The sequence below is a fragment of the Stenella coeruleoalba genome, assembly GCF_951394435.1.
Source record: "Stenella coeruleoalba genome assembly, chromosome: 10".
Lineage (NCBI taxonomy): Eukaryota > Metazoa > Chordata > Mammalia > Artiodactyla > Delphinidae > Stenella > Stenella coeruleoalba.
This window is the reverse complement of record NC_137156.1, coordinates 30,042,538-30,186,716: the sequence shown is the minus strand read 5'-3', so window position 1 is coordinate 30,186,716 and position 144,179 is coordinate 30,042,538. Positions and strand designations below refer to the sequence as shown.

Below are 144,179 nucleotides of genomic sequence, written 5' to 3'. Positions count from 1 at the left end.
CTCTCTCCTTGCCTGGGGAGGGGCGGCATCCCCACCCCTTGTGAGTCAGGTAGTGAACAAGGAAACAGGGACGTGTATAATTGTAAACTTTCCCCAGGGGCTCTCGTGCACCCTCAGGATTTGGAAGGTCAGTCTGGCCTAGCACTCCCCCTTCAAGTGACTTTTCCAAAGGTATCAGTAAGGGCAGTGAAAGAAAAGGAGTGATTGTTCTTTAAATACCTACCATTTGCCAAGCACTGTGCTTATGGGCTTTACAGAGATGACCTCATCAGTGGGTGTGTTTACAGCAAGGAGGGAATTAATTCCCAGCAAGGTTAAGTAACTTGCTCAAGGCCATGCCTGTAATGAGGAATAGCAACAGGCTTTGTGCTCATAGCTCTCTGGTTCCAAACTCCAAAACCTTTCCATAATACTGTGTAACCAACAGCAGGTTGGGGGAATGAGGCTCCAGGCCAGTGGTTCCCCAAGTGTGGTCCTCAAACCAGCCACATCAGCGGGTTTAACAGAAACTTGTTGTGACAACCTAAATGGGAAAAGAATTTGAAAAAAGATATAGGTATATGTGTAACTGAATCCCTTTGCTGTACACGTGAAACAAACACAACATTGGGAATCAACTATACTCCAATATAAAATAAAAATTAAAAAAACCCCAGGAACTTGTTAGAAATGCAGATTCTATTACATGTAGGATGGATAATCAACAAGGTCCTGCTGTATAGTACAAGGAACTGTATTCAATATCCTGTGATAAACCATAATGGTAAAGAATATGAAAAAGAATGTATCTGGGCTTCCCTGGTGGCGCAGTGGTTGAGAGTCCACCTGCCGATGCAGGGGACACGGGTTCGTGCCCCGGTCCGGGAGGATCCCGCATGCCGCGGAGCGGCTGGGCCCGTGAGCCATGGCCGCTGGGCCTGCGCGTCTGGAGCCTGTGCTCCGCAACGGGAGAGGCCACAGCAGTGAGAGGCCCGAGTACCGAAAAAAAAAAAAAAAAAAAAAGAATGTATCTATGTATAACTGAATCACTTTGCTGTACAGCAGGAATTAACACAACATGGTGAATCAACTATACTTCAATAAAATTTGAAAAAAAGAAAGAAAGAAATTCAGATTCTCAGACCTCACCCCAGACCTACTGAATCAGACCCTCTGCAGGTGGCCCCAGAGAATGACCTGAGTCTTAGCCAACCGTGCCGGTGAGTCTGAAACACACCGAATTTTGAGAACCAGTGCACAAGGCTAGTCGTTCTCAAGGGTATTTGATGAAGGGCCCCTAAACTTGCATCTACGACTTTCCTTGCCTCTATTCGCCTTCAAACCAGAACAGCCGTCTTAGCAGGGCTTTCTAGGAAGGATCTCGCACTGCTGTCATGATTCTGCTGTCAGCAGCAGCCCAGCGAGTTCACACTAGTCCATATAGAACTGGTGTGTTCACAGATGCTATTGCCCTCCTCTAAAAATAGTCCAACAGAGCCTGCTCCAAGGGCCTGTGAGTAACACCATGTGCTTTCTCCCCTCCCCTGGAGAATAGAGAGCATAGGAGGAAGAGAAAGAGAGACTTCCTGTCCCTTTGTACTTGTAAGAATATAGAAGAATGGGGGGAGTAGCCTTAGTGCTCCAGAAAGAACTCTCACTATCTTTCATAAAGGAAATCCAGCAAGAGGGGCCCTAACTGGGCAGAGTTACCCCAGGGAAGCAGGAATCCATCACTTGCTCGTGCATTTTTTAACGATCTTAGCAGCTGAAATCTTGTTTAAAAGACCATGGTAGGGCTTCCCTGGTGGCGCAGTGGTTGAGAGTCCGCCTGCCGATGCAGGGGACACGGGTTTGTGGCCCGGTCCGGGAAGATCCCACATGCCGCCGGAGCGGCTAGGCCCGTGAGCCATGGCCGCTGGGCCTGTGCGTCCGGAGCCTGTGCTCTGCGACGGGAGAGGCCACAACAGTGAGAGGCCCGCGTACCGCAAAACAAAAAAAAGCATGTTGGCAGTGGAGTGGGCAGGGAAATCAAGGAAGTGAGATGCCGTCTGCAGGGCACCTGGAGGGGGCAGGAGAGAGGATTGCCCGTCAGCCCATCTGGGTCTGTCTGACAGAGGGATTTAGGGGTTTGCAGTTTACCCGTGAGATGCTGCCTTTTTCACACCGCTGGAAGAGCTCCCTCCCCTCTGTCCCCCTCCCCAACTTCAGCCATCACCCTCACCTGCCAGGGCCCCAAACAAGTTCAAGGTTTCCCCAGAGCATCCATCTCAGGAAGAGTGACCCAGTTTCCTGTCCCCTGAGAGGGCCTGGCATCTGGGAATTGCTGTGTCAGGTCACACTGCCTCTTTGTCATTTGCTCAAGACTTGTGTCAAATGTCAGCTTGGTGCCAAGACAGAGCCCAGATCCGAGGGTACGGTGGCGACACCAGCCATACAATCTTTACTTTGGGTTCAAGTCCTCAAGCAGAATTATGCTGACCCACGAATTTTCAATCAGGGCCCTGGGCAGTTCAGAGGGTTGGTAGAGGGAAAGAAGGATGTTAAAGAGGAACCGAAAACCATCGATTGCTTCAGTCAACAATGACGAAAAAAAAAGGAAAACTCACGCAGTTATGCCCACAGGAATCGTGCTTGTCCCTCTGCCCACGACAGAGCCCGGCCAGCTTGTGAAATCTCAGTAGCCTCTTTATATGGTAACAAAAGAAACAGTGAGAAGAAAAATCTTTTGTTTTCACTCAGCAGACTCCTCCGGTGGGTGTCAGGTGTGTCTCTTTCTTTTCCTGGAGAATAGGTTTTCTGTTTGTTTATTTGTTTGGTTTGCTTGTTTTTACCAGGTTCTCATTACAGGGGAAGGGCCTGGATTCTCAATGAGTATTTTGCCTTAGCAAGGCTTGTACAGCGATGCACCATTTATGAACTCTACTTCGATGTTCACGTGAAGAATGGAAGTGGGGACTAAGCTGATGCTAAAGAGTGAGCCGCATTATTTAGTGGACTTCATAAGAGGGCTGCTTCTGCTTACCCTTAAAAACGAGTTCACCAGCCTCTCACAGGAGGAGGAAACTAACACTGAGGTTAAAGAATTTCATCAGCATGAGTCCAACTCAACATCCCTCAGTCAGTGGGGTCCAGAGATGCTGCTGGGAGAACCATTTTTAGAGGTTCTCCCAGCCCACAGCTCTGACTGGAGCCCCTTCAGCCTCCTCCTGTGCCCTCCTCACTGCCAAATTGAATGCCTTGCTCTCAGATGAATGTGAACTGAAGACATATGTATGCAGTAAACGTTTGTCATTTTCCCTTCAGTCTCCCAGCATCTTCAACACCCTTCTCGTGACTGGGCGATTCCTCCATATAGACACCAGACATTCTCCTCTGGACTGCTTTGCAGCTGGGGCCTGACATATGACTTAGATTTTGACATCAGAGCCACCTGCTTCAGACTTTGCTTTGAAGCCTGTAGCATAAAGGAGTGGGTACCGTGCAGATTCCATTTTGGTGAGCATGTTGGCAGGCAGATCCAGTTTCCTAGGGCAACAGTGATGGGGGATTCTAGCAATAGCTCCCAGTGTCCCAGCACTAAGAGGGGGGCCAGTCCTCTGCCACCCCCCCGACTAGATCCTCTACCAAATCTTAGCCATCTCTGACTACATAGCCCTTAAGCCCAGTTCGCTCGTCCTGACGGAGATTCTGTAGGTTACCCATTCTCCAATAAATTATTTTTCAGCCTAAACTTGTCCAAATTGGATTCTGTTGCCTGCAACTGAGAATCCTAAGTTATAAACATGTTCCATCTCATTCAATCCCCCATAACAGCCCTGTAGAATAGGGTTAACCTCAGTTTACAGAGGGGAAAACAGAATCTTAGCAGTCACTAAGCCTAATGAATGGGAAAGCTGAGATGTTTTCTTTTTCCGATTTCATGGACTCCCTATCTTCCAGTGAACTTGGAGTAATACTTTATTTGATTTTTCTGCCTCTGGCATTCTACCCCAAACGTAACAGTTATTCTTTCTCATTGCTCTAGGCACTTAGGTCTTATCTCTCTGTGTGAACTTTCAGCTGCTGGGACCCTATCTAATACTTATGTTATATCACAGCTAGCTCTTTTCTCTTTCCCCTCTTCTTACTTACCATTTTTATACAACTAAAATCTAATTCAAATGAAAATATTATAGATAACATTTCAGTGTGTACCTCTTAAAATCGGCACGCAGCCTATGGAAATCCATGGAAGGAAGGAAGGAGGGGGATATTTTGCCAGGTACCCCGTCTCCATCTTGCCTGCTGGTGGGGTGCAGAAGAGCATCATTTCTCCTTTTGCAGCTGTGGTCTGCTGCCAGCTACGCCCACCCCTTCATGCATACCTGCCGCAGCCTCTCTGAGTCACTCAAATCTTGCCTCCAAAGAAACTCAAAACTTTCCCTCCGAACTCTTCATGAGTTCATCTCCTTTAACCTCCCCTTGCTGTCAGCTCTGGGGCAATCGGACCAAGGCTGTCCTAAGCCTCACAGCGGTGTAGCAACAAGATCTGCCCAGCCTGGCGTTCCAAGTGGAGTTGCAAGCAGTTGTTAATTCCCTAACATGAAGCCTGTGTTCCAGCTTCAGTGTCACCAGTCACAAGCCACTGGGACCCCCCCCCCCCACTGCCCACCTTGCAGCAAATGAGGTCTTTGATCGTGTGGCAGCCACATTAGGCTCCATCTCTCCCACCTCCTCCATTTTCCTTCTTCTCTCTTACCTCTAGGGAGATCTGGGGGATTCACGCTCCTCGAACTTCAACAACCTCACAGCGTCCTTTGGGCTTAGGATTCTCTCTCTGGAATCTTCCCTACTAGTGAGCACGAGGTGGGCACTACAAATGAGACCAGAGAAAGGAAGTATGGAATGGAGACAGAGAAAGTTGCAGTCTTTGAAATCACTGCCTGTCATGCAGATGTTGTTATGGACTGAAGGTTTGTGCCCCTCAAAACTTACGTCTTAAAGCCCTGACTCCCACTGTGATGGTATGTAGAGGTGGGGCTTTGAGGAGGTAATTAGGTTCAGATGAGGTCAAGACAGTGGGGTCCCCATGATGGAATTAATGACCTTGGAAGAAGAGGAAGAAAGACCAGATTCCCTCTCCCCCCCTGCATATGAGGACACAGTGAGAAGCCAGGAAGAGGGTCCTCACCAAGACCCCAATCTCCCAACGCCTTGATCTGGCACCCTCCCAACCTCCAGAACTGTGAGAAATGAGTGTTTAAGCGGCTCAGTCTATGGTATTTTGTTACAGCAGCTCAGACAGGCAGATGTTATCCCACTGCGGCCATTGTTGATTCATTCTTCAGAGAAACAATAAAAAGAGGAGTGGAAAATAAGCAACTAATGTTTCCCAAGTTTCCTGTCTGTGCTATGCTCTATTCCAGATGATTTAAGTTTTTTCCTTAATTTTCACACCACCACCACAGTATCATCTCTTTTGTTTCAGTTTTAGAAATAAGAAAATTGAGCCAATAAGAGAACAAGTAATCAAAGTTATAAAGGCAATATCTACCAGAACTACGATTTGAACTCAGAACTTGTTTAAATTTAGTTTTTTATTGAAGTATAGTTGATTGACAATTTGTGTTAATTTCTGCTGTACAGCAAAGTGACTCATTTATAAACATACATACATTCTTTCTTATATTCTTTTCTATTATGGTTTACCCCAGGATATTGAAAATAATTCCCTGTGCTCTGCAGTAGGACTCTGTTGTTTATCTGTCCTATATGTAATAGTTTGCATCTACTACCCCCAACCTCCCACTCCATCCCTCCCCCACCCTCCTCCCCCTTCGTAAGCACAAGTCTGTTCTTTATGTCTGTAAGTATGTTTCTGCTTCATAGATATGTTCATTTGTGCCATATTTTAGATTCCACATATAAGTGATATCATATGGTATTTGTCTTTCTCTTTCTGACTTACTTCACTTAGTATGATAATCTCTAGTTGCATCCGTGTTGCTGCAAATGGCATTATTTCATTCTTTTTTATGGCTGAGTAGTATTCCATTGTATATATGTACGACATCTTTTTTATTGAACTCAGAACTTTTGATCCCGAAATTTCTACCACAGTAAAATGAAACTTTTGAACAAGACCTCCCTTCTTAGAGCACACACAGCATAATAAAATGCAGATAAACAAAAATTTTGTCTTTTAAAGTCCAGACTGTTTTTGCTTTGGGGTATTTTGAGAAATACAGATGCTGGTTACTTCTTCCTTAAACCGGGTTATTTCATGCAATAATAACTCATAAAAATTATTTCCTTAGCTGACAAGTCTAGAGATTCAGGCACAGACATATCTCATTCATCTTAATATATCTCACAGTGACACCAGTAGCAAAATGCAACAGGAAAATAACATTAAGCCCCAGCTGGCCTTAAAGTGTGGAGGAAAATGAAGCTAGCGCAGTCTTCACACTGTCAGGCCTGTCTTCGAGGCAAATTTTTAATGGACTATAAATGAAAAGCCTACAGCCAGAAAACACTGGCAATTCTAGAGTTCTGCCTCCAAAATTCCAAGTGTTATCCCTATTTGCATAAACCAGGGATTTTTAAAACTACCACAACAACCCAATATTATGCACTGAATCAATTTCAAAGGTCTGCGAAGCAAAGAGAGAAGGAAGACTTCCTTTTTACTTTTTTTTTTAACTTATTTTTTTATACAGCAGGTTCTTATTAGTTATCCATTTTATACATATTAGTGTATATATGTCAATCCCAATCTCCCAATTCATCACATCCCTTTTTACTTTTTTCTTCTTTTTTTCTTTTCAATTGAGCGTGTGCTGCCCAGATCTCAGGGTTCGAGGAATATGGAAGATGGTTCTGCTAAACAAACAACCAGAAACATTAATGCTGATTCACTCCAGATCTAGAAAAGCAACAAAGGAGTCTTTTACTCCTGGTGATGAAATTCAAAGAGAGAGATTGAAAGAGACAGAGAAGTAGTCCCCCTTTGGAATCACAGTGTTGTTTTTTCCCCCCTTCATCTGTTACATCTTTCTTCACCTCTATCCTTCCTTTCGTATGACAGATACTCAGCAAATTATAGTGAAAACTGCTTTGCCACCATACCTGGAAATTTGGGGGTATAAACTGTACCCACTAGGTGGGTTTGAGGTCAGCTGATGGGCAAATATTCTTCTTCTAAGTCCTCAGTACTACGCCAAGTGCTAGAGAAAATGGAGGTGTTTACAAACTGGTCCTTATGCTGAAAGGGTGTATATACTTTTATGGAAAAAGATAATCACAAATGAAACAAGAGTGAGCCAATTAAAATATTAAATTATTACACTTTCTGGAATATACTACAAGTGCTGTAAGGTTTCACAAGGAAGGGGAATTGATTTGAAGGCTGTGGGTAGACAGAATCAGGTTTGCAGAACTCCTTAGCATCAACCTACCCCTTCCACAAGGCTGGCTCCGAGCCTGGAGGCTTCCCTGCCAGGCCAGTTGGCACCTTGCTTTGGGATTAACCATAAAGACTTCAGACATTCATCCCTTACTAGCTTGCAGTTCAAATAAACAGACATGTATTAATAAACGACCACGTGCAAAGTGCTTCCTGTCTTTTGAGGACACAGCGATCCCTAAGAAACCAGCATTCTTCGACACTCACCTTCAGTCTTTGGATGTGGGCTGCTGCAGAAAAGAGGCGTGTGCCCTCGGGCAAAGCAACTCTCTTTAGCCAAGGTAAATATTGCAAAGCGCTGACAGCTAAGGGCATCCGCATATAGCACTCCCAGCAGGTAGAGGAATAAGCCCTTCAGGTGCTGATGGGGAAGCTAGACAGGGCGTCACTGCATACACTAGTCTTTCCTTTATACCATTTAAATCCACTACTTTAAGTTCTGGAAACATCTCCTCTAGAATCCCAGGGTGGGTTGTGAGGGGTGAGGAGATTCTTTTGAGGGAAACTTAAAAGAGGAAGGTTAGCCCTGGGCGCTACCGCTGGTTTCAGGGTCAAAACCAACGGTCATTATTTCCTTCCTCTTCAACCATTGTAGATTCTTCTACCTCCTGGCCAGCACTTCCGGGGTCTTGGTGGCTTACTTCGTGGCATCACCCATGTCCTCATCCCTGAGGAATCTCAGTCCTGGTCATCCTGCCTTTATCAGACTGTGGCTGCTGCACTCTTTTATCATCAAACAAGGGAATTTTGAGAGGCGCCCAGGTGACTTCCTGGTGTCTCCATTGTATAACAGAAACCGTACTTGGTCCTGATAATCAGGGTTAATTACCCCTGTTGGACTGTGACGTGAGCTCACAAATACAGCCATCTCCCCTTGAATCAAGCTGAGGTTTTTGCCTCATCCATCAGCTGGTGGTTAGGATCCTCCATATGGTCATAGGTGTGAGCTGAGGGAAAGGTTCTGTTGCAACGGTGATCCTATCCGGGCTACTTGCTCGGAAATCTTGCTTGTCCAGAAATCTTGACTATTTTTATTGCTCAAAAAAAAATCTCTATTTTCTATAGCACTGGCCCTGCTCATGCTTCCATCCTATGCGTGCTGCTTCCCTCTTGCAATGGATGGTTGTTGGACCTGTCCAACTTTGTGACTAGGTGGATCCAAAAGAACTCTGCCCATGATGGACACTTTTGACTCCATGATCATTGGTGTCTCCCGATCAGTCATTCCATCACTTCCATGGCTCAGTAGCACGCCAGAGGCTGTTTTCCAAAAGGTATAAAGTCATTTGTTAGAATTGGTATGGTCTTGCTCTAGAATCCTATGGTCTGTGTTGTGATTCTTCTTTGGTACTAAGTATAACTTCTATGAGGAGTCTTTTCCCACCACTGGGGATACTTCTAATCTTATAGGTCTACTAGGTCGTAAGGTCAAATAATGCATAGTAGCGTTGACCTGCTTCAGGGCTCTTTCCTGCCCCAGCCCCCAATCAGAATTAGTGAATTTCCACGTCACTAGGTATATCAGCTGCAGCAATATTCCCAGGTGTGGAATGTGCAGCTTCTGGAACAGCAAGAGGCCCACCAGGTGTTGAGCATCCTTCTTTGTGCCAGGAGGCACAAGATGAAATAATTTGCCCTGTTCTGATATACCCCCAAATAACTGGACACCTAAAATTGTTGCTAATATGGGGCCCCCAAAATTTTCAGGGTTTTTTCTATCCTCTGAAGTGTATGGGGTTCCAGTGAACTAGCCATTATTTTTTTCATCTGATCCAATTAGCATGATTCCATCCATATAGTGGACCAGTGGATGTTCTATGGAATGTCCAGCCAGTCCAGATCTCTGAAAGTTAACACAGCCTTAGAGCCAGACTATAAATTTATATAGTTGTCCAAGTAAATTTATAGTATTCCAGATACGTTTTTCTGATAGAGATACAAAAGAATGGATTGTGCAGATCAAGGACCACATTTCATGAATCTGAGGCTATGCTTACCCGATCTAAAAAAATACTCTCAGGAATCAGCTGCAATTAGCACCAGTCCTTGCCTGAGCCTGTGGTACCTACAAGCATCCCACAGGAGCCATCTGGTTTTTTCAGGCTCATCCTGGTGAATGTAATGGAGATAGGATGGGAAAGAATTTCAAGGATGACACTCATTTCTTTTGTTCCCCAAGGATGTAGTATTCTTTTTCACTTACTACCCTGCTAGAGGAGCAGGGTGCAATTTCAGAGGCTTCCTTCCACCCAGTCTTCCCCATTACAATAGCTCTTACTGCCCAGGCCAAGGAACCAATGTCAAGATTGTGCCTATTGCCAAATATGTCTTCTTCAATTATATACCAGGGACGGGAAGAATGACTCCTGGCTGAGTCCATGCAGCTAGTGGACATTGTGCTCAGCAAGAGCTACCCAACTTCACTATCCTTAGAGTTCCATTTCCCATATTTCCCAAACATGGCACTTTGGAGAACATTCTCTCCCACAAGAATACTTTTCCAGTTCACCTCCAGTCTACGTGTTCACAAGTGCACAGCTGTCTCATGCCAGGCACTGTCTGGTGGGTGGAGGTCCCCATTGCCAACTGAGGGGCAAGTGACCCAGCTCCAAAATCTCATCGTAGCATCTGGTTTCTCAAACCACTCCTGGCACCAACTGTCATGGGCTGAGTTCCCAGGAAGCAGACGCTGAGACAGAGGGTAGCATGTAGGAAATCTATTCCAGATTGCTCCTGAGCGTGATACCTGTGGAAGAAAAAGGGTTCAGAAGCAAGACTGTGCAGAGGGAGAAGCTGGGTTAGAAGGCAGTTTTGACAAAGCATCAGCTGACTCATCAGGCAGCTCAGAATCGTGGATGACCTGGAGGGCTGTGCAGAGTTGGGGCAAAGGGCCAGACATTGTATCCACATCAACTAGGCATTAGATACAGGTTGACTCAGGAAGGGGGTCTTCAATTTGAGTAAGGTGACCCTTTTTAAATAATTCTGAAGAGGATGGACAGCTGAGGGCTCTGTGGACAATGCTCCCTGCAGCTGGAGGAAGAGGGTCCTTCAGTGTTACCAAGGGACCTAGGCAACACATTGCAGCACCTACTCCAGCCACTCTCTTCATTGTGTAAGGAGATGGGATAACAAATGAGGGCTAAGAAGCTTCAGAGGACCAACTTTGAACATCTGGCCCTGGAAGGCCATGTGCCTTCCCAACAGAAAAGGACTGTTTTGTCCAGAAAAACCGTGTGGATTAAATTGAAGAAAGGTTGCTGAGTCAGCAAGGTAAAGGCACTGCATGAAGATTCAGGAGACAAAGATTTTGACCTTTCCTTCCTCAGCTACTAAGTGACCAGGAAAGTCACTCCACTTCTCTGTCCCTCACTTTCCTCATCAGAAAATGAAAAAGGTACCTAGAGGGTAATCCAGGAGAAAACCTAAATGACCTTGGGTGACTTTTCAGAGACAACACCAAAAACATGATCCAACAATGAGATACGACCGCACGCTTATTAGGAGGGTGTGAATTCAAACCACTGATGACACCAAATTTTGGTTTGGAGGATGTGGAGCAACAGGAACTCTCATTCATTGCTGGGGGGAATGCAAAATGGTACAATCACTTTGAAAGACAATTTGGTGGCTTTTTACAGAACTAAACATATTCCTACTATACAGTCCAATAATCACGCTCCTTGGTAATTAAACAAGGTGAAACCAAATAAGAACAGGAATTACTTAGGAGGAAATAGCCTGGAGCTTTGAGAGTGACAGGATGGAGCAGGGGTAATGTGCAAGGGCCCAAATTTAGGTTGGAGGGGCACACGGTAGCTGCATCATATAAGCTTCCAAGGCGTATTAAGGACTTTTTTTTTTTTTTTTTTTTTTTTGCGGTACGCGGGCCTCTCACTGCTGTGGCCTCTCCCGTTGCGGAGCACAGGCTCCGGATGCGCAGGCTCAGCGGCCATGGCTCACGGGCCCAGCCGCTCCGCGGCATGTGGAATCCTCCCGGACCGGGGCACGAACCTGTGTCCCCTGCATCGGCAGGCGGACTCTCAACCACTGCGCCACTAGGGAAGCCCCCATATTAAGGACTTTAACTCAAGAGCAACGGAAAGATGTGGAAGGGTTTCAAGCAGAGTAAGAGGTGATTGAAGCTGCAGGAGAAATCTAAGCTATTTTAGGATATTTGCAATTGCAGTAGTAATTCAGCAATGCAATAGATTCTCAACAGAGCTTGGAGGAACATTCTCCCAGAATAAACTGAGTTGACAGTTAAGGAAAATAAATAACTTCACGTGAGAAAGTTGCAGAAGAGAGTGCCGGGGGCTGCGAATTAGGTCAGAATTGGGGTGGGAAGGGTGGACAAAGCAAAGATTTCAGGCTCTTGTCCCTGAGATTGGAGTCTTCAAAGTGGGAAAGGAAGGGTAGACACTTTGCTCCTTTTGTCACAAGCTGAAAATCTATTCTGAAGGGATATAGGAGCATTTTCCTGTTGTATCTTGGGCTCGCTAAGATGCAGGATAATAGGACAATATTTCAAAAAGTGTAGGAACGCTTATGACAGCCAGAAGAACTGCTCCCCCAAACATCTGCAATGACTTTTTCAGAGACTCCTTCATCCACATCAACGGATGATTATTTTCCTGGAGCACAGCCTGTCCCCAAGGTGGGCAACTTGTAAGAAAGAGAAATAGGAAAGGAGACGGTCTTAATTTTCAACAGATTCTCAGAGAACTTTTTCCTTTTTCTGTCCAGTCTCCCTAATCTCAAACTAAACTCTGTGACTCCTTTTATGTTATTTCACAATTTCTGCTACTTAAGGACGAATAGCTTCAGTGCTGGAGTAGGGAAGCTTGTAAAATCCATGGTAACTAACAGGTCCATGGTTATCATTTCGAAGTACTTTCTAATTCCATTTGTGCTTAGTAACGACATGAACATCTATTGACGACATATTAAGTGCCGTGCTACTATAAATTTTATGTTTTATACATGTACTTTTTAGAAAAGTTTTAGTGCAAATGTTTATTGAATGAGTGATTGAACAATAATTGGTGGTCACCATTAGGTAACCAGAAACTGACAAACTATATGAATGGATCAGCTAGGGGATGAGTGAAAGAGGGTCCTACTAAGTTAAAAAACAAAACAAAACCCTGATTATGCACGTTTATCAGAGAATAAATCTGGCTGGGGAAAAAAAGGGCAATAACCCTCTAATTAACTGTATTGAGAGATCTCTAAATTGGCTTGAACCCCTGAAAACTCAAGTATATTCTGGCTTGAGCCAGTTACTAATTTATTTGATGGGATTGTCAATGAAAAGTTAAACAGACTAGCAGAGACTCCTGCATAAGCTCAGATCTCATGTAAAAGAGATTGGTTTGAATGCATTTAATGGGAACCACCAGTTAAGAATCCTTTAACTGAATATGACCAGAGCTAGAAATGCTGAATAAACTATGGAAATCATGACCACAATGCATAGGAAAGGACATGTATATGTATATGAATATTGTTGGAAATGGAAAATTCCATATCTAGTAGTATTTCAACCTAAGTCTTCCACCCTAATGTGTTATTTGGTATTTAAGATTCTTCATCACTGCCCCTTCTTAACTCCTTTTTTTTCCATTCATTGAACCCAAGGCTAGAAATTAAAGGAGAAAAAGCTGAGAAGCTGTAGAATGGTAATGAGATCAAAACATATAGTAATCACCAGCATTTGGGATGTTTATTGTTCTATCAGCCTGGGTCCCTGAGCAAAGACCCTCTGTTGAGGGTCATTTTCTTGCTTTAAAAAAATTAATCCATTTTATCATACATATATAGACCTAGGCAGTATATTGTTTTGGCTTTTGAACTTTGTAAAAAGTATACCAAAAAAAAAAAAAAGGGCTTCCCTGGTGGTGCAGTGGTTAAGAATCCACCTGCCAATGCAGGGGACACGGGTTCGAGCCCTGGTCCGGGAAGATCCCACATGCCGCAGAGCAACTAGGCCCATGCACCACAACTACTGAGCCTGTGCTCTAGAGCCCACGAGCCATAACTACTGAGCCCGTGTGCCACAGCTACTGGATCCCGTGAGCCTAGTGCCCGTGCTCCACAACAAGAGAAGCCACCGCAACAACAAAGAGTAACCCCCGCTCGCAGCAACTAGAGAAAGCCCGTGCACAGCAACGAAGACCCAACGCAGCCAAAAATAAATAAATTATAAAGAAAAAAAAAGTATATCATACTGTATATATTCTCCTGGAACTTGCTTTTTTTCAATCTAGTTCATCTATGTTCTTATTTATAGCAGTGATTGTTTAATTACTGTATAATATTGTACTGTATAAACATCTCAATATTTTATCCATTCAACTGTCATTGACATTTGAGTTGAGTTCAGGTTTTTTGCTACTGTGAATTATGCTACTATAGTCATTCTTGCACAGGTCTACTAGCATACATTTGCAAGAATGATGAGAGAAATAAAAATGAAAACAATAAGATATCATTAGGTATAAAATTATTTGAAATGTCAAAAATGAAAAGTTCTATCAAGATCAAAGTTTGGAGTGATGAGCAGCAATTAGGGTCTTGTTTACATTGCTGATAGGAGTATAAGTACCAACACCGTTTAAGATAACTCTGCATTACTGTTAAAGCTGAACATTGGCATACCCTGCAGCACATCTCAATAAATGTTGAATGAACACCTGAATGGGTAAGTAATCACTCAGAGAGTTAGTTAAGATACTTTCAACCTCTTTTTCAAGTTTGTCCCTTTTCAGTCTCCTAGTGACTTTTCCATAATCATGGATTTCGATGCCTGGCCCATTTTCCTCTCTGCCTCATGTCCTGCACCATTTAGGTTACTTCAATTCCCAAACGGATGACCCATTCAACACGCTAGCCTTCCCTTTACATGACATCAGTTATGAGGACTAAACAAGCTAATAAGTCCAAAGTACTTAGAACAGTGCCGAGCACAGAGTGTTACATAAATGTTCATTATTGTTGTATTTCCTTCAGCGCTCTTCTAGAAAAATATGACAATGGTATAAAATTTAGGTGTTCTTGGTTCCTTGGCCAAATATATTTGTATACCCATTTCCATTGCATTTTTATTTGGGGCCAAGATATTTGTTTTCCTAGCATACTTTTCCAGATTTTCCAGTGGAAGTCCCCCAGAGTGAAAGATCAAATGTCCATGAGTTCTGGATCTGCCCAAATCAACCATTATTCAAATAAGTCACACCTCCTTTTCCATTCCTTTGGAGGGGTAGTTCCACTCTGATGTTACCTGCTCATGGTCATTACAACACCTAATGAAATCTGGACTTCACCCCTTGGAGCCATGCCTGTACCTCCTTTAGTGAACTTCGTCTCCCCTTAGAGTTCTGACTTTATAAATTGTCCAGGTGTATCAGTCATTTCTACATTCTCCCCTTCAATCACACTGCCACCTTGAAACTTACTGAGCAATGCTCAGAACAGCTTACTCTGATCTTATTCTTTTCTTTCTCCAACCATCCAAAATTTCTCTACCAGCTTGTATAGCTGTCCCAGTCATCAAAAGCAAGTTCCTCTATTGAATTTACTATTGATTCCTTTTGTATAGCTTTAAGAGAACTGCTGGAAACTTTCCTCCTTTGTCAGGATCAAACATGTGTTAGGCATTGCTATTTTGGGATTGAAAGCATGTGTAATTGGCCCTGGAGTTTACCAACCAGATTCTCTCCAAGCCAGGAAGGACTTGGAGAGCATAGCGAAGATTTAGATGAAGTGGCTTCCATACTGATTATGTGAGCCATCAAGCACAGTCTTTCATTTTTATCTCCACCAGGCAGAGGTCATCAAAACAAGTCAACTTCCAGGGTCTGTGAGAGGACTGTGTCCCAAGCAGCCTGGATATACTGTTTACAGGCTTCTGGGAAAAGGTTTGGAATGGAATATGGGGGGGATGTGTCTCATAACATTGCCAGGAGACAGCTTGCTCAATCAGGAACTATAGCATAAACTGGTAAAAAGAGAACAGAAAGAAAGGTGGATGAGTAAGAAGAGTGGAAAACAAGAATCAGATAACAAGGGTTGGAAAGGGGTCACACACTAGACCACGCATGCCTTAGAATTATTAAATTTCAGAACTGAAAGTGACCTTAGGACTTGTCTACTTTAACCAGCTCACTTTACAGTTAGGAAAATTTAGCTCATGGCGTGAATGGATTTGTCCAAGGTCTTAGAGCTGTCAGCTGGATGGAAAATCCAGTTGTGGGAAATCAGATTCTTTGTTTATGTCAAGAAGTTTACCATAAGATGCAAAAATGCTTCCTCTATTGAAAGTTAAAATAATATGATAATGTACTACGATAAGATCATAATAAAATAAAATTAAATTAACCAAGAGTTAATGTCGTTCCCCTGATCGAGATCCCATGATTATTATACGTAGGCTTTAATCATTAGTGGCAGTTTTCTCTGGTACAAGGAATTAAAGGTATTTTTTTCCTTCTACTCTTCTGCATTTTCATTATAATCACATATTCCTTTCACAGTCATTAAAAAAATGTTTTACCCATTTGATTTAGAGTTATTGGTCCCCATTGGGTTGTTCAGAAGGGAACGGTAAATTAGATAGTCTAACATCTCATTTTACGATATGGGAAAATTGGCAAATTTCTTTTGGTTGCTATTTTTAGGAAGGTACCATTTTAACATTTTGTTTCACAAGGATTCTCAGATACCTGTTCTGCTCTCCAGTTTCCAAAGCACTAATACACAGTAATCTAGGAGATAGAACAAATTCCCATGGGAAAAAACTCCTCAATATGTCAGTCATGTCAAAAACACAGACCTGGAGGGGAGGGATAAATTGGGAATTTGGGATTAACAGATACACACTGCTGTATGTAAAATAGATAAACAAGGATAGTACGGGGAACTATATTCAATATCTTGTAATAACCTATAATGGGAGATAATCTGAAAAAGAGTTTTTATATGCATATGTATAACTGAATCACTTTGCTATACACCTGAAACTAACACAACATTGTAAATCAACTATACTTCAATTTAAAAAATTTTTTTAAAGACACAAGCCTAGGAGGATTCTAGAAAGATGGTGTGTTCAGTTCCAGACCACCCCAACAGACCGAGTTACACGAATGTTTTGGTCTCCCAGAGCATATAAAAAAGTTATGTTTATACTATACTGTAGTCTATTAAGTGTACAATAGTATTATGTCTAAACAAAGTACATAGCTTAATTCAAAAATACTTTATTGATAAAAAACATTAGCCATCATGTGAGCCTTCAGCAAGTCATAATCTTTTTGCAGTAGTAATATCAGAGATGACTGATCTCAGATCACCATCACAAGTATAATAATAATGAAAGAGTCTGAAATATTGAGAGAATTACCAAAATGTGACACAGAGACATGAAGTGAGCAAATACTTTTGGAAAAACAACACCAGTAGACTTGCTTGAGGCAGGGTTGCCACAAATGTCCAATTTGTATAAAACACAGTATCTGTGAAACACGATAAGAAAATGAGGTGCACCAGTAACAAAATATATATAGTCTGTATAATATAGTATATAATACATAGAATTATCTATAATACATTTTTCTAGTTTAATTGTGATATTGACATGTAACAACTTTCAAGTATGCAGTACAGTATTGTCAACTGTACACACTGTGCTGTACCTAACATCTCCAGGACTTACTTATCTTGTAATGAAGTTTGTAACTTCTGGTCACCTTCACCAATTTCTCCCACCGTTCACCCCCCAACTCTGGCAACCACCAACCTGTCCTCTGTTTCCATGAGTTCGCTTTTTTTTAGATTCCACATACAAGTGACATCATACGGTATTGGTCTTCCTCTGTCCGACTTACTTCACTTAGCACGATGCTCTCAAGGGCAACAAGCATCATAATGCCCTTCCTCTCCCTTCCCTCTACCTGTTGCTAGAATTCCCATTGTCCTTTTGATCCATCCAGTTGAAGGTGAGCTCTAACCCCAGCTTTCAAGACAGCCATGAAGCCTGTGAATGGAGTCTGTCTCCACACACTGACCCCAGGTTGCCCTCCTTACTGAGGTGTTGTCATGGTGATCCACCCTCTATTCCCTGCTAGAACCTTCCTTCTGTTCTGTGTTACCCGTCAACTCCTCCAGCATCAGGGTTGGACCCTCTTAACTTTCCACAAACCCAAGTGCTTCATACATCTTTCCCAGCGGGAAATCTCAGTACACCATTCTGCACCTCTACCCTCCAACACGTGAGCATTTCCGTGACAACTTCCTGATAACAGTACTTTTGTTACACTGAGGCTCGTGTTAACATGTCAGACAAAAAAAGCCGTGATAAGTCACTAGAGACATTTAGGGGCAAATTACTCTGTTCAGCAGAGTAACACTGGACGTCAGACCAGGGCATGGCGGAGGGGGCATGAGGGCAGCAGGACTTAATTTTCTGTTTTCCTCCATGTTCTTGCCGGAGGAGTGGGATTGCTCACTCCATGTGGCTCTTGGTTACACCTGCTTGGTAGGGAAGAAAGGGTTGAATCTGGAGGGAGACCTGAATTCATTGCTAACTCACTCTGTGGCCCTGGACCCAGTTCTTAATGCATCTACCTGGGCCTCGGTTTCCTCATCTGCAAAATGGGGAAGTGAATATCTACTCCATGAGATTGTTGTCTAAAGCACCTGGCATATAATAGAGGCTCAGAAAATGGTTACTCACGACCAGCCTCCTTGTTCTAAGACTCCATCCTTGTTGTCCCCTTCTGAAGCACGGGGGAGAAGTGAGCACACATGATTGGGAGGGCCTTGGACAGACTGGGTGTGGTGTCCACATTCAGAGAAACACCCTGGGGTGTGGCAAGCCTCTTGCTTTCCTTTCCCCAAATCACTACCCCCACTGGCTTCCTGCAGCTTACACCACTCTGGGGCCACCTCAAAGCTTCCTGCCAGCATCCTCGCCCCTCCCTGAGTCCTCCCAGGGCAAACATGTCGGCACTTGGTGTTCAGAAACAAAACTTTGAGGCCCATCCAGGTGCAGCCAATGGCCATAAAACTCACTTGGCCTGGACCCACATTTGGCAATCAGGGAGCATCAGAAGGTATGCTGCAGAGACGTGCGATTCAGGGAAAGAAATCCCCTTTCTCCCTTTCCTTTTTAATTTGTTCTATTTGCAGAATGCCAACCATAATTGCTTAATAATGATATTCATGGACCAATCTCTTCCTGCCCCAGACCTCCCCACGCTCATGCTTTCAACTTTTGATATTCCTGAGCAACAAAGATTTATGTCCCCACCCCATACATCAAAGTTAAGAGGGCAAGCCCTCTGGTTCCATCATGCCTCTGGGGTTATTCAAGCTGTTCTTCCGGTTATATTCATGGACACAGGACACCAGCCCCACTTCTGTTGTGAGGACCAACACTGTGTCCAACTGAGTCTTGCTTGGCCTCCCTCATTCAATCCCCTCGTGTCCCTCATCTGCTGTGGTCAGCCCAGCCTGTGTGGTACTCAGCTGACCCCTCAGGCTGACCGTGGGCCTCTACCACGTGGGTCGGCAAAGCTTTTCTGTAAAGGGCCAGATAGTGAATATTTTAGGCTTCAGGAACCAAGAGACAAAATCAAAGGTAGTACAATCATGTAGGTACTTATGCAACCCTTTCAAACGTAATAATTTTTACTTTTATTAATTTCAATGTTTGGTCCTGAAGGTTCTGTTTGATTGTCCAGTTGGCCCAGTCATTTTCAATAATCTCTTATTCTTTACTCATCCATTTGATAGCATCTTTTCTTTGATAAGCATATTAAATATACTTCAATTTATTCCATAATCAATAACCGAATAGCTGAAGCGTCTGCCAGGCCATACCTGTTGTCTGTTGTTTTTGCTGGTTCTCTCTCATGAGGCCTTGTTTCCTCAAGTGCCCTGTGATCCTTTTTTCAGTTGTGAACTCCAGTTCCGTGGAATTTTACGTCTGGGCATCGGTAAGGTCTATGATAAAGGTGATTCCTTCAGTGTGGATTTGATTTGTTTCTAGACTGAGAAACTTGGCCCCATTAAAACAAACTATCAACTAGGGTTTTTCAAAGTACAGGGAAAGTGTGAAGTTGGCTGCAAGCCTGCAGAAGGTTAACCTGTGGTCATAAATTCTCAGCTTCTTCCTCCTGTTATCCAGAGCCTGTTAACACAGGCAAGTTTCCTTTCTATCCTCTTCAGTGGGGAAATGGAGTTGCAGAAGTTCCTGTTTTCAACTGTCACCGAGGAGATATCCTTTGGGGTTAAAGTACTTTATAAGAGGGTCTCTGATCTGACTTCTCATGTTCCCTGGACTTTGTCTCACGTAGACTGTGCAGATATTAAAACCAAGTCTCTGGGTCACTTGAGCGTAGAAAGATACCCACAGGGGAGCCGTCAGCGTCATCATTCTCTTATGTCTCTGCTTCCTCATCTGTTCATTTATTTTGCCTCTTACTTTGCAATCAGCATAGTGATACATTTTGAAAGATTTAAAAAAAAATTTTAACAAATTTTTTATTGAAGTATAAGATTAAAAAAAATTTTTAATTCATAACTTGTAGATATTTTAAAGAAGAAAACTTTTAGGATATCCAGGTCCCCCTATGACCTCTTGTATATTTTTGGAAAGCTCTAATCTCCCCAAAATATGAATTCAATGGTACCAGCATTCCAGATGCTCCCTAGCGGTCCCACCTATTTTCTCTCTTCCCTATGTGACTGACCGTATCTGGCTATGACCTTGACTTGGGTACTTTTTTCCTGGCTAGGATTCCTGTAAGTTGTCACATTTCTCTCTCGACTCCTGTTCATTCTCTCTTTTTTCTGTTTTTAAATGCTCATTTGTTTCCCGGTTAAACCAGTTTTCAGTGTTGATATTTAATACCTCTGCTCTTAATAAACCCTGCAGGGTGTTTCTATCTGTGCAAACAGAAGAAAGTCAAATAAATGGGTCTCACAACTGCCGCTTGAATGAGCTGCCTATGATCCCAGGGCCCTTTGGTTCCACGGCATGCGTGCTCCTTTCCACCTTCTTTTTAAAGTCTTCCTGCACCCCATCAGCAGCCTCCTACGGCCAAGAGAAGATACTCATATTCCCTTAAATTATCAGAGGAAGTTCTTGGTTATTTACATGTAAATGAATTGAATCAACTTTTTTGTTTTCTTCTTCTTGAATAGAAACTCATTACAGGATGAAAATATATAGGGACAGGCAAGTGGACAAACTTCTACTTCATTTATTTGCCTCACTGGAGCTGAATAGCTATTATTTTTTGAAGTTAGTAGCTCTTAAATTTTGGAATATATTTCTGTTCCCCAATAATATTATCATGAAAATCAATATTTCTAAGTAACATCATCATCTTCATTAGCACTTACAAGGATATTCTATGTACCAGGCACTGAACTCGTTTCTCTATATGCACAGATCATTTCATCTTTACAACCACCATATGAGGTTTATTACTACTACTACTATTTTTATTATTTTACAAAGGTAGAAATGAAGGTTCAGAGAAGTTAACTTGCCCAAGGTCACAAACACACAGCTTGTAAGTGGTGCAGCAGAAACTCAGAACCCAGCATGTCAGACTCCCAAGTCCACTCAATAGTCAACATTCCAGCAATATTTACAGAGCACCTGCTAAACCCAACCATGATTCTAGGCACCAGGTACACAGCGGTAATCAAAACAGACTCAGTGCCTAGAAGAGCTTACAGTTGAGTGGAGGAGACATAGTAAACAAATAAACAGGCCAATTTTTTTTTTAATAAATGTATTTATTTATTTTTGGCTGCGTTGGGTCTTCGTTGCTGCGCACGGGCTTTCTCTAGTTGCGGCGAGCAGGGGCTACTCTTTGTTGTGGTGCGCAGGCTTCTCATCGTGGCGGTTTCTCTTGTTGCAGAGCACGGGCTCTAGGTGCACGGGCTTCAGTAGTTGTGGCACACAGGCTCAGTAGTTGTGGCCCGCGGGCTCTAGAGCACAGGCTCAGTAATTGTGGCGCATGGGCTTTGTTGCTCCGTGGCACATGGGATCTTCCCGGACCAGGGCTCGAACCCTTGTCCCCTGCATTGGCAGGCGGATTCTTAACCACTGCGCCACCGCTCCGTCAATTTTGTTTAGTGAATGAATTTTCCACGGAAATCATGAGTGCTAGATTTTGTTATGCCTCATTTAGCAACAACAACAAAAAAAAACCCCTGAAATTCCCCAAAATGAAATTGGTCAAAGATCACAGTCCAAAGAAGTAGGCCAATGGTATTGAAAGAAAGATCAACTTCAAATGTAGATCATTAATGGCACATGACAATTTTCTTGGCGGGGAAGACTTTCTAAGGTATCCTGAACATGAGAGACTAGGAAAAAGGGAATACAATAAGCAAAATCCTTAAAAAGAAATGGAAACAAAGAAGAAGATGAAGTCAGTTGAGCACATAAAATGAATTGCACAGCCTCAGCCAGCTACCAGCCTGTCCTGGAGAAAGATGACGTAGACTGAAGATCAACAGAGAAGAAACAAGTCTCTGAAAACTGGGTAACTTGCTGCAAAAGATTTCCAAAGAAAGCAATGTAAAATAAACTCGGGGAGGAAAAGTCACCGAAATACCTTCTTAAGAACTCTTTTCACACAGCAGAAGAGCAGAACATGCTGTTGCTTCCACCTCAGCACTTCTGAGCAGTTGTGTCCATATGTCCACAGCTACACAGAACACGTTTATATCTAGGATTAATCCCAGCAACTGAGACAAATAATCCTTGACTGCAAATCATAGGAAAGTTTTAGGGCCCAAGTTCCACAAGTGGGGACTATGGGGGATCAAAGTAGACTGTGTTTGATCTTTTTGTCTTATATCCTAGTAAACTGGACAAGAGGACAGCAGTATAATTGCCATGATTGTCAAAAATAACTAAATCAGAATCTCTGACGACGGGGTCCGGACATCAATACGTTGTATGTACTGGGTTGATTCTAAATTCTAAATGCAGCCAGGGTGAAGAACTCTTGGCTTCAGAGAAAGAGCCAGAGGGTTGGCGTCAAGAAACTGGGTTTGAATCGCAGCTAGAAGGTACCAGCCTTGAGACCTTAGAGCGAGTTCCTCACCTCGCTCATTCTGTTTCCTCATCCACAAAATTGAGCACATCTACCTTATGAGCTCTTGTGAGGATCTGATGGGACTTTGTAAGCCAAGTATCTCAGGGTGCCTGGTAGAGGGGCCATTAAAGTCAGGGAGAGTGGGTTTTGCACATAGACCAGTAACAATAAATACATGTCAGATTTGAGTGATTTTGCTAATGACCACCCATTCAACTGTGCCTGGATCATTAGGAGATGCCAGAATGACTTATTTCTTCTCCCATCACACACACACACACACACACACACACACACACACACACTCAACACATTACACACACACACACACACACAAGGCAAAACTATCCAAAGGAAGCTGCCAATAATTTCTAGTTGGGGAACAAAGCACCCAGGACCAGGGGAAAGGAAGAAGAGGGAAGTAAAATATGGTCGTGAAGGGCTGGATGAGGCGCTACAACATCTCAAGGTGCTGACAAGGCAGGCTTAGAACAAGAGATGAAGAACTGACATCGTAGAAAGCCAGACAATACCTTAGCCTGAGAGTAGGACATACCTTTGGCTTGGGACACTGGAAAGAAAAACCAAATGAGTTAAGACATTTCTCCAAAGGAAGTCTGGGATCCATCCTGCACTTTTATGTTTCCAAATGATATATAACTGATTCCTTTATAGAGTCCTTACTGTCTGTAGCAAAGTGGTTGCTGCTACACTCAAGCTATGTAGTCTGAACGTATTTCAGTGTTTCCAGTAGTAACAGCTAACAATTACTGAACGTTTTCTATGGAGCAGACACTCTGCTAAGCCCTTAATGTGTGTTCAGAGGACAGAAGGTAGATAGTGACTACAGAACAGATACCCTTGTCTTCTTACCATTTCACAGATAAGCATGATTTGAGAGTGGGTGGTTTGCTAAGGCACACGTGGTTAGGCTAGTGATGGGAACACAACACAGTCTGGTCCTCTGATTCCAAAGCTAAGGCTCTTAGGATCTGTGCTCATACCTGCTGGTGTGACAGTCCCTTTACTAATCCACAAGCATTTACCAAGCAACTTCTTTGAGGAAGAAACACTGGGGGATGCAAGTGTGGCAAGCTTGCTATCGTCACATCTTGTACCTTTCAGTGAAGGATCCAGAAACGTGCACAGCTATCTGTTAAAAAGTTAAAACACACACACACACATGCACACACACAATACAGGGTGCTCAGTTAAATTTTAATTTCAGATAACCGACAGAAAAATTTTAGCGTAAGTATTCCCCCTATTATATCTAGGCCATAATTATACTAAACCAATGTACTCATTGTTCATCTGAAATTCAAACTTCACTGAGTGTCTTGTATATTATCTGGCAACCCTGCTGTGTGATAGGTTGCATGGCAGAGATTCAAAGTAGAAATTCAGAAGAGAGAGAGCTCTGGGAACAATTAAAGCCAAGATATAAAAAATGGTGACGAGATAGAACACTGAGATAACTCCAAAGAAGGATCACACCTAGTTGTGCAGTTAAGGAAGAATTGAGAGTTCCCTGGCGGTCCAGTGGTTAGGACTCCATATTCTTGCTGCCGTGGGCCCGGGTTCAATCCCTGGTCAGGGAACTAAGATCCCACAAGCTGAGTGGAACGGCCAAAAAAAAAAAAAAAGGAAGGGCTCACAGGAGGTATTTGCACTTGACCTTAGAGGTGAATAGAGTTTGCCTTTATGTGAAGGAGCAGAGATGGCATTTCAGGCCAAGGTAATGGTGTGAGCAAGGGCACTGAAGTGGGGAAAGTTATAGCTCCATCTAGTTAAGAACAGTGAATCGAGCTGGATTAGGAACCAAGTTTTTCTGTTTCCAGAGCCCATGCCTATAACATTCTACCACTGAGAGGAGACCCAGGTCACACAAGGTAGAAGCCAGGGACAACGGTTGGCTGGGAACAGACTGCCCAGGGACTAGAACACCAGGCTGAATCCTGTGGGCTTAATTAAGAATAACTCAGTGTGAGGAAAGATGCCACCATCCAAGACCACTAACGTGCCCAAGCCATAGCTAACAGAGGGATTCCAGGACCTTTGGGACTGAGGGTCAGGCGAGAGGCAGGGTCACAAAGCTGTCTGTCCCCACCACCCCAAGCTCATACACTGCATGGACATCCTCAGGACCTGTAACTTGGTGTGACTGGAGACCAAGCAGTCCCATGGCATTTTATCGGCCAAAGATGCACTTGGCTTCAACTAAATATCGGTATTCCAGGCACCGCCTCCATTTTACCAGAAAAGCTACCACAGTGGGCTCTCCGTTGCAAGTCAGAGAAAAAGAAAAAAGCAGTTTAACAAGCTCGTCCGTGATTGTGCTGACTCTGAAAATGCTTTTCTGATGAGTAGCTGGGTCGTGACAACAGTCATTCTAACCTCATCTTGGCTACAAAAGATGCATCTTTTCACCCAATTGTTCTAGGGATTCAGATGCAGACATTATCCTGCTTCCCATACCCCTTCTAGAGATGAGGAAGTCAACTCTGAAAGATAATAGTTCTGTTCAAGTTCATGAAGCTGTCTTTGGGATGAAAAACGTGAGCCAGGGCCAGGGCTCTGTCCGCTGTGCTGCCTCTCGTTATAAATGTTTGTCCAACAGCTGGCCCAGGAGAGGGCACACTCTGGGACTTAGGTACAGCACGTCTAAGGACAGAGCTCTGGGGACTGAATTTAGGGTTATTTAGAGCCCTCCCAGGCCCAATCTTCTGCGAACCAGACATTCTTAATTCTCCTTCCCAGCATCCCTGGGAGACTCGGGAGGTTGAGGTACAGTGACCTAAAGTCCCTGAGAGCTGGATTTTCTAAGTGTGGGTTGAGATATTACAGAGGACTTGTCAAGACACATGGAGACATTTCTTCCACCCACTCTTTAGCCATTCATCAGTCTGATTAACCCTTTTCCTTCCTGGGAGTTAGCCTCCAGCCTCATGACTCATCCGTCAACCCCAACTCTCTCCTATATGGAAACCACCACCTCCCTTAGTTATGAAATAGTGAGTAAATAAGGAAAACAACTAAGATATCAGAACACCATAGGGACATCTGTAGCACTCAAACTGATTCGAAGGTGATGGCCTGGGAAATCTAAACTGAAAGAAAGCGTGGAGCCCTTGTCCGTTCCCAGCGCTCTATGGCAAAAGAAGGCAGATGCAGAATTAGGAAGCCTGTGTCCTCATTCACACTCCTCTTCCAATTCATTGTGTGACCTTGGGTGAGTCACTTCCGGTGAGCATTCGTCTCCTCCTCTGGACCAATGTACGAGGCAGCTCACTCTGTGAAGTTCTATGACATCATGTGAGAGTGCCGGATCTGACATTACACAGCCTGAATGCATAACGCTGGTTCCACCAATTGTTAGAGAGATGAATCTGGGCAAAATACTTAGCTTCTCTGGGTCTCATTTTTCTTATAAGTAAAATAAGGATGCTACTAATGTCACCATCCTTAGACTTACTGTAAGGATTAAATGACATAATATGAATTATGCCCTTAGCACAGTACCTGTCACATAATTAGCACTTAATAAATGTTAGTTATTGTTGTTACAGGTTAGTGATCCTCAAAGTGTGGTCCCGGGACCAGCAACATCAGCCTCAGCTGGGAACTTGTTAGAAATGCCAATGCTCAAACCCATCTTAGACATTGTGTACCAGAAACTCTAGGGGTCTGGAACACAGCAGTCTGTGTTTTAACAAACCTTCCAGAGGATTCTGATGCCACATGTTAACATGGTTTGAAGAACCATGGGCATAGATGGTTCTAAGATCCCTTCCAGTTCTAGAATTCTATTATTTCCTTCAAGTGTATACATCTATCCAAGGCCCAAGGAAATCATTATTATTCACCCATGTTGTGCCACAAACATTTATTAAATCTCTCTTTATACTGGGACCTGGGGATAAAAAGAAAAACAAGACATAGCCTAAGGCCCGAAGTAGTTTCCTGTTCATCTCATGACAATTTATACGTTGAAAATCGTTATTTGTACAGTTTTCTGTATTTGTTCATGGACCCTTGAGGTTCACTATAAGAAAACAATATCTTTTAAAAAGTATTTTCTTGTAGTTACAATTTGAGGAAGATGTTAGCTAAGTGACCTTGAATCTCAGTTTCTTCAATTCTAGAACAGGATTAATAATATCTCACTAATTTGTTGTGAAGATTAATATGATAAAATGTGATGACATGTATGAAATGACATAGTTGGTTACAGATGCCCAGTAACAATCAGTAGATCTCAATTTGAATGTAGTTTATAACTAAGTATAGTTGATGAGCATTGATTTGCCTTTATGGTGTATATTACTGATATACAAAGTAGAGGAAAAATAGATCAATTCATGATACGTTGAAATCTAGCTCCTGAAAGTTCTAAAAAGTGTCATCATTTTCACTTTCTTTTTTATAGAATTCAGGCAATTAAGACCCTCAGAAGAAACTCTGTACTTCAGAGATGTCAGAGAACTAGCTGGTGTTTATCCAAAAGGACTTCTGATTAACCAGACAGATGAGTTTCACCCCTTTTGTTTAAAATCCAGAACCTACCCAGAGCTTGAACTGGAAATGAGGTTCCTTGCAGTTTCCAAAATTCAATTCGACAGATATCAGAGACCGTGATGGACTGCCTTTGAAGTCCGCAGCTTCTTCAATGGAGAGGGCTCACTCAGAGCCTGAAAGCTTTCTACACGTGGGGAGAAAGAGAGCAGCAATCAATCTGTTGATATGAGGCATTGTGTCTGCTTTTTGTTTATCCACCAGAGCTACTAAAGAGTGTTTCTCTGGAAACTCTTCAGGTAGAGATTTGAAATGTGAACCAAGATTTCACTGTGTCAATAAGTACCAGGCAGGGAGGAAAGTCTGCTAAAGGTTATTCTGTCACCTTATCTACAGATGGGGACATTCCTGCTATTTACTGAATCATCACTTCTCTGGGCACTAGAACTTCTGCCCTGTTCCTCACCCTTCCCCAGCCCAAATCTAAGTGGCTTCTCACTCGTCTCTGAATCAGGTAAGCCTTGGAGTTCTAACAAGGCAGTATAGTCCCAGGTCCTATGAAGTGAGATAGCAAATCAAAATAAGAATGTCATGAGCACTTCGATGTTGAAAACTTCAGCTAAAGAAGAACGCACAACCTGAAAGTTGTGAGTTAAGTTTTATTCGGTGACCTTACTGAGCACTCAGTCCAGACTTCAACCTCTCAGTGACTGGCACATAGTAAGTGCTCAGTAATTTTCCTGGAATGAAAAAGAGTGAGAGTAGTATGTGACAGGTGACAAGTAGGTTGTACAGAAAACAAGATAAGAAGAGTGACTGAAGACTTTGAGAGAAGGAAGAGATCATAGTGGGCCGGAGCATCCAACAACATCCTCATTTTACGTAAGAGAAAACTGAGGCACAGGGAGGTTAAGTATGTTGCCCAAGGTCACACAGCTAGTAAGTAGTAGAGGTAAGATTTGAATCAAGTTGTCAGACCCCAGGCTCTACCTGTATAAACCTTTTGTATTTTAACTGTTATGTATTTAATTTACAGAATACAAAAATACAAATATGAACCAGTGATTTCATGGATATTCTTGTTTAAAATGAGGATAAGAAAGCAATGAGTCCATTTAAAGAAAATAACAGAAGGAGAGTGGTTGTCTGAAAGGACAAAAATCAGGAAGGTGGAATGCTAATGACTAATTAATGATTATTTTTATAAAACACATAATTAACTATGATAAAATATAACAGACCTGTAGTTTACATACCTGCACAGATAGCCGATGAGGTGTGTGCTCTATCTTCAGGTTGACTTGACTCAGTGAAAATGTATGGACTGGTTAAACTTTGTTACTGTAACCTTAGGACCTCTCATTCCACTGTCAGTAAATTTCTTTACACTTTGGACCTTGGCCTTAAACACTTCCACCTTTTCCTCCCCTTTCATTTCTCTGCACTACTGAACACCTACCTTTCTCTTTAACCTAGCTTTTCACCCTCTCAAGTAAAGTTTGCTTTCTAATTTCTCCTATATCTCAGTCAAGAAAGGGCACATTCTCATTACCCTCCACTCCACTGTTGCTTCTGGATCATCTTTGCATAACTTTCTACCTTTTAAACTCAACAGTCTCTCCTCTCTTAAAACTCAAGTCAGATTATAACTTTCTCTCCATCTTTGCCCTGCTGTCCACCAACTTTCAAGTTACGTTTCCACACTCTGAAGACTCTGACCCCAACAATATTTGAGTGTGACTACCCTTCTTGAAAAACGTCTTCATCTTTTCTTTGCTGACTTTGTGTTTCTCCACTGAAAAGGAGAGATTTCTTCAAGGTCCCCCTCTTTCTCCTTTCTCCTCTCTCCCTGGTGACCTTCATGTCTTCAAACATTACTTCTTGTCAAATGTCTCTCAAATCCACATCTCTTGCTCAAACCTCCTCTGAGCTACAAGCTGGAATTTCCAAATGTCTCTTTGCAATATCTCCAAAATATCCTGTCAGCTCAAACCGTATACGAAAAAAAAAAAAAAAAAAAGAATGAGCTCACTCTCTTCCTTCTGATCCTGGCTTTCCCTCTGTGCCCCTTGTCCCAGTGAATGGTAGTGGTATAGAAGAGAATAAATCCTCTCTTTCATCATCCCCCAACATACCTTTGGTCACTATGCCTCTTCAGTGGGTCATCGTCTTTCTGTTCTTACAGTCGCTCAACCAGACTATCGTATGTGCCTTACTTCTCAGGTCATACTGCACCAGTTAACAGAACAGGCTACTAGACTAACGCTAGAACACGGCATACTGTCTCTCAGGTCTCTTCCAAGTGTCAATTTTGTCTATAGCACGCAGTTAAAATGTTTTGATTTGAAAGCCAACAATCTCTCCCAACCTATTTGTCCCCTCCTCTCTTTCTGTATACACCCTATTGTAACCAACCCAGAGTTCCTGATGTCACCTGGAGAAACCATTCATTCTTCAAGAAGTACAAGAAGTATTTATTAAGTGCTTGGTATTAGCCCACCTCTGTCCTAAGTGTTGGCAATATAATGGTGAACATGACCTCTGCGTTTAGATTTAGATGATACAAGCAATGAAAATACAGTGCTGTAAACACCAATCTAGGAAGATAGTTGGGTACTACGGGCATTCATCTAGAGGCTCCTGACTACACCGGGGCAAGATCTGGGGAGTAGGAAGATACGGAAGACTTCCTGAGCTGAGACCTGAAAGGTAAATAAGAATTATTCAGATATAAAAAGGGAAGGGAGTGTCTACTACGGGAGAAGAAAATGTATGCATAAAGAATTGGGGCAATCAGGGATGGCCAGAGAAAGGGAACTGAGAATAGAGATTAGAGAAGAAGAAGGAAACACAAGGTGTTGTAGAAACCAAAGGAGAAGTGAGAAGACAAGACCAGACCACAGCGTCCATGTTGCCAAGAGGTCAAATAAGATGAGGATTAAAGAGTGTCCATTGGATCTGGAATGTAGAAATCATTGATGACCTGGCCAGAAGCCCTCTGAGCAAGTGATGTAGACAAAGGCTAGAACACAGTGGAGAGAGAAATGAATTAAAAGTGAGGCACTGGAATTACAGACAAATCTGAGGAAATTCAAAAACCACTACATCTTTATGCTGCATCCTCATTTACACCACTTTCCTCCTCTCCTGCTTCTTTCCCTATTTTACCTAGACTGCCATCTCCAATTCTCTTCCTATTGAAAGCCTAGCCATTTTTTTAAAGATCAAATCAAATAAAATCTTCTTTGAAAATTTTTTCCATCTATTGTATTATTTTATTTTATTTATTTATTTTTTAAATAACAGAACATACTTTTTTTAAAAAAATTATTTATTTATTTATTTTTGGCTGCTTTGGGTTTTCGTTGCTGCACGCGCGCTTTCTCTAGTTGCAACGAGCGGGGGCTACTCTCTGCTGTGGTGCACGGGCTTCTCATTGCGGTGGCTTTTCTTGTTGCGGAGCACAGGCTCTAGGTGCGTGGGCTTCAGTAGTTGCAGCACGTGGGCTCAGTAGTTGTGGTGCACGGGCTTAGTTGCTCCGCAGCATGTGGGATCTTCCCAGACCAGGGCTCAAACCTGTGTCCCCTGCATTGGCAGGCGGATTCTTAACTATGCCACCAGGGAAGTCCCCAGATACAATTTTTTTAAACATCTTTATTGGAGTATAATTGCTTTACAATGGTGTGTTAGTTTCTGCTTTATAACAAAGTGAATCGGTTATACATATACATATGTTCCCATATCTATTCCCTCTTGCCTCTCCCTCCCTCCCACCCTCCCTATCCCACCCCTCTAGGTGGTCACAGACCTACTAGAGAATGGACTTGAGGATATGGGAAGGGGGAAGGGTAAGCTGTGACAAAGTGAGAGTGGCATGGACATATATACACTACCGAACGTAAAATAGCTAGCTAGTGGGAAGCAGCGGCGTAGCACAGGGAGATCAGCTCGGTGCTTTGTGACCAAATACAATCTTATTTTGAGCTTCCCTGCACTCCTGCCAGTTAAAATGGATTACTCGGTACAGGCTACATAAATCTTTGCTGAATTAGCAAACTGTTCCCATCGCACTGATCATATGGAATTTCCTTTGTATGTCTGTTATACCACTGACTTCTTATTACCTCGTAATCTATTTAGTCATACACACCTGTCTCCCTGACTATACAACTTGATGATGAACTAGCTGTGTATTAGTCACCTTTAAACCTCTCAGTTTCTAAGTGCGTTGGGCAGTGGCGTCATCCAAATTGAACTCTACTGACTGTTCTCTAGCTTGCATTGATGTAAGCACATGTTACGGATGCCATGATCTTTATCCTTGCAGACAGTGGTTTTTCATGGTATCTATAACCCTAGGATTCGCTAGAGTCATCTTTAGCCTCTCAAAATCTTTCCACTATTATTCATATGCTTTACATATTCTAAATTCTATGCGATGTTATCAGATTGGATCTCTGGATGAATGAATACTCTACGAGCCAGCTTTGTGATTCAAGGGAAACAACCCACTCAACTTTCAAGCTCAGAAGACTCAAATAGCAACTCATTAATGAAATTAAGTTAATATTCACACATATCTCTCTTTCCAAAGAACAACCTAGGGAATGTTAAACCAAGTCAAAATAGAAACATGACATTGAGCTTTTGGGTTTCTAAGGACGAAAACCAAAAGAATAAGTCATATTCTTAAATTCTAAGTACCTGATGATTATGTGGATTTGATTGATTTGAAAAGGGCAAGGACCATACAGTGTTCGATGGATTTATTATGTTGTAGACTGAAAGACTTCCAAAACCTTTCAAAAATTTAGTAGTTGGGGAAATTAAGAGCAACTTAAAGACTGTTAAATTCATACAATTGATAAACTCCAGTTGTAAAATATTTTAGAATTTCTATTAACATGTTACATAATTCTTCTGCAATGGAATCTGGAACTCTTGTCACCTCCTCCCATTCAAAGCCCCACCTTTCACCGCATTTTAAAGAAAAAGCACAGAAATAGCCAACTCATCTCATCATTCAATAGAACTGGGATAAAAGTCCAAAGCTCCATTTCTTTAGAAAACAAAATTAGGAAGCAACTATGGTTAAATGTTAATATCTGACAAAACTGGGTAGTGGGGACCCAGACAATTGTGATATTACTCTCTGTTCTTTTCTCTTGGTGTGAAATGTTTCATACCTTTAAAATGAGAGGGAATATATCCATGTCATCCAAAATTTCTGGAGAACTCAATAACAAAGAATTTCTTGTACTGATTCTTAGTTACCCAATTTCTGTACTTGCCCCATGAGCACTTAGGGCAGAGCTATTTCTTCAGTTTCCAGAGGAAGAGACAAAAGTAGTTAAGAGAAACCAAATGATTTTGGAGTAAGGGTAGGTGCAAGTTCAAGTCAGAGTTAAAATTACTGGAGTATCAAAGGACAAGAGGCTACCTCCAAATACTGAAAGCATAATAGACATTCAATTAGCACTTATTTGATTAATTGGTTGCTTGTTTAACAGGAATCAGAGCTCAGCTCCTTGAGAAAGATGGCAGATGTCACCTTTCATTCATCACTGACCACGGCAGTGCTGGACCAGACTCAGACAACCTTTGTGTAACTTCAGGAGTGGTGAGAGTTTAATGTGGAAGCAATCACACTCTCAAGGGGCCATGCATTTATAAGGTGACTTACCTGGGGTTATGGGTACTGTTAATAGCCTCCTTGTGGAGCAAAGTTAATAAATCCAATGGTAGGGGCTTCCCTGGTGGCGCAGTGGTTGAGAGTCCGCCTGCCGATGCAGGGGACACGGGTTCGTGCCCTGGTCTGGGAAGATTCCACATGCCGCGGAGCGGCTGGGCCCGTGAGCCATGGCCACTGAGCCTGTGCATCCGGAGCCTGTGCTCCACAACGGGAGAGGCCACAACAGTGAGAGGCCCGCGTACCACAAAAGAAATAAATAAATAAAAAATAAAAATAAATCCAACGATAGGAAGAACTACAGAACCTAAGGACAAGAAAGAGCAAAAATATCCCCAAGGAAATTAACATCCAATCTCCCTCATTTTGCAGCATTTCTGTTGCCGAAGAGGTGACTAGATGGTGCTGATTTGGTTGGTGGAAGAGTCCACCAAACAAGAGAGAGAATGCATGGTGGTCCCAGTCCAGCTCTGCAAATCTTCTCTGTCCTTCAGTTTAATACAGCAGCATTTATTCAGCACGAGGTTTTACTGAGCGCCAACTGTAAGATAGTACACTGTCTTTTCTCCCTTACCTTCTCAATGTGTTATCTCTCTATCAGTCCTCAATCAATCCCAAGCTCTCTCTCTCTCTCTCTCTCTCTCTGTCACACACACACACACACACACACACACACACACACACACACACACACATTCCCACTATTGCTAGCAATTTGTTCTGCTTACAGGTAACCCATGTTCAAAGTCTATGAGGCATCACTTTAAGCAGCTGTAGGGAGCTGAATGAGCCAAGGAAGGCCAACCTCAACTCTAAGGAAAGATATTGGCTGAAAAAACAAACTGAGCTCTAGTCAGCGCTCACTTCCTCGAGGCTGTCTTCTTAGGATTCCTTCGCCGTGCTAACTCATAACTAAGTCGTTACAATCAGCTGACCTTCCTCAGCGGCGACGCGCACAACCTGGGCCCACCTTTCTAGGCGCCAGCCGTTCAGCTCATCCCCAGCGTCCTTGACTGATGCCTCCTTCTTCTCTCCAACATCATCTCCCACTGCCCATGAAACCCTGCCTCAAACAGGCAAGGCCAGGCTCATCTTGGACGTCTTCTTTCTCACATGCCTCTCGGTTCATGTTCTCCTGGGAAATCTCCCTGTATCCACCCCACACAACAAATCCTCCCAGTCCTTACATCTCCACTGCAGGCACAACCTCTAGAAAACTTCCCTGGACCTATCAGCTCCTCGGCTGAAAGGGGGACCCTTGTGGCATTGACAGCCTCTCCCCTCTCTGGGGAGTTACTTCATAAGCGTCTCTGCAGGACTGGTCACCTGTCTCCCTTAACCAGATTGAAATCTTCCTTCAAGCTGAAACCCTGGCTTGCCCCAGTCTGGAACAGCACAGTGGGCCATGCCAGAGTCGCCAGTACTCGACTTACCCATCCCCTGTTGGCTATTGCTGCTGTGGGATGAGAATAGCAGAGAAGAGGGTCTGACAATTCAAGGATATGGGGCAGATCTGAGGATCCAGAGATGCTCTGACTTAGGGACCACATGAGTCCATGATACATATAGAATTTCCCTTAGCTTTGTCTTAACCAAGGGCCATTACACGTTGCAGGAGGGTTCTAGTGACAAGGGCACAGGTTCACTGAAGCTTCTTGGGAGAAGTGTAGTTCAAATGCATCCTCTTAGAGAGAGAGCGGTCAGAGTCACGAGAAGCAAAGATGTGCGTGTGTCTATGTGCGTGAGCACATGTGTGACTGCTGTTTGCGGGAGTGGTTCTTACATGGAGGTGGCATTCATGTGCCCTCTCTGGGCAGCCACAGCCCTGGTTGGAGCCAGGATTCCACTCCGGCCAGGGCTGAGGATGGGAAGGTCCTCAGGGAATCCTGAAGGCTGCAGCTGGAAAGGACTTAGCCCTGCCATTGCACAATGGAGAGGTAGGACCTGGAGATGATGGTGAGCTTGGACCAGACTCTGGGTGAGCGAGAATGTCAGCTCGGACTCTGTTCCTGACCTGAGTGGGATGGCGCACAAATGCTCGCCGGGAGCCTTCTCTGTCACCTATAAAACACCGCCAATGCCCGAGAGGAGGAATCATGAGGCTCGTGCTCTCATTAAGTCACCCTCGCAGGCTAGGCCGTATACTGTGTCTTTCCAAACCTTGCCCCTGGGACTGGCAGTGGAATTTCTCCTCCACAGCTCCATGAGAAGGAGCCAGAGAAAGTTAGAGAAGGTTTCAAGAAGGGCAATGAATGAACAGGTGGGAGAAAGGGCTGCACAGAGGATAGGGGGTATAAGATGAGCCAAAGGGAAGCCAAGGTCAGCCCTGGACACATGACGGCAAAGACCAAGTTGAGCAATGCTTTTGTCCTCTCTGCAGGGGAAGAGAGCCACACCAGGCAAGTTCTGGGAGTTGCCTCTGAACGCCCCGGCCTGCTGAGTCCTTTGGTTTCCGTGACCTGGAAATGGTGGGTGAGGGGATGGCATGGAGGCAAAGCTGGTGGTGGGATGGGTCCCAGACACACACAGTCAGGGCCCCCGAGTGAGTCCATCCTTCCTAAGCAGGCTGCCGTCACTGTGTCTGGGGGACCAACGCTGGGCCAGACCTCAGAATAGGATACCTCCTTCAGGACTTCTCGTCAACCTTTGGTCTGAACTTGCCTAAGACCAAGACGTCCTATGCCTCCGCCAGCCTAATCCTCCTAAAAAATGCTTTCATCTCACTGCTCCCGGGATCAGATCACTCTCCTGGCTCCAGAGTGCCTCCTGCTTCAAGTCTCAACTTCTCTGCCCCCTTCCAGGCGCCCCTAGTTCAGCCCTGCCTCCTTCCCCATCCTCAGATCCCTCCCCTCGCTGCACACTCACTCTATCCGCTCATTCCTAACTCCCTTGCCTTTCTCTCACCTCTCTTATGCAGGAAATCCTGTCTTCTCCCTCTGCCTAAAAATAATCTGCTTATCCATTCAAGCGTGGCTTGGGCTGACTTCTCCCATGAATCCTGCTTCTTTACGAATTCACATGGATCTCTCCCTTCTCAAAATGTCATTGTAACGATCCGGAGCACACCCGGGAATGTAGACTCTGAGCTCTGGGGAAAGAGAGCTCCCAGGCAGCAAGATGAAGAGTCAATGGTCTGACTCCCAAGTCTGCTGGGCAGGTTCACACAGGGCATCTGATAGTCCGTATGACATCTTTGTGCCCTTTAGAAAGAGGTGACCCCACCTGCACGGCAGCCCTGGTGCCAATCCCTCGCCTGCTGCCCACTAGCTGTGTGCCCTAGGTAAGTCCTTAATTTCTGTTAGCCTCAGTTCCTCATCTGTAAACTGGAGGTAATAGTGCCTACCCCACTGGGTTATTCTAAGAGTTAAGTAGGAAAGCTGATATAAAGTGCTCAGCCTTTGAACCCATGGAGCCGTCACTAAATGTTAGCTACTACTGTCGTGAGCCTTCACTACCTCTTTGATGAGCTGTCTCTAGAAAAAGGAAAGGCCTTCAGTAATTTTTTAAGACAGCAACTGATGCCTCTGCCTCTTTCTCTTCTTTTTTCTTTGCCATCATATCACCACATCCCATAATTGGCAATTTCAAAGACCCTGGAACCAAAAATAATATAGCTGTGGGGAAAAATTACATCTGAGGAGTAAGAGGAATCAGATTTAACCTAAGACAATCCAGGCATCAGGAATACAAGAGAGAGAAAAAATTAACCTCTAACATGGGAGAAAGGGAGTGAGCACATTGTCCCTAAAGCCGGTATTCGAGAGTGGGGAGGTATGAGCACAAATGAAATGGATGTGATTATAGGGCTGACTTGGGCAGTTCTTAACGAGTAAATGAATTGACTTTGGAGTTTGACACCATAGGGTTCACATCTTCAATCTGCTCCTTACTAGCAGTGTGATATTGGACAAGTTGCTTAACCCCTCTGTGCCTTAAATTTCCTTTCTAGGGATAGTAGATGAGTAGAACCAATTAAGGGAGATAGCGTGGTAAGTGTCCCCGTATTTGATAGCTATTGAATATGTAAGAGGCCCTCTGTGACATCCACTGAGAGGAGAAATCTCTGCCCATTTTTCAGCCATGAGACCATTAATAACCCTTACCATCTCCTCCAGAATAAATCATCCCTGAACTGAGTCAGGGTTCAGGGCAACCAGGATTCACGTTGAGGAGGAAGCAGGAAACACAGGGACAGTTGCATTTACCACAGTAAATATGCGACGTCTTGTCAAGTATCCGGCACATTAACTTTTGTTGAAGGCATGCATAAACAAGCAGTTAGTATATAATTCAACCTGGAATATTACTTAACCAGAGCAGAATTCATAATCCTGATGAGGATTTCTTTTGTATTTTTTATTATGAATAATTTATACAAAAGTAGAAAAGTTTCATAAACCTCAGCGTATTCATCACCCAGACGCAACAACAGTCAACTCATGGCCAGGCTGTTTCACAGACATCCCACTCTCTCCCTGCCCAAAGCCAAATTATTTTGAGGCACATCCAAAATACCATAGCATTTCATGATGAGGATATATGTTTTGTAAAGGAAAGGGAGAAGGGACACACACCTTTTACATAAGTTTTGGGCTCAGAACCTGTGTCCCCTGCATTGGCAGGCAGATTCTTAGCCACTGCGCCACCAGGGAAGTCCCAGACCTTATTATTTTTATCTATTTCTTTTACTTGGTGCAGCAAAACAAATGCTAATTAGGATGGAAAGGAGGTGATGTGGACAAATCCTTTTTATGGTGGCTGTTTTTATTAGGTTGACTGTATCTGTAATGCACCTGTGGAAATATATTTGGAAATGTTCACTTCGTAGCCCTTGAGCTGTTTAATCGTGTAGCTGAGGCTTTGAGTTAGGTTTGTAAAACTCAAAATGAAATCAATTGACCACTGAATTGGAGTGTGTAGATAATCATTGCCATGGAATTATCTATTCTTTCGTCACTTCCCCAATTTTCTTGGCAGTTGAAAATTCCACACTTTACACTTGAGTTGTTGCACTTGACTACTTTTAGAGCTCAGGGGCTGGAGGGTTGTTTTTAAGTTTCATGGGTCATGAATTTAAATTGCAGTGAAGTATGCAATAGAGCACTTTGGAGTGAGAAGTGTGATTAAATGACCTCTAAGGTTCCTTCTATTTACATGATATCTAGTTCCTGGACCATAGAGATCTGGAGCTACTAAATTTAACTATCTATAACTAGATCTACATCTATATCTATATATTAGTATTATCACTTTTAATGTTCTATAAAAAGGGAAAGGCTATTTGCTACCTAAGCCCTAGTGTGATCAAGAAGAGACCGTGTACCATGGGACAAGCTGCTTTCAGATGGAGCCCTCCCCTCCAGGGGTCGGGGGCAGAGCCAGAAGTGGGCTGGAGTTAGAATTAAACTAAATTTCAGGAAGATGACTCAACAACAAGTTTGGATGGTAGAGGTAAGAGTTTGACCACGTTGAGATCTAGTTTCATATTTTATGATATTTACATTCAGGGACCACAAAGAATCTTGTTCCAGGACAATCCCAGGTCCCCTGCATCCAGAAGTGACTTCATTTCCACTCACTTGCTCCCCCTTGGAATCAGGGGCTCACTCACCTGTCTTCCTCAATTCCCATGGTTTTTTATGCCCTGCTTGTCTTGTCTTGCTTGAGTGCCGTCCATTCACCCCTCATCCTCATCTATAAAGGCAATTGTGTCCCCAACTCCAGAGATAGATCTGATCTTAGGGGAGGAAGGGCTCTTTGGGGGAGAACTTGGAGCCTAAAATCCCTGTCTTTAAATCCTCCACTCTCAAACCATCATGAGTGGGTTTCCACCCCTATTTTCATCTTTGAGGGGCTGCTTGCCGAACCCATGCTGCTGGCCTTCTAAGTATTAACATCCTACTCTCTGGGCTTTGGCTCATCTCCCACCCTACTCCTGCTTCGGGCCACCACTGATTTTAAATTGGGAGGCCTTGAAAGTTGTCCTTGTGACCTACGAGTTCTAGATCCCTGGGACACACACCCTCTGGAACCCTCCTCCATCTGTCTCCCAGCTGGGCTCCCATGTGGACCTTCAGGTTCTGTCTTGACTCAAGCTAAGCTCATAATCCATAATTCCCTAGTCTGTCCCCACCCCTGCCAGGCCTATGACCCTGGACTTGGTTTCAGGCCAAGGAGAAAGTGAAGGTGAAATCTCTGGCTCTGCCAAAGCCTTGCCTCGGTTACCAGCTCCACGTTCTCACTTTCTAATTGCTTTTCCCTGTATCAATTTTCTCTCTTATATGTCCTGGTCTCTGGTCTCTGGTCTCTGACCCAGAGCCTGACCTGACGATCATGGTAACAGTGTCTGTCTTATGCTTCTTGCTTCCTTAGAACTCTCAGGGCCTCTTTAGCCACTGGGATATTCCCTTACTCTGATAGATGGCTCAGATATGCTCAAACCTCCAGCAGCTGTGGGCTAAGGACTTCTGACCCCAAATCCGGTGTTCTTTCTAGGACGCCACAATGTTATGATTTATACCAGTGCCCTAACTTCCCACCTGAAAAACCACAGTCTCCCTGGATGATGTCCAATGTTCCCTACAAAGGTAAGGGCTACAATTCTGCTAAACAAAAGATCACATTGACTTTTCTCAAGTCAAAGGTCAAGATAGGACCTTGCTGCATCTACAGGACTGTACAATGAGATGGAAGCCCCAGTGGCCCAGGTGTTGTAAAAGTCTGAGAGTCTATGATATAGTCAGTGCAGGTTTATGACTCATGATACCTTATTTCATTTCTTTGAAATTGGCGAACCTTCAATCAAATATACAGATAGAAACATAAATCAGGATAACATCACTTCCCAAGTGTTCTTGTTTAATCATATGTTCCTAACATCACTTCCCAAATATTCTTGATTAATCATACCTTATATATTATGCTCAAAGCCATGAAGAACTGATTAGTTGCAGGTGGGTTCTTCAGTGTAATTAAGGCATAAGATGTTGCCCCAGCTGTGCTTGGTAGTGTATCAATTCCTAGCAGTTACATAGCATTTTTAAAATTTAATTAATTAATTAGTCTGCACTGGGCCTTTGTTATTGCACTGGGCTTTTCTCTAGTTGAGGCGAGCGGGGGCTACTTTTTGCTGCAGTGAACGGGCTTCTCATCGCGGTGGCTTCTCTTGTTGCGGAGCACGGGCTCTAGACGCGTGGGCTCCAGAGCGCAGGCTCGGTAGGTGTGGCGCACGGACTTAGTTGTTCCGCGGCATGTGGTATCTTCCCGGACCAGGGCTCGAACCCGTGTCCCCTGCATTGGCAGGCGGATTCTGAACCACTGCACCACCAAGGAAGCCCGCTAACAGTTACATAACATTTTACAGGGTTATGTGTCCTAAAGCAAGTCTGCAGGGTTGAGTGGGACTGGCTATAGCAAAACCACAGTTGCAGATCCCCAGGTCACCTCCCTGTAGGATTTATCCATCAGCTCTGGGGTGAGGCTCCAGAAGCAGTCTCTTCACGAGCTCTTAAATCAGCAGTTGTGCGAGCTGTCTACACACCGGCATCTCCTGGGGAGCTTTAAAAAATGCTCATGTCGGGGTCCCATCCCTGAGAGGCTGGCATAATTGGTCTGGAGTTGAGCTTGGGCACTGGATTTCTCAAAGCTCCTCTGGCTGATTCCGGTAGATTCTGACCAGGATTGGATTGCCTGATGGTGGAAATCTCTTTAGATCATCCGAGATTTTTTTCTTCTCTCCTGTGGAATTGGTGCAAGCTTCTCCCATATCAGTGATACTCTTTGTAAGTCCCTTTGAAACCGAAGCTTCATCTCAGGCTCCTCAGTGTGATCTGGGGGCCAGCAGCATCCATGCCACCCAGGCACCCCCTCTCCCCGGCCAACAACTGAAAAAGAATCTGTGCTGTAACAAGATCCCCAAGTGCTTCATGGCTTATTAAAGTTTAAGAAGCACAGCAAAGTGGCCTCAAACTATGCATTTCTAAGAGCTCCCAGATGTCGTTCGGCTGGTCCCCAGTCCCCAGTGGCAAGGATCTAAAGCACTTTTCTCAATGTGACCCAATGAGGGTTTCCAGAAGAATGGTGTGGGAAGCTCGATCTCCACGTCACCACAAATCTCCTGAATTGAACTTTCCGGGAATCTGTCTACTTAGCAGCCTGCTGATTCCCAGACGACGCTTACTTACGTGAAAGGTTCAGAAGCACGGAAGCACGTCCAAGTTCTCCTCAGAGGAGGAACCATTCTCTCTGAAAACCAGCCTCACCTAGTTGTGTCAAAGCTCCTCTGCATTTAGCCTAAGTTGGCCTAGAGAAGACAGTATGACTCTCTAAAGAAAAAGTCTCTTGCTTAGCCTTTCAAATCACTGAAGGTAGCCTTTCCCCTGCCTCCATGGGTCTTCCTCATCAAGTGTAGATTTCCCAGCCATTGCTTCCAATTCTGTTTCTTACTCTTCCCCCGCAACCCCACAGTGGAGACCTTCCAGTTCAGCAGATCCCTCAAGGCAGGGCAGCTCCAATCGGAGAAAACCTCCAAAGTGATCAAGATAGTATACAAATGAGATTATCATCAGCTCCAATCAGAACATTCTATTTTTATTTTATTTTATTTTATTTTTTTTTGAGGTACGCGGGCCTCTCACCGCTGTGGCCTCTCGCGCTGTGGAGCACAGGCTCCGGACGCGCAGGCTCAGCGGCCATGGCTCACGGGCCCAGCCGCTCCGTGGCATGTGGGATCTTCCTGGACTGGGGCACGAACCCGTGTCCCCTGCACTGGCAGGCGGACTCCCAACCACTGTGCCACCAGGGAAGCCCAGAACATTCTATTTTTTAATACTGCAGTTAAAGGTTGCCTTTTTTTTTTTTTTTTTAAGAAAAGCTATATGTCATGTTAATTCAATATTCAGCTTCTGTTTAACCACAACTCCTATGTCCCTTTCCCCTGGATCATCAAGAGATGCCACCCCTTCCCTATATTTCCACAATTATTTATTGAACTTAGGTATAGGGCTTTCCTTATAACCCAGATAAATTTTATCACCATGATCTCTGTGTCCACTGTTTCAGCCTGACAAAAGAGTTCTGGATAAACAGTCCTGAATAAACAGTCTTGGGTTCAGATTCAAGTCTGATCTCTACAACTCTGCTGTTGGCCCTTAAGCAAGTTCCTTAGCCTTTAAAATAAGCCTATTTTTCATCTATAAAATGGGCACAAATTATAGTCCCTGTCTTATAGGATAGTTGTGAGGATTCAATAACATAATATGAAAAGTACTTTGTAAAGTATAAAGCTGTGTAAAAGATTAATAAAAGCATCTCCAAGCTATGAATAATTTACAAATTACCGTTAACGCTGCTTCATTCATTTATGATGTTCTCAACCCCACATAAAATAAGTGGCAGTCCTGAAATCCTCTGAAAAACAAAAAAATCTGTCTCCTCCACTACCATCCAGGACCCATTCCGGGTTGTTTTCCTTTTGTGAAGAGTTTCTATCTTCTGGTGACAAAGAGGAAAGGAAACTTGGCCCAAGAACCATGAAACCAAATCCCAGGATGGCGCTCTAGAAACCAGTCACATGGAAGTGGACAAAACCAGAAAACCCCTTTCATGTCACTGACATGGGTGTCAAAGTGTTCAGACAGGGTATCTACTTCCCATTTCTCACTGAAAGAGGAACTCAAAGTTGCTGAACCCTCAAAGGGTTCTGGCTGTGGGAATTCTGTGGAGCCAGGGTTCCCAAACTAAGGGAGATAAGCCATGAAATATAAAATATAACATAATAGATAAAATATAATGTAATATAGGCCACCAACATAAGATGCTACCCTGCCATACTGCCAAGAAAGCCCCCTGCGGTTAATCAGGGGCAATAAGGTTTCATATAGAAGCCTATGAACTTGTGTAGACAGGCCCATGAACTTATATAGTATTAATTTCCAAGATGGAACTGAGTTAAGAAGAATATACTCCAAAGCCTAGTCAGCATTTATCCCTCTCCACCTCCAAATCCTCATTTCTTAAAGCAGAGACAATCTCAAAAGCAGGAGCCTCGGATTTACCCCCAACAAACTAGGAAATGCTTGTTCATCCTCAATGCTTGGAAGTCCTTCTCTATGAATCTCTAGGTACTTTTCCAAACACAAACCTTCGCTACTGTGCGTGGTTCACAGATTAGAAACGCTCAGGTTTTAGAATACACTTTTCCAAGAGACTAATCAAAGAATTATAACATGAGCACACGAACAAGGCAGGGATTAAATACACTCAACTACTCAAGTAACAAACACCTAATATTTATTAATAAATTAGTACACTTGAAGGCAGTTTTCTGATATCAGTCCCTCACCACTACCCACAAACCCCACCCACACAAAGGGAGTCCACACCACCTTTGCATTAGAATTCAGCAACTAAGCATCAAAGAGCACGTGTATAAATGGGAGCAGAGTTGCAAATAGATCAGACAAGAGTTCTTAAAGCTGCAGCCATTTTTAACTAAAGTGATTGAATGATGGAAACCCACCAAGACCGAGGCCTTGAGGGCAGACCAGACCTATCGACTATGTGGGTATAAAAAACAAGACATCTTGTAAAGCAAAGCTGGACAAATTCCCTTTGGAAAAGGTGTCATTTGTCACCAGCACTTCAATTGTGACTTTCCAAAGTGCAGCAATATGTTCCAGAACAGCTCGATCTCTAAAAGTTGAAGTTCAAGTTCCTTGGTGGCCCAGTTGTCAAGCCACTCAAATAGCAAGTCATGATGGCTTGTGAGGATCTCATGTCTCCAGCCCAGAGCAGAATAGCGTAAGGGGAGCACACGTAATCAAGCATTCAACACGGTGTCCAGGTGAAGACCATACAATCAGCAACAGTGTGGTCAAGTTTCAGCCATAAATATGAACTACCCAACGAGGCATGTTAAAAAGATACTTCAAGATCTAATTGCGTTACAGTAACTCAATGGGGTCTTATGTTTCTTGAACCCTTAAGAAAATTCATAAATGGCAAATAATAAAATAGTAATAATAATAATAATAATAAAGCAGATGTGAATGTTGAGACATGAAGACGGCTTATAGCATTCACAAGATGCTATGACACTTTTAAGAAGTTAAGAGCCTCATAATCCAGTGTGTGGGAAAAGCCACACTGTATTTGTGATACATTAAGTGAATTTAAAGTGCACAGAACAATTCTGAGAATACATACGAAGGCAAGACAGAGAAAATATGGAACCTAAAAAAACTTCAGTGGTGGATATTCTGAAACAGTTGAAAAGGCTTATATGCTAACTTCCCAGGAGGGTTTTTAAAAAGAAAGAATGAACTCAAAACACTGGCCATATACTCTGTTAAACACACACACGCGCACGCGCACACACACACACACACACACACCAAAAAACAAAAATTAAAAAAAAAATAAGAATAAAAACGCCACCCTGCCACTAAATTGAGTAATTTCCAGAGTGCAGTATTCCTCGTGTTCTACAACAGGTCGGGAAGATGGCTATAAACAGAGTCCAGGAGGGTTTGGCTGGCTTCCTGGCTCTTGACTCCAATGATCTCAAACAGCCGGTCCAGCTTGTCCTCGGCCTGAGGAATCTCTTCAATCACCCGCAGCTCCTCGGGATTCAGGATGTGGAGCATGTCATCAAAAATAGGCTGCAAGTCGCAGGGGTCCAGGCGCACCTGTCGCAGCACTGTGTCCTTCTTTTCTGCAGGGAGGAGAGGAGAGGGGACAGCTGTAACGGGACTGTATTGGGGGACGGAGGAGAGCTACGGTGACAGCGACCCTCTCCCCAGGCTGTCCCCATCCCACCCTGCAAGGTGAGGCAGTGAAGCTCAGGCACATTTTTAAACACCACCGTGGTTTTTACCGACGTGGCACGTAAGATAACAAACAAGTTGTGCGTAACAGAGATCAGACAAGGATCTGCTCATCTGCTTGAATGCGTTGTTGATGGAACATGACGTTTGCCTAGACTCGAATGACGTCTCCGAAGCTCTCCTAAAACTCAGGAGAATGCTGAAATACTTAAAGAAACTTTAAAAAAACAAAAACAAAAACAAAACGTCACTACTTTCCCCATCTGTAACATGTTAGTAAGCAAAGATATGAGCCCAGCCTTTCCCCTCAAACATTCCAAGTCAATAATCGGCTTATCTGACTTCCTAATTACATTGTCATATTTTAAAATTAAACTGCTTGGAGCAAAAGCACATAAATAAGAAAATATTGCTTCTTGGGTCATATCTTACAATGGAGTGAGGAACTATAACTTCTACTACCATTTATAAGATGTATTCTCTAAAATATAATATGTAACATAAATTATAAACTAAAATAGAAATCTTTATATAAGTATAGAGATATATGAATATATAAAGTATAAAATATAAATATGTGAAATAGAATTATTTTATAAATATATAAAAAACAACATAAAATATACCCCTTTTGGTAAAATATAACCGGTGTTACCCAAACTAGGAAATTCCTAACAAAAACCTGTCATCAGTATAGTGTACATGCTAATTCCCTACCCTGCTATTCAAAACTGCAAGTGGCAAATTATTTACCCAAAGTACCAACCCATGATGTTTAAAACATTGTTATTTGCAACCAAGCTTAACAGAGCGAAATTTAATTTCAGTCACTAAAACCTCTACCCCAGACTCTCAAGATAAGTTATACTTTAAATCCCTGGATTCTGCAAGCCTAGTAAATAATTTGCACACACACAAAAAAAACCTGCCAGACCACACGTTATCGGACCTTCCCCGAAACACACTCGATAGCATCATGAGGATCAAGGGTGACCGATACTCCTGGACACAGGCTCCCGGCCAGACAGTCGGGGCTGTAAAGATTTTCTAGGCAGGTCCCGACTGGCTAATGACGTCGTTTTGCGCAGGCCAGCCTCACCTTGGAGTCCAGGGCAGGTCATTTAGATGACCCAGCCCCTACTGGAATGGGGAACTGATGGAGGGAGAGATGCCACGGGCTCTTTGAGGGGAGGCTGAAGAATGAATGTGGGTCTGAACCATCCGTACCTTTGGTTATAAAGGATCCGGTCCTGCTCAGCGCCGAGGAGCCGCTGGACGTGGAGTCGCAGCGAAGGAGGGGCTCGGACTCGTCCACGAAGAAGCCCTTGTTCTTATCCAGCGGGGAGGGCTCCACCGTCAGAAGCGTGGAATTCTCAAGTTTCGGGTTGGGGCTGGCGACCGGGCTCGTGCTAAGCGGGCTGGGGCTCCTCGGGAGAGCCAGCTTGTCAGTTTCCAGCTGTGGAAAGAAACCATTTTAAATTATATACTTCAAAGATTATATAAACTGGGACTTCCCTGGTGGCGCAGTGGTTAAGAATCCGCCTGCCATTGCAGGGGACACGGGCTCGAGCCCTGGTCCGGGAAGATCCCACATGCCGCGGAGCAACTAAGCCCGTGTGCCACAACTACTGAGCCTGCGCTCTAGATTCCACGAGCCACAACTACTGAGCCCACGTGTCTAGAGCCCATGCTCCGCAACAAGAGAAGCCACCGCAATGAGAAGCCCGTGCACCGCAACAAAGAGTAGCCCCGGCTCATCGCAACTAGAGAAAGCCCGCGCGCAGCGACAAAGACCCAATGCAGCCAAAAAAAAAAAAAAAAAATTATAGAAACCAAATGGAAAGCATCTGAAAAAGAATATACACATATGTGAATAAATGCATCACTTTGGTGTACATCAGAAACTAACACAAGATTCTAAATCAACTATACTTCAATTTTTAAAATAAAAAATAAAGATAGAAATAATTTTTAAATTAAAAAATTATAGAAAAAAATGAAATTAAAAGCCCTTCTTGGATGCTTTTTTTGGGTTCCATTTAGTATTTTGTGGATAACTTCTCCTATTTTGACAGTCCATCACTTACATTATTGCTAGATACACACACACACACACACACACCCTTCAAAATGCACGAGAGGATACGTATGAACATTAAAAATTAGGAGGCATACGCACCAAGCTGTTACCTCATAGGAGTGAAACTGGGCAAGAAAGTGAGGAGGAAGATGTCCAACAAAAATATAATTTCGTACCTGCTGGAAATGGTCTTAGATATCATCCAGCATACTCCCCTCTGTTTCGGGATGAATTATGTGCATGTCGTATGTGGAACTCATAACTCCTTGGACCTCAGAACATGACTATATTTGGAGATAGGGCCTTTAAAGATGTAACTAAGGTACACCTGGGCCCTCATCCAATATGACTAATGTCCTTATAAGAATAGATTAGGACACAGACACACAGAGGGGAAGCCATGTTGAAGACACAGGGAGAAGATGGCCATCTTCGACACGCCCAGGAGAATCAACCCTGCTGACACCTTTACCTCAAACTTCTAGTCTCCAGAATTGTGAGAAAATACACTTCTGATGTTTAAGCTTCCCAGTCTGGTAGTTTATTATAGCAGCCCTTGCAAACAAATACACCCTCTCTTTACAAGTAAGGAGACGGGCCCAGAGAAGGTAAGTGACTGTCTTTAGGGCACCCAGCCAGGAAGTGGCAGAACTAAAACTAAACCCTCCGTTTCCTGATTCCCATTTCAAACTAGCTCAGGAAGTAAATAAAACTGCTTGAAAAAAATGAGAACAGGAGAACACCAGAGCAAAAGCGGCTGGAAGGAGAGAGGGAGAACCACCCCGCTGGAGCCAATGGATAGGCTCTTCAGGATGTAGGGGAGACTGTGAAGCTTGCATTCCAGGGCAGGGATCAGAGAGAAGATAACAAGAAAGCAAGCAAACAAGATGGTTTCAGATGGAGACAGTGAGCATCATGACCGCTCTGGCTGGTGCATGGAGGCTGGATTTTAGGGAGGTAAGAATCAACACAGGAAGACTAGTTAGGATGCTGCTACAGTGAGCGGGCAGGTGACGTGTAATCATGGCTTGTACCAGGGTGCACAGTGGAGATGAGCGTAAGTGATGAGTGGTATCACCCCGTTTTGCAGGTGAAATGACTACGGCCCAGAGACGGCACACAAACCCGGGGAGGAAGTCAGTGCTCAACTCAGGCCAGCTGGACATCTCTAGTTGCCCCTGTCATTTGACACCATACCCTAGAAATCTGGCAGACACTGGTGGCATCTCCTAGTCGGTTGACTTATATTTTTATTGGTTCTTCTGGCACAGAGGGAAATCTGGGAGTCAGGTGGCCAGATGACACGGGGCAGGGTGCAGACAGTGATGTGCACTCTTCCTGCAGCTGTTAATCACCGCTCATTCGAAACCTCATGACTAGACTCCCACTTGTCAAGAGAAACATTTTCAAGCTCCTCAATCAGGAAGACATTGCCCCTTGTTTCAAAGGATGACGTTCACCAGTTGTAAAACGCACAAAGCAAAGCACAACTGCCTCTTTTACAAGCTTTACAGCCTGAGAAATTCTTGCAACTGTGCAGATTCTGAAGGCCTCTGACACGGCACATCTAATGTTCCAACAGCATTTTTCCCTTGTACAACCACCCACATCCTGCTTCTGCTTCCAGTGCAGTCTTAAGGCTTGGATATCACGCATTCCTACCAGCCCCCTTCTGATCCACAGACAAGTTTTATGGATACGTTTTTAAGATTTGAATTCATTAGGCCCTGGCATGCATGTGCCCCTCCTCCCTGAAAATGCACATGGCCATTCATGCCAAAACATGTTTTTTATTCACTCGATTAGACAAAGAACACTTGTCTACGCTCTGGTTCTCAGGGACAGTACATTGGATGACCCGACCAGTCAATATAGTGCACTGTTCTTGCTTAAAAAAAGAAATTCCTGTCCACAAATCACATGCCAACAGCCTAAGAAATCCACCCACCTATTTCCTGAACTCAGTTCAAAACTTTCAATATTTAATATTCCCCCCAATTTTGCCAAAGGATATTATCAGTGAAAATTAAGTACATGACTTCTAACATAATTTGGAAGGCAGAATGCTGAACTGATGCTGTCCGATCATTAACAGTGAGTCAAGTGAATGGGAAAATGCCGCTAGGAATGGTTTTAGAAGCTCCACAATGGAGCTCACAACCACAGCTAAAGCCAGAGACCATTTGACAAGCATCTTTCTAGAAAATCTCTTCCTCTACCAAGTATAGATATCTGTCACTATGTACAGGATACACAGTAGCTGGTTGCATTGCAGATTTCTCTAAAGTTACCTGCATTTTTTTCCTAGCAGGAAAAAAAAATTTGCCCCTAGAAACTTACTTCTTTCCTCCCTTTACCTTACTATTGACAATATCCATCAAAATTGTTTTGCAGGGCTTCCCTGGTGGCGCAGTGGTTGAGAGTCCGCCTGCCGATGCAGGGGACACGGGTTCGTGCCCTGGTCCGGAAAGATCCCACATGCCACGGAGCGGCTGGGCCCGTGAGCCATGGCCGCTGAGCCTGCGCGTCCGGGGCCTGTGCTCCGCAACGGGAGAGGCCACAACAGTGAGAGGCCCGCGTACCACAAAAAAAAAAAAAAAAAATTGTTTTGCAGCACTGCAACTCAAGCATTGTGTTACCTGTGACTTCTCTAATAAGAAATTGAAGCCTCAGGATGTGTGGAATAAATTAATTCTTTATTTCCTTAGTTCAGAAAGTTCATGGTTCAGTATTGAGTTTAGAGCAAATAAAGAGCACTTATAATAAGATTCAGATACTAAAAGAGAAGACAAACGCTCTAAACAAGAAAGCTGGATGTCCACAGAAGCAGGTTGTATCCTCTTGGAAAAGATTTGAACATAAACTTATCAAAATAGTCACAAAAGAGATCCTGAGTGGATGAATTTATTCCTTTTTCTCCTTTAAGCTTCCCCAATTCTCTACAGGGCCATATTAACTTTTATAATTAGAAAAACAATAAATGTTATTTTTAAAAGCAGTCACCACTGATAAGTATATTTTCCCTCTGTTAATTGGAAAATGTGGCCGCAACAGCTCTTATTTATATTGGTAGCCAAGGAACAGGACAGTTGGAAAATCATCTACTTGGCTGAGCTCCTCTCTTTACTTTTTTTAAGCATTCACAGGCACAAAAGGACAACACTCCTCCCAACTTACTGTGGTGAAGCAAATAGTAAGACTTAAACGAAAGGCCTCTGGGAAAACTTGGCCAGTGAAGGCAATGGATCCACCAGATATCTGAAGTCCCTTTGGAGAAACTTGAAAAGTAGAGTTCTTTTTGCTCTATAGCCATGTTGTAACCGTGCTAACTTAGAAGACTCATTTGAGAAATCAGGGTGAGACAGTAAGACAGACCAAAAAGGGGGAGAAGGCAGGGATCCTGAGGGGAGAGCTCCCTAAGTAACCCAAATCAGTACGAGTCTATTGTATGAACTTCAAGACCATGAAATTTATTTTGGCCAAATGAGCCCCAAATGTCCTCCTGATTAGTTTCCATACAAACACACCCTGTCCTTCCAGGTACTGTATTTATTGGTCTAAACTGATAAGAAAAGAGAGATAAGTGGTTCACCTTACAGGACGGCTGAGTCATACCTAAAACTCCATTGCTGACCTGACTATTTTCCTTTCCAGATTCCCAGAACCACTGAGTATGAGGAACCATGCAAAGGGATTAGGTAAACAAGCTATTGATTAAAATTCGTGGGCTTGAATGCCTCTGGGCTACAGAGGTTTGAGCAGTATCGGTGAGAACAATGATATAACTTGTCCTGGGTTGCAGTGGAAAGAGCCATTTCCAGCTGTGTCCTTGCAACTGTCCACTCCTCCCTCAACCAGCTCCCCACACTGACATGCCCGCTTTGGGTGCACAATCAAATCACAACCTGAAACTGAACCTCAAAAATAACTCTCCTCTTAACAAATATACACTACTATAGATAAAACAGATAATCAACAAGGACCTACCATATATAGCACAGGAAACTCTACTCAATATTCTGTAATAACCTATATGGGAAAAGAATCTGAAAAACAATGGATGGATGTATATGTATAACTGAATGACTTTGCTGTATACCTGAAACTAACACAACATCATACATCAACTATACTCCAATATAAAATTAAAATAAAATAAAATAACTCTCCTCTTTTAACATCAAACAAAATGCACTTCCCTGTTGACTGGCCTTTCCGAGGATGACACACTGTGGAAGGCTGAAATGTTTCTCCAGCCCTGGGGATGGTGGAGCCGTGGACGCTGAAGCCATGCCATGTCGAGGGTGGCATATAAGTGAAACAAGAGTGTGAGACGACTTTGCTTCTCTCCTATGATGGAGCAGCATTTCTGAGGATACTCTGCAAACAGGCAGGGGTGGAAGACTCCAGCCCCAGAAGCCTTCTTTTCAGCGTGTTTCATGATCTTCATAGTCAACTCCTAAAACTCAAAGTGATGACAATCCTGGAACATCATGGCAAAAGAAGAAAGGAAATCTACCACTAACTAGCTGTGTGGTCTTAGAAAAACCACACCCCTTTTCAGATCAGTTTCCTCATTTCTAAAAGAAGAAGGTTACTCTAGGTCATCTCTCTTCAAATTGTCTTATTGTTTGTCTCACTATGGCTCTTTCATTCTCCCCACTCCCCACCTACAGACCCCAACTCCCTTTCTCCTTCCAAGTTACTTCCACTGGTTCCTCAACTAAGGTTTACCACTGAGTTATTTTCAATTACTACCTAATTACAATCTCCCTGTGGTTGCACAATTTGTTTTCATAAAACTAATTAACAACTTTGATGCATCAGTGATCCCCTGAAATGAAGCCTTAATTACCCAGCCCTGATGCCCCTTGCCAATCTGCTAAAATGGTTCAACTTAACCCCTTGGTTCCTGGCATCACTCAATCAGATTCCACAAGATCCTTTTCTCTCCCCTCTGTAGCCAGATATGTCTGATAGACTCAAGAAGAAAGCACCTTACAATTAAAAATCACCTTCCTACTGAACTTTCCCTCCAGACCTCATCCAACACTTAGAAAGAAGGAAGAATTCTTATGTTACATTTGTGAAAACTTCTGTCACTTTAATGATGGTTTTCGAAAACCCATTTGCTAAATTCAACGGAAACTAATTGCTATTCCATCTGAGTTGACCGGCTTGTTACTCAGATCCAGTAAACAAAAAGGGGCTTTAAAACATAAGCCATCATCAGTACTCTGCTAAACAACTCAGCATGAAATATATGGAATCCATTTGATGTTAAGGTAGCTCTTATTAGCTCCATTTTACAGATGAGAAAACTGTGGCTTTAAGAGGTTTAAGTAACCTGCCCAAGATCACAGAAGCCAGGACTCAAGATCAGACGTGGTCTAGTTTCCAAGTAATCCTCTTTGCTGAGTCATGTCACTTCCCTGTCTGGACCCACTGCAGTTACAGAAATTGACAAACCCTGTAAACTCAATACAAAGACATCACATGACCACAAGGGGCTGCCCTGGCCCATACAGTCTGCAAGGACCTGTAACTCAGTGGCAGATCTTGAACCTCAGCTGGATGACTGCCCTGAGATAAAGATGAGAGATTATGTAATGAAACTTAAAAGCTTTTGCACAGCAAAGGAAACCATAAACCAGACGAAAGGACAACCCTCAGAATGGGTGAAGTCATTTGAAAATGAAGCAACTGACAAAGGATTAGTCACCAAAATATACAAGCAGCTCATGCAACTCAATATCAAAAAAACAAACAACCCAATCCAAAAATGGGTGGAAGACCTAAACAGACATTTCTAAGACATACAGATTGCCAACAAACACATGAAAAGATGCTCAACACCACTAATCATTAGAGGAATGCAAATCAAAACCACAATGAGGTATCACCTCACACCGGTCACAATGGCCATCATCAATTAATCTACAAACAATAGATGCTGGAAAGGGTGTGGAGAAGAGGGAACACTCTTGCACTGTTGGTGGGAATGTAAATTGATACAGCCACTATGGAGAACAGTATGGAGGTTCCTTAAACAACTGAAAATAGAACTACCATATGACCCAGCAATCCCACTACTGGGCATATACCCTGAGAAAACCATAATTCAGAAAGACTCATGTACCACAGTGTTCACTGCAGCTCTATTTACAAGAGCCAGGACATGGAAGCAACCTAAATGTCCATCGACAGACGAATGGATAAAGAATATGGGGCACATATATACAATGGAATATTACTCAACCATAAAAAGCAACAAAATTGAGATATTTGTAATGAGGTAGATGGACCTAGAGTCTGTCATACAGAGTGAAGTAAGTCAGAAAGAGAAAAACAAATACCGTATGCTAATGCACATGCATGGAATCTAAAAAACGGTACTGATGAACCTAGTGTCAGGGCAGGAATAAAGACGCAGATGTAGAGAATGGACTTGAGGACACAGGTGGGGGGAAAAGGAAGCTGGGACGAAGTGAGAAGGTAGCATTGGCATATATACACTACCAAATATAAAATGGATGGCTAGTGGGAAGCTGCTGCATAGCACAGGGAGATCAGCTCGATGCTTTGTGACCACCTAGGTGGTGGGATAGGGGGGTGGGAGGGAGGCTCAAGAGGGAGGGGATATGGGGATATATGTACACGTAGAGATGATTCACTTTGTTGTACAGCAGAAACTAACACAACACTGTAAAGCAATTATACTCCAATAAAGATATTAAAATTAAAAAAATAGATAAAGATGAGAGACTATGTAAATAACCAGACACTTCAACTGTGGCCAATAACTGTTTTCTATTAGAAAATATTTCCGATCCCAACAGACCAGTGACTATTTAAAAAAACACAAATTCAATTTCCACTAAAGGTTTATCTCAAAGGAATTACAGTCACAAATAAAGACATGACTACAGCTATTTAAGGATGATGATATTATCTGAAGCTTGTTCCCCCATTCTCCCAGCTGCCCGTGTAATCAAGATCAAATTAGATTTCATGACCTCCCATAGGTCCATGTAGGTATGTAAGATTGGGCTCTGATAAAAACGAGCACTTTCCTCCTTGCTATACAAATATCTCTTGATATCTGGATCTATGTAGTTCCTACCTTGAGAGAACAGGATTTCGGATGATAAGAAACGCTTTGTCATCCAAAGCTATGTGGTTCCAGGACTTCAGATCTACATGAGGGTTCAGATAATGCTGGTTACCAGCCCTATCACAAAACATGTACCTGAATCTATTCAATTCCTAAGTTCAGATACTAAAGAATACCTGTATACGAGGATTTCTCCCTAAAAAAAATAAAACAAATACACTGCCTCCAACAGAAAAGGGGGAAAATAGGAGGGTTTCTTTAAAGTTCCAGCTGATAGGGGACAGACTTTAATTATTCTTCCGAGTGTGAATTCTTGTTCAATCCAACCCAGAGAAAGGGGTCTTAAGAAGAACGACCCAAATTTACTCAGCAAAATTTTTTGCAAACAAAAAGAAAAAACTTAAGAGGAAATTGAGAAGACGCTGATTCCTAAACCTTTAAAAGAAGGGTTATCATTTATAAGAAATTTGGAGGGAAGTCTTAGAAACAGGAATATGGACTGGAAATATATACACACATATATAGATAAAGCAAAGATGTCAAAATATAATTGTTGAATCTAGGTGGTAGGTTCTGGGTGTTTGTTGTACTGTGTTTTAACTTTTCTTTGTTTCCTAAGTCTTATTTTTGAAAGTTAGGACAATAAATAAATTAACAAGAAGGCTAAGGGCCAAATAACCTGAAGACAGAAATTCCCCAAACTTTTCCTAGGCTTCTGATTATTTAGTCTTTTGTTGACCTTCCTTCTTTCTTCTCCGGCCCAGCCCAGAACACAGGAAAGGGAAGCACAGAGGGGCTTCCATTGCATAAGTAGGGAACAGTGCTAACACTTAAACGTAAATCATCAACTGGCAAGCGGACACTGCAGCGTTATGCTGTCTAGATCTCCCTGGGTTCACTGGAGGTCACGGGATGGAAGCAGGAACAGGAGTACAATGCCAAGATGCCCTGTTCAGCTTCCCTGGGAACCCCTGAGCTAGACCACAGAGGCAACAGAGCTGAGTGAACACTGAGCTATGCACTGCCCAGGTAAGCTGCAAGCCAACAGCAGCACCTGCAGAACCAAGTCACCCACCCTCAGGAAGCTCACAGGATTCACGTGACCAAAAACTGCCCAAACCACTGGGGAATTATTTTAAAAGACACCCTGCACGCCCCCTACATCTGTCCAAGCACAGGATAATTCAAGAATTTTGCTTCAACTGCAACCTTACTTAAGATTCCATTTAAACATTAGCCCAGGCGAGCTGGCCATGGCTGGGTTCTCCTTTAAGTATCTCAAGCCCCAATCAAGGCAGTTGTCAGAGTCTTGTGTATATATGTCATCTGCTAATTCTGATCATGTCTAAGAGTTCATTTCAAATCCACCCACGTTTAAGCCAAGGTGTGGTTGGTGGCCAATCCTTGCCTAGCAAGAGGACTAGGTGCACGGCGGGGCGAGGGGGCAGCCACAGGAAGCCACAAGCAGTGCTGTGCAAAGCTGCCAAAACTGGTAAGAACCAGCTGGCTCCGGAGGGAGGAGAGGAGGGCGTGGCCACCAGCTGCTGGCACATGTGTCTGCCAAGCAGTCCAGGCTGCTGACATCAACCGTAATGTTGCAGCCCTGAGCTGACTCACCGGCTAGCTTTCTCAAAAAAGGAAGTGAGGAGAGATAAGTCAGGGGGCCCCACCATTATAGGAGAAGATTGTGCTGTTGGAAATGCCTCGGGTTTTCGTAAACTTCACTCAATGAGACCTATTAGGAAGCCTTTCCCACAAAAAAGCCTTTGGACAATTCTAATCATGAAAAAAGGTTGCAAGAATCATAAGCTTGCCTTAAGACAAGATAGAAGTATGCAACTATATAAAAGGAGGTCTTGTGCATTTCAAGTTTGCAAGGCACCTGTGTACTTAAGCTATGTACAGACACTTACTGTACAGTAGCTTTGACCCTTTATTTGGGGTACATTAATCTTACAGTATTTATCCACCCAACCCCAGACTGAGATACTGGTCCAAGGGGCCTTCAGTAGCTGCCAGTAAGTTATTTTAATGGCTGTCTTGAAGTTAACAACTGTTATAATGAAATAGCCTACCTGGTGCTAAATAAAGCCTTTAGAATGTTTTTTAAAAAGTATGGAGGATAGAAAATAATTTCACAGGAAATGCATGACCTTGAAATAAGAAGGCTCAAGCCGACCTTTGTGACTCAAGTTTTCTGAACGTCCCAAATTTGATTAAATTAGTGTTGTTTAGTAAAATCATTAATTGGATTCATGCCACTAGAATTAGACTATACATGGTACACAATGCCACAGGTACAAAAGGGGACCCTGAAACTACTTCCCCCTCACTAAACCCTGACTTTAGCTTCTCCGTACCTACCCCCCCAGTGTTAACTGTTACCAACTCCCCGTGTATTCTTCCAGACATTGTCTAAACTTATACCAGTTGGTAGGTACACATATTCTCCACCCCACTCCAGACCTTCTCTTTCATGTTTTACAATTTTTTTTTTACAATATGGGGTTAAGGTATACAAACACACTGTCCTGTACCTTGCCCGTTTTTGTTTAAAAACACTTCTTGAGGTTAGCACATAAAGAGCTGACTCACTGTTTTTGATGAGTGTATACTGTTACACTGTATAGATGTTCCACAGCTTACATAACCAGTTTTCTATTGAAGGGCATTTGTGTTGCTTCCACTCTTGTTATTAATGAGGGACACTACAATGAATACTTATACTTGCATCACTCTGCACACATGTGGGATGTATATAAGGATATATGTAGGATGGGGTCAGGAAGGGAAGGATTGGGAGTTCGGGATTAGCAGATGCAAGCTATTATACAGAGAATGGATAAACAACAAGGTTCTACTGTATAGCACAGAGAACTGTATTCAGTATCCTGTGATAAACCATAATGGAAAAGAATATGAAAAATAATGTGTGTATATATATATATGTATAATTGAATTACTTTGCTGTACAGTAGAAATTAACATAACATTGTAAGCCAGCTATACTTCAATAAAATAATTTTTTTTAAAAAACAATATATGTAGGGCTTCCCTGGTGGCGCAGTGGTTAAGAATCCGCCTGCCAATGCAGGGGACACGGGTTTGAGCCCTGGTCCGGGAAGATCCCACATGCCGTGGAGCAACTAAGCCCCTGCGCCACAACTACTGAGCCTGGGCTCTAGAGCCCGCAAGCCACAACTACTGAGCCCGCATGACTAGAGCCCGTGCTCCACAACAAGAGAAGCCACCGCAATGAGAAGCCCAAGCACCGCAACGAAGAATAGCCCCCGCTCGCTGCAACTAGAGAAAGCCTGCGTGCAGCAACAAAGACCCAATGCAGCCAAAAACAAAAACAAGTTAAATAAATTTAAAAAAAGAATATATGTAGGACGTACTCCTAAGAGTGGAATGTCCATGGTCAATGGACACGTCCTTAGGTAGAAGACGCCAGATGGCCCTCGGAAGGGGCAGGGCTGATGTACACACCCATTGGTGTACACACCCTTATTCCCTTCACAGTACAAGAATGGTGTCATACCTTTCCCTCTTTGCCAGTCTAAAAGGTTAAAGTTGTATCTCAGTGTAGGTTTCAATTTGAATTTTTCTTATTTGAGCAAGGTAAAAAATAAATAAATAAATAAAAATCTGTATACCTTTAAGAACCTTCAGTGTTTCTTTTCTGTGCACTGTCTTGTTCACAGACTGCCCATTTTGCTTTTGGATGGTTGGTTTCTTAATTAATTTGCAAAAGCTCTTCATTATTAAAGGAAATTAACCCTATATTGCAAACAACTTTCCCAGTTATTATTTTGTCTTTGATTTACATATGGTGTTTTCTGGCTTGTATATATATTGTTAAGTAGTTGAATCTTTCTTGTATGCCTTCTGTGTTTTATATCATTCTCAGAAGAGCCTTACTTATTGTTGTGGTTATAAAAATAAAAACTTTCCTCCATCTTTTTCCCTAAGCCAATTTAATGGTTGGTCATTCCAGCCTGCCCCCTGACTCAGCCCAACTGTGGATAAATCAAAGTTCCTTCTGTAAAAAAAAAAAAAAAAAATTAATGAGGAATTCAGTAGTGACAGCTGTCTCTCCTAAGGAACTGGTGAGGAATAAGCGATTAAAATGTTGAAATTAACTAGTGTACAATAAAACCTACTGCCGACTGAGATACAATTCCTTATCAGTAAGTGTACGTACTTTTGGAACTTGGGTTATAACAGATGAACAGACAGTCTCACAAACACAGGGTGGAGAAGCTAGGCCAAAACTGAAAGGTATTAAGCTTCGTCTGAATATAAGTTTTGGCTTTAAAATAAAAATAAAATATGATATCCAGCACTGGTAATTGATTGAGAAAATAAGCTTCTTTTCACAATATTGATTCTGATTTCCTTCCAATGCACATTTTGAGAAAGCCAATAAGGGTGTGGATTAAAGGGGTAGAAAATGTCATCAACTGATAGACGCAGACTTTTCTGAATGTTGAGACACTGTGTCTCAGGAAAAAAAGAAAAGCCCACTGCAAGTCCTCTATGAGGCAGTCTCACAGAATGTATTCTAAAGTTTGGCTCACATACGCATCCCTCCTATAAAACGGCCAGCATCCTGAGAGATGATTCCCGTTGTGTTTTCGCTTTGTGTGTGTGTGTTTTCTTTTCTTTTTTTTCTTTTTTATACTATTTTGAAAGGTTACTTTCCATTTACTGTTATTACAAAATATTGGATATATTCCCCATATTGTACAATGCAACCTTGAGCCTATCTTATACCCAGTAGTTTGTACCTCCCATTTCCCACCCTTATATTGCCCCCACATTGGTAACGACTAGTTGTTGTTGTTGTTGTTTTTGCGGCATGCGGGCCTCTCACTGTTGTGGCCTCTCCCGTTGTGGAGCACAGGCTCCGGACGCGCAGGCCCAGCGGCCATGGCTCACCGGTCCAGCCGCTCCGCGGCATGTGGGATCCTCCCGGACCGGGGCACGAACCTGTGTCCCCTGCATCGGCAGGCGGACTCTCAACCACTGCGCCACCAGGGAAGCCCTGTTGTTTTTTTTTTAACATCTTTATTGGAGTATAATTGCTTTACAATACTGTGTTAGCTTCTACTGTATAACAAAGTGAATCAGCTATCATATACGTATATCCCCATATCCCCTCCCTCTTGCGTCTCCCTCCCACCCTCCCTATCCCACCCCTCTAGGTGGTCACAAAGCACCAAGCTGACCTCCCTGTACTATGCGGCTGCTTCCCACTAGCTATCTACCTTACGTTTGGTAGTGTATATATATCCATGCCTCTCTCTTGCTTTGTCACCGTTTACCCTTCCCCCTCCCCATAGCCTCAAGTCCATTCTCTACATCTGTGTCTTTATTCCTGTCCTGCCCCTAGGTTCTTCAGAACTGTTTGTTTTTTTTTTTAGATTTCATATATGTTAGCATACGATATTTGTTTTTCTCTTTCTGACTTACTTCACTCTGTATGACAGTCTCTAGGTCCATCCACCTCACTACAAATAACTCAATTTCATTTCTTTTTATGGCTGAGTAGCATTCCATTGTATATATGTGCCACATCTTCTTTTCCATTCATCTGTTGATGGACACTTAGGTTTCTTCCATGTCTTGGCTATAGTAAATAGAGCTGCAATGAACATTGTGGTACATGACTCTTTTTGAATTATGGTTTTCTCAGGGTATGCCCAGTAGTGGGATTGCTGGGTCATATGGTAGTTCTATTTTTGGTTTTTTAAGGAACCTCCATACTGTTTTCCCTGGTGGCTGTATCAATTTACATTCCCACCAGCAGTGCAAGAGGGTTCCCTTTTCTCCACACCCTTTCCAGCATTTACTGTTTGTAGATTTTTTGATGATGGCCATTCTGACTGGGGTGAGGTGATACCTCATTGTGGTTTTGATTTGCATTTCTCTAATGATTAGTGATGTTAAGCATCCTTTCATGTGGGTAACGACTAGTTTGTTCTCTATATCTGTGAGTCTGCTTCTTTTTTGTTATATTCACTAGTTTGTTGTATGTTTTAGATTCCACATATAAGTGATATCATACAGTATTTGTCTTTCTCTGTCTAACTTATTTCACTAAGCATAATACTCTCCAAGTCTATCCATGTTGCTGCAAATGGCAAAAATTTGTTCTTTTTTATGGCTGAGTAGTATTCCAATGTATATAGTGTGTGTTTTCATTTAGTATATCCGGTGCCTGGTACAGGGCTTGAAACAAAATGGGTGTTCCATTAATGAATGATAAATAAATGCTTGTGTTAAACTGTCTCATCTTTAAAGGCTACTAAAAAACACAAAAAGCATGTGTAAGTCTGTGTGTGTTGGGGAGGGAGGGTATATCAATCCCAAGATCCCAAGAATCTGTTTCCCAGACTTTTCCCCCAATAACCTGTACTCTTCAAGCTCAACTACCATATTTCATTAATTCTACAGTGGATATTTCTTTTCACATTTTAACATCTCTGAAATAGGGATGTATCTAACAACTATAATTAGCAATGTTTTTATTGCTTTCTTAGTGGTACCTATAACAACGGTACATACATGGTTGCCATGGCATTCAACGAAATACAGAAATATATCTTAATTCTAATACTGACCTATATCTCACAGGGCCATGAAGCTTGCTAGATAAAAGCAGATGCAAAGCACCCAATGTGTTTGGGACACAATAGATACTCAGCAAACACTGGTCCCCTTTCTCCTTAATCTCCTTTCACAGAAAGTAGAGTGGTATTGCTCTTGAGTCAAAAAAGGAGAGTGTAGAGTTCAAATTCCAACATGGAAAACAGTAGCTATGATTCACTGAGCCCCCCTAGTAGATGTCAAGTGCAGGACTGAACATCTACAATCATTACCTCTACTATGTACACTCTATCTCACCAGATGCTTACAAGACGGCTACGATTTCAAGAAGTAGGGAATTCCCTGGCGGTCCAGCGGTTAGGACTTGGTGCTTTCACTGCTGTGGGCCCAGGTTCGATCCCTGGTCAGGGAACTAAGATCTTGCATGCCGCATATTGTGTCCAAAAAAAAAAAAGGAAATGTATATGTATCTGTTCTTATTTTCTAGGTATATTTGGGTGGGTCGCATACCCCTGCCTTCTGACGCTATCTTACAATTCCTCGCGCACACTTCTATTATACATTTGCTTATCCCACTGGATTGTCATTATTTGCACGTGTCTCATCTCAGTGAGTGAGCTATTGAAAGGCACACACCTTTCTTCTTTACATAGTACCAGGAACACAGCTGGTGCTCGACAAAAGATTGTTGACTAACTGAATGAAACCTTGGAATATGATAACAAATAGAATGGCCTGAAATGTCATTAAAAGTCTAAAGGCTTATTCATAGACATGGCTCCTTTGTACACAATAACCACCTAAAACACAAGCATCACTCAATGTACTCGGGCCTACTGTGTGTCAGCAACGCCTTTACAATGTCCCCTTCTCACCACCTCACAAGTTCCCCAGAGCCCACAGTCACACCCTGCAAATTAAGTAACTTGACCTGAAATGACCTTCCACACAGTGGTCACACAGAAGTCAGGGGCTCGACACACGTGAGTTTAGCTAACATCTTAAGGCCTTAGGACAATAATCCCTGTTTTCTAAGAGATGATCAACTGGCAAGTTAAAGACAGATTTGAAAAGCCAAAAAGTCAACAGCTAAAGGTACAGCTGGTATTTGCCTCCACTCACCCTCGCTATATTAAATTTCTGAAAAGAGCTGGTCTCAGTCACACTGTAGATAAAGACAGCTGCATCCTGCAGCTGGTAAGAAAAACAACAAAAAAAAAATCACGTAGTTCCCTTTGCAGCAAAAGCAGTGGTACCGTCCTCGCAAATAGAATGCCCACTGCTCGCCTCACTGGTAGATTCTCCCTGTTGATTATACAGAGCAAAACCACTCAATCTCCAACACAGAGTCCACTATAGTTGAGAGAGAGAGAGAGAGAGAGAGAGAGAAAACTCTGTCCCTGGGATGTAGGTTTCCTATGTGGTTTCTGGAAAGGATTAAGAATCTCTAACAAAGAATCATTCTACTACCATAGAAGTTAACCACAACAATACTGGCTTCAGAGCCACTGGTTGGTACATTACAGTGTAGTTTTAATCTAGCTAATCGAAGGAGGGCAGGGGGGATGAGCTACCCAAACCCCCTGCCTGATCAACACCAACTCTTTTCATTTATGAATCTCTGGTCAAAGCAGGAAGCTAAAGTAACACTTTATATTATTTTAAATGACTGTGGTTGTTTTTAATATGATCATTTCTTTTTATGGAAGTGTAGTTGATTTACAATGTTGTGTTAGTCTCTAGTGTACAGCAAAGTGATTCAGTTATACGTAGATATATTCTTTCTCATATTCTTTTCCATTATGGCTTATTACAGGATATTGAATATAGTTCCCTGTGCTATACAGTAGGACCTTGTTGTATATCATTTTTAAATGTACCTAAAATTCCTTTTGCCTCCCTTTCTCAAAATGAAACTATAAAGGAATGCTGGAAAATTCAAATCACCACGACTTCCGAACCTAGCCAGTAAGCATCACTTTCATTACCTCATTTTTTTTACATCCCACAGTTCAACAAGCCGTTATCTGATTTAATTCTGAAAAGCACTTGAATTCCCATTTTAAATAGAAAACTCTGAGTCAGAGAAATCATTTGCCCAAGGTTTCCTAGAGAGAAAAAAACAAGTCCAAAGTGAGGGGGAAAAGAAAAGAAAATGACAGTACTGGGTAAGCCTATTTGAATATACAAAGTCCCCCCCCCCAAAAAAAAGAAAAGAAAGTAAGGAAACCTAGAAATCCAGTTGCTCAATTTCATGTCCTTTTTCTGACAGCCCTTGAGAGCAGACCCGTCTACACACACACCATCACCTTTGTTTCTTCACTAGAGAAAACATCCCTGCCAGCCTAGGAACGCTCACTCAGCCAGTAAGGAATAAATATCTACAACTACTAGAATTTCCAGTTCTTGGGCACTGAACGCAGATGGCAACTCTCGTGCTCAACCATCTACCTGTCAGGCAGTCTTGGACTTGGCTGTCCCTTCCCATCCGACACTGAGCAACCCTTGGCGTTCAGGATTTAAAGGATCCACCATGTGAGTTGGAGCTGGTCAGGAACATTCTTCCACCTCTCTTGCCTCTAGAGCCTGGGAATAACTGCAATGATTCATGGTAAACATTCACCAAGAGCCTTCTGTGGGTCACACTGACCTAATTTCACAACAACTCAAAGGACAGGCACTAAGGGTGCTCCCATTTTCTCAGCAAAAAACTGAGGCAGAGAGGTCAAGTAATTGACCATTGAGTCCCCAGTGTGATATGCTGCCTGGACAGGAATTTAACCTGGCACACATCTCCACACTGACATTCCGATTTGCAGCCTTCATGTCGATAAACTGTACATCCACCAATTCCCTCCTCCCTCCCTCCTGGGTTTACTCCCTTAGATTAAACATTGATATGTATACGTTTCTTCCCTTCAATGGTAAGCTTCCCTGACAGCACTGACTCTGTCCTCCTTGTCTTTGCATTGCCCAAAGTCCTTGGTATAATATTGCACACGTAATTCGTTATGTAATATAGATTTAAAAATAAAATCACATTCCCCTCCTTTGCTATTTATTTAGCAGGGGAAACTTAAACCCACGCAAGAAAGTACTGAAAGAAAAATAACTATCAAGCTTAAGTTCTACCTTCCAGCTCACCTTCAAAAACAAAGGGCAGATAATGCAATTTATTTTAGTCAGCGGGCATTTTCCAGATGAAGAAAAACAGTTTACTGCCGGAAACCTATACTGCGTATTATTTAGGCCAAAGAAAAATGATCTCAGGCAGAGATGGGGAATGAAGAACAACAGAAAATATCAGTGAGCAGGTGGGTCATGTGGACCTTGACTGTGTAAAACCGTAATAACTGTGCCTTTGGGAGGTTTAAGAAATGTGTAATGTTAAAACGTATGACAACAAAAACACAATACCAGAGAAGGAATAGGATTAAAGTCTTTTAAGGCTGCTGTGTGGTCTGAAAAGTAGTCGAAAATACACACTTATAAAATGGCTCATAATTTAAGTAGGCGTGTTGTAACCTCTGGGGTATCCATTAAAAGTAAAGAAAAAATGTGTAACTAAGAAGTTAAGAGGAAAAGTAGAATAATAAAGAAATGCTTTATGAACAAGAAAGGAAAGGGGGAAGAGAACAGATAGGACAAATACAAAACAAATAATAAGATGGCCAAATACACGGGTAATGACGTTAACAATGTAACCACACTGAAATTCTCTAGTTAAATGACAAAAACTGTCAGAATAGATTTTTTAAAAGCTTGAATATATGCTTCTTACAAAAGACTTTCTTGAAATAAAGCCACAGAAAAGAATCAAAGTAAAAGGACGGAAAAAAAGAGAGAACATAAAATTGGGAAGGCTGTGTTAGGTTTTTGTTTTGTTTTGTTTTTTAAAGAGTTTCAGCAAAGTCCCAGTAACTTCTAAACTATTGTCCCACTGCTTTACTGCTTCTCCCAAAAGCTCATGACCAGGAAGGAAAGAATTCAGACGATTCTGGAAGGCTGGGTTCAGTTTGATGTTGAACTTGAAAGAAGAGCAAACTGAAAAACCCAGCTCATACCTCAGAGAAGGAAAGAGTCGGGGAGGTCAATGAATACATAAAACTGTGATAAATCCAGACAACTGAATATTATTTGGTGCTTAAAACAAATGAGCATTCAAGTCATAAACAGACACAGAGGAGGCTTAAATGCATATGACTGAGTGAAAAAAGCCAACCTGAAAAGGCTACACACTCTATGATTCCAACTATATGACATTCTGAAAAAGGCAAAACTGTAAGAGACAAGGAAAAGGTTAGTGGTTGACGTGGGAGAGAGGTGGGTAATGGGGAAGAGAGAAATAGGGAAAGCATAGAGGATTTTTTAAGCAGTAAAAGTATTCTGTATGATAGTATAGTGACGGACATATGTCATTATACATTTGTCCAAATCCATAGCACATGTACGACACCAAGAGTGAACCCTATGGTAAACTATGGACTTTGGGTAATTATGTGTCAATGCAGGTTCACTCTTGGTAAAACTGTACTATTCTGGTGAGTGAGATTGATAACGGGTGAGCCTGTGCATGTGTGAGGGGAGGGGTTGAGCCTGTGCATGTGTGAGGGGAGAGAGTATACAGGAAACTCTGTAACATCCCTCTCAATTTTGTTTTAAACCTAAACCTGCTCTAAAAACTTGTTTTTAAAAAAAATGCAAAGAACAGTACACCAAAAAGTAAATTTTACTGTATAATTTGTTATGCATAAATTTTTTTTTAAAGTAAGACTCTGGATGTGTTTAACTCAAAAATGGCTAATAGGCCACCATGGTTAATAATGGACCAGCTGTCCCTGAGAGAGGTAACTAAAGGGAACACCAGGGCTAATCCTTCGAGTGGAACATAACATAGGTGTTCTCAGGCTCATGAATAGGAAAAAACATTAACCATTTTAAACACACACACGGAGCCATTTTTGCATATTATGAGCCCATTAACTCCTGGGGCAAAGTCTCAAATTGTCAGCAGTACCAGTGTACACGCAGAATACAGGTCCACTAGAAAATGGAAACTAGGTCTCAATTATGCCCCCTGCGTTTTGATTCTCTTGTTTGACTCCACAAATCTCAGAGATAAACTATAAGCAAACTGTGCAATCAATAATAGCTGGCAGCCAGAAATCCATGCTCGTTGGCTGCTAAAATTAGGGCAAGAGCTGGGTCCACAACACTGCCGGACAATGATGGACATGATTAAAACATGGAACAAGAAGCTTAATACTGCCTTCTCAGCCTCCATCCTAACATGCAGGCTATACCAGAACCAAGAAGAAGGCTACAAGATATCTTGATGTCACTGTTTCTTACAAAATAAACAACAAAAAATAGATACTAGAATCTTTTGTATATGGAGGAGATAAGAGGAAGGAAGAAACTAAAAGGAACAAGAGCTTGGCACTTGGGGACTAAGGGTTTTGGTCTCTTATTCATTGACCCAGTGATTTTTGCTATAATCACTCTCCCTGATGTGTAGTCTCCTCCACGGAGTCTGCACCTTTGGCCCACTTTTCCCAGCACCTAGGACAGTGCCTGGAATAAAGCAGGTACTCCATAAACATTGATGAAACTCAATGGTACTATAAGAGAAACATATCAACGTCATTTGGTATAGGCAATATTCTACCACCATCATTACCACCATTAAGAAGTACCTGAAAGACTAGGCCCAAATTCTAAGTGATTGCTGAGGGTACACAGAGAGAGGAGACAGATCTGCAGAACCCGAAAGTAGAGTAAGTTTTAGGCAAATATGACCCAACATAGCAAACCTCAGCCAGTCCTCAAGGAAGAATGGATGGCGCGTAAACCACTGTCTGCTTCTCCTCAATTAAAATGAGGATGGTTCCGTCTTTTAATTCAGCACAGTAAAACAAAGCCCTACCTATCTTTCCTCGTGGGCCTTTTCAGCTGTCATTTAAAAAAATGTTTTAAACCACAAAAGTAATGTTTTCATTATAGAAAATAGTTTTTAAAAAATCACGTCTAATTCAACCACCTAGATTTAATAATATTAACATGTATGCATTTTCCTATGTTTATATTTGTTTTTTCTAATGAGAAACCTTTGAACCTTTAACAATACATCACGAACCCTTAACAATACATCATGATCATCCTTCCCCCTTATTAAATATTCCATTGAACCGACATCAATTACATTTTCTCTTTTTGGAGGAACATCGCATCAATTACATTTTCTCTTTTTTGGAGACATTATCAAGGCGATCCAGTGGCTTATTCGCAAGCATCTAAATCCTTCTTCAAATCTACTGCTCGCCCTAGCAGTTCTTTCCTTAAAGCCAGCACTCCAAGGAAGCACGATAATGGTTTGTTTTTGTTTGTTTTTCTTTGGTTTTTTTTTTGCGGTACGCGGGCCTCTCACTGCTGTGGCCTCTCCCGTTGCGGAGCACAGGCTCCGGACGCGCAGGCTCAGCGGCCATGGCTCACGGGCCCAGCCGCTCCGCGGCATGTGGGATCTTCCCGGACCGGGGCACGAACCCGTGTCCCCTGCATCGGCAGGCGGACTCTCAACCACTGCGCCACCAGGGAAGCCCCACAATAATGTTTTGCCTCTTGAGTCCCTTTGTTTGAACTGCAGCCATTTTACTCAATTGGGGGCCAAGCATCTCCCTCTTCTTTCCCCAAATCCAGCTACTCAAAGCCTCGTTTTAGTTGTGAACCATACTTAATTGAGATCATTTCGCAGAAAGTCACAAGACACTGGTGTGTGCCTTTGAATAATTACCCCTGACTCTATTAGTAAATCTCTTTTCTGAAATTCCACATTTCAAAAAAGTTAAAAATACACCAGGGGCTTTAAAGACTACCTTTAAAGTCAATTAGCACCGATGAACTTTTATCTAGTCACTTAGATAAAAGATCCACCTGATGAATGTTTATTTCAATAATAAAGAAACACTACACTGTTAGTATAGAAAGATAAAGGCACTTGGACTTCTTAAATGTATAAAACTGAGTCCCTTGATATACAATTGTGGTACAGAATGATAGTAGATTAGAGTGGACAGGGGGAAAATCTCTCCCTTGCACTTTTAGGTAATGAGTTTGGACCACTGGAAAAGAACACAGGCTGAATTGCCTTTTAAATTTTAAGTGGGTTTTATCAAGGCCCAAGGGCAGCGTTTTTCCTTTGGGAACACGTTACAAAACTTCAATCGAAGTCTAAGAAGTATGATTCAATAGCCAAATTTGTATTTAATTCACGGCCTTTCAGGGAAGCACCTTATGATTAAGGAAAGGCTAAGTAAAATGAGTTACATCATGACCATAACTACAATTTACAGAACACCTTCAATATGTCAGGCATTTTATATACTTTATTTCCAGTCTTAATTAACCCTATAAACCTGGCTTACAACAGAGAGAACAGAGGCAGAGAAAGTTGAAGTAATGTACCCTTGGTCACCCAGATAGTAAGTGTCAGAGCCCAGATGCCTATCCAGTGCTGTCTCACTCCAAAGCCAGGGCTCATGGACCAACGATTATAAATAAATCACACTCCGGGGTCCCCTCAGTTTCATCTGAGGCACTGATTGGACAAGCCCAAGAAGAAATATCAATCCTATTACTAAATACTGCCAGTACCACCTGCATCCTTGGGGGTACTCAGGAGTAAGACAGAGCGTTCTTAAACCACATCACAGAAAATATCGTCCGGAAGGGAAAGGGAATAGAAAAAAGTCTTCCTTCTTGCTTTTGTTCAAAATGTGTTATGCAACATGAAACTGTAAATTGGGTAACAAGGAATAGATCTAGCCATACAGTCTGACGCCAGAATCCACTCCAAAGGCAAAGATTCTCAAGTTTGCACATTACAATCACTTGGAGAGCTTTTAATAATACTGATTCCTAAAAATACTGGTTCCTAGTCCTGTCCCTAGAGATTCTACAGTGACTGGTCTACAGTGGGGTCCAAATACCAAAATTTTTAAAAAGTTCTCTAGATGATTAATGGAAAACCATTGAGAACTACTGCCCTAGAAGAGGGGTGTGTGTGTGCGTGAGTGAGACAGAGAGACAGAACCTAGACACCGACTCTCAGTTCTTTCTCCTTATTACATATACCTGGTAAAGTCTGGAGCACAGGGACCTAAAGGTTAGTGGGAAAGACAGACAATCCGGGCTGCATTACCTGGGCTGTATCTTCCATCAGGCCACGGATCTTCTCCACGACATCGTTGCGCCGGTGCTGGCGCAGGGCGCTAATTAACTGGGCCAGGCTGGCCTCGGGGCCCCGGATGGTCCAGTGCTGCAGTGCTGCGTAGGCCCGCTCGTGGTCCGCCGTGTACCCGTTGGAGAAAGCGGCCACCTCCCTCTCGCTGGCATTGCACAGAAGCTGATAGATATCCTTCCACTGGCTTCCCACTTGGGCTGCTACAAGCTTCAGGATGTCAATACCTATACCAGACACAAAATAAAATAAAACACAAATACAGATATGTGAGGTCTTCACAGAAGGCCAATCTGTTTTAATGAACTTAAAGAAGCACGCTTTCCCATGGCTCTCGTCCGTCAAAGGGATGCAGGGCCTCCTACTGCACATGCAGGCCATCCTGGAGACTAGTTAGGTACCCTCCTGCAAATGTCACTTCCAGAACGTGGAACCAGAGGAGCAACCTGGAAGAAAAATAAATCGCCCCTAAACAATATTTTGAAAGTCAAACCCAAACAAAGTACTCAGAGTGATTCCTTTATCGCTGCTAAAAACTGGAACCAAATAAACTAGAGACTCTCAGATGAAAAAAGTGGCGACTTTATAAAATCTAGAAAAGGTAAGCCACAGGTTCAAACTGCAGTGGAGTTTATCCAGCAGGGTCTGGGTAATGGGTGGTGAGGGTCTGGCTATGGTGTCTTGTGTATCAACTGATGAAATTCCCAACTGATCCAGCCCAATGGGGGCATTCCTTCAGAACTTCTAACTTCCCATGCTCTAAAATCCTATGCTCAAGAGGCAACTTTCTGATCTATTAGTCAGTCTCCTAAAGTTGACTTGCACAGTTATAATGAAGACAACAGCAAAATGACAATATACTAACACTAGCTATTATCTTCCAGGTATTATGTGAAGGCATTCGCTCATTAACATTCCAACTGCCCGGGTAAGAAAAAAAAAAAAAAACAGAAAAGTCAGGCAACTTGCCCAATATCACAAAGGTAGGTGCGTTGGGTTTTGAACCCAACTCACTGGATAACGTTATAAATGGAGTCATTCTGGCTCATCAGTTACTTATAAACTCAATCAGCATGGGTCTGCAGTCCCCAGATCTGATGAACAGAGGGTGAAAATGCCAAAATCAAATCTTGGGATTTGACAACTCAGGGCACCGACCCTCTGTGAGGTGGGGTTTTCCCTGAGTGGCACACTTTGGTGTCTTCCTCTTTAAGGTACCTTCTCTCTGCAATTACGTATTGGCTTTTCCCAAATTTATCCATGGAGTGTGTATATAACCCCACAGTAAGGGCTCTGGTAGGTATCACAACAGGTGAATGAGTCTTCTGAATCAATACCACCGTATCTTTGAATGAGGCCATACTCACAAACCCAGATACCAGAGTTATTATAGTTAACAATGTCTTGGCTAACTACAGCTAACAAAGAGGATACACAATGGAATACTATTCAGCCATAAAAAAGAATGAAATAGGGACTTCCCTGGTGGTGCAGTGGATAAGACTCCGAGCTCCCAGTGGAGGGGGTCCGGGTTTGATCCCTGGTTAAGGAACTAGATCCCCCATGCATGCCGCAACTAAGAGTTCACAAGCCACAATTAAGGAGCTGGTGAGCCGTGACTAAGGAGCCCGAGAGCTGCAACTAAGGAGCCCGTCCGCCGCAACTAAGACCCGGTGCAGCCGAATTAAAAAAAAAAAAAGAATGAAATAGTGTTATTTGAGCAACATGGGTGGGCCTAGAGATTATCATACTAAGTGAAGTGAGACAGAGAAGACAAATACCATGTGATACCACTTATATGTGGAATCTAAAATATGACACAAATGAACTTATTTACAAAACAGAAACAGACTCACAGATGTGGAAAACAAACTTATGGTTACCAAAGGGGAAAGGGAGTGAGGGAGGAATAAATTAGGAGTTTTGGATTAGCAGACACAAACTACTATATATAAAATAGATAAACAACAACGTCCTACTGTATAGCACAGGGAACTATATTCAGTATCTTATAATAAACTATAATGGAAAAGAATCTGAAAAAGAATATATATGTGTATAACTGAATCACTTTGCTATACACCAGAAACTAACACATCACTGTAAATCAACTACACTTCAATTTAAAAGGAAAGTTGAAAAAAAGTCTTTAAAACATTTACTACTCAAAAAAAAAAAAAAAAAGGGGGGGTATTCCCTGGCGGTCCAATGGTTAGGACTCTGTGCTTCCACTGCAAGGAGTACAGGTTCGATCCCTGGTCAGGGAACTAAGATCCCACAGGCCACGGGGCGAGGCCAAAAAAAAAAAAAAAATGAAGTCAAGTTCCCAAGTGAAACTTGGGGAAGAAAGCAAAAGAAGAGAAGAGGAGCTTACTGTGATGGTTAATTGAATTTTTCAATTAACTAGAGGTTAGTTGGGTGGGAAAGAAAAAAACCTTTTTTGCTCCAATCAGTTGTTGGGGAAAATATTTATAAAATGAGCTATCAACTTTTGCCTGAGAAAAGAGCAATAACAATTCCCGAAGTTTCCTTGTAAATGGAGGAATTTGTGGTTCCTCCATGGAAACCCTTCCTCTGCCACGCAATCCCATTGAAGTAGATGACTTGGAAGACTTGCGTGTACATCCTGAACCAACCCCCTGAAAATGGTTTCGGAAAGTAAGTTCCTGGTAGCAGGCTGCTTTCTCGTCAACTGTAAAAGCAGAATGCCACAGACTGAGACCCGACTGTACTTCCCACACTATTTTCCCCGGCAGTGTGAAACACACTTGAACCCGCTGCTTTTCAGTTTTCATAGCAATGTTTAGCCAGATACAGAGCTTCTGATTTCAAGCAGACAGGCACCTCAAAAAACAACATATCTTATTTAAAACCCCACAGGTAACTTTCAGAAGCAAGCCAGCTCTTGGTGGTTGGTGTGGTCGATTCTTCCAAACACCAAAAGGCTTCTTAGCCCCCGAATCTTAATTTAGGTCAAGTTAACGAAGGCCCACAGTGTCTTACATGGAAACATGACTGTTTTCTTGTATGTGGGCCCTTTGCTCAAATCTTCGTAGTGCCAGTGACAGTGCGGCTTTGGGCAAACCACTAACTGTCATGCTCATTTCCTCATTTGTACAATGCAGATACTCAGTGTGGTCCCTGGGGATGAGCTGATTAACATTTTCTATAGAGTGGATTTATTTTTGGAAGTACCCCATCATTATAAATGTTCCATACACTGGGCACTACAACTTAAGACTACATGCATTTCTGATGGAAACACACAGGCTTTACAGAGTAATTACAGCGTTTAAAAGGCTTACGCTTAACAATAGCTCCTTCTTCCAAAAGCCAGTATTTATACTTTTTTTCTGCCACAAAATTTAAAAAAAAAGGAAAACATGAAGAATGGGTGCGATGAGATTTTCCTTCAACTAAAATTGACTGGAGGCTAAATTTTAGGTCCACGAATCAGGTTTCACCTTATTCTTTTACTATGGAAACATGGAGTCAACTTTTGTGAACAGGCCTGGATCCACAAGGTTCCTCACCACGGGCCCCTCCCACTTCGGAGCTGATGAATACAGACAGCCACTACCTCCGGAGACCCCAGCCTCTCAACCTAGCACGGGATCACAAACAGCAGGAGGAGGGAAGACCAGTCTGAACTAGCCCACAGCTTTGGTGTCCCCTGCCCCTGACCCCACTGTCGCTACCAAAGGGAAAAGAAACACCTGCGGAATATTTCCAGAGTATTTGTTGGGCAGCCACTGTGTGTGTTAACTTTGTTTGCTGGACTGAAAGCCCTTGGGAGATTTTCAGACAAAGAGTTTAGCACCAAGAAAATGAAGTCACACTGATGAAGTACAAAATCTGATGGGATCTGAAAGTGCTCTTCGTTTAGAAAACAAGTTTCAGGCAACACTAAACAATACACCTATAGGGCAAAGCAGTAGAATGATTAAACTAAATTGAGATAGCTACCGTTGGGGAGGGAGGGGCGGGTACGGTAGCTGTCCCCTACTGGATAGGTGCACAGAGGGGACTTCAAAGGTATTCCTGAGGTTCAATTTCCTAAGCTGGATGGTGGGGAAATGGGTCTTCTTTTTATTTTATTATTGTATTTGATATTTATGTTATTATTCCTTTTAAAGCTACATACATATATATAACACACATATATAGATATATTTGCATATACTTCATACCTATGCATACTATGATGTGGGATACATAATTTTTTTAATGTTTAATTTTATTGGTGAGGAATCTCATGTAGAAAGGTTAGTGACTAGTTCAAGGTTGCCCAGCTAGTCAGTGGTACCTCTGTTGTGGTTAATAGGGAATATGGTATCGCAGAGGAACACTGCTATTCACTGGAATGATGCTCCTAGGGCACAGTCCACATATGAATGCACTCGGCACAGACCATGGTGTGTGTACTTCTTCCTGGCCTGTTATTACTGACCAAGCACATGCTTGGAAAGTTTTTCTTTAGGGCTAGCAAGTGTAGCTCTTTCCTTTAAAACTATGGTACCCTTTCTTTTTTTTAAAAAAAAAAGGAAGTTTCAGCAAGCTTTTTCTGTACAGGGCAAGAATAAGTGTTTTAGGCTTTAAGAACCATACAGTCTCTGTTGCAAGTTCTCAACTCTGTTGTTAGGTGACAGCGGCCATAAGCAGTACGAATGAGCCCACGTGCCAAAGTTCTCCAACCCCTGAAACTGTAGCAATTTAAAGAGACCACAGCTAGACTGTCAAACGGAAGAAAGATTTAGAAAAGCATTGTTAAAGAAACACAAACACACACAAAGCCCCCAAAATGAAAGTTCCTACCCCAATGATCAATCTCAATGTGAAATGCTAGTAAAATAGAGACCAAATCTCTGCGTGGCCCGGTGCCCTGGTCACCTGTCCATCAGCGTTCCGACAATTTTCATCTAGAATGGAGACAGTCACCATGTGTTGAATTAATCTAACTTGTTCAGCGTGATGCCAAAAATCTCTTTTTTCTTAGGTTGAAAAGAGGTTGACAACCGTCAACCCACAGAAGTGCTGATTGATAGGCAACGAGCTTAACTTCGCTTTTCTTGTGATGGCAGGTCCTGGAGCTCTGGAGAATGGCTGAAGTTTCCAAAGGAGTCATGACGCAGCCCAGCCCTATAAACCAGGGGCTGTACGTGCCAGGGGCTGTGTATGAGAAGGTGGTTCTGGCACCAGGGAAATGGCTTGTGACTTTGAAGGTGCAGGTAGTAGAAAGATCATAAACTTGCTAATCCCAAGATACAGTTTCAAACTCCATGACTTGTTAGTTGTGTGACATGGGGCAAATGACCTCTAAGATTTCAGTGTCCTCATCAGTAAAACGAAAATACCACCTCTTATCTCATAGGCTGGGTAAGGAGATGTACGGGGTCAAGTATTAAACCTGTAAAGCACTTTGGTTCTCCTTCCTCTGTCCCCTCCATTTCTGGAAAAGAGTCACTGGGGCAACGAAGCTGACAGGCGGAAGGAGTTCTGCACAGACATCGGTTTAGCACCAGGACCACAGGCGCTGAACAGTGAGGCCGGGCACCAGCATCCTCGCCTCCTGGGTTTTTCAGAACCCCACCAGTATGTGTCCGAAGGGGCACCTCTGCACAAGAGGGGCACCACCCACAGAAAGTCACATGTGAGAGGTCAACATTGCCCCCCGCCACACACAGGGCATCACAACAGGACTCGGGGGGTTCTTCCGAATAAGCGGACTCTGCCCAGCTCTGCTGTGAGGGAGCTCAAGGAAAAGGCACAAGGTGAGCAGTTGGGTTATTGTGGAAGACATGGCATTTTCCCATGCGTTATAAAACCCTGAATCAGATATAATCTGGGTGACAACCCTCATCGGAGGCTCAATGTCAACGTCAGTATGCAAAAAAAGTTCCTCCTCTTTAAATACGAACCTGAATTGACCTTTTCAAGAGAAGGTATTGACGCTCCTTCCTTTTGGAGATAAATATCTGAAATGAGTGCCATCATTAAGAACCCATGGTGGGGCTTCCCTGGTGGTTGAAAGTCCACCTGCCGATGCAGGGGACACGGGTTCGTGCCCCGGTCCGGGAGGATCCCACATGCCGCAGAGCGGCTGGGCCCGTGAGCCATGGCCGCTGAGCCTGCGCGTCCGGAGCCTGTGCTCCCCAACGGGAGAGGCCACAACAGTGAGAAGCCCGCATACCGCAAAAAAAAAAAAAAAAAAGCCTGCCTTTAGCATGCCATGATGGCCTTCCCTGTACAATGGTCATGTCCTCAGAGATGCCTTTTCTGGCCACCTTCTGCCCGAGCCCCATGTCTGCTTCGATCACCATTATCCCCAGCTACTCCCGGAGCCTAGCACATAACAAAAGTACAATGAGTATCTCTGAATGAATGAATGAGAGCCTTTTTACATCCCTCCCCTCTTGCCTGAACCTCCTCCCCACCATTTGTCACCCCATTAGCCCCTGTAACTTAAGTCCCTGAAAGGGACCAAATGCACATCCTTGCCGGGTAGCCCTGCCGGATCTACAGTCTCTTTGACAAGAAGAAAGGCCCACGTGTGGCTGCCAATGGGGGAAACGTGGGCTTCCTGGCACAGGAACCCAGCCCTTGTGCAATAACCTCTCCCTCTGCTGGCGCCCTCCTCCCATTGAGGGTGGTCCACTGAATCCATGTGAGGGCCCAGAGCGCACGAGGCAAAGAGGTCCCACCATGGCGGAAACCTCCTCCAGAGATAAGCTATCCAGGCCACGGTCTGGCTGGCCTGATAACATAGTAAATGCTCCTAAAAGCAACAACCCCACATGTGCATGGGGTTTTTTTTGCAGTAACCAGCATGTCATAGGATGGTTAAAACATGCTCTATCAGGACTTCCCTGGCGGTCCAGAGTTTAAGACTCTACGATTCCATTGTAGGGGGCATGGGTTCGATCCCTGGTCAAGGAACTAAGATCCCGCGTGGCCAAAAGCAAAAGACAAAAAACATACTATATCTAAAGCGATCACTCCCAAAGCATCACACAGGAAACTGCTTCATCCACGCCGGGAACTTGGTTGGCCCCAAGTTAAAAATACTCCTTCCCTATTGAGGTAAAAAGTTGGAGGAACTGTTTAGATTTCATCTGAAACCCCAAAAGTGATTTCCAAAGCTGAATTCATCAGTATCTTGTTGAAGGTTCAATGGGCAATCGTTACAAGCTCAGATGAATCTCGGGAGCCGCTTAAAAGCCACCGTGCAAAGGTCTCGTGGTTAATGGAAGAACTGTTTACCAAGGGCAAACTCTATCAAAGCAGTAGGAATGGAAGATATAAATTTCACTGAGGCTGTGAGGACAAAACTAATAACCTTTTCTTTCATTCCAGGAGGAAAACAAAACAACACGAAATGCCCTCTTCCTCCCTGTCTCAGCCTCTGTATGAAGCTGTTCATTTATTCATATAATGAAAATGTACTGAGCCCTTACTGAGCACCAGACATGATTCTGGGCATCGCGGACGTGGCAGCGAATGAGGCAAAACAAAATCCTTTTTCCTGGTGAAGTCCGCATTCTGCTGGGGAACGCGGGAAGTAATAAAATATTCCATACGTTGCACAGCCAGGAGTGCTAAGGAGTAAAAGACAGCAGGGGAAGGGGACCGAGGGGGCAGGGCTGCAATTTTAAATATGGGGCCTTCTCCCTGATATCTCAAAGAAGGCTCCACTGAGCTAACGTTGGAATCAAGCCCTAATGGAGGTGAGGGAGCAAGTCCTGTGGAGGGAACCGCAGGTAGAAAGGGAGGATGGGTGCTGGCATGTACAAAGAGGGCAGGAAGACCAGTGTGGCTGCAACAGTGAGTGATGGGGAGTGTGGTGGGCGTCAGAGGCTAGATACGAATGGCCAGGAGGGGAGTACAGATTGCACTGGGCTTTCAGGCTGCCGCTCCCCGTGCAGTGAAAAGTCACTGGGGATTTTGACGTTTCAAGGACAGGACTGCCGCGATGTGACTTACATGGAACAGGATCACTCTGGCCGTTGTGAAAAGAATAAACTAAAAGGGGCACAGGCAGAAGTGGAGCAACCAGTTCAGAGGCCATGGCAATGATCCAGGAGGGAGGTGACAGTGCCTTGGGGCCAGGGTGGTGGCTGTGGAAATGAGGGCAAATGGTGGCCTTCTGCATCTATTTTGAAGGTAGTGCTGATTGGATTGGCTAATGGCTTGAATGTGGGATGAGAAAGCAGGAAAGGAGTGAAGGTTTTGCTCGGAGCAGCAGGAAGACCAGAGGGGCCATTTTCTGCGCTGGACAACTGATGTGAACAGCACGGTTCGGGATTCAGGGTTTCACATCTTAAGTGGGAGGTGCCTCTTGGACATCTGGGTCCATCAGGCAGGTGGGAGGCTATCTGTATGTTGAGTTCGGGTACAAGATCCAGGCTGGGTAGATGCACTTGGGAATTAGCAGAAGATAGATGGCATTTAAAGCCATGGGTCACCCAGGGAAGGGGTGTGTGAGGGTAGAAAAGAGGGTTGAGTCCTGAGCCCCGGAGCTCTCCATTATTCAGAGGTGGGGTCCAAGAGGAGGAAATAGCCAAGGAGCTGGAGAAGGAACAGCCAGAGAGGTGGGAGGAGAGCAAGAGAGGGTGGAGTCCAGGAAGCCAAAGGAAGGAAGTGTTTCAGAAAGAAGGGAACCAAGGGACCCAGTGGGCCGTAGAGGAAAACTCAGAACCGAACAATGCAGTGAGAATCGTGCTGTCAGACTACGTGGAAAAGAGGCCAGATTGGGGCTAAAACATTGCTACCATATTTTAGAGGTGCTAAAACATCTAAATGCACTTTTTAAAAACTGAAATATAGTTGATTTACAGTGTTCCAGGTATACAGCAAAGTGATTCAGATATAGATAGGTTGATAGATAGATAGGTATTCTTTTTCAGATTCTTTTCCCTTATAGGTTATTACAAGATATTGAATATAGTTCCCTGTGCTATACAGTAGTAGGTCCTTGTTGGTTATCTGTTTTATATACAGTAGTATGTACCTGTTAATCCCAAATTCCCAGTTTATCCCTCCCCCACTCCTTCCCCCTTTGGTAACCACAAATTTGTTCTCCAAATCTGTGAGTCTAATTGTTTTGTAGATAAGTTCATTTGTATCAGCGTTTTAGATTCCACGTATAAGTGATATATATGTTTTTAACCAATGCCTTTCCGTAGCTTGGTTGCAGTGTGCTTTTTTCCTTAGTGGTGTATAAAATAATGGTGCGTCTTAGATTTGACGAAATATAGTGAGAACTATTATTTTTTTAATTTATAAACTTGAACTCGCCTAATTTTTACAATCTGACATACCATCAACAACCTAATACGTCAAATTCTGTTCATACGCTGCAAGGGTAACGACCAATTACTCGTGAAGAACAATCAACAGAATTAGAGAAATTCCTCCTTCTCTGCAAAATCTGCTTACATAATACCTGACCAGGTTGATTCAAGGACACTCATTTGTAAGGATTTTCTTTTCTACTTGTATTTTAGCCCTACGTGGGGAAAATGCTTATGTGTTTTTCAGTATCCTAAACAACTTAAATTCAAAAGCTGTTCGATAAATTAGAGAAAAAAATATACATTTAAAACATAAACACCTGTCCTCTAAAACCTAGAGGAAGAAGCCATTGGTGGGTGGGCCTGGGGAGGACAACAGCCTTCCAAGGGCAAAGGCCACACCTTTCTTTCTTTTTTTTTTTTTAGTGCTTTATTTTTATTTTTTTACATCTTTATTGGAGTATAATTGCTTTACAATGGTGTGTTAGTTTCTGCTTTATAACAAAGTGAATCAGTTATACATATACATATGTTCCCATATCTCTTCCCTCTTGCGTCTCCCTCCCTCCCACCATCCCTATCCCACCCCTCCAGGGGGTCACAAAGCACCGAGCTGATCTCCCTGTGCTATGCGGCTGCTTCCCACTAGCTATCTACCTTAAGTTTGGTAGTGTATATATGTCCATGCCACTCTCTTGCTTTGTCACAGCTTTCCCTTCCCCCTCCCCATAGCCTCAAGTCCATTCTCTAGTAGGTCTGCGTCTTTATTCCTGTCTTACCCCTAGGTTCTTCGTGACATTTTTTTTCTTAAATTCCATATATATGTGTTAGCATCCGGTATTTGTCTCTCTCTTTCTGACTTACTTCACTCTGTATGACAGACTCTAGACTCTGTGCACGAGATAATGCTTTGAGGCTGTCGCAATAAGAGGCTTTTCTACTGCAGTGGTTGTGTGTGCTTTATAATTCTCAAACATCTTAGAGGTTCAACCGAAAGGTGCCGTCGGCTGGAAGTAGCATTACCGGAAGCAAAGGTGGCAAAGACCGGGGTTGGGGAGCGCGGGATGGAGACCAGCCCGCCTGTTCCTGCCTGCTCCCAGAAAATGACTGCGGCCCTGGGGCAGAGCAAGGGCACAGCAACCTCTTAACTGGAATAATCTGCTCCCTTCAGCCCGGCTTCCCGGTGTTTACACTTCAAGTCTACTTCCCGTAGGAAATTTGGGCTGACAGACAGGATGACTGTCTAGAATTTGGAGTCCAGGAGCCTTTTGGCAAAGGGAGGAGGGTTTCTTCGGTTGCAGCTGCTGCTGCCTGGGGCTGAGAAAACTACCACCAAGTTCAACAGATGTGAGTTCCAATTAGCACGACTCCATCACCTCTGACTTATCTGAAACAGCCTTTATGTTTTCAAACAGCCCTCAGAGCCTTCAGCCATTGGGTATCTGGCTTTAGAATTTTTCCATTTCAAGCAATCCAAGAAAACAGTGAAAAGTAGGAAATCGGGGTGACTTCTATGGAGGAAAACTCATCATGGGTGACAATTTTTCATTTGTTTTATTTCAGAACAAGCTGGGTTTTGCTAAGGGAAATAAATTTTTCTTGATTGAGCACAATTTTAAAAAATCAACCATAGAAACTAGAAATTTCTAACATTGGAAAAATTAAAATCCAGATTCCAAGAACCAGAAAAATAAATCCAGATTCTAAGAATCAAGGGGCAGTGTCCAGAGTCAGATCAGTGCCTGGGTTTAAAGCCTAGCACTGCCCTTTTGTAGCTGTGCGACCTCGGGCAAGTGATTCTCTGTACCTGAGTTTTCCCACCTGTAAAATGGCAATGATAGTGGCCTACCTCATATGGTTAAGAAAATTAAGTTAATATTTATAAAAAATGCTTAGAACAGGATATGGCATTCAGTAAGCACGATACAAGTCTTTGTTAAAGAAAAGTAGACAATGAAAACTTAATGGTAGCAGAAACCTTTCTTATAAGGTTAGAAAATTAGTAAGTCACGGTTCATTCCATCTTTTGCACCCCAAAATCACCTCAAGATCTTGCCTATGTGGGTGGTAGCAAACACTCCCTAATCTCACTTTAGAAAAATGTAAAGTGGAAAAGTACTTATTATTGAATTCCTAATGCACTTCATTCGTTCTTCATTTCTCAACACTGCTTATAGTGGTTTTAATAATTCAGGCAAAATGTTATGTCATTCCTGAAACCTGACTGAAGAGTATATTGATGTTGTTCCAATGCATCCAAGGCACAGATGTCAGTTACTCAGCATCTGTCCCTAACCAACCCCTGCAACTTCGGGGAAATATTTATAAGAGACACACAATCACAATTCCGCTCTTACAATTCCATGGTATCTTCCTGCTTCCCCTCGAAAGAGGATGAAGTCTGCAGAATTGCAAAACTGAGGGATGGTTTTCCTTCATAAGCCCCAATAATAACCGCTTCTCCCACACGGGGCCAATCCTAAAGAAGGAAGCAGTTTTTCTCAGCCTATTGCTGGGATTTGTAAGGAACCAGAATTCTGGGAGGAAAGGAAGCATTTATTCTCAGCCTATTGTTGGGATTTGTAGGGACCCAGAACTGAGAACATGGTCGTTACTGAGTAAAACCTAAAGACCACAGAGATGGGAGGGGATGTGCATCTGCTTGTTTGCTGGGTAAGGCAGGATGATGTCCTGTTTCGCTTTGCTTGAGCAGTGAGTTGTGGATGGGGGAAAGGATGGAAGAAATAAAAAATATATTACCAGAAACTCAAGATCTAAAATAGAGCTCAGTGCCAGGACAATATCTGAACCTTTTAAGTAAGTGCACTAGGCCAGTTCTGTCCTGTTCCTTAAGCAGCATTGTTTTCCCTAAGAACAGTCTTTAGGTACAGATTGGGACGTCAAAGTTATGCAAAAACACGGATGGACCTAGAGATGCTCATACTAAGTGAAGCAAGTCACACAGAGAAAGACAAATACCGTATAATATCACTTACATGTGAAATCTAAAAAAATGATACAAATGAACTAATGAACTTATTTATGAAACAGAAACAGACTCACAGACATAGAAAACAAAGTTATGGTTGCCGAAGGGGAAAGGGTGAGGGAGGGATAAATTAGGAGTTTGGGTTTAACAGATACAGACTACTATAGGACCTAATGTATAGCACAGGGAACTATATTCAATACCTTATAATAACCTATAATGGAAAAGAATCTAAGAAAGAATATAGATAGATAGGTAGATAGATAGATAGATAGATAGATATAACCAAATCACTTTGCTGTACCAGAAACTAACAAAACATTGTAAATCAACTATACTCCAATTTAAAAAATTTTTTAATTTAAAAATTAAAAAAAAAAGAAATAGCATCTTAGTATCTCGTTCTACAGAATGAGCCCTTTGCCTTTTTGCTGCTGCTGCAGGTACAAAACGGTCTGCTTGAGAAAACATCCACCAGCTACCTTCACAATCCCTCCTGCAGTCCACTGAAAGGAGACGCTGTCTTTATATAACACGCGCTTTAAGAAACTACACAGGGAAGGATTACTGTCCCCGTCAAATGCTTCCGATCTCCCTAAGATCCAGGACTATGAATGTGCCCATCAGGAACTAAGTGCAGTTTAAACAAGGTAAGTCCAATTCCTTTGTCTCTCACCCTTTTTTCCCCTCATTTTTCTTCATAGCCTGAAGTCTGGAAGAAAAAGGGAATGTGACTGAAGAGAGACGTTGTCCGTTTTTTGCTCCCTTTCTCACTATCCAGAACCTCCTCCGCAAGTATTTCAGGGCAATTTCCACACCTCACCTGCTTTCCAAACTTCCCCTCAAAATCCCAAGGGCAACGGGGCTGCTGGGAACCCAACTTCATACTCATCACAAATAGTTACAGGTCACAAATAGGAAGAGAGAGAAGTGGGGAAGGCAGAAGGGAGGAGAGGAACAAAGGAAGGAAAGTCAATAGCAAGGACCCATATTAGAAACGGCACCGAGAGAACGGCACTGGCTCCCGTTCTCAAGCCATCTCTGTCCTTAACTGGGACAGGACCACACTGCTCTGTATGATCCATAATCCTAACGAAGTGAATGAGGTGACTGTTTTAAGATCACTTGAGACTTTCTCAGTGCAATGGACGGTCAGTGCGTACACAAGGAGTGTCACTCTCCTTACTTTGGTGCTTTTTGTTTCCAAAGCGATCAGACAAAAAAAATATTGTTTTCCATGTAACTTCCCAAATAACATGAACCCACATTAAGCTTTAAGTTGAACATTTTGGAACCCCACTTGCCCCATTATGCTTGGGTTATGTTATCAAAAGAACTAAAATTTTTAAAAACGACAAAAAGGGACTTCCCTGGTGGCACAATGGTTAGGAGCCTTCCTGCCAATGCAGGGGACATGGGTTCGAGCCCTGGTCCGGGAAGATCTCACATGCCTCAGAGCAACTAAGCCTGTGTGTCACAACTACTGAGCCTGCGCTCTAGAGCCTGCAAGCCACAACTACAGAGCCCGTGGGTCACAACTACTGAAGCCCACACGCCTACAGCCCGTGCTTCCAACAAGAGAAGCCACCACAATGAGAAGCCCGCGCACTGCAACAAAGAGTAGCCCCTGCTTGCCGCAACTAGAGAAAGCCCGCGCGCAGCAACAAAGACCCAATGTAGCCAAAAAGAAAAAGACAAAAACATGGCACATTAAGCATTAACAACAGACTTACATCTTGATGATACTTGGACCTAGTAATAAACTCTTAAATAAATTCTGAATGGACATTCAATTCCTGCTGCTGAAAAGGACATATTACAAGAAACCACAGTACAGTCCCAATCTACCAACAGAAAATTGCTATGACTCCAGAAAGGAAGGAAACATACAAAATGCCACAGCCCCTCAGTCTCCCATCCTCCTGGCCACATAAGGTCTCGTCATGTGTTTCCAACACTAGGATTCCATGGAAGTAGGGAGGCAGTTTTGTGGAGTTCAACTTTAAAACCGTAAACCCACGGAAGAGAGGGATGAGTGGAACCAAAAGAGGTTCTTGTTGGTGAGAAAGATGGGAACCACTGGGCTGGCTTCACAGTGCTGGGGGTCTACAAGGCATTCAGGAGCACGGCACCATCTGCTTAAGGCGGGTAAGGGTTAAGTGAGGTCCTACACGACCTCTTATACAGAATACACAGGACTAGGCGATTTTATCCCCACCCTCGTCCTCTTGAACAATTCAGTGTGAAATGGACAAGGACCAGAAAACGATCTTATTATACAGGATTATCTGCTGCCCAGAACTCACTGCAATCAGATCAACACGGTATTGTTTCCAGAGGCCTCTCTGAGCACCTGGAATGGTTTTTCTGAAACAGAACCTCTCTTTGTTATGGGATTTTACCTGGGTGTACCTTTGAGAATAGCAATTTGGAAACAGACCTTCCTTAAAAAAACACCTTAAACATAAACTTCCCAATGCAAAATCCTGGGGGAAAAGGTTCAACTACTGGAAGAGATAATAACATCTGAGCGAGACGACTGCGATTTAGTTGGAGAAGTGTATTGCTGAAATACTGCTTTCTCGGAAGGTAGGCTCAGGTTTTGTTTAATTTAGCACTTCCATTCCTTCTACAAAATAGGATTGCTTCAAGGACACAGACATAGTAGTTTACAAGGTTGCAGTGGCCATAAGAATGCCTAAGATCATGGTACTAAATTGCTTTCTGCTGCTGGACCAGATTTACTTCTACAACTCCCTGTGTTCTCAAGAATTCCGAAAACTGCACTGCAAGAGAGTTTAGAACTATAGCTGACCATAATCTAATCTATAAATCCAGCTACTAAAGCAATGGAGTCGTTTCTTTAATAAAGTGAGGGCTTCCCCCTGGTGGCGCAGTGGTTAAGAATCCGCCTGCCAATGCAGGGGACACGGGTTCGATCCCTGGTCCGGGAAGATCCCACGTGCCCTGAGGCACCTAAGCCCGTGCGCGCCACAGCTACTGAGCCTGTGGTCTAGAGCCCTCAAGCCACAACTACTGAGCCCGCGTGCTGCAAATACTAAAGCCTGTGTGCCTGGAGCCCGTGCTCTGCAACAGGAGAAGACACCACAGTGAGAAGCCCGCACACCGCAACGAAGAGTAGTCCTGGCTCGCCACAACTAGAGAAAGCCCGCGTGCAGCCACGAAGACTCATGCAGCCAAAAATAAAATAAATAAATAAATAAATTTATTAAAAAATAAAATGAATAATGAGAGGAGAGTTCCAAATATTTACATAATTAAGCACAATGTGAACATTGTTTTCTGCTAATTAGATATATTAGAACAAGTGTTCTGCCTGGCCACCTTAAAGGACAGTTTAATGAAATATAGGATCCTAGGCAGGACCCTATACCAGAGGAAAAAGTATGCTGTTTATCAAGGGCCTTACTGGGTCAACTGACAACTATGGAATATGGACAGCAAATTAAAATATTGCATCCATGTTACATTTACTGAAGCTGAAAACTGTGCTGGTTTTTTAAGAGAATATCCTTATTGTTAGGAAATACATACTGAAGAATCTAGGCATAAATGGTCATAAAATGGTTCAGAAAAATTATTTTATGTCTGTATATAGGTGCATATACATGCTATATATTGTGTACTATGGAACATTATATAACATTATATATAACGTAGATTATTCTACATGGCACATTTTATAATATAAAATTTATATTTTTATAGAAAGAGAGCAAATGATAATGCAAAAGGGCGAAATGTTAACAATAGGTCAATCTGGGCACAGGTATATAGATATTCTTTGTACTATTTTGGTAATTTTTCCATATGTTTGAGATTATATCCAAATAAAAATTTTTTATTAAAAAGGAGGAAGAATTGGAGCCTCCCTTGCCCAGATGGTTGCCTGCAAAGGGTTGTTTTATTCAAGTCTGTATAGGCTCATCCCAAGTCGGAGGTTCACCCCAGTCTGACTTTCACTTGGTTTGATCGTTCATATAAATTAGCAAAAAGAAGCAAAATGAGTTGTTCTTTTAAACTTTCTCTACATTTCTGATTACAAAAGTAGCATGTACTTATCACAGAAAATTTGGGGAAAAGACAGAAAACTAATAAAGAAGGAAAAAAATCCACATAAATCTCACCAAATCCCACCAAACTGGAAGAAACATCGTCATTTTGGCATATTTCCTTCAGTCTTTATTCCTAAATTTTAAGAGAACTAGGATAATATTCTATAAAGTGTGTAGTGGGGAGCTTTTTTTTTTTCCCATTCTTTAACCTAGTATAAACATTTTCCTATGTCATGGGTAAAAAGTAAAAAACTTCATAATAAAATCTTCAGTGTCAACATAATATTCTACTATATAGATATGCCATAATGTACATAGCCATTTCCCTAAAACCAGCCCTTTGAGTATTTCCAGTTTTTACTTATTATAAATAATGCTGAATTAAAAGTTCAAGATCTTTGTGCTTAAATTTTTTTTAAATATTTCTGGTTTATATCTTTATGATAGATTCACAAAAATAGAATTGCTGGGTCAAAGAGTATAAACATTTTTAAGACTCAATACAAAAGGCCAAACCACCTTTTAGGAAGTTAAGCTTACCCCTTTACCTTTTTTTTGTTTGTTTTTTGTTTGTTTGTTTTGCGGTACGTGGGCCTCTCACTGCTGTGGCCTCTCCCGTTGCGGAGCACAGGCTCCGGACGCGCAGGCTCAGCGGCCATGGCTCACGGGCCCAGCCGCTCTGCAGCATGTGGGATCTTCCCAGACCGGGGCACGAACCCGCGTCCCCTGCATCGGCAGGCGGACTCTCAACCACTGTGCAACCAGGGAAGCCCACCCCTTTATCTTTAAGGAAAACGATCCCAAATGGGATTATCAAAACTTTGAGCTGAAATATCATTTAATATTAAAGAAACGGAAGTTACTGCCACAGTCTGAAAACTGTAGTCTTCAGATGACACTTAGCTGCTAGGACAAGTTCTATAAGCTACTTTTTGCCCTCAAAAGAGGAAGAAATGAAATATTCCAGCCTATATCCGCACACACTGACAACTAGGAAAAAGATACAGGGCCCAGCCTCAGATGATAACCGATATACTAAGCTTTGAGTGTCTAAAACCCAAAAGACCTTTCGATCTTCCTGATAGAAATGCGATCCTAAAAATATAAGGGGGAAAAAGTACATGTGAGAAAAGTGATAGGAACCTAAAAGCAAGGCTCAAATTCAACAAGGCAAATTTAAGACAAGTTGTTTTTTTTCTCCCTCAATTTTCTGAGCAGTCCCCTGTGAAGACGCAAGGGCTCCAAAGTCAGGAGACATGGATTCAGTCCCATCTGTCCCGAACAAAAGACTCCCCTGGGTCAACGCAGCCAAACCTCTCTGAACTTGATTCCCTCCCTTGTTAAATGATGAGGTTGAACAAAGTCCCTAAAGGTCACTCTCACGTCTCTGATGCCAAAACACTGTCCTCTAACTGTGCCATGGGGACAGGTGACAGAGGAGTTCTTCTCTCTGAACGTTATTATGTCGAATGCTGACCACCTCCTTTTTCGGAACACGACTGAGATCCAACAGCACTTGGTATTCAAAGGAGATTCCAGAAACGTTGCATTTCCCATTCCTTCCGCCCACAGGGACTAGGCAGGGAGAGGCGGGGGATCTGGAAGCAAGGGGGAAAGGTGGGAGGCTTACCGTGGCCATTGCAGTAGTAGACCCACTTCTCCCGGTTCTGGGTGGGGGCCATGGATTTCTTGAGCCCCGCCTTTTCCACAATGGTGCTGGGATCCTGCCGGGGCCCCTTCTTCAGCGTCCTCGAGCTTTTCCGGATGCTGCACACCACTATCACCACAAGCACCAGCAGCAGGAAAAGCACGATCATCCAAGGCAGATGCTCATTGATGTCAAAGTGCTTGTGTGGGTTCTGCCTGGGATGGCCCCTCTTGAGGCCTTTGATGGGCGTGCTGGACTTCTCGCCCCCGGTGGCCTCCATGGACGGCAGCAGCTTCAGGATGTGTCTGTGGTGGGGGCCTTGCTGGTGGTTGACTACCTGGAGGTTTGGGAGGGTCTTGTTCGTACCTTCCTCCCCCTTCGCTGAGCTTGTGTTCTCAGGGACTGTCCCTTCCTGGATGCCACTCGGCACCTTTGGTCTAACAGAGGCAGAAGAGTTGGATTCTGTTGAGTTCATGCCTAGAAAAAAGAGTAAGGAGGGGGGAAGAGCTTTTCTATATGTGGGGCTCTATACATTCCCTCCTCTTCCTAGACATCTCCAAACCAGGCCAGATAATCCAAGAAAAGACGACCTTTGGAGCTTAAGAATAAACAGCATTGTACATTTTCATAAAGACCCTGACAGCACCTTTATGGAGAAGGTGAAAACTCAGCTTAACAGCTAAACTCACTTCCTCATGTCAAAACCAAGGGCATCCTCAGGGATCCAGTGTCTGAGCTTCATAGCAGCTTCTCCTGTGCTGCACATACTGAGTCAACCCTTAATTGTTTTGATTATTCAGAAAACTAGTTCCAACTGAATTCCTTTGTCCTTTAGTTTCGTTATTGCTACTCTCCCACCAGTTGGCTATTTCACGGTGCAGTGGTAAAGTGGAGAATATGACTAAAATAAAGAAAAGAGCTCGAACTCCAATCTAAGTCTGACTAGTGAAAGGTTCGGTGAGACAGGTCAGTGAGTAAAATCAGGCAGGACCTGCTTAGTATGTGCTGGTGATAAGAGGAACAAGATTTGGGCAGGCAGCTCGGTGGACTGCTTTCGGAGAAGCTTCCACAAGCATTCTCTATTAAGGAGTGAAAGCCTGGGAATTTGAGTCCCAAGAGACAGGACCTGGCCTGAATCAACCCGTGAGGAAACCTGGGCAGGTCATGGGATCTCTGAGGTTGTTACTTCATTTCAACTGGCGGTTGTGAGAAGGCCCTCCTTATGGAGTCATCAGGAAGGTCAAACGTAACCACACGTGAGAGTCTGCTGGAAAGCACAGCTCACACTGGCTGTCATCTCATGAAAATTAAATTTAATCAAAAAGGACATGAAAATAAAAACAATGTTATTCTTGCCTGAGGTTCAAAATGAGTTCTGAGGAAAACTGGGATACACTTGATGGAGGACATAAAGTCCTTTGAAAAAAAGAAATTCTTTTCTAGATGTGAACGCTAGTTACCTTCAATGTGACACGGATGTGCTTGTTTCCTGAAGCTTCTGCCTTACTTTCCTTTTCTGGCCCACCTCAGATCCAACATTCATCCCTCCCTTCCAGATGTCATGGTATTTTTCTCCCCTCCTCCTTCTGACCTTCAGGCTGTGTCTCCCCAGGATTGACTGGGTGTTGGAAAACCTTTCATCTAGAAGGGACCTTAAAACAGCTAAATCACTCATTTATGGTGTCATACGATTGACAAGTTTGCAGCCAAGGCCTGGAGAAGTTCAGTGACTTCCATAATGCCACACGCTGACCTCGTTTCTCTCAGTTTTTATTTTCTAGCTTGATGTCACCTAGTTCTCAGGTACTTGCTCCCCCCAATAGATAACTTCTGAGTCTCAATGTTTCTAACAGGTCCAAAGAAGCTAGACTTTAAATAGCCACAAAACGCAAGCCCTTTCTTCAAGGGGTGACTTTGGAATAGACCAGATGGAGAAAATATCCTGGGTCCAAGCCCACTCTCGGTACCTCCACGGGGCACAAAGCCTTCCTCACATACATAACTCATGAGGTTAAGTTACCTTTGGGAACATAAGTGGAGGAAGGGACTTCGTGGGGTTCCACGTGCTCAGGGCGGGAAAGGCTGATGGTGCCAGGGGAAGGAGGGGTGGTGCTGGAGAGGGGCGGGAGCGTGCCACAGACGTTGTCTGCCTCCTTGGTCCCCAGCCTGATCACCACCAGGTTCTGACTCAGACAGTCTGTGTACGCTCTGCATCTCATCACACTGGAAGGCACATCAGAGAAGGTCCCCCGAGCACACTGCTTACACCGCACGTCCTCCGTCTCCGTCCCCTTCTTCCGCACCCCCCAACCCACAGGGCACACCGTGTGGGGGGCGCAGGTAGCATTTGACTGGAACATGCCAGGTGGGCAAGTGCATTCTCGGTCAGTCAAGGCAGCACAAGGTAATTTCTCAATCATCGGCCGGGGGCACGGCTGACTACACTCGTGGCATTTCTCAATGCCGTTCTCGTGTCTGGTAAAGGTCCCCGTGGGGCAGCTGCTGCAGACACGCAGGCTTGTGTTGGTACAGTGCTCAGACACATAGGTTCCTGCCGGACACTTGTCGCAGGTAAGCACCTGGCCGGTGACACGGTCGACATGGTGGTATTTGCCAATGAGACTTGGGGCCTTCTGTTCCGGCTGAGCCCTGGTGGTACTGAGGAATCCAAGCTGAAAGAAGGAAAAAGCAGGTGGGGGGACAAAAACCAAGAAGGTGTTACACGGGAAGAGGAGGAGAAAGGTTGGAAGAATCCCAACCCCACCATCATCATCATTCCCATGAAAGGTCTGACCCGTTCTGTACCCTTTTAACACTGCGGCTGCAACATAACAGAGAGAGAAACAGACTCCAGGTCCGTATGGGGGCCTGATCTCCTGGCTGTGAAGCTGTGGTTTTGTTGCCTGAACTTTGCCTCAGCTTCCTTTTCTTCCATCTGTAAAATGAAGTTGACAGTACCTCTCGAACTGATTGTAAAATCAATGGAGAATATGAATGTGAAAGCACTTTGGGACTCGCATTAAAAACGCTACACAGAAGTCAAAATCCTAATGCAAGAGGAAAATAACTTGCTGAATAGTGTCCTCCTTCTATGACCCAGAGGTTGCGTGGCCATTTCTTGATCCCAGGACAAGTCAGCTGAGAAGCAGCGCGGCAAATATTTGAGCTGCTACTTCCCTAACAGGTGACCCGGTTGGAGTTGACCAATAGACAAAGGTAAATGTTTTTTGTTTGTATTTTGTAAAACAGAGGCAGGCCCTTGGCATTCTTAACGAGCTTTAAATAACAGAATTAATGTTTTTAGATGCACATCCTGTTTGTTGAGCCTCCGAAGGCCACAGTCAACCTGCAGCCGCCTAGGAGCCCAAGCACAAAGCTTGGGGAGGAGGACAGTCAAGTTCAAAAACAGTATTTAAGGGACTTCCCTGGTGGCACAGTGGTTAAGAATCTGCCTGCCAATGCAGGGGACACGGGTTTGAGCCCTGGTCTGGGAAGATCCCACACGGCGCGGAGCAACTAAGCCCGTGGACACAACTACTGAGCCTGCGCGCCACAACTACTGAGCTCTTGTGCTGCAACTACTGAAGCCCGCGCGCCTAGAACCCGTGCTCTGCAACAAGAAAAGCCACTGCAATGAGAAGCCCATGTACCGCAACAAAGTGCAGCCCGCTTGCCACAACTAGGGAAAGCCCACACGTAGCAACGAAGACCCCATGCAGCCAAAAATAAATAAATTATTTTAAAAAACAAAACAAAACAGTATTTAAGAATGTTCCCTATAAAATGTAAAGACAAATTTAGATGATACCGAAAATCTGATGTTAGGGAAAACACCTGAATCGAGAGACACAGTCACTGAGAAAAGTTCAGGAGAACAGGAGCCAGAAAACCTGAAGCTGGCTCTCCCTGATCAAGATCCTTATTTCTCTCCTTGATACAGAGGCAGGGAAACTAAATCAGAGCTTCAGACAAAGACTCGGGCCTCAAACGCAGCATCAAAATTACCTGAGAAGTTTTTTAAAAGTCCACATCCCCAGCCCATCACCTGGTATCATGTGGCTCTGCAGTGTGGCCAGGAATCTGTTTTGCTTTGGTTTGGTTTGCTTGTTAAGCTTTCCAAGTGATTCTCATCCCCAACTAAGTTTTAGACCCCCTGAACCACGACGGGCCTCCTGGGGCTCTAATCACCTATGATTCTGAGACAGCTCAGTCCCACGGTCAGAGCCCTTCCCTCTGCCTCTCACCCAACCTGGCACTTTTTACTGTTTTAATATTACTCTTTTTTAATGATTCTTTTTATAACAAAAATAAACATTCTTGTCACAATTTTAATAATTATGAAATAGAGTGAAATGTTTAAGTCTTTGCTCAAATCCACCCATTCCCCAGAGAAACGCACTGTTCATTCTGGTGTGCACCATTCCTGAGCATTTACACATAAAACACACATACATGCTTTCAGCTGGCCAGTTCAGCTACTTTGGGTTTGGGTTTGGTTTACGTATAGAAAGGGGACAGGCCATACCCACTATTCTGTGACTTGCTTTTGTTCACCTTCTAATACTGCATCACCCAAATCTTTCCATGTCTGAACACATAGGTACTTCCTTCTCTATAATGGTCAAGCTCTCTTCAACCGTATGGATATACCTTTGAACATGCGCGTGGTAAAGAATTTAGAGATACTTCCTACTAAGGACACGTAGACTGCTTCTCTGTCCATGTGTCAGTGTACGCATGTTTCTTTCTATAATCCGTATTCGCCTCCTTCCCTTCCCACACAACACCCCAGTTTCCCTCTTCTTTCCTTCTCATCCCAAAAGACAGCTACAACTATGCTGCCCTCAGTCTTTCGAGAACCCCTTTCTTCAAGGACCAAAAAACTAGGAACCTCTCACTCCTTCCCCTCTTTATTACTATGAATTTACTAGATACGTATTTTCAGCCTACGAGAGCACCAGACCTGAAATACAAAGAATACCTGGGCAAAGATTGAGAGAACGGAGGACTTGTGTTCTTGTCCAGACTCTGCCTTAAGATCAATCGGACCCGGTTTTACATGCTTGTAAAATTATCAGGTTGGACTAGGTTGTATTCAACTCTAACCTCTTCAAGGTGTCTGTGATTGTTTATCAAGTTCCACCTTCTCTATGAGGCCTTTACAACCATTCCTAGACACCCAGATGCCAAGCCGATGAGCAAATTCTTCAACACATTTCCTGTTTCCTCTGTTCATCATGTTGGTGCCTAACGACATATTGCCTTGTAATGTTAGTTGACGGCTTCCTCAGTGTATATACTTATCTTCCCATAATGATTATAAGCAGCCCGAGGCCAGGGTCAACCACGTAGATTGCATTTCCTTCCTTGCTCAACCACCTGTGACGAAGATCATGGAAATGATAAACAAAGGATCCTCTGAGCCGAGGGTCAGCAAGCTACATGCCCCCTGTTCCTGTAAATGAGTGTTATGGGAACCTCGGCATTCATTCAGGTACCGTCTATGGCTGCTTTCATGTTATTCACAGCAGAGTTGGAGAGTTGCGATAGAGACCATATGGCTGCAAACTTAAAGTATGTACTATCTGGCTCTTTACAGGAAAGAAAAGAAAAAAAAAAGAAGCCTGCCAATACCTGTGCTCAGCCGTCAAAAGAAATGTCAAAAAATTCAGGGACCAGAAACACTCATACCTCCTCGGAGAGTCCAGCAGAGTATGGAGTTCGTGGCTTTCTTTCTTGACACCCGTTCCAACGGACACGCCAAATCTGATCCTTCCACCCCCTGCTTAAAACTCTCAATGGCTCCCCACATGACTTACGATGGAATGCAAAACCTTTACCAGAGTTAGGGCTTACTTGGAAATGCCATCCCTGCCCTCCCCTCCCCAACTTAAAACTGGTCTCATATTCTCCCCTCATATACATTTTTTTAGGCTAATAAATGTTTTTTTTAATTTATTTTATTGAAATATAGTTGACTTACTATATTGTGTTGTGTTAATTTCTGCTGTCCAGCAAAGTGACTCAGTTATACATATATATACATCCTTTTCCATATTCTTTTCCAGTATGGTTTATCACAGGATATTGAATACAGTTTCCTGTGCTATGCAGTAAGACCTTGTTGTTTATCCATCCCCTCATCCCTGTTTTTCCTATACGACTACCTTTATTTTGTAGTTACACATTCATCTGCTTAGTGTTGTCTTCCCCTCTGGACCACAAGCTCCATGAGGATAAGAATAGACTCTGTTACATTCTGATGCTCTCCAAGTCCTTGAGGACAGTACCCAATGTGTGGTGTAACTGGCGAGGGTTTGTTGGCTAAATGAATGAATGGCTTTGCAGACCGTAAGTAATTAGAAGCAGCAAAGTAGAAGGTGGGGATGGAAGAGGTTGCTGGGCATGAGCATGGATATAAAGGCAAGTGAGAGAAAACCAAAATGCCTCCACCACGTAGCCATCATCACTCAAGAGATAAAGCAGGTTGGCACCTTTCGGTGGAAAGGCAAATAGTTTCGCCTCCAAAGCCCCTGAGGATATCACTCTGTTTTAACAGAACCAAAACTGGCTTATAAGAATTATGCTTTGTGTGGTGCTTAAGATGACAAGCAAATGTAACGAAGAATTTAAAATACCTCCCCTTCATTTCATAAAAAGATTACACTAACTTGGTGCTTGGAATTATAAGCAGTGTAATGAGATTATTCTCCGCAAGTCACCTATGTCCCATCTTAGCTTCAACTTTAGTTATCGGAAAAATTTCATGTACTTAGGACACTTATTTCACCACCAATCATGGTTAAATGAGCAAATATCAGTGTACCACCCCGAACTGTACAGGATATGGGAGCACTGTAAATACTTATGAAGTGATTAAAAGGGAAAACCCAAGACAAAGCAAATTTCAAAGGAGGGAAGAGGTAGCTCTAAAACGACCAGCTATAAAGGCCTCCACACTCACCTTGGTGATACACATCACACCTGTCCTGTTATATCGCTTCTACTCTAGGGCACAGAGATGGACCCAAGAAGCACCAGCTGTGCTGACACATGTCAGAATACTGGTGCCTATTTCTCTTCAACAATTCTTATCCCGTGACGTCGTCCTTCAAACAAATGGGGAAAAAATTCCACGCAGTTTATAAGTACAACGTGTTTATGTCATTCTTGTTCCCTATCAAATTCCAATCACTTTTCATGGAAAATGAGCAAACTCAAGACAGTGATAAACTTTGGTCTATTCGTAAGGGATCAGCAGGAAGACCACTTGTGAGTTTGCTATAGAAAATGGTTCAATGCTGCCTAAAATTAGTACATCAAAAGGAATCTCTGCTACTGTGGTTACGATAACAAAGAAAAGGGAACCAAGTTATTCCTGAGATGGTGACTATAAGACATACTAATAGATGCTCAAACAGCAAAAACCAGGCAGGGTAGAAACACCCCCAGAAGTTCTGACCATTTTATTTTCAGCATCACATTAAATTTGTAATCGCAAGACACTGACTGCTGGGAATTCTCTAGACTTGAAGAAAGAAAAAGAATGTACAAAGAGAAAGGCACCAGGGATAAAGCTTCTACAAAGCACGGACAGACCTGTTCTCAGTTGTGTTATATAAATGTGGTTGGCTCTGGCACTGTCTACTATCCTCTCTGATATAAAAAAGCCTTCTGTTGCTAGGGTAAAAGCAGGGACTGCTGTTAAAGCTGGCAGATCTAGAGAATGCTGAGGCTAGAATGTGCTGACAACAGGACCGGAAGGAGGCAAGCTCGGGGGACACAGGGGAAAAGGGAAAAAAATGGGCAAGACTGAACTAACCCGGATGCTCTCTTCCCTGGAACCTACAATGCAGAAGAGTGTGTACTCAGCCTTCAGTCCTTGGACCACAGAAACGCATCTCTCTCCATCCATCACGATGGCTAATTCTATAGGCTAAGACCCCACCTACGTGGAGAAGCCAACTTATACATAAGACAGGTAAAGGTGTAGGGGAAACATGCCTCTGGGCTCACTAAGAATTTATAGAATCCTCATATAAACCAAGGCAAAACTAACACCACCAGCCAGGCCAGCAACTCCAGCCTGAAAGTATAAACAAAACCTAATTTAGCCTGAAGCATCTGAGCAAGCCCAGCTCTACCAGATCCTGATTTGGAGCTGGGGGTGGGCGGGGGAGGGAGGAAGGGGGAGGGTATGGAAGTGGTTTGACCTGTGTCTCCATTTCCTCATTAATATAATGGAGATAATAATAATACAATTAAATAATTTTAATAATAATGCAGTAAAAATAATACATAGGATAACAATCCTAGGGTTGTTTTCACAATTAATTGTTACTACACATAAAGCAGGTAGAACACGCAAGACCCAAGGAAGTTCTCCATGAATGTTAGTTATTTTAATCATCACTCCTTCTACTGTCATTTTACTCTAGTTTAGTTTCAGTCCCTTGGGATTAGACAACTTTTTAAAACACCTCAATTAAAACACAAATATCCAATAGAGAACAAACTAGTGGTTACCAGTGGAAAGAGGCAAGGGGGAGAAGCAATACGGGGATGGGGGAAAAAGGGTTCCTATGGGATTATATGAATACGAATCACGTGTATGAAACTTTTGAAAATTGTAAAGCGCTACAGAATTTCAAGAAACTTTCATTCAATAAAAAAATAAAAAATAATACCTGTTTTTTTACAACACTAACTAAAGAATAAATATGTAGCCTCCTTTTTATTAAAAAACAAAACAAAACACGGGAGTTCCGTGGAGGTCCAGTGGTTAGGACTACGTGCTTTCATTGCAGAGGGCACGGGTTCCATCATCCCTAGGTGGGGAACTAAGATCCCACAAGCCGTGAGGTGCGGCCAAAAAAAAAAAAAAAACACGAAAATATCCGATTCTTGATAAGTGTGTCAAAGACTCTAGATTAAAAAAAAAAAACAAAAAACACTGTAATCCTAAAACACACCCTACTAGGCTAGGAGCCCATACAGACCGCATGGCAAAGAGGTAAAAGACAAGCAAGGACCAACTGGCGTTTCCAAACAGATTTAGAAGATAAACTTACTATACAGCAAATGAGAAAACACAGAGGAGGAAGGATGTGTTACTAGTAGGTACCCTGGAGACAAAGGGAGAAGAAGTTAAGTCAGAGGTTCCCGATTCTAGGGTCTACAACACCGGTGAACAAACTCCGGCTTTTACATTTTTAATAGTTGGGGAAAAAATATCAACAGAAGAATAAAATTTTGTGACACATGAAAAACATCATTTGAAATTCAAATTTCGGTGTCCACAAATCAAGTTTACTTGGAACCCAGCCACACTCATTCCTCTGGGCATTGCCTAGGTCCGGCTTTCAAAGTACAGAGGCAGAGTTGAGTAGTTTCCACAGAGATCACAGGGTCTACATGGCCGAAAATACTATCTAGCTCTTTATAGATAAAGTTCACCAACCCCTGGTCTAAAAGTTTAGGAAATGCTCCTGACTGGAGCCCTGTCTTGCAGAGGCACAATTAATGGCAGCCTGATGATGGCCCCAGGAGGACCAGAGGGAGGGCTGCAGAAAATGGTGAAACTTATTTGACCATGAAATCCTTTACTCACACTAGGAGTATGAACATTCTGCAGAACACACTGATGTAGGTCTCACCACCACCATGATGCTGAATTCCAGAAAGGTTAATAAACCCAACATTAAAAAGATCAAATATAAAATTTAAAGTAATAGCAATAGTTGATTTAGCCCATCTGTAAGGAGATCGATGTCTAGGAATAAAGACACAGACGTAGAGAATGGACTTGAAGACACGGGGAGGGGAAAGGGTAAGCTGGGACGAAGTGAGAGAGTGGCATGGACATATATACACTGCCAAATGTAAATAGATAGCTAGTGGGAAGCAGCCACATAGCACAGGGAGATCAGCTCGGTGCTTTGTGACCACCTAGAGGGGTGGGATAGGGAGGGTGGGAGGGAGACGCAAGAGGGAGGAGATATGGGGATATATGTCTATGTGATTCACTTTGTTATAAAGCAGAAACTAACACACCATTGTAAAGCAATTATATTCCAATACAGATGTTAAAAAAAAGAGATCAATGTCTGACTATGAAAACAAAAATCAACAACAAAAAAGAAGATACTCTCAGACACAAAAGAAGATACACTCATTTTCTGATACTCTCAGAAAATAGGTTTAAGAAAATAACCAAGGGAAATCCCTGGCAGTCCAGTGGTTAGGACTCCACACTTTCAATGCCGTGGCCCGGGTTCAATCCCTGGTCAGGGAACTAAGATCCTGCAAGCCGCACGGCACGGCTGAAAGAAAGAAAAATAAAGAAAAAGAAAAAAAAACATTAACAGAAATGTTTGCATTACGAAATATAGAAACATTAAAAGTAGACTGGAAAAATATATGCCACATATAGCTAATAAAAGCTTACAACTAAAAATGTAAAGAATTAATGCAAAGGAGGTTAACACAAATTCCACTCAATAGTTGAGACAGAAACATTACAAGGGAAATTATCCCATGGATAAATTGATGATATCCCTAGCAACTACTGAAATGTAAATTTGCACAACCAAGGACCTTTACATGTCTATATTAAAGCAGCATAAATAAATTAAAATGAGAAACTTCAACGTTGGCAGGCTTGTGGGGTAGAAGGTACATTTATAGGTTGCTGGTGATGTTCTTAATGAATGTAGTCTTTCTAAAGACAATCTGGCAACATGCAGCACGAGCCATAAAACGGTTCATTCATTTCCTGCGACCCCGCAATTCCACTTCGGGGAATACACTTCAAATGCACCTCACTTTTGGGAACAACCCAAAAGGGAAAAGAGCAGCTCGTCTGTACAGAGACAACTCTATTACTGCTGCTCGCTTGCGGTAGGAAAACAATGACAATAACCTAAGTGTCCAACCACAGGGGGATGACTCAACACACGGCCAACCAGAGAAGAGGTGGGCTTAAAAACTGGCGGGCATGAAGATTGCAGTGACATAAATCACAGCACCTCAAACTCACATCCAAACTTTGGGTGCCCCAATCCCACCCACTCCTTCCCCAGCCTCCCCTTCAACGGAGTCAGACCATCAAAGACTAAATTCAAGAAGCGGAGAGTCATGGGATTTCCCTGGCGGTCCAGTGGTTAGGATTCCGAGCTTCCACTGCAGGGGGCATAGTTTCGACACCTGTGCCCCCCAGGAAACTAAGATCCCACAAGCCACAGGGTGCCAGGGAGCCAGCCTTGATGACTGCTTTCTTTTCACTGCACCTGCCCGCTCGTATTTCACCAACAGGAAACTCTCTTCAAACTCTTGCAGATCTAACTGGTAGCCCCCCATGTTCACTGCCACCACCCCAGAACCATTATCTTTCCCCTGAACTATGGCAACAGGTTCCAACTGGCCTCCTGCATCTACGTTTCTCCTTTCCAACCCATTTTCCACAGAACTGCCACGGTGATCTATTAAAAAAAAAATCTAATTAAAGCCATATTATAACCCTGCTTCCCACTGTACTCTGAGTGATATCCTGACATATTCATATCTTTAAAGATCTTGTACAGTCTGGCCTCTGCCCACCTCTTCAACCTCAGTCCATGCTCCCTCTGCCTCTATTCGCTGAGCACTAACCACAATGGACTTCTTTCCAGTCTCTGAACATGTGGGCCCTTTCCTACCTCTGGGCCCTTCCACGTGCTGTTCCCTCTTACTGGAATATTCACCCTTCTGCTCTTTCAGAAGATTAGTCCTTAAATATCAACCCTTCTGTCTTCCCTGATAAACTATAAACTTCAAGAGGAAGGACCCATTAATAGCCTTTTACCATCACATACCCAGAGTCTAGCAACGCCTGATGTTTAACAGATGCACCATAAATATTTATTAAATGAGTGAAAAATATGTCCCTGTAAGATCACAGAAAAATAGCTACAGAAAGAAACACAGAGCCCAAGCACGTACATATTAGTTTTAACCGTACAGGAATGGTTGTGTAACATCCAAGAATAAGAATGAATTGGGAAGGGGCTTCCCTGGCGGTCCAGTGGTTAGGACTCCGTACTTTCACTGCCAAGGGACCAGGTTCAATCCCGGACCCAGGTTCAATCCCTGGTCACAGAACTTAGACCCCACAAGCGGTGCAATGTGGCTAAAAAATAATAATAATAAATAAATAAAATGTTCCTTGTTAGTAACTCAAATACCCTTGAGATGTAGCTCAAAGTATTGAGAGAGAGATCAAGCTCTCACTACCCTCTAACTTGTCTAGAATGAATGAACAGTTAGTTTACAGCAAAATCCTTCTGGAATTCATTCAACAATCATTTATTGCTTAACTACTATGTGTCAGGGCACTGAGCCAGAAACACAAAGATGAATAGCACATTGTCTGTCGTCACTAAGAAGCTGAAATGGAGTAACGCTGGCCCTGAGCATCCCACATGGGGAGGGAAGCGTACCCAGATCTTGTCCGATTTGGTATTTCTCCTGGACCAGGTACACAAGATTTCAACCAAAGAGAGAAGAGCCATGGACGTCCAGAAGTAAAGGAAGAGCAAGGAGTGACTAACGCCCAGTTAGATTATTCTGGGAACCTGTCACCATTTGCCTTTGAGTACTTTTCCCCCTTCCCATCCTCTTGCCTCTATTAACCCTGGTTATGCTGAACTGGCCATATCTAAGTTGATATCAGATTATGGTCTTGTCTCTAAAGGATTCTTTGGGAAACCAGAATGCCAACCTCTTTCCTGGAACCAGTGATAACATTTCTTCTCCCCTTATGCCTTTCTTTAGTCTACTCAGCACCTACAATCTATGAAAACCTTGCTCAGGAGAGCGCTACAAGCGTGATAAACCAAACACAAACACATCACCTACAAGACCACGCAAATCATGGAGCCCAACCAGTTTCTAAGAGACCTGAAATGAAAAGTTAACAAAGAAAATACTAATAACAGATGAGGCAAACCCATGCATTGATCCTATACAAATACTCAGGCTGGCAGCAAAGAAAAAACCCCAAGAGGTCCTCAAGTTCTCAGAATGAGTTGAAACAGCCATGCTAAGCAGAACCCACGTCATACTGTTACTCACTAAGCAAATATTTTTCAAAATGACCCAAGGAGCAGGAAAGCAAAGCGTCTTTTCCCTATTTATAACATTTCAATGTGCAAGAGTATCTTTCCATCTTAACCATAGCATCATTCCTTGTCAGAATCACACCATAGGAAAATGCTTGCCAATGGCTCCATGCCCTCCCCTTTCAATACACACACACATAGGTTGCTTTTAGTTTATAATCAGCCCTTTGGGCTAAACTTCCAAATGCCATCGTGGAGCAGAAATGCTCACCCAGTGGAAAGAGAATGTTCGACTCTCAGGTAAAAGCATTCCTTTAACGGGAAACAAAATTCCAGTCAATTAAGGTTACTTGTGCCCTACCCACATCTTGGCAGAAAGGGCAGTGTGTAGGAAGCCAGGTCGGCCTAGATCTGAACTCTCTCTCTGGCAGTTGACAACTGCTTGACCATAACTTCTCCTAAGCCTCATTTCCTACAAAATGGGACTAATGCTACTACCTCATGGACTTGAAGGTTTTATTGAGATCATTTGTAGAAGGTATTCAACACAATGTCAATGGTACATGCTCGATAAATAGAAGCTTAACGATACCAACATCGATGATTCATATTAAGAGCCATTACTATTCCTTCCCTCTGGGCTGTCAGGGCCAAAGCCCTCTTAAAGCCATCACTGCTCATTGGATTCCAGAACCCATGAACTCACTCCTTTCCTTTCTCCTAAATCCATTCAACTCAGGCTCCTTCTCCCAAAACAGACTAGCAAATGGCTCCAAGAACTAGAGCCACCAAGCAGTCCTGGCGGCAAAAGAGCAAACGGAAAATTATATCGGGACTTCCCTGGTGGTGCAGTGGCTAAGAATCCGCCTGTCGATGCAGGGGACACAGGTTTGAGCCCTGGTCCGGGAAAATCCCACATGCCTCGGAGCAACTAAGCCCGTGCGCCACAACTACTGAGCCTACGCTCCAGAGTCCATGAGCCACAACTACTGAGCCCACGTGCCACAACTACTGAAGCCCACGTGTCTAGAGCCTGTGCTTCGCAAGAAGAGAAGACACCGCAATGAGAAGCCCGCGTGCTGCAACGAAAAGTAGCCCCCACTCGCCACAACTAGAGAAAGCCCACACACAGCAACGAAGACCCAACGCAGCCAAAAATAAATAAATAAAGTAAATAAAATTAAAAAAATTATATCAAGATAAGCTCACGAGCCTTGCTGTGACTTCGTTTATGAAGCCTCCTCTTTTTTATTTTTATTTTTTTAACTTTTTGGCCACGCCATATGGCATGCAGGATCTCAGTTCCCTGACCAGGGATCAAACCCCTGCCCCCTGCAATGGAAGTGCAGAGTCTTAACCACTGACCACCAGGCAAGTCCCAGAAGCCCCGTCTTTTTTAAATTTGCTTTTGTTTTTTTTCGTTTAGAATGAAGCCTTGGGGCTTCCCTGGTGGCGCAGTGGTTGAGAGTCTGCCTGCCGATGCAGGGGACACGGGTTCGTGCCCTAGTCTGGGAGGATCCCACATGCTGCGGAGCAACTGGGCCCGTGAGCCACAACTACTGAGCCTGCGCTCCACAACAAGAGAGGCTGCGATAGTGAGAGGCCCACGCACTGCGATGAAGAGTGGCCCCCGCTCGCCGTGAGAAGATGGGGCTATAGCACGCTGCCCCGACTCCCCACCCATGCCCCGCCCAGTCCCACCCCTGCTTGAGGACCACCTGAGCGCAACTTTCCCACCACTGCAAGCATCCATCATCTCCAAGGCCAGGGTGCTAACATGTGGAAAAACTCCAGAGAGCCAGAAGCCAGGAGAACGGACCGTTCCTGGAGGCCTTCAGCAGCTCTTACGAAGCGTGAGGTCACCACTGCTTTCAAGCAACGGCCTAAACGTCCGTGAGCGCCAGGTTTCTACAGCTCTCGTGAGCGTTCGGCAGACACTTAAACATCTGCCAGGTTCCTCCCTACTTATAATCTCTGCCTGGCTCCTCTCCTCTTGGACTCAGGCTGGAAATGGGAGGTGGCAGAGTAGCCAGGTGGTAGCACACAAGGCGATTTAGGATGCCTGTTTACTTTTTGGTATTTGACAAATACAAACACTGGGGCTGGGCCAGTATTTATTCACGACCTCACCCCGCCCCTAAAGAATCGAGGCTCAGCAGCTGCTATCCCAGCAACGGTAATGCCCAGGGTCCCGCTACCGCTAAACGGGGATTCAATTTGGGGACCAGGTTAACTCCTATCACGGCTTCCGTTTTCATTCTGTCAAGCAGACATAGCTGCGCCTAATGTTCCAGACCGCATCCACTCCAAATGGTCGTCGGGCACACGCCCAAGGGCGATGAGAGGCTCTTGTCACCGAAGAGAAGCACCTGAGTTTTCCAGGAAGTTGCCGGGTGACCTGGCATCACCAGAGTCTGCCAGGCCTGCTTGGGGGAAGAGGGCCAGCAGAGCTAGTGCTTACCGGAAAAAAAGGCATGGCAGTTGACAGAAAGAAAAGTCACTCAATTCACACTGGCCCCTGAATGATCTGATGATGCATCTGGCCATTTCCCATCACTCACACACACACACACTCACACACACACACACACACACACACTTAATAAAGTCTACTTGAGCCAATTATAGTTTGAATGCTTTATAAAGGGCCGGCTGAGTACAAAACCCATTTGCAACTTCTCTATGGAATCTCCGAAGAGACGTTACCTCTCATCCTCACAGATGGAGTCAAGTGTAAGGTGAAATGTGATGTCTTCTGATCTACAAGCAGACTGAGCCCACGCACACTCACCCCATCCACCTGGAGAAAGGGGCCTTCTGCAAACAGTGCTGGAAAAGACAGCATTAACTGTGCTAACCACATCCAGCTTGAAAGACTCTGTTCAAATTTAGCCACACGAAAATATGTAATCTAGCCGGTTGGTGGACCTATGCCGATATAGTCCCGGGTACTTCCTCAACTTAAGGTAGCATGCATTCCATGACAAGGAATCGTTTTCTTGCTGATTTGGTGCGCCTGTGTGTTTTCTTTACACGGTAGGTTTGTTTATTTGTTTCGGACTGGGCCTGAGACAGATTCAGCCATATGCCTTTAGAAACAGTTGAGATGAGAATTCAGATGAGAAAGCTCGATCCCATTCTATAAATTTTGACAACAGGGATGGGAGATTCCCGGGGTACATGAGAAACCCTGCCTTCCGGGACAGGTCTGCATTCCCTACTCTTCTGAGTCATAAGTCACTTTCCCTACCAAGGCTACTAGATATCATTCTGAGAGTAGGAAGACGTTTCTTCTTCTGACTTTCAGACTAAAAGCCAAAATTATTTCAAGTAGTTTAAAGATGTTAACATCTACCCCATTTTGTGTATTACTTTGAGTATAGTACATTCATCCACTGATTCTTTCTGAACGCGTGAAACCCAACCAGCACTATTGATAGCCACGTACATTTATACACCAAACGTACTATCAAATTATCAAATTAACTTTGATGAGCAAAGGTCAGGAGATGGCATTAAGCTAGACATCTAGTCTCAAAGACACTGACAAACACCATACTTGGGACTTTCTAGACTAGCACAGCTGAAGGATCTTACAGCAACTGTCCTATCTGGAATTCATAATCTTTGCAGATGACTGGTTTCTAAAATTTCAGACCTCATTTCCTTATCAATTACAGCTCCCTTCTTCTGACTGTCCCACTGCCAATATTCTATCTGTCCAGTCAAAGCAACTCCCTGAGGGCAAGAGACACCTTTGAGTGTGTTGTGTCATGCTGGGCAAGCCCTTCTAGGGCATTCCTTAACTCTGGTACAAACCTTAAGGTCTCATTTATCTGCTCTCCAGACTTTTGGCCTGAAACACGCAATATTGTTTTTGGGGGTTTTTTAAAATATATTTTATTTATTTATTTTTGGCTGCACTGGGTCTTCGTTGCTGTGTGCAGCTCTCTCCAGCTGCGGCGAGCAGGGGCCACTCTTCGCTGAGGTGCGGGGGCCCCTCATTGCGGTGGCCTCTCCTATTGCGGAGCATGGGCTCCAGGCGTGTGGGCTTCAGCAGGGAAGCCCTGAAACACGCAGTATTTTGCCTTTCAGTGTGTGGTTCACTTTCCAATATCACACAGACATCTCAACGCATCAGAAACAGGGGCTTTCGGACTTTCCTGGTGGCGCAGTGGTTAAGAATCCGCCTGCCAATGCCGGGGACATGGGTTCAAGCCCTGCTCCGGGAAGATCTCACATGCCACGGAGCAACTAAACCTGTGCGCCACAACTACTGAGCCTGTGCTCTAGAGCCCACAAGCCACAACTACTGACGCCCGCGAGCCTAGAGCCCGTGCTCCACAACAAGAGAAGCCTGAACACTGCAACAAAGAGTAGCCCCCACTCGCCGCAACTAGAGAAAGCCCACGCACAGCAACAAAGACCAAACGCAGCCAAAAATAAACAAATTAATTAATTAATTACAAACAAAAAAGAAACAGGGACTTCCCTGGCGGTCCAGTGGTTAAGACGCTGTGCTTCCACTGCACTGGGCGTGGGTTCAATCCCTGGCCAGGGAACTAAGATCCCACAAGCCACGTGGTGTGGCCAAAAAAAAAAAAAACAACAACAAAAATAAACGCATCAGAGACAGAAGTGCAAGCAGCGAAAACACTTTCCTCCAAAGGCACTGGTGTAATTCCCATCAACGTCCTGCAACAGACCAAACCACCAGCCTCAACTCTCCCCCAGTGAGCTTTCTCTCCTGTTACATTTCATCATCGGGCAATTTAGAGTTATGAAACCTGCAGAGTGGCACAGGAGGGAGGCATTAAGTGAGAGAGGGAGTCAGGCTGTCCTGGGTCCCAGCCCCAGTGCCATCATCCCTTGGGAGCTGGGTGGCCCAGGACAATCAATGAAGTTTTTGCAGCCTCCATTTTCCCAACTGTAAAATGGAAATCATCCCACCTGCTTCAGAGATGTTGGGAGTAAGAGAGATACTCTCTATAAAGCACCTGACACATACAATAATAATAGTCATATTATATGTTATACGTATACATATTATATATTATATAAAGATTTTTTAAAGCTTATAGTAAGTTCTCTTTCAGTTAGCCTGTCATCACAAGAAATTGTCAAAAATCATGACAACAACAAACACTGTCACCCAAAAAAGGAGATATTTGAAAGAAGAAGAGTGATGGAAAGCCATAATAAAAAAACATTTTATTGGGTTTATTATTTTTGAAGCTAACGGCAACGAATGGGTGGGGCATTATCTCCCCACTGGCCCCGGTAGTGTTCTGAGCATGCTTCCGCGTCTACCTGAGCTCCAGTACCTGGAGTCTGTCATTTTCACATGGCCAAGAATCCCAGTGGGATAAAGAATCCTTATAACGATGTCATGGAGTCATCTTTTTTTTTTTTTTTGGCCGTGACTTGCAGCATGCAAGATCTTAGTTCCCTGACCAGGGATTGAACCCGTGCCCCCTGTACTGGGAGCGTGGAGTCTTAACCACTAGACAGCCAGGGAAGTCCCATGAGATCATCATTTTATACACTAACAATGCCTGGGCTGAGGACAGGAGCTTGCAGAGCGGGAAGGGGAAAAATAAAAGACACATTGCCTCCCCACCCTGGTGACCCCTGGTCCACCCTCTCAATTTCCCTTCAGGACAAAGGGGTCAACTCTAGGCCATTCCGTGAACTGAAGTGGAACCTTTCTTATCATAATTAGCAGAAGAATAAGGACTCATTTTAGTTAATATCTTGAGATTGCTTCTAAACATGACTATAAATTTCTTTTTTTTTTTTTTTTAAAGACAGCCAAACTTACATTGTCAAGTCTTCAGTTGCAAATCCAGTGCACAATTTTTAGGTCAACTGGACTTAATGATTTCGGAAAAGGAGCTGGGCTCTTTCTCCGGAGGTTAAAGCAAGCTGCACTTTGATTACGTTCTGACCTTACTTTAAGCATCTCGTGCAGAAATGGAAAGTCAATGAAATACTGCACTGACTTAAGACTTAACCCAGAGATGGGCTCTATGGGGAGCTTAATGATCAGATGTGTTGGAGGGATCGGACAGGCATGTAGTGGGGTGGCACACAGTGGGGCACAGTAGTAGATCTAAGGCTGACCAGGAGGCAGCTGAAGGATGGACCTACCTCATCTTAGGATCAATGTTCCCTGGGCCTTAGATGGGCTTTTCTCCACACCAAGACTGTCCAATCCAGGTTCCCTGCTTTAAGAGACCTTCCCCCTCTACCGCTCATCACCCGCCACCCTTGAGTCAACGATAAAAATCTTGACTTTGCCATTTCTATAAAATGGGCAGAAAAGGGTCTTTGAAGGAAGACTGGGACTTGCCTCATTATAAATGCTAACAGCACGGAACTTTTCTTTAGTCTCTCTCTTCCCCTTTAAAACACACCCTCACACAGGGAACCAGAGTGTCTGTAGGATGAATTCCCAGGCCATAGCAACTGCAATGCCCTGGGATCTAAGAGATCTTGGCTGGCCAGGCATTAAGCCCTTTGCGAGAAGGAGACAGCAAGCCTGCCTTTCCCTGACACAGCCCTGCCATGAAAATAGGCTCTTGTTTTTTGTTTTTGTTCGGCCTTTAGCTAAGAATCTCCATCCTCCTTGAGGAGACAAAAAGATATGCACGGGAAGCTTATGGTGGCCTGCGTTTGATCTTAAGTCAACTTTCTTCCCCCTAACTCATCCCATTCCCCCCAACATTTGCGAAGAAGGGGAAGGGTTCTGGGGAAGTTGGGGATAAGTTTTGGGTCAAAGGTGCTTTCAGGCTCTGACCAGACAAGTTACAGAGAGGACTACCTACAGAGCACGCCCTGGAGCTGAATGCAGACCGAGTGCCCAAGGAGGAAGCTGCCTCACCCTGCAGGCTCACCTGCCCGGCCACAGGTAAGCGAGCGATAGGAAAGACTGGAGAAAATTCAGCTTCCTTTATGGAGAGCTCTCTCCCCCTCCCCCCACTCAAGTGCCAACGCGCTGGCTGCCTGGCTGCGAGCCGGCGCTTTGGAGGCGCCTCAGAGCGGGTCTCAGGGTTCTTCTTTGGGCGTGCAGAAACCGGGACCCACCCAGCCAAAGCGGAGAGATGGGGGGAGGGGGCGAGGCGCCCGCGCCGAACGCTAGGCGCGGATGCACGCGGCGGTCTTGGGAGCCGGCGCGCACAGGTCCCGCGCTCTCCCACTGCGGTAGCATCCCGACATGACACTGCAGCTGCAACAAAGCGGCGGCCGCCGCCAGCCTCGGCGCCCACCCCGCGGCCCCAGCCCCACTCCACGCGGCGGGGGCAGCCGCCGGTGGCCGTGGGGGTGCGTGGAGGGGGTGGAGGCCCCCGGAGGGGCCGAGGAAGGGGAGAAGCCCTGAAATGCGCAGGAAGCCCGGTGGACACCTCCCGCACCTCGCCCGGCGCAGCCAGACTGCAAGGAAAACAATTCGCCTTCATTCCGGAGTCCCGGCTGAGCCCTACGGCTCCCCCAAATGACCCGGTCCGAGCCCTCCGCTGTGTTGCCTTCCCTCGGTCGCAAACCTCCCGACCCAGCCGGCCGGACCCCAGCCCCCCGCAGCCCCGGCCCGAGGACCCGCCCGGCTCCCGGAGCGCGGTGCCTTCTGCTCCCACGCGGCCGCCGCCCCCGGCTCCCCCCCCCCGCCCCCAGCAACCCCGAGCTCTCACCAGGAAAAGGCAGCCCGCGATCATCGTGGCTCCGGCGATGCGGCTGCAGGAGGCCGGGGCGGTGCTGCTGCTCGCGGAGATCCCCATGGCTGAGCCCGGGGCTCGCAGGGCGCCCGGGGCGCGTGGCCCCCCGGCAGCTGGAATCAGCGGCTGCTTTTGCCCAGCGCCGCATCCACCGCCGCCTCCCGAGCCGGGAGCCCATCTACCTCCAACACCCCATGTGCACTGCGGCAGCCGGACAGCCCGACAGAGGAGGGAGGCGGCGAGGGAGGCTCCGGGGGCGCTCAGCACCTGCCCAGCTGCGCGGCTGCCCGGGCGGGGAGAAGCAGCCGCGGCTGCAACCCGCGCCTCCCCGTGCTCTCCTCCGACAGCGGCTGCGGAGAACCAGGGAGGAGGGCTGGGCGCGAGAGAGCGAAGGAACAACTTCCCATAGCGAAGCCTCCAGCCGCTGCCAACCACCCTCCTCCGCTGCCCAGACCGGCCGGCGAGGGAATGAGTCGGGTGGCCGCCGGGCGCGGGGACACACGTGGTGGTGCTGAAGGGGCGGGGAATCGGCCCTTTGTGATGTCACCGCGAAGGAGGCCGGCTCTTTGTGCGATCAGAAGTGGGAAGGCGGTCCAGGAGGAGCGCGGAGGGAGAAGTTGCCGCCTGGCGTTCGCCGAAGAAATTGCAGCTGCTTATTGACCCAGGGAAAACTTTGCGAAGGTATGCACACCCTTGACCCCAATTTATTTCCTTTTTCTAAGATGATTCTCAGTAAATTATTTCCTGTGACAGACGCCTTTCTATTGCTTCTGGCTCAATGATTAAGGACAGCAAACGACCATAAAGCATTAGATCAACTGTATGCCATAAAGAGACCAGCAACTTGGTTCTCAAACGTAGCTGCGCTTTAGAATCAGCTGGAGAGTTTAAAACATACGCGTTGATGCCTGGTCCTACCCCAGAGATTCTGCTTTACTTGGAACAGGATGTGGCCTGGGCATTGGGAATTTTTTCAGTTCTCCAGGTGATTTGAGGAGATTATGGGGCAAAGTTTGAAATCCTCTAGGCTAATGAATGCAGTTAAGGAAATCCAGACTAAAGAATTCCAAACCCGGAGTCCGCGGAAGCTGAGTCTGTGGATGGTCTTCCAGAGGTCTTGGAAATCCTTGAAATACGTGGGCCGGTGCATTTTCCTAAATAAAGGATCCAAAGTTTTGGATCAGACTATAACAGAGAAAAGAAACACCCTTCCCCTCAAAAAAAGTGTTAAAAAATTTTGAGTTGAGTTCCAAATGCCTTTGTGGGATGTGAGTGGGTAGAGAGGGAGGTAATATTCTGCCTCAGAAGTAAGAGCAACCAGAGCATTCCCTTGGTTGGCTGGCATCTCCTGCATTTCTCAATGTGAGAGAGGACCTGGCCTTCCTTTCTTTGTCTCTCCTGGTGGGAGGCAGAGTCTCCTGAGAGCTGCCACCATTTCTGGTACAGTGTCCATCCTCTAGGTTCTGCCAGCACAGGGCACACTGTATTGAAATTACCTCTTTGGCCATCTGGCTCATACCACTCATTTGTGAACCCTATGGTGCTGGGCTTCTTCTAGCTTTCCTTGACCCCTTCTACTTCAAGATAACACAGTTTCTCAGTTATCTGCTTCAAGACTCAATACAGTACTCCTGAAGGTAACTTAGCAAGGCAGTTGCGAGAATAGTGGAAGAAAAGTGGTTACCAAATGGAAAAAGATGAACTGCTAAGTTAAATAAAGAAGACCTAAAATTGATGAGAGCTGGCTACTAAAAAGCAGAAGGTTTTTGCCAGTCACAGCATCTTTGTGTGCTACGGGCAAATAGCAATTTTGGACCTTGAGAGAACAATTTTGAAAAGTATATTTCTATTAAAGCCCTGCTAAGAGGAAGTGTGACAAACCAACCCTCAGTATATTAACAGAGGCTATGTTGCAAGAAAGGGAGCCTCAGAAACGACTGCACACAGGTCAGTAATTAAATGTATTATAAAATAATCCACTGAAATATTTAAGTACTGTTAAGATATATATTTGGACCCAACACTGTAGAATTCCTACTATGCTATATAGGAAGTTTGCAGATTTAGCTATTTGAGGTCTGGTTTTGTCATGTATAAAAAGACTTTAAAATAGAAAAAAAAAAAAAGAATGTAAGTACCCACTTTTTACAATGAAAATAACAGTTCACATTCTTAGTAGTGCCTGCTTTATGGTCAACATCCCGAGCTGATCCATGAAGGAATGAATGACAGGAATTTGATGGGAAGAGGTGTGAGCATACAAAAGCTACAAGAATCAGCTTAAAGCCACACTCAAAGGGGAAAAAAAAGCATGAAATTCATCTAAGCAACAGCAAGATTGTTTCATTTCAACACTTACTGAGTATCTCCTATGTGTTCGGCACTTTTGGGTACAGCAGAAACAATATTAAGAACTGATCCTGTCTTTGAGGAATTCACAGTCTCAGGGAGGAGAAAGGTTAAAAGATGACTAAAATAGTACAGCAGGTCTGGGTGTTAGAGATGGCTATTGTGCTCAATTATAGGTGCATACTTATTTCAACCAATCATGTGGCTGCCCAGAATAAAAGACTACTTTTCCCAGCCTCCAGTGCTCCTAGTTATGGCCATGTGACTAAAATTCTGGCCAAGCAGAATCGCCATGTGTGTCTTCTGGGAAGCATTCCCATTGGCTAGACCTTAGTTATTCATCATCCCTCCCATCCAAGGTCATGAAGACCTGCTAATTCTATCTCAATTAATTCTAATCTAATTCTATCTCTGTCACTTTTCCCCCTTTGCTCCTCCTCTAGATCTCTTCTGCTCTGGTCAAAGCCTCTTGTCTAGACGATTACACAAACCTCATGATTGGCATCCCTGCCTCTCAGTCCTGCAATAAATCTCTTCTTCACACCCTAAGGATAATGAACATTTTAGAACCTAAATCTGGTCATGTTCTTTCCTCACCAAATACCCAACAAAGTTTCCTCATTATTCTCAATTTGAAGTTCAAAATCCTAACAAAACAATTCATTCTGATCTCTGTTTATGGTTCAACCCTCCCCCCTGCTACAAGGTCGAGTAAACATGTACAGATATGGCACATAGAGCCTTTACTTCCTACATCCGGCTTAGTTTCATCCCCAGTACCTGCCAGTCCCTACAAACTCCAGGTTCTACACACTAATCCCATTAGATCATTGTGTTTCTTAACTACCTTGTCCTTGTCATACTTCTGAGCCTTTGTTAGGTGTTGTTTTCTTTTCAATTGCCCTCCTCTGCTTATTGAATCCCTATGAATCTTCCCTTTAAGACCAACCTCAAGTGGTACCTCACTCAGAAGCCTTTCCTAATGTCCTCTCCTCACCTTCTCTACCCTCATATGGAAAGACAGTTGTTCCTCTAGTTTTATCCTACATGTCTCTGTTACAGCATGTATGACATTATACTATAGTTAGTTTACCTCTCTGTGTCGCTGGCCAGATCTTGAGCTCTTTGGGTCCAAAGTTTATGTCTTAATCATCTTCTATCTCCGTAGTGAAGATTCAAGATATTGACCTGGCTCAATAAATATTTGTGGAGTGAAACAAACTTGGAAAGTTTAACAAACCATGGAACAGTTAACACACCTGACGTACCTTTTCCTTTTCCAAGCCTTAAATCAAACATCCTGAGTTGTGTTATACAAATAATAACAGGTTTAATCTTGTGTTTTGCTAAAGTGCCGTGTCCTGGACTTGGGTTAAGTGTTTTGTCCACAGCTTTGTTTCCTTAAACTAGTTCATTTAAGAACTTGCCGTTCTCTGGCCTAAGAAGGAGTATCAGCCATTCTGCAACAGATTGCAAGATTAAGTGCCTGGGCGTGGTTTGATCAAGTCTCCATGATGACATTCTACAAAGAAGGCATTCTTGGAGAAGATCAAATGGGAATAGGATTGCAAGGCAGGCACGGTTCTGGAAGCTTCCTTCTCTCTTGGATGGTAAAAGGGGGATGATTTGAAAAAATAAAATAGCCGATCATTTGAAGGTATGACATCTTTGTCTCACTCCCAGGAACAGTGAGGTGATTAAATTAGTTCCTTTTTCTTTTTCACCTGCAGCACTGTGAAAAGTGGCCCTGACCTTGAATTGCCCATCATACCTGTGCCTTAGGAGTTCACACCTGTAATGTTCTCATTATACCATAAGCTCTTCCATGCAGGGGAATGGACAGAGAAACAACTTCATTAGCAAGAGAAAATTGGACCCAGAATCATTTAAGCAATGGAAATTTAGGCAGTATAATCACATACCCCCCAATTCACCATCCCACACACACCCTGCCTCACCCCGTCAAGGGCCTTTAGGGTTTTTTTGGATGATTGGTCTTTGGTGCCCTGCCTACATCAACTGATCTAAGGAAAACGGGATTTTTTTTCTTTAGAGGGAATTTTCCCTTCTGATTCGACCTTTTTCACTTTTATTCTCCACAGCACTTACTATGTATAGTATTTGACAAAAGATGTCCCAAAGGTCTTAGTGCAATTTTAAGTGTTCATCCTTTCAGAAGTATATACGTTACAAACGTTAGAAACCATTTGAAAGTTCAGGTTTTTTTACTTCTTCATGCAATTACTACATTTTTAACGTTTTAGAATAATTCATATTTAATTTTAATTTTTGTCCCTCTAATGGAAGTTAGCAAACATTGACCAAAACAAACAAACAAACAAAAATGAAAACATTAGTCATTCAAGGGAATTCCCTGGCCGTCCAGTGGTTAGGACTTGATGCTTTCACTCCCATGGCCCAGGTTCAATCCCTGGTCCAGGAACTAAGATCCCACAAGCCGCCTACAAGCCACGTGGTACAGCCAAAAACACAAAAAACAAACAAAACACAAAGTCATTCAAAATGCACCAAAATGCATAAAGGTAAAGAAATTGAAATACTAACACTTTCAAATGATTTTTTTGTTGTTTGTAACATATATACTCTTGAAGTAATGAAAGCTTGAAACCACTTTAAGGTTTTGGGGACATTCTGCTCACACTATGCCTTAGGCTCAACTGAAGTAGCTTGCTTGTATCTGAAGTCACTTTTAAAGCAGCATGAACTTTGCTTGGAAAATAATCATTTTATGGAATTATCTGAACTATTCAAAAGCCTTAGAGTAATCAACAATGTGGTTGTCACTTTGTGAGATTTTCAGCCGTCTCTCTTCACAGCACTAAAACTAATATTAAATAAAAGATTCACAATGATGAACACAATGGATATTTGTATCCTAATGTAGTCTTTTCTAGAACTGATTTATGAATGGGGTTGTTTGAAAACCCATCCTCCTCTTATGTCTTTTCCCAAATCAGTTAGACCCTGTTTTTTATATAGAAACATTTACTGCTTTTAAAATTAAGGATTGTAAATGAGTTGATTGGCTGCTAAAATGGTATTTTATGCAATTTTTCTCTTAGAAGTAAGTGTAAAAATGAGTTTCATTTTAAGGCATTAAATTCCTGTTTCCCTAATAAAATAAGTATATCTGTTTACAAGCAATTAAAAAAAATAACTGCACCCTAATTCCTATTGCTTTTTTTTTGGCTGCGCCACACGGCTTGTGGAATCTTAGTTCCCCAACCAGGAATTGAATCCGAGCCCTTGGCAGTGAAAGCACCAAGTCCTAACCACTGGACCACTAGGGAATTCCCTATTGCTTCTTTTTCCAAATTCTCCTGTCAATTGGGCTGAAGACAGAGGGATTTGCAAGGCAGAGAACAAAATTTAAGGATGGGGAAGCCAGGGGTAGAAGGTTGAGTGTTATCTCTGGAACCCAGAGAAAGGTATAACTTGAAATTTCACAGGTCATAAGCTCTTAGTTTGAGTGATTGCTATATGCCAGACGTTTTCACAAATATCATCCTACATTAACCTTATGAGTCAGGAATCCTTAATCATATTTTACAGATGAAGAGACAAATTTTCAGAGGCAAGCGACTGGTCCAAGCTCACACGGCCTAGTAGTAAAGCTAGAATCCTACCCAGCTGCTTGGCAATGACTCCTGCTGGTGGCAGAAACTAAGACACAGTTTGAGAAATGCAATTTTAGCTCAGATCAGGAAAGAACCTGAGATCCATCCTCCCTTTACCTCCGACCCTCGCTGAAGACAGATCTCTAAATTCACTATGTACACTGCCCCCAGCCATTATATATCCACACTATTGAAAGTTTTTCAAATTTGTTTGTTTGGCTTTTTCTACCTTTTGACCCCATTCACCCATTTCTCCCACCCCTACCCTCCACCTCTGGTAATCACCAATCTGTCCTCTGTATCTATGTGCTTGTCTTTGGGGAGTTTTGTTTTGCTTTTTAATTTATTTTTGGCTGCGTTGGGTCTTTGTTGCTGCGCGCAGTCTTTCTCTAGTTGCAGCGAGCAGGGGCTACTCTCCGTTGCAGTGCGCGGGCTTCTCATTGCAGTGGCTTCTCTTATTGCAGAGCACGTGCTCTAGGCATGCAGGCTTCAGTAGTTGTGGTGTGCGGGCTCAGTAGTTGTGGCCCACGGAGCTCAGTTGCTCTGCGGCATGTGGGATCTTCCCGGACCAGGGCTTGAACCCGTGTCCCTTGCATTGGCAGACGGATTTTTAACCACTGCGCCACCAGGGAAGTCCCTGTTTTGTTTTTTTAGATTCCACATATAAGAGAGTCATACGGTATTTGTCTTTATCTGTCTGACTTACTTCACTTAGCATAATGCCTTCGAGTTCCATCCATGTTGTTATACTGCCAATGGCAAGATTTCCTTCTTTTTTATGGTCCATCCATGTTGCTGCAAATGGCAAGCTTTACTTCGTTTTTACACACATACTAGAATTTCCTTATCCATTCATCCATTGATGGACACTTAGGCTGTTTCCATACCTTGGCTATTGCAAATAGTACTGCAGTGAACATGGGGCTGCAGATATCTTTTTGGATTAGTGTTTTCATTTTCTTTGGATAAATACCCAGAAGTGGGATTGCTGGTAGTTCTTATTTCTTATTCGTGTTTGTATTCCCTCACAGCACTTGGAACAATACTCTTCAAACAGGGGCTTGAGAAACATTTGCCTGCTTAATTCAAGATTAGTAGTAAATCCAAACTTTTTTCTGGGATACTTTGACTTGAGCTGATATAAAAACAAGAATATGTTTGGGAAACTTACCCCCCAGGAATTTATATTCCAAGAGAGAAAGGAAGGGGAGAAAGAGAATTATGTAGTCTTTTCCTTCCTTCCTTTTTTCCTTCCTTCTTACTTTCCTTCTCTTCTTTTTCTCCGTCTCTCTCTCCTTATTGTTTTTGGTTTGGTATGACACCTGTTATACACACTGAAACTTTTCCTTAGAAACATGTCAACATGTTTATTAAAATCTTTTTGGTATATCTGTACTTTCTAAATATCTTTAGACTGTCATAGCACTCTTTAAAAAATCAGAAGGAAGGGGTGAAGGGAGGGACCGAGGGAGGGAAAGCTAGAAAGGAAAGGGAAAGAGCGCTAACTACAGGCTAGGCAACTTGCTAGGTAGATCTCATTTGTTAATTTGTGCATTTGTGAGCTGGATAATTTTATCCACATTTACATGCAAGAAAAACTCAAGTGTGAAGAAAATCTTCTTTTGCCATATAGGTCATTACTCCAACTCCTCTTTCTAAAATAGCAATCCGTGTTATTTTCCGTACTCTTCCCTGTTTTATTTTTAATCAGCATTTTTCTTTACCTGGCACTGTATTTTATCTTTATGTGTTTACGTTATCGTGTTCTGTCTCCCTGATAAGAATTTAAGCTTTGTGCTTACATCTTACAATGTACTTAGATACCTAAGTTACACAGGTGTGAAGTTTCAGAATCAAGACTTGAACCCAGGCTTGCCTAGCTGGCCTACTCTTTGGATTATTTTGTACAATAAACCAGAGTGGTGAGATTTGTCTCAAAAGTTACATTCGGGGAGTTCCCTGGCGGTCCAGTAGTTAGGTCTCCGTGCTTTCACCACCAGTGCCCAGGTTCAGTCTCTGGTTGGGGAACTAAGATCCCACAAGCTGCGCAGCACGGCAAAAAAAAAAAAAAAAAAAAAAAATTACATTTGGTTTTTGTAATTATGTTGTTGTTAATATTGGGCTTTGCCTTTTCAGTCCTCAATTTTGACCAGTGTAATGACCAGATTTAAAACCTGTGGCCCATTTTCAGCCTCAAAGATGAGCTCCCCAACCCTCTGGCATTTCAGCTGCAAGAGCAGGCAGGGCTGGGCCACCTGGTAAGGACAGTCAAGGACGTCCCCTCTGGCCCCTGGACCAGGCAGAAGGTGCGAGCAGCGGTGGTGTGGAAGCTGATTCCCAGGGGTGTCAGACTCTCCTTCTTTGCTCTGTTTTGTTTCTTTACCCTTCCTTGAATCACATGTTCTCAGCTTCACCTTCCAAGCTTTTTCCCACCTCCCCTTGACCTCACTTACACTTTGGAGTCCTTCTTCATCCCCTATGTCCAAGATGCTAATCATGGAACAAAAGCAACAATAGGAGAAGTGAACCAAACCAGACAATGGAGAAGAAAGCCAAATATCTTTCCAAATATAAGAGGAAGAAGCAAATCCTCTGAAAGAAGCTGTCATGGGTTGATGACTTGGGTATCAGAACTTGGGAAGGGATGGTTCCTTTCGACTCCCGCAGGAAGATTGAGCTGGTCCGATGCAGAGGCTGGGATCTTGAGAAATAAAGACTTGCCCAAGGTGGGGACTCTCAGGATCATGGAAGGATGCAAGCGGCCATGATCAGTTACACCTTCAGGGGATACAGGAGGGCTTCTCAGCAGAGATGACACACGAGGATGGCTTTCCTGAAGCCAGCTTAGCTGTGCCGTTGGGACGAGGAGAGGGGCATCTGTCTCCCCCACCAGAGGAACAGCCAAGCAAAGACAGAAGGTCCTCTAAGACTCTCTGGGGTACAACCCCTGGAAACCTGCCCACTTTCACCTACCAGTCCTTTCCAGGCTCACTCCTCTCCAGCCAGACCCACTTCCCTGGCAGGTTCTCAAACTCACTACCCAGATCCTGCCCCAGGGCTTTGGCACTTCCTCCCCTCCTCCCCTGCCTCTCTTTCCTCCTCCCTCACTGCTCACGTGCCACTCCTCAGAGAAGCCCTCTCCAACTACTCTTTCTTTTTTTTTTAATTTTTATTGGAGTATAGGTGATTTACAATGTTGTGTAGTTTCTGCTGTACAGAAAAGTGAATCAGTTACATGTATACATCTATCCCCTCTTTTTAGCTTCTTTCCCCATATAGGTCATTACTGCAACTCCTCGTTCTAAAATAACAATCCTTGTATTTTCCGTACTCTTCCCTGTTTTATTTTTATCAGCATTTTTCTTTACCTGGCATTGTATTTTATCTTTATGTGTTTACCTTATCATGTTCCTGATAAGAATTTAAGCCCTGTACTTACACAACCTTTTCCTCTAGCTTCTTAGCAGACCTGGAAAGATTCCCCTTTTCTGCATTGGCCACGTAACTTTCCCTCTGCCTTAGAATTCCATCACCCAGAGGGCTTTGCATAAAAACTCTTCCCACTCAGGGCAAATGGTCCTCACAATTCATTTGTGAATCCAAAGGAGATTGCCTTATCCCCATTTAACCTTTGCTATCTGTTTTTCCTTGGACTTTATTATCTCAAAATGAATCATTCTACCTCTCCCTTACCTGTCTGTGCCCTGGTGTGTGGCAAGCTGTCTGCTCTAATGCTGAGGGCCTGCCTCAGATCTGGGGCAAAAAACATAAGGTGGGACCCGCTGGCACGGTTGTGTTTTTCTCCAGACTGGTCGAGCTGCTTGGATGCAAGCGCATGGAGGACTGGGTGAAGTTGTAGCCTCTACAACAGAAGGGAGAAGCGGGGCGTGGAGGGTGCCTGCAATGGGGGCCTCACAGAGGTGGGTCCCGGAATCTACGCTGAGGAAGTGAGGGCGTGGGGACAGGTGGCAGGTGATTGGGGTAGGTGGAGGAGCCTCTCCGCCCCACCCAAAGCCACATCCTAATTCCCAGAACCTGTGATGGTTACCTCATAAGGCAAAAGAAACTCTGCAGATGTGATAACGTTAAGGATCTTGAGATGGGGGGAGATTACTCGGGGTTGTCTGGTGGGTCATAAATGTGGTCACAAGGGTTTTTAGAAGAGGGAGGTAAGAAGGTCAAAGGATCGAGGAGGAAGTGTGATGGCAGAAGCAGAGGTTAGAGTGATGCGCTTTGAAGATGGACGAAGGCCACGAGTGCAGGAGTGTAGGTGGCTTCTAGATGCTAAAAAACACAGGGAAATGGACTCTCCCCTAGAGCTTCTAGGAGGAACCAGCCGTGCTGACACCTTGACTTTAGCTCAGTGAGACTGATTTAAAAATTCTGACTGCACCATTGTAAGAGAAGAAATTTGTGTCGTTTTAAGCATCCTCCCTCCAAAAAGAGTTCTGCCCTAAGGCTGTGTGAGAACTGTTAAGTCCCAGGGTGTCCCCGAATTTAATCAAGAAGCCACTTGCATTGCATCATCATCCTCAACCTCGTTCTTCTCACCATCCTCACCATTAGCATCTTCAGGCTTACCTTCACTGCCCCCAACCTCAGCAACAGTTAGTATTTACTGAGCTCTTGCCATATACCGGGTTCCTTGATAAGTGTTTTATATGCATTATTTAAATTTCCTATCTATAATAACCCTCCATGGAAGATACTATTATTACCCTTACTTGAGAGATGAAGAAAATGAGATTGAAAGTTAACTTACTGGACAGAGGTTTCATAGGCTGTCTACCAGGTAGAGAAACGCACATATTTCCTGTTTCATGGTTTGCCAAATTGTGCTAAACAGGGTTCGAGATCGGAAGTAGGGGAGCCAGTGGGGTAAAGGATCTGATCCCTTAGTATATCCCTTTCTTATGTCTGCCTCCCTTTTGAGGATTTGGGGTGGGGGAACAAACACCCCATCCATTAGAACCAAGCTAAGATAGAGCCCTAGTCCCTGATCCATGACTCTGGCAATGGGTCCCTGGAAGACACTCCAGTAATAATAATAATCACCATTTGCAAACCTACTATGTCCTGGGCATGCCATAAATGGAATTTCTAATCTTCACAACTATCCTGTATAGTAGGTGTTTTGACTGACATTTTATCGATGAGAAAACTAAATCTCAGCTAGGTTAAAGGACTGCCCAAGTTTACCTGGCTCTTATACTTAGGAAGTGGCTAAGTCAAGATTCCAACCAAAGTGTAATATCACAGTCCATGTTGTTTCAGTTACATACTTTCTGTACTCAACTCCCACAAACAAGGTATATCTTGAGGTCCATTCAGGCTTACACTCACCTTTGGCTTCAGTATCTGGTCTTGTCTTGCTTTAACTGGGGCCTCCGTGGGTGCTGGGACTACTGTAGTTCAGATTTCTGCTGAACTGGACTCTTCATAGGTGGTGTTCTAGCTTTTGAACCCAGATCGTAACTACCCCAACCTTGGGGTTGGTTGCTTGGCTGGCTTCTTGGCCAAGCAAACTTCAGTATTTCATTCTGAGATAGTCACAGGTTCCAGGAATGCGGACATGGACATCTTTTATTAATTATTCAGCTACCACCAAGGTGGGGAAGGTGGGAGGGGGTGATGAATTGGGAGACTGGGATTGACATATATACACTAATATGCATAAAATGGATAACTAATAAGAACCTGCTGTATAGCACAGGGAACTCCACTTCGCTGTACAGTAGAAACTAACACAACATTGTAACACAACTCTACCCCAATTTAAAAAGAAAAAGGAAAAAAGAAAAGGAAAATTATTCAGCTACCACGGCAGGTAACACAGATCAACTCAACCTTGGACCTGGCGCCCAGGTCCCTGCTGTCCAAATGTGGCCCTGGAGTCCACATCTCATCTTACTGTACACTTTGTCCCCCTGTCACAACCGGCCAAACTGTCCAGAAATTCAACAGTAAATAGTTATAGAATGCCTACTACGTGCCAGTCACTGCGAGAGGCTCCAGGGATTCCAGAGAACCCACTCTTCCATCACGGGTGGGAAGCAGAGGGTAAAAAACAAGTAAAAAGAGAATTAAGTAAAATAATTAGACGTTTTAATAAGTTCTACAAAGTAGCAACATTCTGAGTGACATGGGCAAGAACTCTCTGAGGAGGTATGCTTAAAACTGAGTCCCAGGGGCTTCCCTGGTGGCGCAGTGGTTGAGAGTCCGTCTGCCGATGTAGGGGACACGGGTTCGTGCCCCGGTCCGGGAAGATCCCACATGCTGCGGAGCGGCTGGGCCGGTGAGCCACGGCCGCTGAGCCTGCGCGTCCGGAGCCTGTGCTCCGCAACGGGAGAGGCCACAGCGGTGAGAGGCCCGTGTACCGCAAAAAAAAAAAAAAAAAAACTGTGTCCCAAAGGAAGAAAAAGAGCAAGAGCACATAAAGAGTGTGGGGAAGAATATTCCAGACAGAGAGAAAAGGATGGACTAAAGCCTTTAAAGAACGTGGCCCCTTCAAGGCACTGAAGGAAGGGCAGAATGCCGAAGATGGCCAACGGGGTGGGGGGGGGCCAGATGCTGTGAACCCCGACAGTCCTCTGGATGTTATTCTCAGCAAAGTCCATTGAAAGGAGAGTACGGTTTAAGCCGAGAGAGGTTGTCAACGATATGAAAGGACTTACTTGCCCTCCAAACTCGGGCTGTACAATTCTCCAACAGAAAAATGGAGGACAAAATGCAAGCCACGCCTCAGTGCAGGCTCCCTTCCCTTGATGGAGGAAACGGAATGTTCACTCAAAGATGTTTCTCTGTACTTGGAAAGGGGTTCCTGGCCTTGTTCCTATGTCTGACACTGCAGCTTCTTTACAACTCAGCCTCAGAGATAGCTTTTTTTGCCTTAAACATCATCATGCTCTTTCACTATTTCCCAATCTGGGAATCTATCCTAAGGAATAATCATCGATGCAAACGAGAATTTATGTAGGAGGCTTATAGCATCATTGCAACAGTGAAAATTTCACAACCTAGATATCCACCAGGAGGGAAATACTTAAATTATGTTATATATTGAAATAATGGAATATTATATAGTTATTACAATAATATGTTTTGAGAATAATGTCTTTCCATATGTTTAGTTATGTAAAAATCTTTGTAATATAACATGAAATTAATGTAAATATTAGTTAAGAATATTGTACATATATGCATATACATACACACGTTCTCAATTTTATTTGAGGTATTGAAACCAGGCAAGACGCTGTGGAGCCCTCCTGGGTACAAAAGCCTTTCCATGTCCCCCAGTTCTTGTTTCTGGAAAAAGACTTTATTCCCCTAGGCCTTCCCTGGGTTCCAAAGAGCAAATTCAAGCAATTGCTAATTATAGAAGTGAGTGAATGCAGAAACTGAGGAAAAGCAGTCAAGAAACAATAGTGTAACATAAAACCGATAAAACCTGAGTCCTAGTTCCTCCTCAAGGGATGTCCATAACAATCTGATACTGTATCTTTGAGTTGTTCTGCAGGAACTAAGGCCCCCACCCAGGTGAAGGACGCTAACTACCTGCAAAGATCCCAGACCGTTTGGAACCAGAAGGTTGATGATTGAGATTCCCGGTAACCACCGTTACCTCCCAACAACCAATCAGAAGAAAGTCATGCCCCCTGCAGCCTTCACCCCAAACGTTTCCTTTAAAAACTATTCCCAGGGCTTCCTTGGTGGTGCAGTGGTTAAGAATCCGCCTGCCAATGCAGGGGACATGGGCTCGAGCCCTGGTCCGGAGAGATCCCACAGGCTGCGGAGCAACTAAGCCCATGCACCACAACTACTGAGCCTGTGCTCTAGACCCTGAGAGCCACAACTACTGAGCCCATGTGCCACAACTAATGAAGCCTGTGCACCTAGAGCCCGTGCTCCGCAACAAGAGAAGCCACCCCAATGAGAAGCCCGCGCACCGCAACAAAGAGTAACCCCTGCTCGCTGCTACTAGAGAAAGCCCATGCACAGCAACGAAAACCCAATGCAGCCAAAAATAAATAAATTTTTTAAAACAATTATTCCCTAAAAGACATTGGGGAGTTTGCGTCTTTTGAATATGAGCCACCTGTTCTCCTGCTTGGCCCGACAAAAAACCTTTCTCTGCCCCAAAACTCCGTTTCTGTTTGTTCGGCCTTACCGTGTATCAGGCACATGGACTTGGGTTTGATAACAATAAGGTAAAATGAATGTAAAAATTAAAATATTTACAGTGGATATGTAACTGGCATTTTAAAAATATCGCCCAGTCCCTAATAGGCACTATAATAATATTTGTTGATTAAAAAATAATGTTACCGAACAAAGTTCATGTCCCTGACAAACAGTGAGGCCAAACCAACCAAAAAGTCAGTCTGGAGCAGAGAACGGTTTAGTGCAGGGCCCAGCAAGGAGAAGGGGTGGCTCATGCTCAAAACCCCCAAACTCCCTGCTGGTCTGGGGGAAGAGGTTTTTATAGGCAACATTTGAGGTGAGGGCTGCAGGGTGTGTGACTTTCTTCTGATGGGTTGGTGGTGAGGTAGTGGGGAGGTGCTCCAGGAATCTTGTGCTCAGCCTGAAGTTGCCATCCTCCACCTGGGTGGGGGGCCTTGGTTCTTCAGAAGGGCTCAAAGATATTGTTACGTCTATTACTTGAGGAGGAACCAGGACCCTGCCCCAAGGCTGCACTGTTGTTTCTTGACTACTCCTCCCTTGTTTCTGCATCCCCTCTCTTCTCTGATCAGCAACTGTTCGAATCTGCCCTTTGGAACTCAGGGAAGGTCACGGTGGCTGAATGAAGCCTATTTCCTACAAATAAGAAATGAGAGATGCAGAAAGGTTTGTACCCAGGAGCTGCACAGGGTCCTGCTCCATTTCAATAACTCTACAGGAATACAAGAGAATTAACTTCAGGTCCGTGAATGACAACTTACCTCTCTCCCTTGCAGGAGAGTGCAATGGGTAATGGAAAGTTTGAGAATTCTTAAATTAGAACCTTTTTCCCTTATAAAAGGACCTTCCCATCCTTCACCTTGTGACTTCTGAGCCTTTTTTAGAGCATAAAATGTGCTTATTTGTGCCCATCTCAACATCCTTAATCTGGCTTATGCCCAGAAAAGTTATTCATGTCTTAATCTTCATCAGTGAAATAAAAGTGGTGACCGGGGAGATAATATATGTAAAAGAGGCTGGAAGCTATATTTATTGGCACGCAGAATAAGTTGTTGTTTGTATGGTAATTGGAGTAGCCCTGGGAAATTTGCTCCCTCCCAAATCTTTCTTTCCTTCTAGCACAGTATGAAATGCTGCATTAGAGGGTAATTTGTTCGGCTTAAGGCATCATTAAAATGTAAATACCCAGGATATAGACTAAGCCATTCTCAGTTATAATTAGTTTATCACGTCCTTTTCTATAACTCCAGGATCTGACCCTGGGTCCTGCTCGATGGGAGAGTGGATGCCATGAGGAGTGGGAGCTGGTGAGGAAGAAACACACAGGACCAGTGAGAACCAGGTGAGTTTGGCATGATGAGAAGGGCACAGAGCAAGGAGTCTGAACACCTGGATTTGAGCCCTGCCTCAGCCACTAAAAGTTATGGGAGAGGCTGCTTGGAGAGGGGGTTCAACCCTGCCACCAGCACAGTCCTGTCTAACAAAAGCAAATTACTGCCACCCTGGGCACAGGCAATGAGTCCCAGCACAGCTGTTGCCCAGGCCAGGTGGCAGTCTTCGAGATCTGACACAAGAATATTGTCCACGAAGAATAACTATGAAACTAAAGAGGGACTTCCCTGGTGGTGCAGTGGTTAAGAATCTGCCTGCCAATGCAGGGGACACAGGTTCCATCCCTGGTCCAGGAAGATCCCACAGGCTGCGGAGCAACTAAGCCCATGCACCACAACTACTGAGCCTGTGCTCTAGAGCCCGCGAGCCACAACTACTGAGCCCTCGTGCCACAACTACAGAAGCCCGCATGCCTAGAGCCCGTGCTCCGCAACAAGAGAAGCCACCACAATGAGAAGCCTGCGCACCGCAAAAGAGAGTAGCCCCCACTTGCTGCAACTAGGGAAAGCCCGTGTGCAGCAACGAAGACCCAAAGCAGCCAAAAATAAAGGAAGGGAGGGAGGAAAGAAGGCAGGAAGGAAGGAGAGAAGGGAGGAGGAAACTAAATGAACCAATCAGCCCCTCTCTCGGGAAGTTTTTTTTTTTTTTTTTTGACAGCACCATGCAGCTTACAGGATCTCAGTTCCTGACCAGGGACTGAGCCCAGGCCACAGTAGTGAAAGCCCGGAATCCTAACCACTTGGCCACCAGGGAACTCCCTCTTGGGAACTTTAAAGGCTAGACTGAGAGAAGGACTTAGCCATGGGCAACAGCTGATGATCCACAGAGGTGCAGGAAGCAGAAACCGCAATCAGGGGAGGCCAAGAGCCAGCAGGAGCCATAAAGGAGACAGACGAGTTGGTTTTTATCTTCTCAAGTCATTAACCTGTGGCAGCAGAAGTAGCAGGAATAGCAGAGGCAGAGATAAGAGGAGTGAGGCTGTCACCAGGTGTAACGCTTGGGTGGGACTAAGAATTTCCTAATTCTGGGTATGTGGCCCGATGCCTGGTTTCTGTGCTGTATCAACCTCTGCAGAACCTTAGAATGTTCCAACATCCATAAAGCCTGGGTGTATGGCTGCTGGGATTGCGTCTTACATTTTCCACTTGCCTGCATGGACCAGGGTCTCCTACCACACACTCTTCTCCAACACACACACACATGTACGTACACACACACGCACACACACATGCGTATCCCCCATCAGAGTAGGGAACCAAGATGTGCCTCTGTTGCTTTCAGCTCCAGAGTCTTGTTAGCTTGAGATAAATTCCCCTGATCTGTTTTTTTCTAAAATGAAGGAGCTAGATTTCACTAGATGGTCTCTAAGGTCCCATCCAGATCTTGCCTTTAGAATGGCATGAAACCAACAAAGATGTGAAGAGATTAGGATTGAAACATGTTTTTATTATAGTACCTTCGCCCACATTAAGGGAGATGGTGTCTAAGAATTTACCCCTTCCTTGCTGTGGAAATCCAGTGACTATCATGCCTTGCCATGACAAGAGTCAAGACAACAGGGGAGAGCCCGAGATGACTGAAGTGTGTGTGTGTGTGTTGGGGAAAAGGAGCTGACGAGTGGAGAGATGGAGAAGTAGAAATTAGTTCAGAAGACAGGCTGAGAAGCAGAGTGGGCTGAAACAGTCAGGACTGAATTAAGAAAGCTTGAGGTTTGCTGCTTTCAAACTAGTCCTAATTACATTATTTGAGTGTGTATAATGGGTCTGGTGCCTTTTCTCCAAATGATGTTGACACATGTCTGTTCAAATAAATCAGCGCTCCTATCTCTATGGACTCATTTTGTGGGAATGACAAGCACACATGCTGACTGGAATAGAGATGAAGAGAGGGCACAGCAGCAGGAAAAAGAAAGACAGGGACGTACAATTGATCAAACCTACCCTTTGCCACAGGATAATATCCAAACTCCCAGCTATATGCGTGCCTGGCCCTGCCTCCATCTTTGCCTTCCCACTGCATATCCTATGAGCCAAGCATATTAAGTTTCCTAGTGCTTTAATTGTATGTCATTTTCTTTCTTGCCTTTATGGCTTTATGTATCCTGTTCTCTCTGCTGGAAAAGTCTTGACTCCCTTACCTCTGCAGTGAATGCTTCTTCTTCCTGCAAAACATGAATCAAAATTCATAGCCCCTAACTGGAATATAAACCCTGATAGGGCAGAGCCCTTGCTGTCTTGTTCATGACTATATCTCCAATGGCTAGAGCGGTATCTGGCACTTAAGCTGGCACTCAGTCATTGTTGATGGATGGATGGATGGATGGATGGATGGATGGGTGGGAGGATGGATGGGAGGATGGATGCAGGCATGCATGGACTGTTCATAACGCTTTCCCTTAATCCCCACAGGCCCCTTTGCATGCAAGTCTTCCCTTTCCTGATGTCCTTTCAGCACTTTGTACGTATCTTTATTAGGTGTTATTCCCAAGAGACTAAAATCTCCTAAAGGGAAGATAACATGCAGTAGTAGAGGCAGAGAGTAATGAGAGTTGGGGGAGGAGGAAACCTGCTACTTACAACCACAAATTTCCATTTACCAAGGCTGGATTCTGTTAAATAGAGATCCCCTACTGTGCTGTTGAGCTCTCAAATACTCCATTAGCCTGGGACCTGGGACCTGGGTACCTTCTCAGAAAGCAAAGAGAAGAATTTTAAGAGGCATGAGGAAGAGAGCAGGAAGGTGGCGTCACTGGGTGTCTGTGCTGGGACTGTGGAAAGTCACTGTTAGTGATAAGGTTGGATGACAGTAGTTTTGAAGATATTGCCTTAGTGCATTGTAAACCCTCCCTCTGTCCCCTTAAGTCTTCAGGAAGTCCTGTATCACATGCTTGGAGTGAAAGTTTCAGCAGGAAGAAGGGGCAGCACCTAGAATTTTGCCAGGTGATTCATCAACCTGTGAACTCAGGAAAAAACAGGAGCTCAGATCAGAACAAACTCTAAGCTTCCTGGGAATGTGGTTATCTCAGGATGGGCTTTGCACTCCCATGGGGCATAGAATGGGGTTCAAGACAATCATGTCTAGATATTTGGGACCAGGGAAGGTCCAGCTGATGGCTAACTCCTAGAAGGCTCTGAACAAATTTGTTGGGGAAAAAAAAAAGCAGAGATGAGAGGAAATGAGTATAGAGGAAAGGGAAAGACGTGAATATGTATGCCTTGTTTTAAGAACGGAATCTCTTTTTTAGAGTCAGATCTTTATTTTTAAATCTGATCTAACAAATAATAATTAATTGATTTTAAAAATCTGATGTGGCAATTTGACATTTTCCACCAACTCAGGGAGCAGAAACCTTCACGGGCTTCACAATATTTTTCTTAGGTGCTGCCTTCGAGGGAGGCTTAACAGCAGCCTTTGCTGTATTTTTAGGTGCTTTCTTAGCCCTCTTTTGCTTCCTTGGCAGCCCTGTTAGGTTGTTCTAGTTGAGCCTTTCTGATTCCTCTTAGCCCTTATATCAGCAAGGGCTATACCGGTGATGGCCTCTGGAATTTGACTATACCATGGGCTCCTTTTAAAGTTTCTTCAGCTCTCCCTTTTTGTGCTTTCTTCTGGAGAGAACAGTCTAGTTTACCTGCCAAGGATTCCTCTTGGAAAGGAACGCCAACTTGCAATTTGCATTATGAAGTTGGAAAACCTTCCAGTAGGTCCTGGTGTAGAGCCTCTGGTGTCCAGGGTAGATTGTATACCCACCAAAACTGCAGAGCTCGACCCTCTTGTCGGCGGCTGCTAGGGAAGAGGAAAGATGGCAAAGAGAAGAGCTGGGTCTTGATTATTTAGTGCAAATATGGAAATGAAGATAGTACCCTTGTAATAATAAAAGCTACACAAAATTAGAATTTTCTCTCACAAACTGTCCGCAGAGTCTTTAGCAAAATTAAAAATGGGAGAACATTTGTCTTAACCTCTCATCCATTTCGTCTCAGATGTCAGGTGCTCTCCCAAAAGCATTTGCACTGCCAGAGGACAACTTTCTAACCCCAAAAGACCTCTAAAGGAAGGAATTGTGTGTGTGGGAAAAGGGAGGAAAGGTTTTATGCATGAGAACTTTAGGATTCTCTTCCTTTTCTCTGGGTCAACAAAGTTCCCCACTGAATCAAGGAGTAATTAGAGGTTCCACCTTGAGCCCTCACGCCCTTTCCCTCTATAAGTCCTCCTGCCCAGTGTTGAACACATTGGTGGACTTAATAACTAACTGATCACTGATCATCTTTTTGGGCTTCCCCTCCAAAGGACCTTTCTCTGCACTGGAAGCCTCCGCACCTACAGATCTTTGTGCCACATGGGAATTTTTTTTTTTTTAAGAAAAATCTGTAGGTGAAAAATTACTAGTGAAACTGTATGCATATATGTGCATGCAACATGAAAGTATAGCAGCACCTAAGGAGCTCAAATCTTGGTTCCTGTAAAACTGCAAATGGATGTGGTATTAATAAAAAAAAAAAAACACAGTGGAAAAAACATCACTGTGTGTTTGCTGTGCCATCTGTCCCCACCTTCCCTTCTCTGTGTTCACGGCTCTAACTTAGGATCCCTGGTATCTCGCATCTTGTTCCTGATTGACCTAACAATTTATCTCCTCTCCATCAATTTCCATCCTCCATCAACTAGTCTTAAAATGCTATTCTGATTCTGCTCTCAGCTGTGCCGTATTAAGAAGAATTAAGACTAGACTCTGTCGGGCTTCCCTGGTGGCGCAGTGGTTGAGAGTCTGCCTGCTGTTGCAGGGGACATGGGTTCGTGCCCCGCCCGGTCCAGGAAGATCCCACATGCTGCGGAGCGGCTGGGCCCGTGAGCCATGGCCGCTGAGCCTGCGCGTCCGGAGCCTGTGCCCCGCAACGAGGCCACAACAGTGAGAGGCCCGCGTACCGCAAAAAAAAAAAAAAAAAAAAAGAATAGACTCTGTCATCAGCAATGTCTCCTGGGCTGCTGCTTCAAGTTTCTGCTTTCCTGGGTGGAATTTAGTCCTTCCTATTCTCCAAACAGAGTACTTTTTACAGGTTCCTACTGTTAGAATTCATTGTTTTCGTGTCTGTTTCCACACGAGATTGTGATCCCCCAGGATCCAACCATGCCTTAGTTCTCTGTAGCTCTGTGGCTCTGGCCCAATTCACTCACTACATGACTGTTTGTTGAATGAGTAATGGGCACGAAAGAAACATTTTTAAAGTAATTGGGAAGCTACAGTATTCAAAGCTCCCCACAGTTTGCAGTGAGACCAATGTAATGTAGTAAAAAAGTAAAGATTTGGGAATAGACAAACTCAAAGTTTCAATTTAATCACTGTGACTGAGTAGCTGTGTTGGACAAGTTCTATAGCTCCCTGAGCCTCAGGTACTTCCATCCGGTTGTTACGAGGATAGGATGCAGGCTGTCATGTTTCACATCCTGACTTGACCTCTTGCCAGCTACGAGATATTAGGCAAGTTACTTCACCTCTTTGTGTTGTACTTCAATTTTATGGGTATGCAAAGTAAACCTCAACAAAGCTGTTTTTATTTATTTTTTAAAATTAATTAATTAATTTATTTTTTGGCTGCATCGGGTCTTCATTGCTGTGCATGGGCTTTCTCTAGTAGCAGGGGCTACTCTTCGTTGCAGTGTGCGGGCTTCTCATAGCGGTGGCTTCTCTTGTTGCAGAGCATGGGCTCTAGGCGCACGGGCTTCAGTAGTTGTGGCCCGCTGGATCTAGAGCGCAGGCTCAGTAGCTGTGGCGCACGGGCCCAGCTGCTCCGCAGCATGTGGGATCTTCCCGGACCAGGGCTCGAACCCGTGTCCCCTGCATTGGCAGGCAGATTCCCAATGACTGCGCCACCAGGGAAGCCCAAAAAAGCTGTTTTTAAAAAAAGGAAGGGAAAGCTACCCAGGTCTTGTCTTCCCTCCACGGGTGAGGATTGCTCTGCTTAAGCATTCAGGTAGTGCTTTGTTCATCGTGACCGCTTGGCACGATGTGTGCATCAAAATGTAACTGGATTGATTTCAATGTATGGAACAAATGGCCTCTATGTTAAAGCCAGGTTATAATTACTTTAACTTCCTTTGAAGGCTATAGCCCTTCATAGAAACTTGTATTACATTAAAAGGCGTAGAGTCCTTTGGCCCAGGTGCCTTGGCAGTCACCCTGGAGTGATTGGCTTCCTGGGGACGACCATGACATGGAAACTAGAAGGGCACTCCCTGTGCACTCCCACCATGCAGGGCACACAGCTCCCTGCACCCCCAAAATAGGAAGCACCCCTTTTCCCAGTGAATCTAGGGGAAATGGGCTGGTAACATAGCCATGAAATTGTCCATTTGGCTTAAGGAGTTGAGATGGACTTCTGCTTTCAGTACCCTCCCTTACCAGCTAACCTGTATTTTCTCTGCCTGGGAGCAGTAGGATGAAACTGAACTATTTGTGTGGTTTGGTGTATCATTACGGGCCTATGTGAAATTATGAGTTTAAATGAACTAGAAAGAGAGAATCCTCTTTGACTGTGGGTGTTGCCTGGTTATCTAGAGAAAAGAGTGATTACCTACTTTAGATTTGTCATAGGAAAAATAAAGTGTCCAGCTCCCTTTGTGACAGCAGAATAAGGAGCGATTGGGTCACTGATGTATTAGTGGAGGGTGAAACAAAGGATCTGGTTTCCCCCTGCTGACACCCCGTTTAAAAACATAGAGATAAATGAGTGTAGCTTCTCGGGCTTCCTTGGTGGCGCAGGGGTTGAAAGTCCGCCTGCCGATGCAGGGGACACGGGTTCGTTCCCTGGTCCGGGAAGATCCCACATGCTGCGGAGCGACTAAGCCCGTGCTACTCAACTACTGAGCCTGCGCTCTAGAGCCTGCGAGCCACAACTACTGAGCCCACGTGCCACAACTACTGAAGCCCGCACGCCTAGAGCCTGAGCTCTGCCACAAGAGAAGCCACTGCAATGAGAAGCTCGTGCACCGCAACGCAAGAGTAGTCCACACTCGCCACAACTAGAGAAATGCCGCGCATAGCAACCAAGACCCAACGCAGCCAAAAATAAAAAGATAAATAAATAAATTTATTAAAAAGAAAAAGAAACTCATTGGTATGGAAAGGACAGATATTGAATGCCATGAAAGGAGTCGCTTTGTGGAGTCCCAGGGGATATAAATGCATAAACATAAGGCTTCTGATATGTTTGGGAACCACAACAGCCAGTATAAACAAATCATCTTTAAAACTGTAACTTGAAAAAAAAATACAAAAGGAGATAGGAAAATGAAGAAATTACTTTTGCCAAAATGCCTCTCAAACAATGAGAGGGAGGACGAGGGGATAAATAATAGATTGGATGATTTTAAGAGGCCTTAGTAACCATTTAAGTACATTATTTGAAAGTTCTGAATATGTACCACAGAAAGCCTGTGGTAAACACAATCCATGTTGATTATTTGCCTGCCATTAAAATTCACACACACACACACACACACACACACACACACACACACACACACAGTGTTTTCAGGCCAGGTCTTTTTAAAATACCCTCTTGAGAAGACTTACTCAATGGAAAACAACATTAATTATTGGATTACTTCATCCAAGCAACAGAAACCGTGCAAAACGCTCAACGTTTGGGTGCAGACATATTTCTGGAGTCATGCCTTCAACTTTGAATGCAACGGCATTCATTGATGCAGTTCTGTACACAAAATCTGAAACGCAGCCTAGGCGATAGTATTTAACGAGCTGATTGCCTTTAACAGAAGCCACAGAAATGGAGTAACATGGATATCATAGCTATGATTTAAAAGTGAGATCATTGCCGTGTTTTCCAGTTTGGGAGAGAAATAGAAAAGTAGGAACCTGAATGCAGGAGAGGAGTATCCACAGAAGCTAAGAGGACCATATTAACTTTTGGTTCTAAAGGGGTACAGGTCAAATCACGTTTTCTTCCTTCTTTCCTTCCTTCCTGTCTTCCCTCCTCCTTCCTCCCCTTCTCCTTCTTTCCATCTCACAAATTCCCTGTTTGTAAAGTTCAGGCAAGCTTTTAATTTTTTTCATGTAAAGTACCAGGAAGTTGCCTGTCTTTGAAACCTAGAGCAATTGACCAATTTGAGGGAAGAATGGAATTCAACTTATTCCAAAGCCATCTGGAAAATCAGCAGTGTCCTTACACTGCTGTCCATACTGCTTTATGAGAAAATGAGACATGGTAACCAAATGGCCTTTCATTAAGCAGTCTATCCGTTTCCAAAATATTATCCTAATAGCTCAAGAAACCACTGAGAGTAAGAAATAAGTCTTGCTTGAATCAAATGTAAGGAATATGAAAGCCGCGTGCATCCTTCTCCTCTGGGATTGGTCCATGTGGCACGTTAGAAGGGTATATTTTTTCTTGCCCTTTTAACTCATGTAGAGCTGTGGTGTCAGAACTGGTTGTAAGGGGTGTAATCCTGAAGAATCTTATGCAGAAGAACAAGATGCTGAAGGGTCCGAAGGGTCAGACATTGTCTGGGATGCTCCAGAGATGCTTTTCTTTCCCTGTGATTCCCTTAGCTCTCAAAGTCAGTTTCTTTTAACCAGTTTTAATCCAATTCCTTCTTTCCTTGTTCAAATTTACTCTTTTTTTTTCCTTTTTTTTTTTTTTTTTGGCTATTGGGTCTTCATTGCTGAGCATGGGCTTTCTCTAGTTGAGGCGAGCGGGGGCTACTCTTCATTGCGGTGCACGGGTTTCTCGTCGCGGTGGCTTCTCTTGCTGTGGAGCACGGGCTCTAGGCGCGCGGGCTTCAGTAGTTGTGGCGTGCGGGCTCAGTAATTATGGCGCATGGGCTTAGTTGCTTCGCGGCATGTGGGATCTTAGTTCCCTGACCAGGAATCGAACCCGTGTCCCCTGCATTGGCAGGCGGATTCTTAACCACTGCGCCACCAGGGACGTCCCCAAATTTACTCTTGACTAGGGTAGCCAGGAGCTTTAATTTCTTTCTAAAATTACCTCATGCTTTAAGAGTGTCTTTAAAATCTCCATGTCTTTAAAAGATCTGCATGAACATCGAAATGTCTCTATTTCTATTTTGCAAATCTAGTAACAATGAGTCTCGATCAATGGCTCTGATCTTACAATGATCAATGTGGTCAGCAGAAGCAAAACCCAAATGCTTGACTAAGTGTTCCTAATAACATGAAATGTCACAGGACAGTGAGCGGCGTGTAAAGTCGCTCGTACTTTGCACTTGGAAAGTACACTTAGTATCCTTGGTGCCTGCTTTTATTAACTAGATTTTTAATTGCAAATGTGCTCTCATTTTAACAAGTAAAAGCATAGTGAAAGTATGCTATAAAAGTACAGTGAACGTTAATAATCTCTCCCCTCATTACCTCATCCCCACTCCCCAAACTACACTCCCCACTTTCAAATGAACACTTTGAATTCCCGTCAAGTCAAGGGCTCATGAGTACCTGCGAGCAGCCTTTAGTGCAGGCTGCAACTCAGGGAAGAAAGGAAGCAATCCCAGGGGTCCCTTCTCTTCTGTGGATAGAAAGATTGGGCTATAGGTGCTACCAGACATACCCTGGGGCTGTGTTCCAGAGGAAGGATCCCACCTCTCTGTGACTCTTCCTTTTTATGGGGCACATATTGGGATGTGCTTGCAAGTAGGGAAAAAGAGCTTTGCGCTTGAGTACCAAAAGGGTGAGCGTGGGTGCCAGCTGTTCCCAGGCTTCTAGGACCATTATCTGCTAGCACCTGATAGCCTTGTGAGAAACTGAGTTGGAGTCTCACCTCCCCAACCCCAGGGAGGAGCAGTCCCTGACCCAGCCCACTTACTGCTACGGACCCTAAATGAGACTCAGGGGCCCAATATCCAAGCATTCTGCTTGTCTCTTTAGAATAACTTATGTTCAAAGCTTTCTTTGTGTTTATCCGTGTGTGCGTATCTATATCTCTATGTAGATGTACACATATGTATCGCATGTATGTGTATGTATGCATCCTCCACATATATCTATACAGTATATGTATGTTATGTGTGTGACACATAACACATATATAAAGTGGGGAGTTTTTGGTTGGGCTTTTTTTTGTTTGTTTGTTTTTTGGCCACGTCGTGCAGCTTGTGGGATCTTAGTTCCCTGACCAGGGATTGAACCCGGGCCACTGCAGTGAAAGCACTGATTCCTAACTACTGGACCACCAGGGAATTCCCGTAAAGGGTTTTTTAGTATCAAAACAAAAAAGGAAATGAAATCTTACTAGACACGTTATTCTGCAACTTGTTTTTTGTTTTCATTCCGTGAGCAAAGTTGAGGAAATTGAGGGCCAGAAAGGTGAAATGATTACAGTCCAGGACTAGGACCCATTTAGTGACTGAACAGAATTGAAATCTTTATGTCTTCATCCCCTACGCTGCCTGGTCTCGATGCTACCCTCAGAGCAACACAGACCTTGCCTGAGATGGGATTGGTAGATGCAAGACCCTTTGCTGCACCATTTCTGCTCCTCTACAGAAGTGCAATTCATTCCAGATCCTGCAGAGCTGAAGCATCTGACTAAGCGAGTCTTCCTTTTTGTTCCTGTCTAATGAAGAGACAACAAGTCCCAGGGAGGGTCCTCTGGGCCTGAAAGTGGCAGATGCCCTAGAGGCAGAGTAAATAAGTGACCCAGAGAGATCAACCCTAAAAAGTCTGTCCTCTCTAATCCTTATCACAAAGTCTGTTTGTATCTAATAAATATTTCTCTTGGTGGAAGATGGCGGCTTTGTTTCACTATGAGGACAATAAATCCATCTCTTCTTGGCACAATGCCGTTTCTCAGTTTAGGGGAGTGTTTTCTAAGTGTCTTTGTCTGTTATTCTGTGTTATTTAGATGAAAAATTCCGGGGACAATTGTCAGATATTACATTGTATTTTTCGGGATTGTTTAAGAATAGAGAATGTGTGTACCGTAACAAACTCCAGGTACATAACAGTAAATGGATAAATGATACTAATGTGTATACAAGCTCTTCTAAATGAACTGTAACACCTGAGACGGTATTCATGGCACTACACGATTCGACATAAGGGACTTGAGCATCCTTGGATTTTGGTACCCACAGGATCTCCAATCCCCCAGGGGATACTGAGGCCATCTGTATAGTGCTGGTAACGTTAAGTACTTTGAAGAAAAACAAAACTAGGATGGGGACAAGAGAGCAGTCGGGGGTGGCATTTCAGGTAGAATCGTCAAAGAAGGGCTCGCTGGTAGATGACATTGGAAATAAGCCTGAATCAAGTGAGGGAGTGAGATGGCGGATATATTAGGGGGCAGAAGGAAAGGCAAGATTTGAATACATAGCGGATAAATGTCACTACCTCAGTGACCTACTTATAGAAATGTCCTTCTACGTAAATGAGCGCAAAGTATTTTCACTTCCTACACATTTAGCTATACCACTGTACCCTTCCTATCTGCTCATCAAATTTTTTATTAAATAAAAATGTCTATATAACAGATGCCATTGACCCTCCATCTCCTTCAGAGTTAAGTGTCAAAGTATCATCAGTGGCCCCAAAGTCCTACCTACTCTGCCCTGCCTGTAACCTTCTCCCTCCCCTCTGCAATTCCCTTTCTGACCCCATTTCCTACTACTGTGCCTCTCCCTCACTCAACTCAGCCACTCTGGCCTCCTTCATGGCCTTGGAACTTTCCAGTCATACTTCAGCTTAGGGACCTTGGTACTTGCTTTTTCATTTGGCCAGGATGCTCTCCACCCACAGGGCTTTTATGAGTCACTCCCTCACCGCTCCCTGGTCCTGACCCACATGCTGCCTCCTCGAGCATCCTTTCTTGACTAGCCTTTCTACAATTGCAGCCTCACCCCACAAACAAACTCCTTATCCCTCTTCCCTGCCTTATTTTCTCCTTAGGGTTTAACATCAGCTAACACACTATAGTCTAAGGTCTTACCTAATTTTCTTGTGTGTCCATGAGGTCAAGGATTTGCGGGGGGTTGATTTTGGGGGAGGGGTTTTTGGGGGGGTGTTGCTCACTGTTGTATTGCAAGCAACCTGGTAGGCACTCAGTAAATACTAGTTGAATGAATGAATGATGGACAACTTACTTGACAAAATGATCAGCTTTTTCACACTGTTTAGCATTTCAACAGGTCACATCAGAACCATAAAGACATAGTTAAACCTGGGCTTAATCTAGGACAGGTCAAACTCACTGTGCATTTCCTGTATCAGGGATAGTCAGGATCCAGGATTGAGATATGAAGCAAGCCAAATACTACCAGGGGAGCCAAGGTCACAATAGACAAAGCCCTTGCACTGGGAGCTGTCTAGATGAAGGGCTGTTGTGATGCTGTGATTTATAAGAAGAAATATATATAATAAGAATATGTATATATATTCAAACTTCTTTCTGGCACAGAGCTCCTAAAACCCTTGGAATTTCCCAAGTGAAGAGAGCAACAGAAGTGTCTTGTTATGTTGATGGGTGACTTTTGGAAGGAACCTAAGGAGACTAACTTGCCAGGAGAACCAACCATTTAATTAGAGGGTTGGAACATTCAGTCCCAATTCGCACCCTGCTCCAACCTCTGGAAAGGGGAGAGGGGCTGGAAGTTTAATCAATGGCCAATGGCCAATGATTTAATCAGTCATGTCTGTGTAATGAAGCCTCCATAAAACCCTAAAAAGACAGGGTTTGGAGAACTTCCAGGCTGGTGAACGTGTGGAGGTTCAGGGAAAATGGTGTACTTCGGAACCATTGGTGCACATGGAAGCCCTGTGCCCTTTCCTCATATCTTGCCCTATGCATCTCTTCCACCTGGTTGTTCTTGAGTGATATCATTTTTTTTTCAAAAATTGGTCATCTAGTAAGTAAAACGTTCTGAGTTCAGTGCGGTGGCAAATTAATCAACCCCCCAAGTAGGGAGTTGTGGGAATCTCTGATCTGTAGCCTGTTGGTCAGAAGCCCAAGTGACTGCCTGGACTTGTAATTGGCGTCTGAAGTAGGAGGGGAGACAGTCTTGTAGGACTGAGTCCTTAGCCTGTGGGATCTGATGCTATCTCCAAGTCAACCCTCTGTATCTGCAGGGGGATTGTTTCCAGGACCCCCTCGTATACCGAAATCTGAGGATATTCAAGTCCCCTGTATAAAATGGCATAGTATAGCAGGCCCTCCACATGCACGGATGCAGAAACCGAAGACAGAAAGGACCAACTGCAGCGTTAGAATTGGGTTGAATTGTAGGACACAGCTGGAGTCAGAGAATTACTTGGATGTACGGGATCCCCCTGCCCCCATGAACACACACATATATGTTGGAAATTCACTCTAGAACTTGAAGCTGTGTGACTCTCAGGACGGAGAAGTTGCCTCCAGCTACTCAGTGGAGACTTGTTGGAGGAAGGACTGGACACTGTTTATGGGTTAGCTCCCCATACATAGCTGGTCTTTAAGCCGCCCATCCAAGAACTCCTATACCCACCCTTTTCCCTTCTCCTCCACACCTGGCAACCAGCATCCTCTCAACTCAGGGAACGTGCTGCTGTCCCTCCAGTGGAAGGGTAGATGAGATCTATTTGTCTTCACTGAAATGTGAGCTAATCCTTATGGCTTCGTCACTACTGGATGGGAAATGGACCCCACCAAGCCGCTGGGGGAATCCCTTGAGAAGTTTCACCACTTAGTTACCATCATGTGGCCTATCTAACACTCAGTCATGTTCAATGTGCTCAATAAATGCTGGCTCATGAATTAATTATCTATTATTTCTGTCCCTGGTCAATATAGAGCATTTACTCTAGAGTTCTCTACAAGACTGTGGGCATTGTTGGTGATTAGATTATGCCCTAGGGATTGGTAGATGAAAGTAAGCCTGTCCCAAATGTCATATTTCAGAGTCCTAAGTATAAAAATCCATAATCGGCTGCCTCTTTAGGAACAAAGAGAATGATGGCTTGTCTTCCCCGAGAAGGATATGCAAGATGGACACAAACAAAAGGTCATTGCTGTAGGGACATGAGATTTTTAAATGACCTGGGAAAACCCAGTGGTATGGTGCCCTGGAGTTAACCCTGGGACTAGAAAAACCAAGCTGGGAACAAGGCTCTCATCAACACTTACGCAAATGCTCTCAGGAGAGAATGCTACGACTGAAGTTGGGTCCCCCAGGATGCTGCGGAAGTTTGAAGATAATCACCTGTGACACTCAGGCTTTCCTTGGGACACAGTTTTAAACAACTGACCTTATTTCTGAGCTGAGTGGATGCCAAAATTGAATTTCTGCTCAGTTGGAACCAGATTCATTCCTAGCCATCTCTCAAGTGAGTTGGCAATACTTGCTTTGCATTCTTTGTCCTACTTATGCAGAATTAATTTGGGGTCATTTTGAAGTCTTTCTCCTTTGGGCTGGGAAGGGGGGAGGGAAGCAGCACGTGGCATTCCGGGCCCACGTGGCATTCCGGACTCACGTTAACCTCTGGGTGTGTGTGTCTGCTTTGTTCTCCACTTCCAGCAAAGTCTTGTTCAAGTAATATGGTGAGCAAATCTACAATTAGAGTTCACATCAATTTCACAAATATTTGTTGAGTGATCACCATAAGGTTGGGTACCCTGTTAAATGCTGGGGTGGCTGGCCTGGAGGAGGAGTATAGTTTACAGAGAAATTGATGGAGGAAAGAATACAGCTCTGGAGTCAGACTCTGGCTTCTAACCCTGGCTCCGCTACAGACCAGCAGGGAGAACTTGGGCAAGTCGTACACACACCACATCCCCTCCACTGCAAAATGGGGTCATAATCCCAAATTTGAGGAAATTGTATTTGCAGACAAATTCAAATCATATATATCTCTAAAATAGCATAATAAACACACACATACATACAACATGTAATAATAAAATCACTTATTATATTCTTTTCAGTGTATCATTAATCCCTAATCTCTAGAAGTGGGCAACTGAGAAAGGGAAATAGGCCTCACACACTCAAAACAAGTACAGAGAATCACAGACGGCAAGAGACCAGATTCACATCGCTGTTATAGGGAACAGCCAAAGGAGGCACATGTTTCAAAATGTACATTGGAGGAAATAAGTGCTGTGAGCAATAAGAAAGCACTGCTTTCCTGCTTAGGGATTTGTTTCCCCCATCGTCTATCATCCAAGCCTCAGTGCTTATGTAATTAGAAAATGCAGGGTGTTTTGCTCTCACTGTGGTGAGTGTGCCTAATTTAAATTCCATTGCATTCCAGTCCGGATCAACATATAAATTAAAAGCTGTTGGACTCTCTGAGATGAGATACAACTTTTGACTTTCCTGCTTGAAGGAACAGTACCATTGCCACTCTACTAAATAACCGAAAAAAGGAAAGCTTTTTTATCTCCCCTCACCCTCATGGACTATAAAATCAAAAAGACAGGGAAGGGGCTTCCCTGGTGGCGCAGTGGTCGAGAGTCCGCCTGCCGATGCAGGGGACGCGGGTTCGTGCCCCGGTCCGGGAAGATCCCACATGCCGCGAAGCGGCTGGGCCCGTGAGCCATGGCCGCTGAGCCTGTGCGTCTGGAGCCTGTGCTCCGCAATGGGAGAGGCCACAACAGTGAGAGGCTCGCGTACTGCAAAAAAAAAAAAAAAAAAAGACAGGGAAAATCATGCCCAAAGTTTGACCGAGGAAGAGTCTGATTTATTAATAAAATTGCTTCCAATAGTTATAATAATGTGCATGTAATAATAAAACATATTGTAATAATGTGTATGCGTGTATATGTAATAGTGATGTGTATATGTAATAATGTGTACGTTCACGTGGGTATATGTATCAGTATAATTCATATATGTGTATGTGATGTTATAATAACATAACAACTATCATCAATGGCCAATCTATAACCTCTACAGAGGCTCTAACTTTTTGCACATGTGAGATCTTTTAAGGTCAGTGACCCTCTAAGTATAAAAACAGAACGTGTGAAACCCCACGTATGGGTGTTCAGAGCTTCAGGAAACAGGGGACATGTGAGTGAAACAGATATTTAAGGCATCCACTAACCTCCAGAAGTGAGCATTTCTGGTTTTCTGACTTGAAGACGGAGATATTTTCAACCTCTTAATTCTAGGCTGCCTTATTCTTGTCTCCTATGGTGGGGCACACACCCTATGAATAAGGCCTGTTTCATCCAAGAAAAACAGCCTTTGACAGGACACTTCCTCATCTCTCACCTGATGCAAAGCAGTTGGCCTATCTTTGCGTGACATCAACACCTTGAAGTGTGCACAAATGGTCACTTTACCAAAACGTCTAAAAGGTCCACTAAAAACTAATTCTATCTTCATTTAATAATGACAGTCTCTCTTTGAAAACCAGTTTCTGGTCATTGAGTCAAACGATTATGTGATCAGATTCTTCCCATATCCTGCTAACATAGCTTGATGATTTTAATTCATGATCATTTTTAACTATTTCATGCAGACAGGTTTGTTTGTTTTTTTTTAACCCCTAAAGCGTTCACGATGCCAAGATTTTAAATAGAAATGTATCCTTCCAGGCAGCTTTGGCAGACTATTCATTGTTTTTTTTCCCTTCCAAGGTGAGCCTATGTGGGCTGGATTTCAGAGTATTACTGATACAGTGTTCCCTTTTTAAGGAGGTTCCCTAATTGAAGGTGGGGAAAAGTTGGTTGTGTAAAAGGAAAATATTCTCTTTTTATACAGTTATTGAGTAATTTGGAAGACATTGTAGAAATCATCTAAGTCTCCTCTGTAAAATGCGGGGGCTGAATCGAATTTCCTGCGTATCTCCTCCCGGTTTTAGCGTTCTGTGAGTCTGTCACCCACTCAGCTTTGAACTGGGGAACAATCATCTCAGGACGTCCAAAGCCCCTCACAGGGCCTGGCCCACAGTAGGCCCCCATTACTGGTTTGTTAATAAATGAATTAATCATCTTGCTTTTTTTATGCTTCATTCTGTCGACTGAAAAAATGCACAACGTAAAATTTGAGAATTATGTTTTATTCAGTGGACTTGCGAGGACTTAAGGCCAGGAGACAGCCTCTCGGATGGCTCTGGGGGACTGCTCCAAAGAGGTAGGGGGGGAGCCAGGATATAGAGGAGTTTTCCCAGGTAGTCAGAACCTCAAAAGATTACTGCTAATTAAAGAAAATCATACATCTCAAGTGAATGAATAATTTAGTGCTTTTCTCTATTTGGGAAGATGCAAGAGTCTGGGTTCATTGAAATCATTCCTTTGATGTGCACCGTAACTATCTAAGGCCAGTATCCTGTTTTTTGTTTTTGTTTTTTTCCCATCCTGAATACCCTCAGGGTGAACAGTCAGGAGGGGGCGTGGTGGCTGATGGCTAGATGGCCACAACATCCTGATATGGCAGGTGACATTTTTCATCCACAATTCCAGTACCTTCTGAATATAGCAAGAATCATACTTTGCCAGTAATGGCTCACAATTCTGTTGTTTCGGACCACAGAATCTTAAATTTTCCCATTTTATGTTTTATTCTGTTGCTGTAGGGCACATACACATTCACTAACTACTTCTCAGTGCTGATGATTTTTGCTTGAGGTCCTTCATTCATTCAGTAAATATTTGCAGAGTGCCTCCTGGGCACTGGTAGGTATTACAGTGCTGAACTAGACACACGTCCCTCTAGCAAGGAACTTACAGTACATGAAGGAGACAGACAAGTTAATATAAAATAACATAGCTACTATGAAGGGTAAACACAAGGGGCTGTGAAAATGGAGGAGTAGCTGACCTGGTCTGAAGAATTTAGGGAAGGTTTCCCAAAGGAAATAATTTTTTTTTTTTTTTCGGTACGCGGGCCTCTCACTGCTGTGGCCTCTCCCGTTGCGGAGCACAGGCTCCGGACACGCAGGCTCAGCGGCCATGGCTCACGGGCCCAGCCGCTCCACGGCATGTGGGATCTTCCCGGACCAGGGCACGAACCCGTGTCCCCTGCATCGGCAGGCGGACTCTCAACCACTGCGCCACCAGGGAAGCCCCAAAGGAAATAATTTAAAAATTCAACCCTTAGAATTAGATAGGAGTTAGCCAAGTGAAAGTGAGGAGGTAAACAGCATTGAAGGCAATGAGAACTAAGATTGCTGCATTGGTGTTTATTTAAAGGGCAAAAGAAGATTCTAGAAAGCGTTTAAGCAGGGGAGTGATAACGATCTAAATTGTGTTTTAGAAAGATCTTTCTAGTTGCAGTTGGAAAATTGGAAAAGGACAAGATCAGAGGCCGGAAGTGTAGGCAGGCTTTTAGAGGGGCAGCGAGGATGAAGATAGTAGCCGCAGACGTGAAGAGAATTAGATGGATTCTGGATACACGGAGGAAGAGAGACAATGAGTGTATATGTGTGCATGTTGGAGATGCTGGAGGAAAGAAGTGAAGTGTGATATTTGCTTGGAGAAATTGGATGGATGGCGTGTCACTCACCGAGATAAGAATCACCCTCCAAAGCAGCAACATTTTGGGAGGGGAGGGAAGTGATGACGAATTCCATGGGTAGCCAAGAGACATCCAAGATGAGATGTCCGATAGCCAGATGATTCTATGGGTCTGGATCTCAGGAGAGAGTTTGGGGTTAAAATGATAGAATTGATAGTCATCAACATATAAATAGAAACTGAAGCTATTAGAATGCATATCCTGGGGAGGAGAAGAGGACTGAGGAAACCTAGGAAATACCAGTCCTTAAAGGTCATTCAAGGGAATCCCCTCGTAGTCCAGTGGTTCTGACTCTGCACTTTCACTGCTAAGCGTCCAGGTTTGATCCCTGGTCAGGGAGCTAAGATCCCACAAGCTGCGCAGTGCGGCAAAACAAACAAACAAACAAACAAAAACCCACGTCATTCAAAATACTCAGCTTCCTGAGTGGGAGGTTGGTGTTAGCAGATGTAAGCTGTTATATATGGAATGGATTAACAACAAGGTCCTACTGTACAGCACAGGGAACTATATTCAGTGTCCTGTGATAAAGGATAATGGAAAAGAATATATAAAAAATAATGTATATATATGTATAACTGAATCACTTTGCTCTACTGCAGGAATTAACACAACATTGTAAATCAACTATACTTCAATAAAAGAAAAAAACTTAGCTTCCTGAGTGATGTCACCGGCTCAGTCTCCATTGCTAAGGACCAAATTCACTCTAGGTGGTAAAGAATCTGACGAGGTACTTTCTCATCCCAACCGGGAGCTCCCTGGAGGACAGAGCCAGGCCCGAGGCACTTAAGGATGTCTCGCATAAATGATTACTCAGTCAAAAGGATTGGCAAATATTCCTTGGTCACATGGGTGTGGAGTAGAGGAAAATTATTGTGAAGTATGTGGGTGCAAAGGTGTGCTCCTGAGATGAACGCAAGCATGTTTTCATAGATTGCAGTGAGCACTACGGACATAAGATACAATATCATAAAAATCCATCTAGGAGGGGTGTGTCTTGTGTTTGTCTCTAAGCCGTTACTGGGGCCAGGGCAGGGGCAGCACAGTTCTCTGCTTTCGCCATCTTCCCAAATCACAGACACAACCTGGAGAAGATGGCAGCCGTGAAGGTATCAGCAGAATGAAGTCTGTAAAGAGCTACAACTACAAAGAACACTTTTACCCCTGGTAACAAACTGAAAGCAAGAGCTTTGGACCCAAGACTTGAGTCACAGACATATGATATCTGGGCGATCACAGAGGCTGGTCTCAGAAGTATTTCTGCAAACAGGGTTAGGCAGAAATCCGTAACTAAGCAAATCATAGTTTCTTTTATAACTTTATAAAGCCCTGGGAAGATTGTAGTGATTTTTTATTTTGTTTTGTTTTGTTTCACATAATCCAGAGCTATTTGAGATCCCATCTGTTGAAAGCTTCCAAGCTTGTTGTCAATCTTAGAACAAATGTTTTGATTTACTAAGGAGCTTACATCAGATAAGAGATTCTGGAGGATGTGGAACCATCCAAAAATTGTTATCTTAAGAGATTTAGTTACTTCTTAATCATGCATCTGCTACAAACTTCATGTTTTAAAAAGCTAACTTTCTGCCGGCGCTCCAGTTCTAAGAATATAATGAATCCCTGAGATTAGACCTCTTGGTAAAAATAGACTTGTGGTTTAGTGGCAGATAATAGGGTACCCAAAATGGAATCATATATACTGCTTAAAAGCCTCTCAAAGTTTTAAGCTATTTGAACATTAATAGGAATCTGAATATACGTTGGCCCAAGATGATTTTGTAAATAAAAATCCATCACTTTTAATTTCCTTTGTAGTGGCATATGCTAATTAAAATGAAGCTCTGTGTTTTCATTGAGTATTTTTTAATTGAGGTATAATTGACATATAACATTATACTAACTTCAAGTGTACAACATGATTCATTATTTGTGTATATTGTAAATGATCACCACAGTTAACATCCATCACCACGCATAGTTTCAAAACATTTTAACAAGAACTTGTAAGACCTACACTCTTAGCAACTTTCAAATATGCGATACAATATTATTAACTATAGTCACCATGCTGTACATTACATTCCCATGACTTATTTATTTTATAACTGAGATTTTGTGCCTTTTGACCCCCTTCACACCCATTTTGCCCACCTCCAATCCCCGCCTCTGGCAACCAACAATCTGTTCTCTGTATTTATGAGTACTCAGTGTTTATTACATTTAAGGCACTTTGGTGGGATTTGCTGAGCTGTTAGTGAATATCGGAAAGAAAGCCTGGTTTAAGTTCACCCTGCAGAAGTCTTGCTTTTGACAGTTTCTCATATTGGCCACGAGGTGGCAGCATCCACCCAAGACAGTGCTGCTCTTCTAAGAAAGGAGAAAGGATAGCAGGGGCATAGGTAGGTGTACATACACAATAGCTGAACATACAGTTCATTTTTTAAAATAGACTTTATTATTTTTTTTACAGCAGGTTTAGGTTCACGGCGATTTTGAGCAGAAGGTACAGAGATTTCCCATATACTCTGTGGCTCCACACATGCGTCCCTCCTCTATCCTCAACATCTCCCACCAGCATGGTACATTTGTTGCAACTGATGAACCTACATGGCCACAACATTATCACCCAAAGTCCTAATTTTACATTAGGGTTCACTCTTGGTGTTGTACATTCTATGGGTTTAGACAAATGTGTAATGACAAGTACCCACCATTAGAGTACCGAA

At 43.7% G+C, this 144,179-nt stretch overlaps 1 protein-coding gene across 1 annotated transcript; it reads right to left on the bottom strand.

Annotated features, from left to right (window-relative positions):
* Positions 1-43,037: 43,037 nt before the first annotated feature.
* TNFRSF21 (TNF receptor superfamily member 21) lies at positions 43,038-107,934 on the bottom strand. Its single transcript, XM_079933729.1, has 6 exons — positions 107,405-107,934; positions 88,643-89,294; positions 86,605-87,099; positions 68,581-68,846; positions 45,805-46,033; positions 43,038-44,465 (listed from the first exon to the last, which is right to left on the bottom strand). The coding sequence occupies exons 1-6, from the start codon at positions 107,489-107,491 to the stop codon at positions 44,236-44,238; spliced, it is 1,959 nt and encodes a 652-aa protein (XP_079789855.1). The 5' UTR covers positions 107,492-107,934; the 3' UTR covers positions 43,038-44,235.
* Between the last annotated feature and the right edge of the window lie 36,245 nt (positions 107,935-144,179).

Excerpts from the sequence above, each read along its gene's own strand:
- TNFRSF21 (XM_079933729.1), bottom strand. The coding sequence starts at position 107,491 with ATGGGGATCTCCGCGAGCAGCAGCACCGCCCCGGCCTCCTGCAGCCGC. Across the intron at positions 87,100-88,642 it reads CTCCACTTATGTTCCCAAAG|GCATGAACTCAACAGAATCC; the intron begins GTAACTTAACCT and ends TCTTTTTTCTAG. Across the intron at positions 44,466-45,804 it reads CGGATCCTTTATAACCAAAG|AAAAGAAGGACACAGTGCTG; the intron begins GTACGGATGGTT and ends TCCTCCCTGCAG.